The following is a 123,435-nucleotide window of genomic DNA, read 5'->3' on the forward strand; positions in this document are numbered from 1 at the left end:
CCCGGGAATATCCTACTGTCTTTGCCATAAATCACAGGGGTTTTGTCGCTGGTAGTTATGCGTTCAGCCGCTGTTCGGCGCTCTTGAACCACTGACAGGAGTGGGTTCTGCCGGGCGAAAGAACACGCTCAGCTCTGGAGTCCCCCCCCCCCCCCCCCCCCCCCCCCCCCCCCCACCACCACCACCACCTCCAACAAACTCACCACCCAGCATTTCATCCTGGCCAGCGGAGCGCACAGGCATGCATGCGTCCGCGGAAGCGCACGGACTGATCTCGGTGGGATGGACTCCTCTACACCGTAATCGGAGCTCCAGGATGGGAGAGGCAGAGGCTGAAGGCGTGAGGAGGAGCGTTAATCCGTCACTTCGCATCTAATTCCTGGCTTTTTACACAGGGTGGAGAGGTACAGTACAGTCTGCCGGTCTGACAGTAATCCGCTTGCCGGGAGGAGCAGGGAAAGCCCTCTCCAGACAGACACGGTGTGAGGAAGGGGGAGAGTTATAAGTCTGACAGGCACGGAGAGAGTTGGAAGGAGCGCTTTGTCATATTTGGAGCTTTTGTCCTGAAGTGAAGTGAAGTGACTGATACATGCATCATGAGCGGACAGACAAATGGTAAGCAGTGTGTGTGTGTGTGTGTGTGCCTAATCAATAACACATTGTCCTGGGAGGGTTTAAGGTGGAGTAGACATAAACGTCTCCTCACTGAGGTTATTGATCAGTCACTCACATATTGACACTGTATTTCATCATGTCATTAACTAGCCTTTTGTTAGTGGAGGTCAGAAACAGAGGCTGATAGGAGCATTGATCAGCACTGTCACTTTGTGTTACCAGGTCTGTAAGCTGGGCATGTGCAGGAATTCCAACAATCAAGTGTCACATGCCTCCATTGTTTTTGGTTAGTCTTATAAATATGGTTTTATATTTGTGTCAGAAACCAGCTCCTGCCTTCAGTAAGCTGAACATGTGTCCTATGTTTTGGAACAATAGAATGTGTGAAGACAAAAGAGCACATCTTTGGTTGCACACATATTAAAATGTCTAAACATAGCAACCACAGACATCGGGTTGTTATTAATGTGAAACCACCAAATCCCAAAATCTATCTTCCCTAAAAAAATCAGAAGTGGCTCTGCAGTAAAAGACACCAGCAGCTGCTGTTCAGTTTTATTCCCTCCACCTCAGGGAGACGTTTAACCTCAGAGAGGCTCCGCCGAGGCCGCACTTACAATTACAACCATGTCAGTGTAGCAGAGGGGCCCAGACTGAGCGACTGTAAACCCCCACCCCTCCCCACAAGTCTCTCCCAGAAAAGAAGAGGATTATCTTTTGGCTGGCTGGTTTGGTTCACACTATGGGAGAGATTATTGTTTTTTGTTTAATCCAGCCTGTTTACCCACAAGGTCACATGCCCGAGTAAATATGTGATGCTCACAAACACTTTGAAACTGTAAAGGAAGACCTGTTAAAGAACAGATCATTAGTGTCATGTGATGTGTCTTCCTTTCCACACCACATCAAAAAAATCTGTGATGTCAGAGTGACATCTCTAATAGACAGCAATCCTCACAGTTAAAAAGACACAAAGCAGCATCAAAGAGACTCAAAGTGTGACAACTGATGCACAGAGTGGCAGAAAAAAAGTTGATTTCTGTCAAACTGACGGCTTTTAATCAGCAGCTGTTTTGATGTTTTTAACTTGTGTCCCACCTGGAGGTTGGGGCCCCTCGTGGAGTCACAATTTGTATCTTAGGGGTCACTAGATGGTAGTAGGTTAATGTTTGTCTTCTGTTGTCTTAAGTCACCTGGTTGAATAGTGGTTTCTAACATGGGGGTTGAGACCCCTCATGAGGTCACAAGATGAATCTGGTGTCCTGTGTCATCGCAATGCAGGGTGGTTTTCCAACGTGAGGTCACAATATATTATATAGATTATGTATACTGGAGAACACAGAACATGCATTGGCAGAGTGACATGTGGTTGTGTCTGAACCTCCAATCACTGTCATTTTCATCATCTTTTAAATTTAATGCAAGCTTATAACTTCACCTAAATGCAGTGGTGGAGGAAGCACTGAAGCTTGGTACAAAGTACAATTACCCAGCAAAATATATACATAAGTAAAACCAGTAGTGCTACATCAACAATCCTACTTAAGTAAATGTCTTAGATTCTTACTTTTACGTAAAGGTAGGGTAGGAGACTTTGAAAACTCAGTGAGTCAGCCAGATTTTGAAAGTAAACACACGCCCCTTTCTCTTGGAGCTCACCCCGAAGCCACACATCCAAATCACATGGACGCACATTACCTGGAGACGAGCTGCAGTCTGTGACTTCGGCCATCATGCATGTACCTCTCTGGTGCGCGCAGAGCAGGAAAAGAGTGACAACCAGCCAATACTCCGCGCAGGGTCCACCCGGAGGATTGGCTGATGTTTTTAGTGTTTTATAGCTTCCACAGATGATTAATATTCAAACTGCCGAACTAATCGGTTGCTACTGGATTGTAAAGAGAAGTTACACTAATTTAACAAAAAGTACATCAGAATGAAATCTCCTACCCTACCTTTAAAGTATTAAAAGTAAAAGTGCTCACAGTGAGTTGTCTCTCAATATCTATGTGCTGCCATTTTGATAAAGAATGCAGATATAGCTCCTGGTGATACTTCTGCCTCTACAGGGGCTACGTAAAAATGTACTTAAGCACAGTAACGAAGTACAAATACTTTATTAATGTGTGGACATTTCACCACTGTTTAAATGTCCACACATTAATAAAAGAAGCAGACTGAGAAGATCATTTCAGATTTTTTTTTTGTGTTCAGCAGCTTTAACAAGACAAAGAACACAAGTAACATAATATTTTGATGCAATGCAGCACATGTTCTACATGTATATATAAGGGCACGTGTTTTCACATTCATTGATTCCAGAAACTAATAATAACACACACACAGAAATAACACATTCACACACACACACACAGGTGGCTTAGATCTTTCTATGTCTGTTGTTCCAGTCCTTGTGCTGCCATCTGGCCACAGAACCAATGCCAGCTTCTGTGATTCACACACACACACACACACACACACACACACACACACACTGATGATACAATTTGTTAGGAAACATTTTTGTCCCAGTTTTACCTCCAGAAAACATTTATAGATCCACAACTCTCTGTCTCTCTCTCCCACTGTCATCAGCTTAACCTGCCAGCATGTTAGTGTTTGCTGTGATTGCATAATACTGGGGCGGTGCGGCGGCATTATCTGGAATGTAATTGAATTGAGCAGAATACAGTAGAGTCGTTGCTCAGACTGATGCACTGCAAGTTCAGGTCAATACACAAATTGATCACTGTCCATCAGTGGATTGTTTTTGTTCCACTGCTCTTTTTGATGTGTCATGTTGTAAAATAGACCCTGCAGCACGCGTGTGTGAGTGTGTGTGTGTTACAGAGTGTATAGAAAGCACCTGTTTCACTGAGAGGGATTTGACCAGTTTCATAAGCGAGGATGAAAGCAGTGTAATCCCAAAAAGGTCTTTGTTTTGTTTGTATATGTCAAGACTGATCATTTAGAGCTTTATTGACATGAACAGAGATTATGTTCCAACATGACAGAGGAAAAATATTGAACTGGGTAAAAATAGAAATTCAGAAGTGACAGTTTATATCCTGACAAATGGCCACAGGGAATATCTAAGTATATTGTCATCAGCTGCCTTCTAGTCAATGCTGCTACCTTTTAATGAATGGTTGTAAGTCATGCTGATCTCTCTGGTAGAAAAGCTGCCTTCCCAGAGACCTCTGCTTTAAGGCGGTCACTAAGCCTTCTTCATCTGAACATTCACTACCTCAGTGTGTGTGCATGGAATTATGTCTGTGATCCTCCATGTTTTGTTATTGTTAATGTTTAATGGCATGATTCCTGGATTATTGATCCACCAGGATTGGTTGCTATAGTGTTGGTGTGAAATTGAACAAGTCTCACCAGTGTTCTTATGCTCAGTTCAGCTGCCAGATTTCCCTGCATGCAGACGACATGATGTATCAGACACCTTGTATTCATCCTCTCCTCTCCTCTCCTCACAGTTCAGTACCAGTCAGGTGTATATGGAGGAAACAACAACAGCAGCTCTCCTCTCTCCAGTCGTGGAAATTCGCCCATCGTGTGCGAGCGCTGTGGGGAGGTTTGTCGTGGAGAGGTGGTGCGCGTCAAGAACACCCACTTCCATGTTCACTGCTTCACCTGCCAAGGTAAAAAAAAAATAACTAAAAGTAACATCTCAAACATATAAGATGCATTAACACATTGCACTTCCTGTCTCAGCTTTGCTGTAGTTTTGACACTAGTGGACACATATGCCAGGTTTCCATGTGTGTGTTATACCCACACCAATTTGTATAATTAAATATTAAACAGGAGCCAGCACATTTAAATCAGATAGCTGCTGTCCTGCATAAAATAGAAGGTCAACTCTGACAAGATCTACAGTGTAATTACAGAAATGTAGACCCCCAAAGTGCCAGTCACTGAAAAAAAATGTAGCTAGGAGAGTGAGGGGCTGCAAAGTGCTGCATGTCTGGTGCAAATGACAGGCTGGATGTGCACAAAAGGTGCACATTTGTCCTTGCTACTAAACCAGCAATTCTTTAACATAGTAAAAGCACAATCTTCCCATCTGTTTGTTCATGTCAGTGTAACTTGTGTGTGCATAAGTACTTGTGTGTCTGCATGGTCGAGCTCTGCCGGTGAGCAGGTGGGACAGAGCGCAGTTACAGAGGTCTGGAGTCAGCAGCTAGCTTAAGCAGTGCGGTCAGCAGCTTTTCACACTCCACGACCAGCTAACCTCCTTTCACAGGCCAGGAACAGCACAGTCCTAAATGCAGCATGGTGCAAGACAACACACTTTTCTCTGTTTGATCTGCCAGTAACGTCACCTCAGTGCACAAAATCAGGAAGCGTCTCCTTTTTTTGTTAATGGTGCATTTTATCTTCTCATTGCTCAGTACAGATTTTAAAAATAACCTGAGCTGAAGGAACTCCATTTGTTGATTGTTTGATTGACTGATTCAATTGAAGCACTCATTCCTTTTGACAGAACACAGGCCTGATGTATTGACCGGTGTGTTTTCTCTTTGATATTCAAGTATATATTATTATACAGCATCGATCTAGCAGAGTAAGCTTAATGACTTTTAGCTAATGGACTGTGGGCTGAGTAGACATCAGCTGTTGAAGTGGACAAGAATCAAATCGTCAGCTTTTAGCATAGAGACGTCTCTGTTTTTTCCCCCTTTGCTGCTCATTATCTTCTTCTTTCCTCCCCCTCTCTGCCGCTCACTTGTCTCACATTCCTTGTTTTGTAGCTGTGGATGTCAATGCATCTTTGTTTTTGGTAAACAGCGCCTGGTTATTCACAAGTGAGGAGAGATTTTTAGGAACAAAAGAGACAAGAGCATGATAGAAGAAGTGTCTGTGTGTGTTTGATTTGAGAAGTGTTTAATGGCGTGGTGTGGGGGACTGATTGAGGTGATGAAAGGCTGGATTTTTTTCCTTCAGCTTTGAACAAAATAACATTTGATATATGAATGTTTTCCTCACATTTGATAAAATAAAATTCAAATATATTATAAAAATGACAAAAACGAGGCATGTATGCATGTCAGTGTTGTTTTCAACCAGGCCGATCAACCATAGAAGACAGAAAAATAACATAATTCCACCAATACCATGTTTCAAAATGTGGAACAAGTTTGCCCTCATTTTTTGGAAATTGTCTCCATGTCCTGCTGTGCTTGCAGATCTGAAGCCATAATTCCTTAATGTGACTGCAAGATGTTAATACTTAACTATTAAGAACTGCGTTCTGTGTGCATGCAGACCACTCCCTCATTTAGACCCCATGTCTCCTCATCACTTCCTTCTTTCATCCTGATCCGACTCATGCAAATGCAGAGACCCGCTGCTGGAAATCCATCCTGTGTTGATGATGCAAATAGACGAGGGAAGACAGTGACAGGACGGCAGATGTGTGCTAGATGGACAGATCGATAGCCTCATTGATACCTCCCCTGGGTCCCCTGCCTTTCTTATCCTCCACTTTGCTGTCTGCTTCCCTTTCTCCTCACATATGATGCTCCCTCTCCGTTCTGCCTCCTCTAATCTCTCCCCTGACTCCCATCTTGGCTTTTTTCACTTTTCTCCACCACTTGGCCTTGTGTTTAAAATAACCCTTTCAGTCCTTCTCCTCCTCCCTTTTTCTTTATATGAGAATTTTTTAACCATTTACATCTTTAAGGTACAAATAATTCTTGCTGTGGAAAGTGACTTTTCTGGGATAATTTTCAATTAAGAGTCTTTCCTCGGAGGTGATAAAGAAGAAGTATCCCCTAATTTGGATTGATCAAACAGCTGCAGGTGCTTCACCTTCTCAAAATATAAACCATATATAAATAAAGCTTTGTGCAAAGCCTGACCCACTTTAGGATGAAACAAGTTTGTGCTTCAGAAGCACACCAGGAGCTAGATTCAGTGTGTTTTATCAGTGTTTGGCTCAGTCATACAGTCACGAATGGCCTGGCTCTTTCTTCAGAAGAGACTTCAAGGACAAACTGTGAAGCGTTAACAGCTGTATCAGCTCTGCTGTGCAGCGCTCTTTTGTGTGTCTGTGTGTGTCTTTGTATGAGCGTCTGCACAGTGGGTCAGTGTGCTGGTGTTCTTGTTTTTTTATATGTGACTGGAAGCTAAATCACAAAGCTGAGCCAGTCAACATGTGTATCATCGGGCCTGCAGGAGTTTTTGTTTCTTGCATCCATCTTCTCTACATCCATCCTTCTTTGATTCCTTTTTATCAACCTTTTGGTTCTGGCAGCGATTAAACAAAGAAATCATTATAGACTGTCTTTTTGCCAATAGTGTTTCTTTTGTGCATGCAACCCTTCAATCTGATAGGCCACAAATCACAGTTAACAGATGTAGAAGTATTTAAATACATCAGTTCCTCTGACAAACTGCGGCTGAACCAGTCTGATGGAGCAGAGAGTTAAGAAGCCAAGAAAGTTCATGATTAAAGGATGCCTATTTGTTAGTTTGTTTGTGTTAATCGTTTTCCTCCTACATATTTGCCTATACTTTTGTAGACCTAAAAGCCTGTAAAATCTGTTGTCGAGAACTGTCACTGTGGAAGCAAACGAAATGGCAGAGAAGCTTGTTGCTGATGGGAGAAGTTTAACTTTGATGTAGTGAAAGACTGAATACATGAAATGACAAGCAGCAGTTAAAGAGAGTGTCTATGAAGAGCAGACCACTGACTCACCTAACTCTGACTGCACAGTGAGACAGGGTTGAATCTTGTTGACCCTCCAGATGGTTGCAGGAGGTCTTCCTCTACAATGAGCACTTTATTTACATCTATAAAACTAAGTGTGATTGATGAACATTGGAAATGTGCTAGTGTGGGCTTCCTGGAGGAGCTGGTTGTTGCTGATTCAGCCATGACTAAATGTAGAAAACCTTCAGTTTGGAACAACAGGTGGGATTTAGGGAAGGTCACTGCGAGGTCACGTGGGGTCTCACTTTGACAGGTCTGTGACGGAAACATCTGACAGGCTTTTGACCTATTTCAACGTTAAGCTCCAGTCAGCAAGTTCAAGTGGCAGCGGGAAGATGTGTCCATAAAAGAGTAAAATGTCGGTGTCAGGCAGGCACATGCTCATTTATATGCTGGGAGGTCTGTGCTGTGGCATTTTCTTCTTCTATTATAATTACATTGTAAATGTGTCAAGTGAAATTTTTAGTTTAATGGAATTATTTACACTCAGTTTGGGTTTTTTGGGTGTAGTGGCTGTAGGAATGATTAAACATCAGCCACTGACATTTTGGAATGAATCACTTTACATTTATTTTTCTGTCAAAAAGTAAAGCCTGCAGTCTGTGGTGCTTTGTTTCAAGCCTGGGACCTTTAATTCACAGTACTATCAAGCTGTTCAGAGATAATTTAAACATTAAAGGGACATCAGTAAGCAGAGCCAATGTAATGACTTGTGTATGGACCTCGGTGGATGGGGACTGTGTCGATCCCTCCAGAGAGGCCAAGTCTCAACATCTCCCCATATTTCCTGTTTTCTCTCCCACATCTTATTAACGTTAGACACTAACACACTGATGTGTGAAGGCAACAGGATGAGATCAACACTTCTACCATCCTCAAGTGTGTCTGTGTGAGACAGACAACCGCAGTTGTTTACCTAGCAGCCTGCTGCGTTGATATATGCGAGTACAAGTCGTACACAAGCCTATGAATGTGCATTTCAGCAGCTCTACGTCTTCCTCTGCAAGCAGCTTCAGTCTGACACAGACTGATAAAGGTCAGGCTGGCATTTTGAAGTTGTGTGACAGCAGCTTTGCCACAGAGGAGAAAAACAACAAACACACAGTACAGTAGCGCTGTAGTGTTTCAGATGATGTCCTAGTTTTTTTTTTTTGAGCTGATGGTTTGGAGCCGAAATGCTGCGATGTTAAGTCCTCACCAGGAAAATGGCAGCAGTGGTTGAATGTTAAAGGTGATTGTGTTTACTTTGTGATTTCCTGCATCTTAGACAGTCACGTTGTCATTGTTGGATTCATCGACAGTTATCATTTATGTATGAGCATGTGTTGGCCTGTAGATTGTCTGGAACTAACCTGCAGTTTGTACTTTTTTGTCCTAATGTCTTTCATATCTCATGTGAAGTGATTTAATTGCCTTGTGAAGCTGCCTTGCTGTAATTATATGCAACAATCTGCCTCCAGTAGCTACAGTTAATTGGGTGTTTGGCACAAAATGTGACTTTTCTATGGTCAGCAGTAAGAGGACATAATGTAGCTGCAGTTGTCCTGCTGATTTCAAGGTTTATATATGGTTTCATTAAAGCCTTTTCTTTAAATTAAAATCACACTATTCATGTGCTTAAATTAAAAAATCTGTTCCTGAAAATTCATCGCTTAACTGTCCCTATGCCTTCTCCTTCACTCGCTCTCTCTCTCTCTCTCTCTCTCTCTCTCTCTCTGAGCCACTTAACATAGCAGCTTGGATCAGATCAGATCCATTCACTCCACTGGGTTTAAAGCCATTAGCTTAATTAGAGACCAGACATTCAATTCACTGTCAGATATCCTGATCCCCTGGCTGCCTTGCGGATATCTAACCTACAGCACACCCGTGTTGTGCCGTGGTGCCACTGCAGTGTATGCCGCCATTGACCAGGCTACAGATAATGTTGCAGTGACAGATTTGTGCTGACTTGTGTAAAGCTGAATGCTTAAAGCATGACTGATTCAATTCATTTCAGGGACACACGTGATAAAAGTCTTCACCCCGGCACCACTGTAAAGGGATTTGGTTTGCTACAGTCCACTAAGTGGCACATGTTGTTATTAATATTACACTCTGATGGGAGGTGAGGGAGCAAGTCATCGTTCAGCTCCTTTAAATCTGCCGGACCAACCAGCTGAGCAGGGGCCTGCTCACCTTCAGCACAGCTGGACCATAGCAATGATTTGGCTGAAGGACTTTGCATTTGCTTAATAAAAGCCATACATCATGCTGTCAGACCGTGCAGTAAACACAGTGTGTGTGTGTGTGTATGTGTGTGTGTGTATCTGTGTTCGCTCATGTACTATTACTACAGCTATCACGCAACACCGCCTCCATAAATGCATAAATTGAATGTATAGAAACTACTGAAGGTAGAGTTGGTCAGAGCATCTAGGATAACCTCTCAGAGATTGTAAATAAAGATGGACAAACCCCACAGGCTTCCAGAAGTGAAGCCTTAGACTATTCCTAAAGTGGGTTAGGAGGCGGGCGATTTTAACATCCCTCCTGTCAGTCCCTTAAATAGGGATAATTTAAGTCTGAATACAATTTAAAAGTGTGAGGCAGCAACTCATTGACACATAAGTGTTACAATATGTTGATTGTTAGTGACTAAACATTGTTTTATTTGTGATTAAAGACTGGTGCTAGACAAATGATCTGTAAAGTTGATCAAGACTTGTACCCAGAAGTTTGGGGCTTCTCCATCATTTCCTTGGCACACAAGTCCTGCCCTGGTCAATGCATTCACATCCATTATATTTACACAAACCAGGGAAGGTGCAATATATGTAAACAGTGTTTTCAGGCATCCTGGCGTTGTTTTTCTGGGCTGTTTATTTCTGCTGTAAAGTTGCAACTAGCAACTAGCATTATTTGTATCTGTCTTAATGTTTGCTGCCTTCTCATATACAGTAATCCCAGAGTGACTGTGTCATGTTATGAGATCAGGGCTCTGTAGCAGCCAGACCATCTGTTGCAGGAGCCTCTATTGTCACTAAAGATAGGTTTGTGTGACCGTGGCAATATGTTTGTGTGGCTGAATGTGTGCGACACCATTTAGATGCCCCATTCATGGCATTACATAATAGATAATTTAAACATGGGCAGACAGCCGTGACATACTGTACAAATTAAGACTAGATGTTTACCTGTGTAATCCACAAAACCAGATTAGACTTCTGACCCTTTAGAGGTCCGAAGGGACAACAGATTGTCCAACACGCATAAGACGCACCAAAAGGTGAAACTTGTGTAAATGGATTAACACTGCCGGCTGCTTATGGAATGTCATACATCTTATTCACTTTGTGTTTAGGAGAAATTAAGAGATACTTATCTTTGTCTGTGTTCAGTGTGCGGCTGTGACTTGGTGCACTCTGGTTTCTTCCACCACTTGGGCGAGTACATTTGCACAGAGGACTACCAGCGTCTCTATGGGACCCAGTGTGACAGCTGTGACCAGTACATCACTGGAGAGGTGGTTTCTGCCCTGGGGAGGACATACCATCCTCACTGCTTCGTCTGCAGCCTCTGCAGGTAAGAGACATTAATAGGACAACAAAATACGCTGTGCTAAATGTGCATAGGCAGGCATCGACAGTAACAACAAGTTGGTGTTGTGTAATGAAAGCATTTCCTTCACTTGTAGCACCTTTGTTTACTGCTCTGTGTGTCAGGTCCTCAGGGGATCCTCCTGGCTCTGCTTCATCTGTAACTTGTAGCTATAAAACAGCAGCAGCAGTGAACATAGCTTCTCACAGAGCACATACTGTGGATTAATGAGTTTGCAAGTCAGTCCGCATACCACAGGTGGCCCATTACAATTAAAATGCAGTGCATGAGTACTGCAGGACCAGTGTTTGCTTTCTGGATTTCACTGACATGTCCACACCAAAACTGATCACCTGCACCCTATAAAAACAGCAGGGACCATCGTTTGGAAATTCTGAAATATCATCCCACACTTCAGACCTTGCAGTCAGTTGGGTTTTGGCACTGCTTCTTTATTATGAAACAGTCCCAGTGTAAAAACATTGCTATTGATTTGACAAATATTCGCTTTCAGTGCCGTGAGAACATACACATCCATTATGTTAGTGGTCAAAATATCAGTTACATCGGTCAAATCCTATGCAAACACAACTTCAGAATATCCTCTCGGATGAGAGGATGGCATTACTGATTGTGTGTGTGTGTTTGTGTGTTCTCAGGAGTCCATTCCCAATTGGAGACAGGGTGACCTTCTGTGGAAAAAAGTGTGTGTGTCAGCAGTGCTCACACTCTCTCAACAGCGACAAGCCCGTCAAGGTCCACGGACCAAGCTGTAAGAAACAAACATGCACACAGATATATGCAAACACATGCAGCGGTGGAAAGTAACTAAGTATTTGTACTTTGTTACTGTACTTAAGTGATTTTCTATGTATTTATACTTTACTTGAGTACAAATAACAGTGAATACTTTAGACTTTCACTTCATTACATTTTGCAATTGTTTGGGTGCAATTGTGCAATTGTTTTGCAATCTATACAGGGATTAATACAATTAATCTTAATCTTATACTTCCTACTCCACTACACTGTAATGTTTGTTATCGTAACATTTTATGAATAGTTTTGCCAAAATGTTGCCTTGATCTACACAAAAATCTGGATTGCGTTGCTATCTCTGAAGTTTAAACCAATCAGGTGGCTCCATCAGTCACTGGCCTCCTGCCCTTTGCAGCTAACTTTACCATTAAATATGGATCCAGAGTCAGCCTCCACTGAACTGAGCCACCCATGAGCATATTTAAAAGATATGTTTGAATTTTGAGCGCCCAAAACCCATTCATGAATATACCAGTGTATTCTGTGTCGGCCTCAAAGAAAAGAGTTGCTGGCAGGGATTTACTAGTAGTGACATCTGTAGAGGCAGAAGTATCACCAGGAGCAGTAAGTAAACATAGTTTGTGTTCACTTTAGTGAAGTTGAGTAGTTGCAGTAACAAATGTAGCTCATAGGCCTGTATTAGAAGTTAAACAGTGATGTATTTTTAATTATAATTCATCTCAATATTATTTAGAATTCTTAAGTAAATTCTTGCAAAAGCTCAGCACTGCTTTTTACTGAACTGAAAAGGTGTTTTTTTTTGGGTGGGGGGGGGGTATTTTTAGCAGCGGATTAACACACATTTTGTGCTCTGGCAGATATTTATGACAGCAGGACCGGGTGTTGAGTCCAAATAAAGTGCCCATCCTAATGAAGAAATATGTTACCCAGGGTAACTGTACAATAATACAACAAGAACGCCAACTCTAATTCTAGAGCATGCTGCTACATCTTTACCATCTTCTCTTTCATTATGATTTTTTTAAGCCTAATGATATCGTCTGTAATGGCTCACAGCTTTGTGACTCACGTCTTATTCTGTTAAAGGCTGGAAAAGTACAGCCACATTTCCTGCAGCTACACACCTACAAACACAAGTACACAAACACACAGAAGGTGGCCGGCTGCTTCAGGTAGTCTTGTAGCCTGGTTCTGGTAGCTCCATCTGGCAGAGCCAGTGTGACTGTCACGACAGGAAAGAGGGATGAGGGAGAGAGGAGAAGGAGGAAGAGATATGATGAAAGGTTGGCAGAGCAAAGAGGCAAGGACAGAGAGAGAAGATGCATAAATGCTCAAAATGCTTTTTACATTCATTCATTCATGTCGTACTTCTCACTACTTCACATCCTGTCTCTCCTCTCCTCTCCTCTCCTCTTCAGACTGTGCAGGCTGTGGTGAAGAGATCAAACAGGGTCAATCTCTGCTGGCTCTGGAGAGACAGTGGCATGTCAGTTGTTTTAAATGTCGAACGTGTGGCTGTGCACTCACTGGAGAGTACATCAGCAAGTAGGTGGCCTGTTCAGATACATTACATGAAGCATTTTCCTCACACTATCTACATTTAACAAAGCCTGGAGGTGAAAGTAAACTCTGCTCTGTTTCTGTCAGAGACGGGATACCTTACTGTGAGGCCGACTACCACACTCAGTTTGGGATCCGGTGTGAGAGCTGTAACAGGTACATCAGCGGAAGAGTACTGGAGGTGAGTGCATTTGTCTGTTGTGTGAGCCGGTCTTTCAAAGGCTGCAGATGCAGCTGTCCCTCTTTAAATGACTGAAGTGTTGACTACTGACGAAGCAGCTTTGGAAACTTTCCCATCTCCCTCTTGCTCATTCATTTGCTCCTTTCTTATCGTGCCTCTCCGCCTCATTCTTCACTCCGCATTGTTTCTTATCACCACTCTGCTCCCTTTTTCTCATCTGTACCATCACCATTTCCTGTTTTTGTTTTTTCTTCTCCTCTCTCTCTCCTGCAGGCTGGAGGGAAGCATTACCACCCGAGCTGTGCCAGGTGCGCCCGCTGTCACATGATGTTCCTGGAAGGAGAGGAAATGTACCTTACAGGTGAGAGAAAGCAGCAGAATATACTAAATGGTCTTGGTGTTGAAGAGCTGAAGTGCCTCTGCATCTGTGCAGTCTACAGGCATAAAAATAGACTTGTAGCATCTATTGAATTAGTTGTAATCTACAAGTATCCAGATGGCCTGCATCTGTGGAAGAGTGTGTGGACTTGTATTACTCATGTTGTGGGGGACATACTGTAGATCTTGTTACACAGATGCATTATAAGAGACCTGCCTGAATTCAGGAACATACATTTCAATCATTAAACTTAAAGGTAGGGTAGGAGATTTTGAAAACTCAGTGAGTCAGCCAGATTTCCAAAGTAAACACACGCCCCTTTCCCTCGGAGCTCACCCCAAAGCCACACCTCCCAATCACATGGACGCGCGTTACCTGAAGACGAGCTCCGGTCTGTGACTTCGGCCATCATGCACGTACCTCTCTGGTGCGCGCAGAGCAGGAAGAGAGTGACAATTAGCCAATACTCCACGCAGGGTCCACCCGGGGGATTGGCTGATGTTTTTAGTGTTTTATAGCTTCCATGATGATGATTAATATTCTTTGTTTTAATGCTTTAATGCTTTAAAGTTACACTAATTTAACAAAAAGTGCATCAGAATTAAATCTCCCACCCTACCTTTAAGTATGAAGATTTTTCAAAGATTTGGTTAGGTAGGTATCAGATGGTGATAGTTATCACCACCACAGTATTCTCAATCAGCTCTCCTGGTTGATTAGCCCTTTTTCCTCATATACATTATGAGCCAAAACCTGACAGTAATTAAAGGTGGCTATGATAGTATACAAAATCAAATGTTGTCAACGTGTGTGTCTGATTAAAAGAGAAGGATAGCCTTCTCTTTTAATCAGACACACACTTTGTGAGAGACACTGGATACAGCGGACTGATGAAAGGCGGCTTTAACAAAGTACTGTTACACTGAATGGGTTATTGATCTCACATATAGCACTCGTTACAAGAGTGGTGGTGGTGGTAGACACACATACACACATGCACACACCATTCCCCCCAATCTGACACGCGCTAAGGTTGGAGTCAATTACCTCTCAGGCTTCACATCTGGAGCTGTGTTCATTATTCTGCACTGTCACTGACAGTATTCTTCAGAATGAGCCTGATATCACCCGAGCTTTAAATCAAATCATCCAGAAGCTCCTGTTTATAAATTAGACAGAATTAGGAGTTTGACGATGGAAGTTACAATTTTTTTTTTCATACTGAAAGGAATTACTTTGGAACTACACATATTAATAATTTTTTAGTTTGTAAAGAAAAAGTCCTTTAAAAAATTAAAAAAGAGAAATTGGCCTGATACAAAGTTGAAGCTAGGTTATACATGGAGCTGCTGCACTGTAACATGTGGCTGACACACACACACTGTCAAGAGTCACCACACAGGTTGACACCTCCTGTTTCATCTCATTGACATTCTGCTCTCTCGCTCTCTCGCTCAGGGCCACCAGTAAAACGAAGCATTTGCATATTGTACTTAAACTCTGTGTGTATGCATTCTTTTTAATCCATCCCTGTAAACACATGCATCACTTTCTGTACATCGGCTTGAGTGTATGTTCACACGTTTATGTTTCTGCATACGAATGCAGGTGTGTGTGTGGTTGTGTTTGTGGTCATATTGTATGTGCGTGTCAGTGCTGAGCTCCAGTGCACCGCCCCAAGGTTACATTCACTTCTTTTGATGACTTCAGACATGTAGGTGGGCTAAGCAATCACCCTCATGAGACACATTCAATTAGGACACACACACACACACACACACACACACACACCATTGCAATCAATCTCATGATGCATGTCTGGAATAAGAAAAGATGCGTGTGTGTCTCTGGTGTCTCTGTGTGTGTTTGGAGATGGAGAACTATTTCATGAACTAATTGTGGATGCTTTTAAGAAGTGACCATTCTCCTCTTATGCACAGAAGGATGAGCCAAATATTCTTGTCCTTTGCAAATAGTTTCCCAGGGCAACCGACCAGATGGTTCTGTGTAACAAACTGTCAGTCCTTAAAGATGATAAACATAAACATAGTGGATGCATATTTACCCCTTCTTTCTGTTGTTAGTTGCACCATGAAGTGCGAGGTGTGGCTTTGGTTTGAAAAACTGCATTTTAAGCAGTGATTATGTGACGTCCTCTGTCTGGTGATGGTTCTTCCTGTTTGACATGGATGTCTTCTTTCATCAGTCACATCACTCCTAATAAAAAGATAATAATCATGTCATTTTTGCAGCAGAGTCCAAATTATAAAAGCAAACAATATAAGTGTAAGCATCAAATGAATTCTCTGTAATATATTTATTGAGCCTGCTCTTTGTGCCATGTTGTTTTTCCACACAGCTGACTGTTTGGCTCAGCAAAATGTCTTTTATTTAAAAAAAGAAATGTACCCATACTATTTACTCAGACATACAGTACACATTTTGAATGGTTATATTAAGCCTACTATTATCTTTTCATGGCAGCGTGACTCAGCAAAAAGAAAAAATAAGCTGTCAGAGGCCATTTAAATATGTGCTGTTTTTTTAGAGTACCATTAGACTTTCAAATGACATAAACACCAATGTCAGCTTCCTTAGATTTACACTGAAAGCATTCATCCCATATTTTTGAATATCAAGATCAGATGGCGCATTAGTTCCATTCATTAACTTTATTTTGCATAAAGTTAAAACAGTGTCCAAACACATTCTTCAGACACATCTACATGTAGACAAAATACTGAAAGACTCTGGTGATATTTTAGTGACAGGTAGCTAATTTTCCCTGAGCGGACCCTTTTGCTTTGTTTTAGATTAAACTCTCTCTCTGCACAATTGAGGTTCTCCTTTTTATCCAGGAGATAAAGGATCTCAAGTTCAATGCCACACATCTGTTTGACAGCAGTGTTGAGGAGCGTGGGTGGGACGGGGGTGCACTGAATCACCACGCATGGGTTCTGTCTACACTATTGATTTTGTGTGTATGTGTGAGTGTGTGGCTTGTTGTTGAGTGTGTGTTATTTAGCCTCTGTGTGTGTGTGTGTGTCTATGTGCAGGCCAGATTTATGATGTTGATAGTGGTTGTATATTAGAGTCATGATCAGCTAACTGAGTCCATTCGGCTGGACTGCATTGCCCTGAGGCAGAGAAAATGATACAGAGTCAGCGTGTGTTTGTGTTCAGGGCGGATATATTACTGTCATTATCAGACCCGCATGCATACAGCATCCTGACATTAGTGGTTTATTGTTATGAATAAGATCTAATAGCCCTCAACCATTCCCTCTTTCCTGCTCTGCAGTTTACTTGCCTCTTCTTCTTCTTTTCAATTAGAAATGACCTCTTCATCCTCTCTCTTTATTTCAGTTTACTTGAAAAAATATATATTAGATCATTTCTGAACAAATCTGGTAGATCAATTGGTGGCATAACATCAAAACAAAGGCAATAAAATCAATACTAATCATCAGTACTGAGGACAAACAACCAGAACCAGTTGATTTAACAATGGATGCAGGACATTATCACACAGATGTGAAAGTGCTGAACATCTTTTCATATTTAATCCTGTAAAAAAGAATATATTGTATAGACTTGAACTCAGAGGAGAAACTCGTTAGAACGTTAGAAGCATCAAACTAAACCTCATCTGCAGTCTAAACTCAAGTGGAGGACATCTATTGAGTAGACAGTCCAGGAGGATGCAGCCTAGGCCACCTCGTGATATGGTCTGTGTTTTGTGGTAGATATGAACAGGAGTCTACGTGTGATTAGTCCACAGTGATGGGAGGTAACCAAGAAAGTCAGGGAAGGTTATTCTTTTGTGAAGGAGCATGTGCATGTGTAAAATTACATGGCGATAGTTGCAGTAGTTGTTGAGATATTTCAGTCAGGACAAAGAGGCTAACATTAGCATCTGTACAGCCACACTGCTAGCATGGCTAAAAAACCTTCCTTTGTGTTTAAGTGTGTGGGGAGAACAGAAGAGCTACATCCTCTGTTCTCAGACCAGACAAACTGCCTCCACACCCATACACAGTGCCCTCCTGTGTTAGTGTTAGAGTGTGTGTGTGCACACTGTTGATTGATGTTGATGCACTTGAAGAACGCTGATCTACTTTTCATAGCATCCCATAAAACTGCATGGCTGCTGCCCACACACAATAAACAAAGTAAACTGATATAAAATCATGTGTGTGTGTTACTGTGTCTGTGCAGGCTCGGAGGTTTGGCACCCCATGTGTAAAGAAGCAGCTCGGCTGGAGAGAAAACTGAGGGTGAGAGATGCTCAAAATACCTGCGACCCGCCGCTGGCCTGTGTGTGTTTCCGTTTCTGTCCTCTCTCTGCTTCTTTCTTACTTGCTGTTTCTGAAATCTCTCATTCTTGGTTTACAAGCTTTCCTCATGTAACTGTAGCTTTTTGGACATCTTTTTGTTTTGCACAGTTGATCAGTGAAGTATAAGTGTTGCATAACTTGGCAGATTATGGGGTTAGGGTTAGCTGCACTTTGTTGGAGCTCATGTCTCATCTCTTAAAAATGCAAATATTGCCACATGGGTTCATCACAAGGACAGAGAAGGAAGAAGAATCCTCACACAGGGTGTTAAAGCTAGAATTTTGTGCTTGCATTGTTCATGTCAACTTAGTTAACATGTGAAACACTTTAAAGTTATCCCTAAGCCATTTTCTTTAGTTTAACTGCATTAAATTGAACTAGCTCACTCTCACATTCGTCCTACCAGCTGAGACGGACCTCCGAGACAGCATCTGTTTCCTCCTCTCCTCCAGGCTCCTCTCCTCTCCTCGGCTCTCCACACCGGCTCATCTGTGTAAGTTACTGTCACCATAGTTACACTAACACCATTATGGTTACGCCCTCAGCTGTCACTGTCACAGCCATCAGTCAATTTTAACCAGCATAGACAGAAGCACAAAGAGTCCCTGAAAGCCTGTGCAGTCTGTGCTATCAGTCTCTGCACAGACTTCATGTCTGTCGGTCTCACCGCTCAGCTGTCTCCCTCCTTAAATCAGTCTGTCAGTACACAGTCACCATAGTGAAGCATTTTTTTTAGTTGAACTGTAGTAAGGACATCTCTGGTGGACCTGGTGAACTGTGCACAGTTGTCTTAAGGCTGCATTTTTATCCAAGTTTGTATTTATTGTCTCCATTCAGTCTCTCTCTTCCTCTCCCTGTCTGTCTCCTAACAGTCTAAGGCTGTCAGTGATGTTTTGGACTACAAACAGCTAGCAGCTCTGCCCAGGGTTAAAGCCGTATATGACATCCAACGGCCTGACATCATCCCTTATCAGGCCGATCACGCACACACACACCTCTCAGATGACACTTTGGAAAGGTTCAACTGTGGACAGGTGCACACATACAAGTAGATTATGAGTTATTTGCTAGAAGATAACTGACGATGAATGTTAATTAAATAACAATTAACAAACTATGTTCCTTCTTATTCAGTCACTGGGCTCCTTATCGCCGTATTCAAATGTAAGTACTTTGTTTACACCCGAGATGGTAATTGATTTTGGTCACTTTAGATGGAGTCATTCTTTACTGTTTTGACTTTATGGGCTAAATAGTACAAAAACACGACACTAACAGTCAACACAACACAAAAGTCTCAAAGAAAATCTCTTTGCTCTCAGATTTTGATTCAAGATCCACACATCAGTAACCAAATATCACACTGTGTGTGTATGATGCACTAGAAGGACTGCTAGCAGGGTTTTCACAGTGTAGAAAATTAAACTGCTGTCAACATGATTAAAATAGTGTTTTGGAAGGAGCCTTGTAGTCTAATTTACTGCCTTTAGTAAATGAAAGCACATTACTCTTACAGAGCCTCCCTCTCTCTCTCGATTCCTTCAGGATCTCTTGGACAGCATGGAATTGAGAACGAGGCGTTCCTCCAGCTCCGCCTTCACTGACTCTCCTGCACACAGTCGCCACGGAGGCTCCCCACTGCATTATTATCTCCCTGGTAATCTGCCCACTCAAGCAAAGACACACACCTACATGCACAGGAAATATGAGCTGTTGGAGTGGGTGCAACCAGGGGACCAGTCCCTGATTCTCTCACTCTCCCCTCTCTCACAAACACACACACACACACACACATGTGCTTCATCTGGTTATCTGTCAGTCTGTCTCTCATTAGCTTGTCTGTCTTTCTGTTGGGGATGTGGGCCATTCATGCTTTGGTTTCTCTCACTGTTATTGGTTGGGCTGACTGCAGGCAGTGAAAGTGGCAGGAGTTCACCTTATTACACTCAAGCAGAGCCCCGGTGTGCTACACCTACCACCACCACCTTCCAAATCCCCAAGCATTTCCATGTGCCAGGTAGGCCATCATTTGTGACACTGACCCCTGACCTGTTTCCTAACATACACATCTCCCCACGTCACTCCAAAACCACTCATAATCATACAGTTTTCAGACATTAGCCATCATCGAATGTATATCATGATTAGAATCCACACCAAGACCCTGATCCACATCCTGACCCTATGACCACTCCTCTCCTGCCTCCTGACACAATGACATTCCAGCTCGATTTTAGTGAAGTGCATCATCCTTTAATTTATCCACAGCAGCACATATTGCATGTGGCAGCATATTTCTGTATTAGCAGAATGTGAAATTTTTTTTCCTATATATTCTTCATCACTTGTCATTATACTGAACACTGTAGTTTTTCCCTACTAGAAGCCTGATTTGGACTCGATAACATATGAGCTCTTCTATTAAACAACCAATACTGCTTCTTTTAATTTAAACCATCCATTCACCCTTCACTGTATCAACCAAATGTCTCTCTCCCCCATAAATGTTTCGCTCTTTGTTTCTTCGCTTTAAAAGGCCTCTTCAAGCTGTGCTTTTGATTCCTCTCCATCATCCCCTCCGCCTGCCCTCAGTCCATTTCTCACCGCATGCTTCTTCACAATGTTTTTTCCTTGCCAGCCCTGCGACAGCACTTTCGTGAGCAAAATGTATTTTGTGGATGCTTTTATCCAGAGTGTCTCACAAGTGCATACAAATTTAGTGATGGCCCACTGGGAGCTAAACCTCCAGTAGGACTGGTGGCACGCTCGGTTTGGTGCAGAAATTGATTTTTTTCCTGTATTTTTTGTTGTTTCATTGCAGTTTAGGAGTCAGAAAATCTTCATATGCTTACTAACTTAAATCTGAATGCAGAGTACTCCACAAAATGAGTGCTTTAAGACACATTCCTGTCATATTGAAGTTTTATCTTCCCTTCCCTTTTCTGCTTCTTCCTCCCTTCACCCTTCAACAGCTCTCCTCCCTCCTCTTTATTCCTGTGCCATCTGCCTCTCTTTCCTGTATTGAGCCATGACGCTGTATTAATCAGCCTCTCTGCACGTCAGTCACATTGTCTGGATGCATGACACAGCCTCCGCGATGCCAGTTTATTACCTGTGCTGTCAGCTTTATGGTTAAGCAGACTGTAAATGTATACAACTAATTTGGTGGGACAGGATGAATACGAACAAGATTCCTCTCCTCTTCTTTCCTCTCCGTCGCTTACTTTCTTCTTCTGTTCTCTGTTTCTGTTCTCAGCTTCTGAAGAAACCAACATCTACAGGAAACCTCCCATCTACAAAAGACAAGGTTGGTGCTTTTTACAGCCTGTCAAGCTGTCAGATTGGTAGATTTCTGTATATTATTGTATACATCTTCAGAAAAGATCAGAGCTAAAGCTGCATTATATTTTTATGTTTCTGTCTAAAATCTGGTGCTTCTGCTTTTATATCCAGCCCCCCTCTTTAAACTCTCAAAAGGAAAGCAATCAGAGAAATTGAAAGGATTTCTTCAGAAAGCCAGCAGTTTAGCTCAGACCGTTTCAGTCCCAGAGTTCAGTCTCAGATTGTACAGCATCTCACATCCTTTTCTTCTATTGTGAGTTCTTTGTCCGGCAGATTGAGCCACTGATAATCACCATAGAGGGTCTGAAAGTTAACTGTGCCAGAGTTGAATTGGCTTTTGTCATTAACACAGTATTAAGCAGAATAATCTTAATAATCTAAGTGTATGTGGCTTTTCTTCAGTTAAACAGGCTTTCAGCATTGACAGACTGAAAGGTTTGATCAATATTATTTAACCATCTTTTGAATTGAATAACAAATAAATAATGGATTAATCTTTAAAAGCTATGAATGTAGTGACTTCTCCTTAAGATGTCTAAGATAACCATCAACAACAATCATTGAGGGCATCATTGGCATTGGCATGTCTGCTTAGCATTTAGTTCCATACAGCTGCTATCCTTCCTTGTACACAGGATTCCATGATAAGCGGAAAATGTCAAATCTTTTATACAGTAATCACATTAGTGTATAAAAGACAATAATCACAACAAGAGGTAAAGTAAAACAGAGAGAAGCAGTGCCAAATACTGAGTGTGTAGGTGATCCATCAGTGCTCGGTTAGCAGGTCCCACAGAGTTACAGTTCCTCAGAAGGACCTCTCATAATTTACGCTGTGCTACAAAGTGCTGACAAACTGCTTCTCAGTCTGAGCAGGCAATCTGTGATATGATCGTAGCTGTGTGGATGAATTTAAATTTTCAGCGCAAATCATTTGTAGAGAAGTTTTCATGTACAGTGTATATTATTATGATAATGCCTTTGTCAGACTTGCACTTTCGAAACATGTGTCTTTGAGGAGCTGCGTGGTTATATTTGCAAAAACACATACCGGTACATACATATGGATTCAGGGCAGATCTCCACCTTATCTGTGCTGGTGATTTGTGCTGGTAGTCATAGAGTTAAAGTCTCATTCACTCTCTTCCACTCTAGATCGCACGCACGCGCACGTCCACACACACACACACACACACACACACGCTCCGTTTGACATATTGGTAGAATGACTGGATCACATGCATAACGATGGATCTGAACTCTTATCATGTAGCTACATTGGAGCCAGAATAAAACAACGAACAACAGCACAGCTGGCTTTATAGAGGCCAGGCAGCATGGCTGCTGTCCTTTAAACAGTTATATAAGCTGGGGCCTACCTTATTTTTTAAAGAAGCTCACTCCGGCGGCCTTTCTTGGAGGCAAAGATGTTAATGTCCATGTCAATAAAGTCTGGTGTTCTGATGAACTCCCGCTCGATAAGAGCATAGTAGTAGTAGTAGTAGTAGTAGTCTTCTTCTTCTTCTTCTCCTTCTTCTTCTTCTTCTTCTTCTTCGGTGGTGTTAAATGAAATTGGCCCAAATGACAAGTAACTCACGGGGGCGTGAAACGACACCTGTCAATCATTTACCCGGCGCCAGCCTGCTGCTGATTGGTCAGAACCGATCGGCCTGTGGGCCGGAGGAAGTCAGCCCAAACGGTCAGTAAATGGCGAGGGCGGGACATGATACCCGTCAATCATTTACACCCGGAAAATAAGCAAGAGCAGATTTGATGTGCTCGGGCTGCATAAAATTAACCCATTTAGATGTATCCTGTGTTATTCTTTTAACTATTTGGTGCCGTTGGCTGTTTGACGTTTAGTTTTAGTGAAACCTAAACTGATAACTATGTTTTGTATGTTATTTAGACAATAATTTTCTCATCTTTATTGCATAACGTAGGGAGGGCTTAGCCCCACTAGCTCATTTATACCAGCCGTCACTGGATCTAACTAATTTTTCCTTAAGCATTGTTGCAACACACCCTTACTAGCTTACTTGAAGTTGCGTATCACACCCCATTACATCTTCTCTGACCTCCTTTCTGCTCTCTGTTTCCTTGTTTTTAATGCTTCCCTCTCTTCTCCCTTTCCTCTCCCCTGCTGTGCTCTCCCCTCTCTGTAAGTAAATTTGTCTGTCTTGTAACCCCTTGCTCTCACAATGGATAGAGAAACATTTACAGACACACAGGCTCTCCTCATACTGACTGTTCTTTGTTTCGTCATAATAACACAAATCAGTTTTGTGTGTCCTATGCTTTGTCAGTGTTTGATTATCTTTCTTTCAGACACATCGGCCTCTCCAACAGCCAATAAGAGCAAGACAAATGAGAACCTTGTCAATTCCAGTCGCCTGTCCACTTCAAATTGTAACAACATTTATCACACAGACTCCAACTACTATCCATACCCTGGCTCTCCAAAAGGTACAGCTCCTTCCTTATTTTAAAAGTGAAACTTGTGTTTCTCTCACTATGCTGTCTTTACTTCTAATTTCCTCTTTTTCCCTGTGTCTAGTCTCCAGGGTGAGGAGGTTTTCATCTGGAGGAGAGGAGGATGGATGGAATCATAATATAAACAGGGTAAGAGAGGAAAACATGTCTCCGTCTTCTCCCTTTTTTATATTTTAAGTGAGTGTTAATATTTAATGAGGTACTTAATTAAATGCTTCCTTCCAACCTCACCCATTGGATGTGATACAAAGTGCTGCTCCTCTCTCTGTCTGTCTCTCCATATTCCCTTTTCTATCTGTCCCACCACCCTCCTTCTCCATGCTGTCCTATTCCATCACCATCCATCAACTCAGGCATTCATCCCACACAGTTACCTTTTATTGCTTCACCTCTTCTCTAATTATCCCCTCTACTCCTTTTCCCTCTGTGCAGGGAATTGGCAGGATGATCCTGAAGGAGGAGATGAAGGCACGTTCAGGTTGTCACGACAATGACCAGTGGGGGAGCAGGCGCAGCTCCCGCTGCAGCAGCAAGGAGGCGCTGAACAATCTGGGATACAGCTCCCTGAATGGCTGTAAGTCTGTTTATCCCATAGTGTAATACATTAAAAGTGTATTAGAGTTATACCAAGATCAGCTCTTGAATTCATGATGGTAAGAGATTCTCTTATCTGGATGATGGATCCTGATTTTAGTGATTTACAAAAATTGAGGATAATGTCATGGAACCATCGACCACAAGCTAAAGAGGCTTGTTATCAGCACACTGTTGAATAGCATATAACACATACATAGTTTGGAGCCACATACTGCATATTGCCATTCGGATGATGTACATCAAAGCGGCGTGGTTTGCCATATAAACCACTCCATGGATTTTATTTTTTTTTCCTGTTGTTTTCTGTTTTATTTTGAAAGTAGTACTCGCCTGGTGTGTCCCAATTCATCTTGCCCGTAGTTTTTGTTCCTTTTCTCTCCTGTATTGTCTGCTCTGCCCTCATAGATTTTCACTGAATCTTGTTACCCCCTCACCTTCCTTGTGTAGACTCCATGCCCTCCCTCTGTCATTGTCAGTTTACTGTTTTTCTTTGCTTTTTACCAGCCTGTGTATCCTCCATGTGTTTCCAAGTGATCACATTCATCATGTCACCCAGGTTACCGTGTACCTTTTTTTCTTTTCTTATTTTTTTTCCACTTTGTTTTCTCTGGTTTTCTCTTTATTTGTCCCTTTAGGTATTTTCCTTACTGTTATCAGCTAATATTAAACACCTGCATTTTGTTTGTTGACGTGTGCTTTACATGTTTTGCTTTTGGGTCTTAAGTTTACTAAAATCAACCTCCTGCGGCAAACTAAATAAATTAATAAATGTGTACATTTAAGACTCTTTTTTTAGAAAACAAGGTAAGCAAACATCTTAGTCTTGTTTCTACCATTTATGGTGAAAGTAAACTGACTAAATAATCCATCACATATTAGTTTTGCTCGGTCTGTGTGTGGTGAAAAGCTTGCGAGTATAATATAAAGTTAGTATGACTGGCAAACGCTCTGTCAGTCCTTATAGTGAAGAGTGTAGTCAAGGTTCAAGGCAGAAATTAAGATGTGATTTTGTATAGAGCAATAGTGACGAGGCCGTGATGACCAAAGGTTAAACATTATAGTCATCTTCATAGCAGGAGCAGCATGTAGGTCTCATTATGATGCTGGCTGAGCCTGAGTTGGAAGGGGGGGGCAGTTTCCCACCACTGTATTAACTCTTCCATTGATCCCGTTCCTCATTGCATTCAGCACATGTGAGAGTCAGACAAAGATGGAGAGAGAGAGAGCTTGTGTTTAGGTTGAGGTCAAATGGAAATAAAAGAAAGGGTGTTCTAACAGAAAAGACAGACGAAGACTGAACCAGACATGAGAGAGAGGGAGAGATAGAAGGAGCCAGAAGCTGAAGCAATTTGGATCTGTTCAGAGAAGATGTACAACATGAAGCCTGGAGGTAAATCGGGGTCAGAGAGCAGTGCGAAGGAAAAGGGAAATGAGCTCTCTGCAAACAGAGGTCAGACACAGAGAGGTGTGGATGTCTGCACTGTGTAATCACTGCGGGTTTATGTAGTCTGCTGCTATTATACTGATCAGAAAACTCCTCACAGGCATGTGCTCATCTGTTCTTAAGAAGAGACCAGATCCACAATGGGATGTCCACAGCTGGTGACTTGATGGGCTGAATACCTGTCAGTTATATCAGTCACAATCCACCACCGATGGTCCCCAAATGATAAATCCCACTGATCTTATAACAATTTCTATTGTTGGCTTTGTATAGTTAGAACATTCGCCAAGACCTCTGATAGGTGGGATGTCTACAGCCTTATGCCTTATATGCATTTTAACTTGTATTTTACCCCTCATTTACTATTATGGTGACATCTACAGTATAAAGTGTATGTGATTATATTATTATATATATATATATTATACCAGATAAAACCATGTAATTCTCATGATGCAGCACAGTCCATTAAAATTACAAAGTGCAGTGGGTGGGACTCATAAACATATACATTTTTAACAGGAGTGGCACAAATATAAACCCTGATGCTGTCTAGCTGCGCCCATGGTGCTTCATATTTTATATGATGTGTAGGTCTTGACGGTGACTGTGTTGGCATCTTGATGCTTCTGGGGCCATTACGTCACACAGCTGATGTTTTATACATCAGCTGCATGCCCTTTTTCATTTTCCTGCCAATGAAAACTCTTATTTTTACTGTGTGGTAGAGTTATTAATGAAGATTCTCATGCTACAATTTATGTCAGACATAGGAACGCACTAAAGGACAGTGGCAATTCTGTGTCCTCAGCCACATGTTACCCCTTGCAGGTTTAAGTAAGTTAGTAAGTGTAAGTTGTCTTCGTAGCTTGTCTGGAGACAAATTTTTTCTGATCCATGTTCTGTATTTCCAAGGTGTGAAGCTGGTAAAATAACAATACTTTCCTGTCCTCCCCCCTCTGCTCTGCTTCTCTGTCCTCAGCTCCCAGGTCTGTCTACAGTGCAGACAGCGGTGAGTGGCTCATCAATGTGTTTAGGTCTCTGTGTTCCTGCAATCTACCACTAGGTTAATCGTCTTGTTTTTAGCACACTATCAATCCAAATTTCTCTTACCATTAAAATAATTGTGATGACTTAAAGTTGTGAAAATTGCACCAGTAGCAGCCAAATGCTTAGTCTAGTAGTTTTTTAATGCTGTTTGACATCAGGGCGCATTTCGATGAAACAACTATATAAATCTGTATCAGAGTGTATCTCATTTCTTGTTGTGAGAGAGGGTAGTAAGACAAAATAATTATAGTTGAGCTTTTCACACACACTCCAGATCTAGACACTGGCCAGTTTTCTGCTGCATCATGGTGTTTTGCCTCAGCTCTTTGACATCCCTGTGTAATTTAATTCCTCAACACCAGTGAGTGAACATGAGGAAAAGAGAGAGACACTGAAAGAGAAGATGGGACAGAGCAAGCAAACAGAAGGAGACAGAAAAGGGAGAGCAAATGACAGGAAAAGGGTCAATAGTGAAGCCGAGGAGCAAGATCGCAAAGAAGAGATGAGTGAAAGCAGACTGACAGCAGAATGACCTGAGACGATCAGTGTATCTGTACTGCCCTCTGCTGCCCCAGCTGCAGCAGTGCAACCCACAGACAGAAAATACAGATGCTTGGATGCATCAGGGTGCCACATGAGAAGTGTCAGCTGAGTTCATATCCACATTCCTGATTGACTGTGGTGTCCAGTTTTTTAAGAATAGTTAAAAAATATTATTGGCTTTATAGTGTGTGCATTAAAAAATTACACCTTAGACCACGAACTTATCAATCACTACAAGAGTATAACAATACTGAATATTTAAAGGCACATTAGTTCCCATGATAGATGCAGCAGCACCAATTCATTTGTTTGTGTTTTTTTATGATTCTGTATTCATGTGTGTTTTCACAGACTCCTACACTGCCAAATCAGCCTCGTTGCCAGGCTACGGCAAAAATGGACTAAACAGGGTAAGAATCATAGTTTCTGGTGTGTGTGTGTGTGTGTGTTGATATAATGTGCTGTTGTTGTGCTCTTGCAGCCTGGTAGTGCAGGTGCAGATTATTACCAGTATGACAGCAGTAAGAAGGTGAATTGGCAGATCAGAGGTAAGCCACTTGTACAGTTTAAATCTGCTTATCCACAGTTCTTTGAGATTTAAGTTGATTTTAGTCTGAATACAACAGTCATATTTTCTCTTCTTATCTTTTTTCAGAATACAAGGTAAGATGCCTAAGATGTTACTGAGCCAAGAGTGAAAGGTCTGAATCAAATGATGATAAATAAGAAGGAGTGATGTGTGGTCTGTTCATATTCTGATCATCACAGGCTTTTTCCCCAAAAAATGTGATAAGGTTACTTACAAGATTAAAACCATGAATGAGTCAACAGCTTTTGTTTGTTGTCTGTGTGTGTGTGTGTGTGTAAGAAGAAAAAGTTAGCAGCAATTGACCCAGTGTTTTAAACTTTATCTTCCTATGTGTTGCTCTTCATCAAAGTGTCTGAATTGTCTCATTTCTGCGTTTGACCACTAGAGGGTGACACAAATGAAAGTTCATTCGGTCTGTGTGACTTAAATCTGAACAGGAAAATATCAAGCGAACAAACTTGTATAGTAAACAAGTTCAAATGAGCCTTTAAACTCAGATTTTCTGAAATCTAAGGTTTAGATGTCGGCAGAAGCCTTATTTCTCTCTCTTTCTCTCTGTTAGATCTACCCATATGAGGCCCTGGTGGTGTCAGTCAGAGGGCAGCAGCGTCTCCCAAGTGATGTGGACCGAGCCAGGCTGGAGGTAAACTATAACGTAACAACTCTTTCAGAAAATCTACCTGAGCTGAATTTTAAATTTAAGCAAATATTCACTGCAAATGAAATGGTTGATGGTTTTTAAAATGGCTTCCTGTGCGCTGCATTTTAAATGTTATGCACAGCATAGCAGCTGCTAATTTGCTGTGATTACTGTTTTCATTTAGAGCAGGTGTGGCCTTGTTTTTATTGTTCTTTGCTGATGTTGTGTGAATATATTATAACACCATCCTCTGTTTTTTTTTTGTTTTGTTTTTTTTGCACAGCGTCACCTCTCACCAGAAGAGTTTTACAGAGTCTTCGGCATGTCCATGTCTGCGTTTGACCGTCTAGCTCAGTGGAAAAAGAATGAACTTAAAAAACAAGTCAGACTTTTCTGAGAAATGTCAGCAGATTCGTCTGACCCTAACTGGGTGCAGCTGACCCCGGATTAAGTCTCAGTGGAGGAGTAACAGAACATTCCCCAGCAGTGGCAGAGGAGAACTGTTTGGCCTCCTGGTCTTGGCGCACTGATACTGTGTGTGTGTGTGTGTGTGTGTGTGTGTGTGTGTGTGTGTGGACTGGACTGTATTGTTGAGCAATCCAAATGAAGTCAGCCAAGTGGGCCAAGCAGGAGAAGACATTGGGAGTGTGAGAAAAAACTAGAAAGAGAAGGAGCAGAGACTGGAGTAACAGGCATACTGTGGGTATACAGAGAAAGGTTTGCCTGCATGTGCCTCTTCCTTCAGCAGATGGCAGCATCGGGAGCAGTCTGATGTGCTGATGGTCTGCCACACAGAAAAACATGAGAGTGAATGAGCACTGTGCCATTAGGGTTACTGGACATGATGTACACAAGGTTTTCTTCTTTTCTCAGACTGTGTCATTCCATTTTTTTTTTCAAAGCCATATCAGTGTTTAAACTTCTTTTCTATGACATGAGCAGACTGTACAAATTACTGATGCGTGTTTTATAACATGATGTGATGACACACTCTAAATAACATATTTAATGTTTTATTTATTAAAATGAAGGATTTTGTGTTTTCATACTGGAGCTGGACTCAAGAACCAGCATTGAATTTCACCCTGACTTAATCCGGTTTTTAGAGTTTAGTGTGTGTGTGAGTATAGACTACTTACTGAAATTACAGATAGAGGGTTGTTGGAAGGTATTTAAATAAAGAGAAGTATTCAGAATGGAGTTAAAGAGGGATGTTTCAAAAGGAAACAACAGAAAACAGGAGATGGATTTACTAGCAGGAGAAGTTGCAGGTTAGTTGTTACTGAATGTAAAGTGTGGTGGATTGTTTGTTTACAGTAAATCACATTTACCAGATTAAATGTGTATGGAATTACCACTTAACTTATTTTCTAATTGATTTGGTTACCACTCCATGTCTTTCACTGTAACTTTTAAATAAATTATGCAAGGATCTGTTATTGACAAGTGTTTTTATTTATTTTGTGCCCTAAGTAGTTAAATGCAGCAGTAACATAGAACAGTGCTTAAAACGTGTGGTGATTCTTTGAACTTAAGGTTCTGGTGTATTATTGCTGCCTTGCTTGCTTGCTTTAGTTGTCATTGGATTAGCAGCATCTTATAAAACATGTTTTATTCAAACTTAATTCTAAGATGGAATTTAATGCCATTCAATTAAAAGATTCTGCATCTGCATGTTTCCTAACATCCCACACAAACCCTATGGGTCCTAGGAACTCGCAGAACTGCATCCTTAACATGGAAAATGGAGGAATTAAAAGTTTAAAGTGGAATAAAAAGTTTACTTCTGGAGTTTAGTACAAAGTAGTATAAATTATAAAGTAGACTAATAGTAGAAAGTATAAAATAGACTAATAAAATAAAAGCTAACATAATGTAGGGTTTATGTGTTTTAAATTCCAAAATGTCTATGAAAGTGTAACAAACCCCACTTGCACTAGGACCCAGTAGAGCCCTGGATGATGAACAACCAGTCTCCGACTCCAACAGTAAACTGTATCGGCCACTCTGACTCACTTGGCCGCACAGAGACGGACGGAGTTCCGCTGTGTCTGTGGAGAATCTTAACTTTAGAAACTTTTAAATGAAACAACAGAAGGATTAACTTATACGGAGGGAGAAACATACATTAACACATCAGGACGGTATGGACTCCAAACGGCAGAGTGGTGAGTTTCAGTCTCGTTTTTTATAGTAGGCTTAATTAAATGATAAGAGTTTGTATTATGTTATATTTACAGTCATATTATAAAATCAAATAGACATTATAATTTTATTCGTCATTAATTTCACGTGAATTTGAAATTTATCTGACTAAATTAAACCGCCTCGCTAGTAACGTGGGCGTGACGTCATGGTGGACGCACCGTTTGGATGGAGGAGGAATCCTCAGGTAGAGTGATGCAATGTGATGCCAACAGAGAGGTGCCCTGTTGGAAGGTGCGCTGCTGGAGGGGAGGAAGCAGCAGCAGCGGCAGCGGCAGCAGCTGAATGGCCGCTCTGTTTAAAAAGCCTTCAGGCCACAGGGCTGCAAACAGGAAGCTGCATTCTGTGACACCAGGTGATGAAGAAGTGGCCTCATTTTAAAATGTGGCTTAAGGAGGGCCACAATTTGAAGTAGAAAAAAAAATGTATAACATTGTATTGCATTATTATTATTATTGTATGCAACACAGCTGTGATACCTTGACAACAATGAAAAAGACAATGAAAAGATAATATGCCTAATAATATATAATAACATGTGTGTTTTAAATTGGCTGGTCAGTTTGAGCAGAAAGTGTTCAAATCTGTCAACCTTTGTACTTTCGAGTGCATAATATAATCTAATCATAATATAATCTATTGATCCATTGAAGAATTTCCACATATTGAAACTATACCACAACATACGTCACATGTCACTGTGCGGTATTTACTGGATTTAATCACTTTATCTACTCATTCATAATGTCGATTTCCATCATAAAAATAAAACAATCATCTTAAATCGAGGTGAGTTGAGGTTAAGTAGTCAGTGTAAGGTCAAACTCTAAACACCAAGGCTTTTACAGATCAGCCTATTTTCATTAACAGTAATGAGATCAGCTCTTATGATTATTATGATCATAATGTAATTATACTGATAGTATTAATCATAATAACTGTAATGTCCTAATACACTGTTAGTGCACTGTTGCAGTGTTTAATCATTACCAGTCCTCATATAATACGTTTTTACAACAAGCATTGTCTTAACAAGGGAAAGCACAGGTGTTCTTAATAACATTAACAATGTCCCTGTTCTGTCCCACTGTGTCAGCGAGCCAGCGTGCACAATGCACGACCCAGACAGTAAAGCAGCTTAATCTAATTAAGCTTCCATTAACTATATCTGTGGGTTTTCCACACTGATATGTACACTCAAGCAAAGGAAGCTTACCACAACCATTTTTTTGTGCAGCTGTGCACTCAAGAAGAAAATATTCTCACAGTGGAAAAAATGTCAGTAATTCATAGTGGAGTTCTGGCAGAATTTTGCAACAACTGGGAGAAATTTGAATAAGCTGCACATCAGCCTAACAAAGTAGTGATACAACAGGAACGAAGTTTTCATCCAACACTGAGTTTTATCTTCCAAAATGGGCCGAGGAGGGTGTGAAGTGCCATCAGAAAAACATGTAATAATGAATGAATTGTATAACTCACAGGCTTTGACCCCAGCTATGAACTTACATTTCCTTTTTAGATAACATCCACAGAGGGGCTGATGGTGGTAATAACTTCTCATTAATTTCTCCAGTTTAAATCCAGGAACATTGATTCTTACTGTGTTTTTCTGTCTCTTTGTGGATGCTTAAACTCCACAGACGTAGGGAAAATCATGGTTTGTCCTAAAAGAGAACCATTCCCCTCTGCAACAAGCTTCTCTTCCATTATTTTGGAAAGCTACTGTTGTTTAGCTGGTGAGGAGAGGCGGCTCTATATGCTATGCTAGGCTAAATGTTGCCCAGATTTATATTACCCAGACAGACATAAGAGGAATGTAAGTATTTTACTGTTTATTGTCACAACAACGCTACATTAAATGGCTTCCTGCCTGTGACAGCACACCCAGCTATTGCCCAGAGACCATTCTGTGTTTGTATTGAAACTCATGCTGTGCCACTGTCACTGCTCTATTGCATGCGCCATGTCACCATCTATCTGCAGAGAGTGATAAGATACTCAAAGAATGTGGGGAAACAGAGAATTCCCCAACTGTCTCTCCCCCCCAGCTGCTTCTTTTTAAAGATCTTGCCAGCTTGATTATGGACTTTTAAACTGTTCGCCTGAATGCTAAACCCGGGCGGACAGTGACTCCATCTACTGTTGTCACGATTATTATGAATTACGGGTCTGCTGGATCTCTGAAGTGGACCTCTGTCTCAGGGGGGGCTGCTGCAGCCGCCGAGACTTGAACTTTGACCTCCAGTCTGAAGAGGATGGGTGTCTGCAGAGGGGACGGAGACAGGACTGGGAGAGGGAAGGGAGTTGAAAGGATCTGAGAGGGTGGAGAGGCAGGGGAGAATATGGGATATATATATATGTGTGTGCAGGAAGAGGACGCCTGCTATAGAACAAAATAGCAGCCTGTCTTTGTGTGAAGCACAATTCCTGCAAACAACAAGCAGTATTTCTTCATTGTCCTGATGTGTTGGAATGAAGGAGGGTTTGGATAGGAGAGTCAAGGTCAAGGACCGATGTTGATTGTTGGGTTAGACGGATAATGATTTTGGGATGAAAGCCTCAGATTAGGAGGACAAAGGTGTCTTTACGTGGTGAGATAAACAGCTGCAGCAGCAGCAGTAAGTGGTAGTTGTTTTCTTCTGAGCTGCAACCAAACACACTAAATCAATTCAAATGAGAGTCGCATGGCTCGGGTCTCATGACTGACCGTCTTCAGGAAGTCTGTCTGCAGAGAACACACAAAAATGTTTGTAAAAGAATACACACACACACATACATTCTTCTTAATGCTCTTGTGACTGTATGTTTACTTTCTATCAGGCCAATTAACGGTGGGAGTGTGTGTGTGTTCTCCCTGTAAGTGAATGTCTGTGTCCATCAGTGAAAAAAAATTCAGATAGGAAATTTGTGTCGTGTGTGTTCTTGTGTGTGTGGTTACAAAGATCCTTCTGTGGGTGAGACTGACCACAAGCCTCCAGAACAGCTGATTCTCAGCCTCTGAACCCTCCGAGGCTCCCAAGAGAGGAAGCATGAAAAACAGAGAGAGCGAGAGAGAGAGAGTGTAAGCACTGATGGCAATGGCTGTGTAAAGTCAAAAAACACCAGTTTGAAATCCAGCCGCCAACTATTTACTTTGTGCTTCTTTTCAGAATCTTTGTGTTGCATCAGTTAAAGCACAACAAATCTGTCATTTGAATAGCCACCAGCTAAGAACCTTCTGTTTTCTAATATTTGGGAAAGGATCTCGATGAAGGGAGGAAGCTGGGACAGCAGGATGGAGACGGATGGAAAAAGGGAGAGTAGAAGGAAAAGTAAGAGGGAGTGAGGCTCGCAATAGGATGGAGGCGAGAGTCAAGATCAGGAATGAATGGAGAGAAGCTTCTGTCGACAGCTAAGACAGGAAACCACAGCTGCACTCACACACACACACACACAGCTGCTGGAGATTTATCCTTTAACCCTGAATGGCCATGGATCGAGACGATGCAGCTGTGGTGCACCACGCCCATCATACATTGAGTGTGTGTGTGTGTTCCTGTTTTGTTTTTTTCTGACTCCGACAATACGATTGTTTGCTCTGGTCTAATTTTGGCCCTTGTGGAGACAATAGTGTATTGTCCGAGGGCTGAGGAGGCGTGTGAGAGAGTGAGGCCTTTTCTCACTCTCTCTGAGAAGAAGAAAAATATGATCTTATTTTAACTCCTTTAAACTTTGTTCCACAACATTCTTGTGAAATGTACAATTTGTTGGTGGAAGTAATATTTATTTGCACACAAGATTGCAGCTCTGCAAATTGATATACTTTGATTTGATTGATATACCTTTGTGAGGCACTGCTGATCAGCAGAGGGTTTACATCCTTTCATGATATAAAATCAATAGTTTTCTTTTTTCAGTGCTTCAGACTCTTCAAAGGAGGTCAGAGGGTCAGTCATCATCTAATCTTTTCCCCCACAAAATATTATAGTGGAAAAAGCCACATAAATAGCAATTGAGCCAATAAAGCACAATAAAACTTTCCACTGAAGTGCTCCCAAACTGATCCGCTTCCTCATTTCCAATCACACTAAATAAACTTTATTAAAGTAATAGGGGTAATATAGGGTAAATCTTTTATAAGAAAAGCTTTTTATGTAGGCGTTCAACATCTCTTATGAAAGTGAATACAACAGCCTGGTGTTACACACAGTTTGGCAACTGTAAGTCATGAAGCTACACATTTTCTCTTCTTTACTTTGGCTCCATTTCCTTTAGGAAAAGGAAGCTTCCTGCCCTCTCCTCCTCACCTTCTTTTCTCTCCAACCTTCCTCCCCCCCCCCCCTCTGAGCAGGCAGGATGTGTGAGAGTGTGTCAGGGTGTTTGGAACAATGTCAAGGGCAACAAAAAGCACGCACATACACACAAGCCACACACTTTGACTCACACAGGATGTCAGAGTCTAACATGAAAACGGTATTTTTTTTAAAGGAAAACAAGTGTCCATTTGTTAAAGATTGAATTTATGGTGACAGAAAACTCAAAAGGCTGGCGGGCAAAATGAACACACTCATATGAAAGGATGTTGAATATCTGTTCCCTGTCAGCTGTTGCAACAGGCGGTAGCTAAGCCGAGTTCCAAACTGACTCCATGCCCTCATGGGCTGCCAGTTTTGGGTCGTCCTGCCTGTATGGCCTTGCATACATGAGTTAAAATGATATTCGATGCACTTGGTGTAATAGCCCAAGCATTTGAACCATCTGCTGTGTGGCCTGACCTGTCGATTTCTTTGGGGTTTGCAGTGGTGATGGAGCGACTTGTGAACGAGCTAAGCTCTCTGCTGAAGATGCTGGACCATGAGACGGTTAGTCCCGCCACCGCCGACAAAATGGCCTCCGTACGCAACATCCTGGACTCACTCCCGCTGTCAGGTACATAACAAACTAGGATTGCTTGATAAATTCATGACATAGAGTTGAAGCAGACCACTTATGTTTTATGTAAAAGTTTTGAACATAAGGTCTTTCCTCTATCAAGAATAAAATACAAATGTTACCTTATTATATGTGCAAAAAATGCATAAATTAGAAGATTAAATGCTGCAGAACTATGAATGGCATCAGTGACTTTTTTTTAATTTAACTAATATTTTTATCAGCTGTTTCACATTAATTCAGTTTGACACTTGCAGCAGTTCAGCCAAATAAAAACCTAAAGTTAAGTCATTTCTTCAAGGTCCCTTCAACAGTATTTATTTATAGCATTTCTTTGTTTTTTTTTTTACAGCCTTATTTTCTTGAGCCAAAAAGACTGTAACATGCTCTACACAGTGTGTGAGACACAAAGCACCAATTGTTGTGTAGCCTCTGTGACATCAAACCTCACTGAGGTTCTTACAGCAGATCCTTGTTTGTCTGTAAGAATGCAGGATGTCGGGGAGGATAAAAGGATTGATGTAAGAGGATAACGAAATGTAAAGTTTAAAGAGGATAATGGGGCAAGGTCACAGAAAGGGGAAATGCAAAAACATCCTTGTGGACAATGGACCCCGACTGCTCCATTCATACACATTTTTCAGGTTTTAAAGGTTTCTTAGTTTTCTAAGCGGCACATGTATTCTTTAACTCAACTCTTATTTGTCTAAAATTCAATGTTAGTACAGTAGGTGATGAACTCTCACCTAGCGTCTGTGTTGTGTCTCAGGTAATCCTTCCATCTTTAACCCCGACTCTGATCCTGTTTCTGAACCACTAATTTGTCTTTTCCACAGTCAATGGATCAGATGTCTACATGAACAGCTGTCTCTATGGCAACGGCACCAGCTTCGTAGAGTCTCTGTTTGAGGATTTTGGTTAGTAGACCATATAGTCTTATAAGCCAGTTCATTTTATAATGTTGATAATTCCTGCCCAATTTAATCATCTATAAAATGATCCAGTTATCTGTTGTTCCACCAGACTGTGATTTGCACATGCTCAGTGCCTCTCCAGTGGAGCAGAAAGAGCACAAAGATGAAGTGAAGACTCATCCTAATAAATCTGTAAGTAGATAAGATTAGTGTGAGTGTTTCTCATACTTGTACGCTGAATTTAGGTTAAATCTCCACATTTGTTCCTCAGACCCCCACCGACACCCCCCCTCCTCTGCCTACCACCCCGCTCCCTGATGACTACTATGAAGAGGCTGTTCCACTGGATCCTGGATCCACCCCACAGTACTTCACCACCAGTGTGAACAGTTAGTTCACAGATCTATACAGTCAACCAAACAAATTTACTACAGTTTTATTATTCTGTTCGATCTCATCTTTCTCATCGCTCCTCTTTAGATTCCAGGAACTCTGTGGAGGATGCCTACTATGAAGATGCTGACAACAACTACCCCATCACCAGGATCAACGGCCCTCCCAAAAATTCCTGTGAGTCTTCTTCAGAGGCATGATCAGTTTACAAATCTAAATGTATCTGTGGATGCTTCTTTAGTCATGCATGTTATTTTTGGTTTCTAGACAATGACTCAGATGCTTTGAGCAGTTCTTATGAGTCTTATGAAGAAGAGGAAGAGGAGGCTAAGGGGCGGGAGCCACCTCAGAGGTGGACAGCGGAGGAAAGCCCAGATGGACCAGTTAGAGATTGCCGCATCTGTGCCTTCCTGCTGCGAAAGAAACGGTTTGGCCAGTGGGCTAAACAGCTAGTTGTCGTCAGGGACAATAAACTGCAGGTAAACAGATGCAGCTGTTTATTATTGTTAACACAGTCACTTCTTTAGAATGACTGGTCACAGTTTTATCGTAAAATAGGTTCAAATACCATTGACTGCTTTTTGTGAGTTGAGGATAGCTTGCTCTTTAATCTCACCGTCTGTCTTTAATAGTGTTACAAGAGCATCAAAGAAAGCTCTCCTCACACAGAGCTCCCGCTGAATCTCTGCAACGTCATCTATGTCCCCAAAGAGGGGCGAAAAAAGAGACATGAATTGCGCTTCTCATTGCCTGGAGGTGAAGCTCTAGTCCTGGCTGTTCAGAGTAAAGAACAGGCTGAGCGATGGCTTAAGGTACCTTTTATTATTATTTTATCACAAAAGTGGAAGAAGACATGAAGGCAGTATGGTTCACGATGTGCCTTTTTTTGGGAGTCCAGGTAATTCACGATGTTGGCAGCCAGTGTAGCAATACCGAAGGCCTGAATGGATCCACCTCTCCCATTATACAGAGGAAGCTGGAGCTCGACAAGGTGTGTGTGTGTGTTTCTGCATATATATGTGAGTCTATATCTGTATTTTGTTTGTGATTGTTGTATAGCTCTTAAAACAAGTTTCTGAAATCTTCTCTCCAAGTAAGGCCTCCCAGCATTTAAACAGTTAACTTCAGTGGCTCTGATCATTCTGAATCTATACCCTAGTTTTTACATTTTAGTGGGGGTGACATCACCTCTTTCAGCCCACGCATGACACAACTATTCCTTTGGCTTCTAGTTTACAAGCAGCGAGTGAGGTGACATTTCTGAGGTTGCTGAGCTGGCTTGTTTTCAAAGAGTCCCATATCCTGAATAAACTGAATGAATGGTGACAAGCTGGCAGATTTGTTTAAGAAAATACAGTAAATAAGACTCCCTAGAGGTACATCAGTCATTTTGGTTGACAGGATTTTGTTTAGTTAAAACAGCCATAGACAAATGTGTTCATATATATCTCTTTATTTTGTGTTTCCTTGTGTTTAATAAGGGAGAAGAAGTCATAAAAGTTATTACATTTGTCTTATTGGCAGGCGTTGCAGCATGACAGACAGGCCTCAGACTCAGACAGTGGCCCAACAGCGGACGGACAGTCCACTGCTCATGGACCAGGACTGGACACTACTGACTCACTTAGTAAGTTTAATGTTTAATGTTGCATGCTGTATAGACCTGGAGAAATATGTCAGGAACTGCCCACATCCCAGAATTCTAGGACACAGTCCTAGGAGAACTAAACCTGCCTAAAATGTCCTCACTTTCCAAACACATCCTCACAAACCTTAAAGTGGGATGTACATCACACACTGATCAAAAGCACATACACTATTTTTGTTTTTCTCTCTATAAATTCAGGAAGAATAAACCAAGGGATCTATGATGTGAGGTCAGAAATGAGCTCAAAGTGAGTCATGTTTTGTCAGTGTTGTTTGCTGATCACACAGCTCTGAACCTAAAGAGACATGAGAGAGAGAGGGAGAGACAGGAAGCGAGGCGCTAACAGATATGACATCCTTCCTGTCGTCTTCCTGCGATTGTCTCCCTCTGACATCATAGGAAGTAGAGGGGGACAGAGCGCTGCAGCACCTGGTGCATTTGGAATGGACTCACAAACTCACTCCAGGGTTTGGTTGAAAACATTAGGGGACAAATACAACAAAGTACGATTTAATCAAAAGTAAATTATAGTATTATTATTAGTTTCTTTTACAAAAGCAATACTGTTTATGCTTAATATACATCAGCTTTATTGTGTTGTATCATGTAAGGTTTCACTCCAGGGTGTGCTTGATTTCAGAACGGGGGAAGCGCGGCGCATTCTCAGAGCTCACAGGGTCGATGAGCAGAGCAGCAGGCAAGAAAATCAATCGGATCATCACCTTCTCCAAACGAAAACCTCCTCTACCAGGAGACCCTCCCTCCTCCTCTGGGCACCATGACAACCCTCGCTCTGGTGAGGACAGTCTCATCAAGTAGCTACTCAGCCAATTTGTTGATTGGTTTGTGTTTGGATGGTTTATTAAGAGACTGATTGAAGATTTGTGTCCTGTCTTTGTAAATATTTATCTCTCAGTCTCTCACATGCGTCCCTTCACTCTTCACAGGCTACCTCAGTGTGTGTCTGAGTGGCTCTTGGAGGGAGCGTTGGTGTGTACTGCGAAGCGGAAGCCTGTACCTGCAGAAGGACCCAGGGGATCAGCGGCCCCCGATTATTGTGGTGCCCTTGAAAGGGGCGGAAGTGATGCCAGGCGGCCTGGGACCGAATCATCCCTTCTCCTTCCGCATCCTGCAGGGAGGCAACGAACTGGCAGCTTTAGAGGTGATATACCACAACAGCGTTTTATACGATTTTTATCTGGCAGTACAGATTTAGTGGAGGTGGAGTAATTTGATGTGACAGCAGGAAGCCACACCTACATTTTTCTAGAGCTGAAGTCTCTAAAATGTGTGATGGTGGGTGTGTGTCCGTTAGGCCAGCTGCTCAGAGGATCTCGGTCGCTGGCTGGGTGTTTTGTTCGCAGAGACCGGCAGCACCACTCTCCCTGAAGAGTTGCACTACGACTACATTGACGTGGACACTCTCACCGACATACGGCACGCTGCCAGACACTCCTTCTTGTAAGTCACTTCCAACATTATCACTGTATGTTTGTATGTTTACATTTAGTCTTATTAGAATGCATATCTTGAAATACAAATCCATTTTGTTCTTTGCTCCCAGGTGGGCTACTACCACTGCTACTTCCTCCAGCAGTGCCTCGATAGACTCCAGAACATACGATGAGGTCTACGAGAGTGTTGCGGTAAAGAGACATCATTTGAATTCTCTGTTTTTTTTACTATAACTTTCATACCAGTCAAATTTTCTGCACTTATTCTGCCCCCTACTGTTTGTGTGGGTATTGCAAACACTCACTGTTAATTTATGCAGACAGTCCCTTCCGATTGAACCCAGAATATACACTGTTCAAAAAAGTAAAGGGAACACTAATATAACACATCCTAGATCTTAATGAATGAAATATTTGTTGAAGTTGAAAAACTTCATTTATTACATAGTTGAGAACAAAATGTGTGGCCTCCACGTGCCTGTATGACCTCTGTACAATGCCTGGGCATGCTCCTGATGAGGCAGCAGATGTTGTCCTGAGGGATCTCCTCCCAGACCTGGATTAAAGCATCAGTCAACTCCTGGACAGTCTGTGGTGCAACGTGGCATAGGTGGATGGAACAAGACATGATGTCCCAGATGTGCTTGATTGGATTGCTGGAGGTAATTTTTAGGGCTCTGGCAGTGCTCCTTCTGTTCCTCCTTGCACAAAGGAGGAGGTAGCGCTCCTGCTGCTGGGTTGTTGCCCTCCTACGGCCCCTCTACGTCTCCAGGTATCTCCTCCATGCTCTGGACACTGTGCTGACAGACACAGCAAACCTTCTTGCCACAACTCACATTGATGTTTCATTCTGGATGAGCCACACTACCTGAGCAACTTATGTGGGTTGTAGACACCGCCTCATGATAAAAGTAAGCAAGTCATCAGGCAGAAAGGATGAGAACAGAGAAATGGTCGGTGGTCAGCACCTGCACAACCTCTCCTCTATAGGGGTTCTCATGATAATTGCCTCTCATTTCCACCTGTTGTCTGTTCCATTTGTACAACAGCAGCTGAAACTGATTCACAATCAGTGTTGCTTCCTAACTGGACAGGCTGATTTCACAGAAGTGTGATTGACTTGGAGTTACATTGTGTTCTTTAAGTGTTCCCTTTATTTTTTGAGCAGTGTGCTTGGCAGCCATTATTGCAGAGGCATTATGACCCATAAAAACTGAAACACAACCACAAGATATGCTTTATCTTCTCTTATTGTACATTTGAGTGAGTAGATTGAAAAAAAGCGTCCTTATTGTCATGCAGTGTCAGTAAAAACAACATAAAAATGACCCACTAACTGTTCCTCTCAGCAGGATGGGGATGTGGAGAGCCGAGCTGGCCAGGTGAGACGTCATGCCTCTTTCTCCAGCAGGGATTCAGAAAAGACTGAACAGCAGGCTGCCATTAAGAGACATGCCTCTAGTGAGTCTCCTTTCATTTCATAAATCATTCACATGGCTACATGAAAATTACACAAGGGAACATGTGGCCTCAGCTGGCTGGTTTCTCCCAATCATAAATGTGGTTGACAAAAGTTGCTTTATTTTTTGTGTTAGATGTAAATCAATATGCACGATATGGGAAGACACGAGCAGAGGAGGACGCCAGGTGTTACCTGAGACAGAAAGAGGAGCTGGAGAAGAAAAAGGAAGAGCTAAGAAATGCCCTGATATCCCTTCGCAAGGAGAAGAGGGAGGTGAAGGAGGAGATGAAGAGTGACGCTGGTCAGAGACACATCTCTCACACACAAAGCACTGTTTAGACTTGAGCGTCACAGTGATACTAATTTGTGTGTGTGTGCACACAGGTCAAAGTCTGGAAAAGCGGTTAGCCGAGCTGGAGACACTGTGTAAACAGAAGGAGGAGGAGAGGGTGGAACTGGAGCTCAAACTGACAGAGGTCAAAGAAAACCTGAAGAAATCACTGGCTAGAGGAGCTCTGGGTCCTCCTACTGACACCAAGATCAGCATCAAGGCAGGCAGCTCACACATACACACACGTGTGTTCACTCACTGAAGCAAAAACAAGTAAAAACAGGAATAGTATATGTGCCTGAAAGTTGTTTTAATTGTGTATTTCTTAAAGTGTGACAATTGAATGAGTGTTTTAGTGCTAAAGGCTCCTGTTACCTTCAGCTGACATTTGATTTCTGCAGAAACGGGATCATTCGGCTGATATGGACAGTTTAGTCTGTACTGAGATCCACTACAGTATCTTAAAAATGCCGTTTTGCAGCAGTGCATAACACACTACTGACTTTTTTTCCAGTTTTCACTATACTGAAATTAAAAATGTTGGATTTTCACTGTTTTGCTTTTGTTGAGAACTAGTGTTTTGAGAGAAAATTACTCTTTTGCCTTATGACAGCTTCTTGCCTGTGGGCATTGACCTCTCGGAATCTGCTCTGGTTGCCTAGCAACTTCACAGTTATGAATCCAGGAAGTTACTTCTCCTTGCCAGAGAAACAGACCAGGACAGCAAATAACACAAATCTGATATTTACTGTCTGTGTGTGTGTGTGTGTATAGGCACAGGGCAGCAAGGTTGAAAAGGTGTACAATGAGACTGTGCCTGTCAACTCTGCATCTGAGCTACGTAAACGCCCTCCATCTCTTTACGCCTCCTCTAAGGGGAATGTCATGCAGAAGGCAAAGGTAGAGTATATGTGTGTGTGTGTGTGTGTGAGTGAGAGAGTGAACATGTGGGGTTTTATTTTACTCCGTAACAAACCACAGTGTGTTTTTGTGTGAGTAAAAACAGAAATGTTATCCTCACTTTGTGCTGTCTCATGGTTTCCAGGAGTGGGAGTCAAAGAAGGCGGCCTAGACTGAACATAAGCAGATGGATTCATGAATAGGAAAAAAAAACTGAGTTATGGCAGAAGGATGTGCAAATGAAGAATGTAAGAAGAAGATAACTGGCACTAAAAAGAGGAAGAGGAGGAGGACAGACTCTAATACATTCTTCTCTCCTCTTATCTGAAGAGAAAATGTAATTGTTGCCACAAGAGGCAGCACGATGCTGCGTCCACCACTGTAAATACAACTGAACTTACAGTAAAGTATTAATGTGGGTCACTGTAAATATGAAGTATATGTGACCGTGTGATGTTTGCATATGTGTTTACAACATTTGCACCGGGCTGCAGAAGTCTAATTAATTCAAAGAAATGTAAAGCAAAGGGAGAGTGTGCGGTTCTTTCAAAACTGTGATTTACAGGCAAGGCTTCCTACCTAGACCCACTGGTAATATTATTTGTTTTTTTGACTCAGTGTAAAGAAATTGCTATTATCTTAAATTATCTCATATGTTGCGTGTTTAAACTTTTATGAAAGTATATGGAGTATGACACTGTTCATGAAACCAGTGAATAAATGTCAATTATAATATTAAATGTTTATCATTAATGTGAATCAATTGGTTTTAGTCATAATATCGGTATTTTTACATATTTGACTTTTGCACTTTATCTTGTTGTATTTTGAAATGTCATAGGAATTATCCTTAGCAATCCTGTTAGCAGTGATCACATGATATGAACACACACACACGTTGGAGTAAAAAAATACTTTATAAAGAACTTTGTGTACTGGATTGTTTTTTTTTTTTTTTTTGCTGAAATCTTTATGCTTCGTAAAGATGTTTTATCTCAGGCTCCCACTTCTATCTATCCATCTTCTGACCTTGCTCTGTTTTGTAGTGCAGGGTCACAAGGCGGCTGGAGCCTATCCCAACTATCTCTGGGTGAGAGGCAGGGTACACCCTGGACAGGTCGCCAGTCCATCATGGGGCTACTCCTACTTACTCCCAGAATTACAGAGCTGTGACCACCATCTAGTGGTGATATTTAATCACAACACTAAACATTCTTTACATGTAGAAATACAAGAGAGTAGAAAATAGTTCTTTCAGCTGTAAATTGGTCATTATAGGCTAACAGAACATTAAGAAAAATATATATATATATATATCAACACATTTTTATAAAATCGACCACAAACTATATTCATGCTTTGTTGCAAAAAAAGACATCTCAACTAAAAGTCATGTAATTTGGTTATTATGGCTGAAATGACCCTTTAAATAGGAACCAGTACAGATCAATAAATGAATATAGAGTCGATTCACTTCTTTAGAAAGAGTTTATTTAGTGCATTTCTAGTTTGTTCACAGCAGGAACCAAAATATTGAGTTAATCTGTGCTCCCATTGTTTCACCAAAGTTCTGGTCCAACACCATTGGTCCACTCATGTTCTGGTGCAATACTATTGGTCCAGTAGTGTTCCAACACCCTCACGTTGATTCACTAGTGTTCTGGTATGACACTATTGGCTCACTAGTGTTCTCTTTTGGTCAGGAACACTGAGGAGGGGGAGGGGGAGGGGAGGGGTAAGAACCTTCGGCATGCTGCTACTGAGCAGAGGTCCACAAGCTTCCATGCAACGACAAACAAACAAACAAACAGCAAGGGACAACAACAACAAACGGAAAGATAAACAACAGCATTGCTTGTAAGAAGTAAGCATGGAAGCATATACAGTAAACCTTATATTAACCTGCTAAAGCCCTCAGGAGGTTTGTCTGATATACAACATATCTTAAAAAGGTAAAATCCCCACCCCACCCCAGACACATGCATCCACACACACTCACTCGCCACCATACACACACACAACAGACATACTGCAAGTACAGCAACTACTCAACCCCTCACACACGCACATACACACACACAGGCGCACCTGCATGCAAACAAATGATCAGTCCTTATAAGTGTACAAGGAATATGTCATTTTTAAAAATATGACTTAACCCCATGAGCTCTGTGTAAACATAGCATACGGTAGAATAGGTAAAGACTTTCCTCCTTCCTTTGTGACTCCCTTTGTAACTTTCTTACCTTGCCTTACCTTGCCTTTCATAGCAATAAGCTAGTTAGTTAATTCTTGGACTCTTTGGTTCTCTGTAACAGTCTGTTTATCTGTGTGACTGACTGACTGTCTGACTTCTTTTTTGTCTCTCCCTCCTTTGTTCTGTCTGGTTACAATACAGCAGGAAGAGTAGTCGAGGGAAGAGAGCCACAGGTCCTGTAGCCCAGAGCAGCAGAGCTAGACAGAATGATTGTCCTTGATTTATTTACATCACAGTCAGTCACAGTGGGCTCCGTTAAGTGGAAGAACGCGTTGTCGTCTTCCCTTATCCCCCTCGCCTCATTCTACCCCTCACCAGCCTGATGTGTGGACATGTCGGCCTGAGATCTGTGAGTGTGTGTGTGTGTGCATTTGTGTGTGTGTGTGAGTGGTGTGAGGGGTCGGGGGGGCTAGGATAAGTCATTGTTGCTGGGTGTCTTCCCTCCACCGTTAAGTAGGGCCGAAGCGCTGCGACTCTTGGTCGGTGTGCCGCTGCCTGAACGTGACAGTTCAGTCAGGTCATGGAGGGAGGGCTCCCTGTACATGGCCACTGCAAACACACACAGACAGGACAAGAATGATAATTAAGTTATTGGTTTTGATCTAACTTGCTCAGGTTTGGTATGTACAGCCACTTTTCTCTTTTGTCAGGTAATTATTCCTAGTTTTAAACCTTGTATTTGTGTAATTCCATAGAGTATCAATGAAATATTACTATATATTACTTTTAGAAACAACAGAATCCAACATCGACATGTCACCTTTAGGATGCAAAAATGTTAGTGAACGGTTGCCCAGACACAGACACACTTAGCAGCTTTTAGGCAACATTAGCATTTATTTGGAGTCGTGTTTGTGTCCATCTGATGAATGCAAGTCCGATATCCACTCTGCTTTCAGCTTTGTTTTGCTTTCCTCTAATTCCCAGGGGAAATATCTGGCTCAGTAGTTAACTTTGTGTGTCTGCCGTTTAATGCTTGCGGATTGTTTTAAGGGCTTTTAGACCGAAAACAGCTGCCAGCTGTGTCCAGGAAAGGTAAAATGAATCAAACCAAAACAAGAAGATGAAAGAGGCTAAACTGCTCTGCAAAGCTGAGAAACAATGTTTGTGGATTCCTTAATATTAGCAGCAAATAGTCATGATTCCATCTGCCTTGTTGTTTACATTGAGAATCTTTTGATCTTTTAGAATCACTCTGAGAGGATAGACGACATTTTGCACAATTAGTTTAACAGCCAAACAAACACCCCTCCCTTCAGCACTTTTTTTTCTAGAAGTTATGGACTCACATTACCAAGGCAACAACACTAGAAGGGAGCGAAGAGCACGGCAAGTAATGGAATTAACAATATTAGCAGTAGTGGGTTGCTGTAAAGTGAGCTAATGTGCAGAAAGGACAAGACAGTTTTCTATTGCCAGCTGACCAAGCCTGGACAGCAACACTCACAGCTTGACTGTTGTGACATGAACCCACATTCATTTTTGATATTTTCCATTCCATCCATTCTTTTAAATATCTAGAAAGACTCCACTTCAATCTTACCCATCATATGAGATGTTTCACCTCTAGTGCAGTTCGTCAGCTAGTCCTACCTTTGAGTGGTTTCGGTATGAAGTGTGCAGCGGCCTTGTTCTTTTTGACGTGGTTCCCCTTCATGATTCCTCCCTCTTTGTTGAGTCCCAGGTACCAGGCCCGGCCTGAGGCCTGCTGCCGATACAGCATGGAGGAGTAGGTGACGTAGTAGTTTTCAAACACAGACTCCTTGAACTTACACTCTGGGGTAAAATGTTCCTGAGTAGAGAGTGTGACAGAGATTAGAACACATCATAAAAGAAAGCTAAACAAACAGGGGATTAAGTAGACATGGAGAGGTGAGGTGTTAGCTGCAGGAACAGTGGAGTCACCGTATGTGTGAGTTCAATCACTCCTCCATATCACCATCAGTACATTCATCCATCAGTCGGTCTGCTCTTTGAGTCATTATCACGGCCAGCCTTTAGTCTCTGAGAACAAACTGCACCAACTTAGGACAGCTGACATTTGCATTTCCTTATTCCTGCATCTCCATAGCAACCGGCTACTCCCTTGAATACCAACCAGCCCACTGAGAGAAAGATGGTTCCCAGGTTGCCGGGGGAAACGGAAAGATACAGAAACAATGCTCTGTCTCTCTCTCATCCATTAATCTTGTGTGAATTTTGAGTAAGTTTGTGTGTGCCTGATCTTTAAATAGATGTAATTTGTGCATGTGTATGTGCACGCATGTGTGTGTGTTTATAATGTTTTGTGTTCTGCATTTAATATCAGATGTTAAGATGAAACAAGTGATATGAGTGTTATGACTGAAGCCTCAGAATAGCAGCGCAGGACTGGACATGATGGACCTGATATTGTGGTGGTATACGTGCCTGGACAGGCGTAGCAGCATGGCTGTTATTACACCAGGGCGTATGTGCGTGCTGTTTTTCTATTTCCTCTTTGTTAGTTTTTTATCTTTAGTCTTGCAGCTTTGTTTAGACTGCTAGAAGTGCCTGTTATTTCTGTTGTTTCTGTTTTGTTATTGCTTCTACACCACCACCCACCATCGAGAGCGGAATAGAGACACTTAATGTACTGCACCGCAGCCAACGCTACCTTCTTGACCCGTCTGAGGAAATACACGCACAGCAGGGATGTATGTGGAAAGGACAGGGAACATCTGAGGGGGCTGTGTGTAATTAGACGAGAGGAAGACAAACTGAAGGGAGATAAACAAAGGGAGGCTAGGTGATGATCTGAAATCAATCCTGAGCAGTCACAATATCAGGAGACAGATAAGGAAGGCTCAGACTCTGGAATTATAACAACACTGTGGCACCTAGAGTTAAAGCACTGATGTGATGATGGACTGATAATGAGACTGCTCCCACACTTCACCTGCCCTGTAGAATACATTCCCATCTCTCAAATTATTATGATGGTGTGTGACCTACAGAGGTGTAGACGAAGCCTTCGTTGTTCATTGCCAGGTAGAGTTTGGTCTGAACGCCCTGGATGGCCACCACACGGAGCCCCACTGGGATCAGGTTGAACACAGCTATGTGTACACACAAACAAAACAGAGGGGAAACAGAGAACAGACCCCATCAATACCAATGACATAATGGCTCCTCCATTTTGGAACACAGAGGCTATTTTAGAAGGTCAGTCAGGCGCTGAGGCCACTGAATTACACTTAGGACTGAGCTGCCGGCATTAGGCGTGGGATGAGAAGAATTATCAAACGGCAGGCGGCAAAGCAAAGCTTGGTAAATATTAGATTATGCAAGGACACAGAGTCAGAGTTTATGACTATTTTTGTCATCATACTACAGAAAATGCTCCAACCCAGGGCTACAATTTATTACAAGTCATCTTTTTTGCTTTTTAAACTTTTATAAATCTACATGCCAGACAGTGAAAGGAGTTCTGTCAGAATTTCCTACAGAGAAAATTAGGCTTTTTAGAATTTGATTAATGATCTAAAAGCCAAAAAAATATATATATATATATTCATGAGCAAGCAACAATCACAACAAATCAACTCATTCGTTTCAAATGTTTTGGACATGTAGAGTAAACATGATGTTCCCCGGCCTTCTAAAACTGCAAGGTGCTTTGGCTGTGTGAATATTTCAGTGTGATTCATTAACATAAGACACCAAAGCCAGGCTAAGCTGTTGCAGCGAACATTAAATCACTGACTGTCAGATTAAATTTAAAGGTATTCCAGGCTTTTTAGATCAAAAGAATGGATACAAAATACATATCAATTATATATAAATACAACCTATCACACCTATCATTACGATTTTCATTTACATACACAAGAAAAAAACAAGTTATTTATATGTTCATGCAGGGCAAGCAGCTGTAGCAAAAACATAATTATTTCCAGCAGCGGGATGAGTCAGGCCTTTTTAATTATAATTATTTAACCGACCATGTTCTTTATAATGACTGTGGTTATATGGAGATGTGGATTACATGGATTATCCATTCAGGTCTAAACACGGGTGAGTGATTTCATGTGGGTAGGCGTTAACATGATGTATACGCCATGTAATCATCTAATTAAAGAACACGCTTCCTTTGTAGCCGCGACACTCTCTGTGGACACAACAGTTGGTGGCCTGAGAAGTAGCAGGAGATTAATGTGCGATGCTGGCAACACCAACTGCGCACAAGAAGGAGAGTGATTGCTGTCTGAACCACAACAACAGGATTGAATTAGCTGTATCAATCACATGCTGTAGGCTGTGTGCAAGAAGGAGAGAAAGTAGGCGTCTGTTCAGACCAATATATTTCATTATTTTAGGGATCAGAACATTACACCACATGTTCTGAGGATATTTAATCAATTTCTTTAACCAGGAAGCGTTTAACAAGGATCGATTGCTTTGTTCCTGTCTGGCATTTGGAGGAAAAGCGTCCACCTTCATCCTAATTAAATGAACACTTGACGTGTTGTTGACTGACTGTCTGAATTAAGATTCCCACATCAGACAGATTTCCACAGGGTGGGTTTATCCACTTTAACAAGGTTTAGCTCAGAAGTGGCAATATGGGAATTAAATTAGATCATGCCTAGTTTGATATTAAACCTTGAATGTGATGTAATGTGAACCTACACAATGAGTAGAAAGCAATTCAGTGCAATAGTTTATCAATCGTTAGTGGCATTTCCTTCATTATTGCTGCATTTGCCAGTATTAATGTTTCAACCTGCTGAAATGCTTCATTCTAAATTTAGTTTTTCTTAGTAAAAAAACAAAAACAAATGTATTTTCACTGGAGTGGCACGTGTATTTTTCCCCATTTTAAATTTGAATAATTTAATAAAAATGAGTGTGTTGATGAATTATTTTTTCAAGCATAAATATGAACCTTTTTCATTAACATGTGTGAGAGTAATTTACTATCCTCGGGCCTTTAGGATTCCCTGATTTGCATTCTTTGCTTTCTGACATTTATAGCCAAAACATGAATCAAAAAGCCAAGAACACAACTGGCAGATTGATCAATAATGAAAATAATCATTCTGTGCAGCAGCAAGCTGACAAATGAAAAAACAAGGACACCCATTGGCTCTCTATCTATAGCTGTTTTTTGTATGTCCAATGAGCCAGTGAGCGACTCACCATAGGTGCTGTCTTCATCCTTAGTTCCATCGATGGTTCCATCAGGCTGCATCTGCAGCTGGAAGCCCTGGCGACTGGAAAGCCTGGTCACGATGCCCTTTAACTGGGGCTCTGAGAGGAGAGGAGAGGAGAGGAGAGGAGACACATTAACTGCATTCATTTCTCATTACTATCATGTGATCACATGCATCAAATGCAGCAGTTGTCCTGAAAGCCGGAAGTGTCAGAGGAGGAGAAGCTGTTTATGTCTGTGGAGATTCCCAGAAGCTGTTTATATTTCCAATCACTTTGGCCTGGGGCCCCTGTATTGATCCCTGACTCCAGAACACTATGTCACTCATAAAACTGTAATAATCATTGACAGATGTAAAACGATGGAGCAGTACAGGCTCTGTTTAAACTAAAATCTTCTTGTTATTGTTGTTGTTCTGGCAGATCCATGCTGCCCCTGCACTTTGCTGTGGGAAAACTTAAAGTTATTTACATGAGATGCTAGTGGTGCCATGCAACAGGAAAATAAATTCCAGAGCCCAGAGGAGAACAGGCAGAGGGTGACAAATGATGAAGTGATGATGAGCCTGCCTGAGCGATGGGGAAAAGATGGTGTTGGATGGTGGTGATGATGATGATGATGAGGCTGTTGGTGATGGTGGAAACGGTTGATGTGATGGTGAATTCTCTCCCCCCACTCTCAGACCTGGTGGTCGTCTTCTCTTCCGTTTCTTCCTCGATCCAAACAATTTGACACGCGAGAACACGTTCAGCTTGCTCGGCTTCTCGTTTGCGCCTTTGCTGTTGCTCGGGCTGCCGCTGCCGCGGCATGCGTTCGCCTTCTCCCGCTCCCTTGCCTGCCGCTTCTGGCGGATCAGGGAGCTGGCGATAGCCGCTGCCCGGGACATGTTCCCCCGGTAGAGTGAAACAAGGCTGTGCGTCCCGGTTGAAGTAGGGTGTTCGCGGACAAGGCAGCAGGGGTGTGTGGGGTGTGGGGAGAGGGTCTACACCACCCACGACTCAGTTCACATCACAAACCGGTCCCTACACTCTCGCAGATATCCGTGATCTTAAAAATCGTCCAGAATCCTCCATCAGTGCGTCCGGGCGCCTCATGGAAGTCGTTAAAGAAATCCAGTGCTCTGCCAGTGATTGAACGTTGACGACGCCGCCTCACATCCCCCAAAGGGGGGTCTGAGTGGCAGAAGCTGTCTGATCTTTCCCTTAGGTGATCCCTTTCACTGTCCCGAGAGAGCGTGGATACAGCACAGCGGTGCGCGAGGATCCGGTCCCGGGTCCAAGTGGCGAATCAACAGCTTAAAAGCTGACGTGAACGAGACTGGGGGTTGCCGTTGATGATGACTGCAGCTGCTGCTTGCTCTTCTTCTTCTTCTCCTCCTACTGCTGCTCTGCACCGCTCCCCCGGCAATGCTCCGCTCTTCGACGCCGTCCGTGACAGAAATGCAGCAACCGGAATGTTTGTCAATGAAACAGCTCGGGGCTGGATCAGTGGGAATGGGATCATGATGCAGCCGTGCCGTTCATAAAACTGCTGCAGCCCTGCCCGCCCCGAGGAAGAAGAAGGGGGTGGAGGGTGTGCGTGTGTGTGTGGACATGTTATATGTGTGTGTGTGTGTGTGTGTGGGGAGGGAGGGAGAGAGGGTCAGATGAAGTTGGGAGGGGGTCTGAGCAGGTCTTTCTCATGGGGCACCTGTAGAACTGCACCCCACGTGGCATGATATTTACATGTTACAATGATGTGTGATAGGCAGGGAGATTGAGAGGGGCAGGGGGAGGGAGGGGGTGTAATCTAGAAGGAGGAAAATGAACAGCAAAATAAGAGAGGAGAGAGAAAGGTGAATAAATGAGAGAAGAAATAATGGAGAAATAATGGAAGGAGGAGGCTGGGAAAGAGAAAATGAGATATTGAGTGTGTGTGAGAGAGAGACTGGAAAAGAGAATGATGAATGAAAGGGAGGAGGAAAAACAGCAGAGGAGATACAGTGTGTCAATGAGAGCGAGAGAGAAGGGGTGGAGAATTAAGACACAGAGACTATGAAAGGTAAAATTACATATGTGAGGCTGTATGAGTAAAATATCAGAAATAAAGATAATGAAGTGAGAAAGAACAGTGATGGAAGAGAGGGAGACCTTGTGAGTGTGTATAAGAGAGAGAAAGTGGATAAAGATAGAGGGATGGAGAAAGGAGGGGCTCTCATCTTTTTTGGTGCAGAGGTTCAACACTGCTGAAAGGCTGCAGCGTGCAAGGAGGTGAATAGGAGAGAGAGAGAGAGAGAGAGAGAGAGAGCACTTCAATCTGGGCGAGCTGTGTCGTTTTCCAAGATGTTCCCTTTTTGCATTAGCACCAGGGCTCAGGCACACATAACAGCAGCAATCAGCCACTTCATGCATGTCGGCTGGCCACAGGCAGCCCCCACAGGAAAACAGATGCACAGCTGTCAGAAGCAGATACAGCTGCAATGGCGCATGGCAACTGCATTTTCAAGAGGTATATAGAAAAAGAGGATGAGGAGAGGGAGGAGGTGGCGGTGGACATAGAGCCGACAGCCTCACAGCGGAGGTCGAGCTGCATGTGGCACCTGGCTGGCACCGAACAGCAGGCAGAGCCACTGCGTGTGGAAAAGATGGTGGAAATCGATGGCAGGAGAACAAGAGGATGTGGCGAGCAGTGCATGACTGAAGAGGAGGCAAACTGTGTGATAATAAGCCAGTAGGCGGAGAAAGTGATGGACTGTGGACAGAAACTGAGGTCAGGACCTGGTCAGCTTGTCACTGACTACAGTACGGGCTTCTGGTTAGGTAAGACCCTTGTAAGTGTACGGATATATATAGTATAAAGTGTGACTGTACAGTTCAACCCACATTCCCTGACATTTCATAACATCAAAATATAAAAGCAAACACCAAAGTAAAGAAACGACTGAGAGCTAGATTCATCTTTCTTTTATGAGAGCCCTGCTTTAGACTCACACCACGCACTTACGTACGACTCACATTTACGCACGTAAAGGCAACAGCCACACAAAACAAAAAGGCAGCGTAAACAACTCCTCATACAAGGTTTGGCCTTTGTCCTCGGTCACCACAATAACAAATTTAAACATTAATCAATAAGTTAATAAATAGAAGGCCAATCTGCAATGTTAGTAAAATTAGTAATGGATTGGTTATTGAGATTAACAAAAAAAAATCTATCAATTAATTAAAAAAAATTCTACATTTAATTTATCAATTTAAAACAATAAAAAGTAAAATCATATATCTGCATCCAGTCTGTTCTGTTCTAAAAGGACTATGGCATGAAACTCCCATCTTTTAACATGTGACCCTAAGGCCTCTTCCATATTGTAGCGACCCCAACAGGTAAATACAGAAAAGTAGAGTCCGTGCTGGGTGTGTGACTAACCATGGCAGATTACATTCCGCCTGACATCACAGACACCCAGCAGGCCTTTAAGGATCATTAAAAGTATCAGTCAGCAGTTTGACACAGTGAATTTGATCTAATTAACATTTGAAACATTATGGTTACAGATTAATGGTGCTGTTTGGGTCCATCATACTTTGGTAGAAGATGTAGGAAACCGCCCTGCAGGTCGACATGGAGTTTTGGATTAAGTGCAAAGACTTTTGATTCGGTTCTCCGATGGTGTTGGTGGTAGATTAAAGCAAAAAATGTAATTTAAATTACTTAATTTAATGAGATCAGGACGCTTTTTGGTTATTTTTTTATAGTTAAGTTTGCCTTTGATCTATCTTCACAAAAGTTTAGAGTCTAAATTCCTCAAATAATGATACAGCTTTAATTTTACACGCGTGAAAGGAGTCTTACAAAGTCCAGCATGTGTGTTTTCGAGCTCCTCAACTGAAGGGCGCGTCCTGCGCAAGTTTCAGTACCACGGACAGCGCGTCTACACCTACACACACACACACAAAGTTCGCATTTGAACACAACTTTGTGAAGCAAAGGCTGTTATATTACAAACACTTCACGATCTATCCATGAACAACCTCCCCATCACAGGGCAGCCCTTTAAAGGTCTCTTACTGTAACTGTAATGCGTCTGCACTGCAACAACCTCCAAAGCCATGAAGCACAAAGCTACAAGTTGTGCTGATAATGACACAAGTTAAAAAAAAAACAAAATGACCACAGGCCGCGTTAAATCCGCTTTGTTCCCTCTGCTCTTACCTGAGGTGGATCGACGGAGAGGGAAAGTCATGCTGCGCCCGTGGAGGAGCTCCGGAGCCTTGTGCTCATGGCCTTTTCGCACTTCCTGTTGTGCGCTAAAAAAGAGGACGAATTACCGAAGTTCAAACCAGAGAACTCTCCACGGCATTGGATCCATTAGGGCCGCGCACATGGCGTTGACGGGAGATCATTACAGAACATTAGAGGCCATTAAGCCGTTGGAACCGGTCATTAATGATTCATTTCGAGGCCCCGCTGATCTGGCACAATACGTGAGTGAGGGAGCCAGCAGGCCGTTCCCAAATCCAAGGATCTATCGAGGAAAGTGTGGCAGTGCGTGTGATTGTTGTAGTATTTGTCTCTGTGAGTGACATCGAAATGGGGCACTGTAGTGGGGGACACATAAGGACTCTCTAAGCTGACAATTCATGTAGACATGTCCAAAAATATGAACACAATTCACAAGCAGAACAGGTTTTAAGGGCCTTCTGTGACTGCACTCATTTTATTATCACGTTTGTGTTCTTGATTATTTTTGACTAATTGCTCATTAAAAAAAACGTTCCTATTCCCCAAGATCTTGTTATTACATTTGTGCATCCACCAACCAAAACAGAAACGTTCACAACTGCAGACAATGGGGTGTCGAAAGTGTGGGACACAAAACACACAAACAAAACAAAAATAAAAGCTTCAGCTGCTGACTGCTCACCAGGAGACCTCCTCAAAATGTTCTGTAAATTTATCACCACCTCATTAACCTCAGGCGTGTTTCAAGTTGTTTTATTGTGCCACACATTTTCTGAATTTATACACAAAACATTGATCTATAGGATCACTATTTGAGTGAACATTTCGCTTTCAATGCAGAATAAGATGATACGGATCATGTGTCTCGGCATTGAAGCTTTCAGGGCAGACAAATCATCACCGCTGTTAAGATAAACTTGTTTCAAAGCATTTTCAAAACCGAGACACAACTCACACAGCATGAACACAAATACGCAGAAATACACACACAACTAATGGCCTCGCACAGGGGGGACTGTGGGCTATCCTCAGCGCTCACCATCACAGCACATTAAATAGTATCCTCACTCAGAGCAATGCTGCCGGTCCAGGATTACACAAGCAAACGCGACCGTCCATAACTCTATATCATCAGCCCATTACACTGTTGTTGTGTTACAGCGCTTCCTGGGAAGCAGCCTGTTAAAGCACAGCAGCATCCATATGACTAAGATGATACAGAAAGTACAGACTGCAGAGTAGCTGTCTCCACTGCAGTGAAGGTGAACATAAAAGTAGATGAAGGCAGTCAGGCAGAAGGCTGAACAGAACATGCAGACTCAGCAAGTTAAAAAGTACAGCAAACAGAAGAAGAAATATCAGTAGACATAACTGCATGAGTTATTCTGCAGATATCTGATAAGCTCCATGAGCTTGTTGATGTTTGAAATTGCAGCATTATGTCACTGCTTCCTGTGACCAGGAAGTAGCTGTGTTAAATTAACCAGATGGACAGACAGATTTCTCTTTCTGTTTGTCTCAAGTGAGCTAAAATATTTTGTCCCGGAACAAACACATTTGATTCATTCTAAAATAGCTGTGTATCCTTGACTTGAAATAGAAAACCACAAAGATGCCAGCAGGTAAATTTTGGCAAAGGTTTCCAGACCAGCAGCCCGGGCACATGGCCAATGTTCAATCACTAAAACCAGCTGCAGCTGTTGTGTTTTCTCACAGATTTCCAAGACTATTGGCTGTTAGTTACTTTTCAATGGCTCGGCCACTAGATGGCACCACATTACCAAACAACCTCAGGGTAAAAAACTGAAGAGGATGTGGTGACAGTGTGGAGCCAGAAACAATCAGCAGGGAATCACTTCTGGAGAACATGAGTGTCCATGCCAACATCTCATCCAATTTATATCTAACCTCTTAAAGAACAAGAAGTTAATGAGTTCATGTTCTACCCAAACTTAATCCTTAATCGTATTATATACAGAAGGTGACATATAACCCTGCTTTTCTGTCCAGCAAGGAGAAAGAGACCAGGAGTCATTATGTTTAAGTCTAAAAGTACAACAGACATTACATAATTCAGTGATTGTGAGAGCACAGGCTTCAAGTCTGTCTGTTTGTGGCCTCAGTAAAATCATGGTTTAGTCATCCTTTGTTGTCAGATTGATATAGAGTCCTAGTTTTCAAACCATTTAGCTCCACTTCACAACCAGGAAAAAAAAACTGTACAACACTAGCAAACTTCATAAATATTGCTCAAATCCAATACTTGAGTCTTATTGCATCTACTATAACCTATAGTCTATGTGTGAGGCTGTAATATGGCCATAGATTATAGGCAGTCCTGCAGAACACCTCAGTGTGGAAAAACAGAAGGGCAGTAACACAGCAGTGGATTCCATTTCACCCGCTCTTGTTTATTGGCTTAGTTTTATTGCGTTTGCTGTATATTGATGTGTTTGGTTTGTGGCCTTTATAGATGCTTTATGAGCTAAAATATATGGTTTATTGCAACACTGTCAGCAGCAGATGCCGCAACCTGCGACCCCTTGTGCCCTAAGAAGCTAAGTTTAGACATAAGATGGCCTACTACCCAATGTGTGGGAATACCATAAATAACTCTTCGATGTGTACTGTTAAGCTAGCTCAGCGCTAGTCCACCACTTCTCGGATGTTTATAGGTGTAAAGGTTTAGTAGAACTTGCACTTATTTACACAAACAGCTTAATCTTCATTATCAAAGTCACAAAATCGCAACTTAGTATTGAAAATCGTCTCACCTTTTATGTCGCTTTTTGAGGTTTGTTTACATGCATGCAGCTTTACTCACTGCGGCCCCATGTGGCAAATGGGAGGAAAAACCCTATAAAGCCAAATGTGTACATATTTTCCGCCATTCAGCGAAAGGGGGCGGTAGTGAGCTGATTGTAGTACAACGTACCGGGGCTAGGCAAAGAAGAAGCAGAGAACTTACCTGAACGAGTGAAAGGTTTGTTTTAATATAAGCGTTTAAAATGATACTTTACGATTTAACAATTAGGGAAACTGTTTAAAGATCAGCTGGTTTGATGAACATAGGCTGGTTAACTGCCCCAAACACCAGCTGCTTTCTAGGGTTTTCAGGGAGCGTTTGCTTGCTAGCGTAACTAGTTGTGTTGTGTTGCTAATGCTAACTGACAGCAGTTTATTTACCTCATTTGTTTATTCGATGTTTTTATTTGTCCAGGTGCTCCGCTGCTAAGTTGCCCTTTTCCACGTAGTGGTCCTGAGTGTACTTTGCATTTTCTTTACAATACGTAAGGACTGTATTTTACAGATAATACAGGATGACTTAAAAACTTCTACATCAACTTTGAACCATAGTAATTTTTTAATCACTGTAAAGAAAGCTCAATAAAAAAAAGAAGGAAAAGTAATATTGTTTAAAAAGCCGTACATATCAAAATTCATATTTTTCCGCTTTACTTAAGTTCACTTGCGTTCCGATAAACACCTGCTGTTGCTGTTTTATGAATGAATCTTCTTATTCGCTGATTATTATGCATAGTAATAGTCAGCTCAGCTTGCGGGCAACTCCCTTTTTTGTCTCCATGGCAACGATAGTTTCCCAGTTTCCACTGCGCTGTACCCCGTGTCGATTTTTATTGCTTCTGGGAGGAATGAAAGAATTTCTGTGTGTGTGCGTTCGCTCGCTGAAATTAGATTTAAGAGACAGAAACGCATGTATTGGAGGCAGTAAAACCCATTTTAAGTGATTTTACAAGATGGACACATATTGGATATTTCTTCTTGAGCACAATGTAATTAACACATGAGGTTAATGGGTTTTCTCTCCCTATAGTGGAACTAACCATGCAAAGAAAGAAATAAGTCATGAGTTTACATCGGCACAATAAACAAGATTTTTTTTTAAATCGCATTTTGATTCTTAAACACTGTGTGTCCTGTTTCTGGACTGTGGTGACAATGGAGACAGAATGCTGAGCTCAGCATAGTCGCAAAGCCCTCTTTCCTAACATTACTTCCTTTTCTCTTCATCGTTACTCACCTTTGGCGGCATGATCCTTATCCTCTTTGCTCTTCGTTTTTCCACTCATGGAGCTCTGCCGCTTCTGCTTGCTGTTGTTAAATTAAACTTCAGGTGAGAGATTAAAAAAGAAAATCGGTTTTATTTCATCATGCTTTTTAGATTTGTTCCCCTTCCACGCGTGTTGGTATAGCAGTCCCACTCTCGCCTTCTGTCCCCCCTCAGTCTGTCCCTCTCTCTCTGCTGCTGTTTGCTCGGCCCCAGTCTCTCTGTATTTCTGTGCTTCTGGATGTCACCATAAACCAGCAGCAGCGCTCCCAAACGTGCACGCGCCGAAACTGCACCCGCACGCGCATACTGAGAGACAAAGAAAGATGGCACAAATAGGCACACGTGACTACAGATCATATTCACTTTATATGAGGAATTCAAAGTTGTAATTATACTAATCACACTTATTATTTATCATGTTTTTGTTTAATTTTACAAGGTAGTATTTTATAAATGCTTATTAGACTTTACCTGTGACCAGTGTTACAATCTTTGTGACTTTTATGAGTAGAATTGATGGCTTATTGTGACTCTTCATTAATGATTTACTAATGTCTTACAATGACCTAATCTTATTAAAAAGAGCCACAGCCTCTTCATTTCCTGACAGGATGACAAACATAAATGTTATTATAATCTTCATTTTCAGTCATCTGCACATTTTAGCTCCTACTTAGTGACTTAGAGAAGGTCACCATGTTCACAAGGTTTTTCAATAAATGCAAGGCCACCTGCAAACTCAGCAGTAACACCATGCAAATGAATCAGTTTATTGATCATTCAATCAATGTGCTTTAGAAAATGACTTTTTTAAAACAAAGGCAGGAGTAGGATGCCTGTAACATTTTATTGTTTCACAGTCTGCTTTAAACCAGAGAGGGAGTTTGTTGCAGATTATTTAGAAATTTAAATATCTATCTATGTCAAACTCGTTTCAAATAACAATAATATACATTATATAGAACATAAAAACTGCAGCCTTCCATGTTTTTATATAACATCTTATATGTTCTTTTACAGGGCAAAAGGCTTCAGTTTGCTGGTGTGTTTAGTGTGCAGAAGTTGGGTCAAAGATAAATTTAGTTTCTTCTGTTAACCTACATGAAGCAGCCATACAGCACAGCAGGACTGGACCCAGTTTGATCTGTTTCTGCCTCAGACTGTAACATTACAGCAATATTACCTGAAGTTATAGGTCGTGCAGACTTTTCAAGCCACAATGGAAATATACATTTACAGTTTGCCGCAGGCTTCTTTGGTTAAGGGTGTGGCTTATTCATTGTGGTAATTTAGTAGTTTTAACTGTGAGCTTCATACATTTCTAACTGAGCACAACTCCTTAGTTACTGAAAAATATTCATGCAGTGTTTTTCCTTTATATTTGAAGGTGCACCAATCAAGCAACCAAGAAGGTCCACATGCAAAATTCAGCTGAAGGTAAGCTCGTTCCCATTAAGACCAAATAATTTGTGATTTTTCTTAGACAGAGGAGTGACAAACACAAATGTTTCAGCTGTTGCCCTCATTAGTATGCAGCCTCAGTGAGTTATTGTTACAGTCTAATCTCTTCTCAAATGCAAAGCAGTGTCGTGTGCATATAAATGTAACAAAGGACTATTAAAAAATAAGTGATGGCATTGCATGGATAAATATGTCTGCAATAAAAGATCAGAAAGCCTCTCTTTGCTTAGTAACCTATTTCTCATAAAGATATTTAACCTTTATGTCTCTGTAAGTGTTTACATTGGCTCATATGATGCGTTTGTAAAGTGGTTTTGTGACATGGGGTCATAGAGGCTTTTTGACTCTACTCAGCTGACTAAAGAACAGCAGGGCCTTCTGCCAGAGCCTCCTTCCCCATGAGGATTACTGATCAGGGTCCAGCTGCTCTATTTGAACAAAAAAATGCCACATTAGTCTGCTGTCATTCTAATCGGCAGAACCCACTGTGATGAAAATGTTCCCAGAAATGCAAAATCCATGCAAACAAAATCAAATGTTTAGTGGATGATACCTCTGGTTAAGGGCAAGCACAGGTAATATGTGGGTTTTGGAGAGAAAAGGAGAAATAAATTGTACTCTACATAATGAGGGATTAATTACAGCACCCCTGAAAAAATGTTTCTGTCAGTAGCTCAATCTGCAATCAACTCCAGGTAACTCCTGTGAGGTAGTGGAAACATTGTGCCTGGAATCAATTTAGAGAACACTAATAAACCCCCAGGTATATGAGTCACATTTGTCTCTGTAACATGTCAGTCATGATAATGCCTCCACTCTGTGAGCTGTTCTGAGGTCAGCTGTCAGGCACTCAGTGTTCTTTAGGGAGCAGGAATGGCAGAGACATTGACCTCACGAGTCACACGCTAATGACACAACATCTGTATGATCATGTAGAGACAAGAGAGGGAAAGAGGACACTTCTGTATTTATTGATAGGAGGATGACTTACATGAAAAAAGATCATATCAACTTGATCCCAGGTTAGCAACAAGAGCAGAAAGTCTTTATCATTGCTCTTATTCTGCATTTACCAAATTCACTGATTAAAAGTAATGGCTAAAGAGAGCGAGTCTGTTCAAATCAAACTTTGGTCAGTACCCAAACCTCCAACATGATAATATTAATGTCAGATATTGTCTCTAAAAATGACAACAGAAAACGTGCATATAAAGATTGATCTAATTAACTGTGATAATTATTTCAGTTTGTGGTTTCTCTTCAGATGAGCAAGTAGAAAGCTATTTTAAGTGCACATGTAAAGGCAAGCTTTTCGAAGCGTTCCTTGTTTTAACCCACTTTTTCCTGCCTCTGTGCCTGTACATCTGAGATGCTTGTTGTCAGTGCCCCGCTTCTCTGCTGCTGACCTGCTGTTTACATCTCTGAGAGGTCTGGTCCCACGACACCAATCAGTAGGGAGTAATCTAATCATAATTGTTAACAAATGGGCAGTGAACCTATTAATTGTTATGTTCTCTCACAGTTCTTCTGCTGTAAAGATGTAGTTTAGAAGGGAAAGGGGTTTAAAGCTTTGCATAAGTTCCAGTAAAAAAGTGGGATGTAATCTTTCACCCTATTTAAATTATCCTCAGCCAATAAATCAGCACAAGGCTGAGGCTGCTAAGGAGGTGCTGGCTCAAGGCCGACTGGCCTGACTGTCAGTTACAGTGATTTGTTGACAGCCACACCCTGTATTACTCACACCCTCATCAAACAGCCTTCAATACTCACCACTGAGTTGGTGTGTAAAATGCAGCACAATTAATACAATTTAGATTTTTGTGGACTTGGTTTTTAACATTGATGGTTGATAGCATGGATAATATGGTCACAGGAATTGTCATAAATGCTTTAATATTAAGTCATCTCCTGCTCCTTGCTCGTCTCCTGTGAAGGCAGGTGGTAGTTACAGGATAACACCTGCTAGCATACAACAAGGTCAGTCACGCCCAGCACTTGTCATCCATGATGAATTAACAACTGCTAGCCAAGGTGGATGTCTTTGTTTCCAAAAAACGGCAGTAGTATTGATGCAGGGTGTTGTTTGTTTTTATTTACATTTATCCTTAGAACACTTCTACTGTCTGAACAAATAATGTCTCTGAGCACATTCAGGTCTGCAAGTTTGTTCAAACTTGTAGGTGTGCTGTTTTGTTATGCAGTTATGGTGTGTGAGTTTGTTTGTGTGTGTGTGAGCCCATTTACCCCACTTAAAACTGTCACGTAAGCCATGATGCAAAAGCTGCTTATCGGACAAGACTGATCATGATAAACAACATGATTAACAGCTGGTAATGTCAACACACAAGCATCCATGTGGCTTAAAGCCTCAAAAAACTCTGGCGTGACTGAGTACAATTACCAGTGTGTCTTGTACACATTTATTCATTTTTTTATTCTGTCTTCACTTTCTCTTTCTTCCTCACCCACACAAATGTGAACAAACAAACCCACACATGCACAGACGCACACACGGATAGTCCGCAGACACGCAGGTGAGTAAACAGTGTGTTGCTGTACTTTGGAGCTGTACATAAGTCTTTCCGGCACTGTTTTGCCTCCAGTGTCAAAATTGGACAGACAGCGACAAGATGGCCCCAGACTTTTGTTCACTGGTTTTCATTGCTGGTTTACTGCAGATTTATGGACTGGCTGCTGAAATCACAGAGGAAAGCACAGGTAAACGACAGCAGTGCAGAGGGGTTTGGAAGAGGTATTGATTGTGTTGCAGCCAAAGTTCAGAGCTGAAATGTATAGGAAAAGGATGGTGGCTTAGCAGTTGGCCATCAAACTGTTTTTAAAGGCACTGACCTCCAGCTTCAAAGTGAACTCAACAAATTTTTTATTAAATAGTATAACTTTGAACGTTGCATCTAAGAGAGAAATGTGGTGTCATGCTCCTTATGTGTCTGAAGTGACAATTAAGGTTAGTGTTTTTCTTCCAGCAGAGCCATTAGGCTTCATTAAAGGAAGTGTAGTGCATTTAGCTCTGGACCACACATGCAAATTAGCTACTTTGAGGACTGCTACGGCTAGATAGCTATACCACTGCAAGAAGTTGTTCAGATTAGCAGACTCAATGTAGATAGACAGCTACTCAGACTGTGTGGCCAGTTTTTGCATATTTCAGTTCTTGTCGAAATAACACCATAAATGGATAAATCTTAAGATTTATAAAAAGACATCTGTAGAATAATGTTAACGCTCTTGTCTTTTCTTGTTGTTTTAGGAGCTGTGTTTGTCTCCCAACAGACGGCACACACAGTGCTACGCCGCCAGCGCAGGTACAACAGCCCTCTTGAAGAAGTTCTTCACAAAGACAACCTGGAGAGGGAATGCAGAGAGGAAGTGTGCTCGATGGAGGAGGCCAGGGAGGTGTTTGAAAATGATGAGAAAACTGTAGGTGGTACACACACGCACAGTGTCCATCAACCTGTGTTAATAAAGTATTCGTTGAGATTTGTCTTTAATGTTTATGTGTCTCTTTCAGATGGAATTCTGGGCCGGTTACATTGGTAAGACAAATGAAAGACAGGTTTGTGTTGTTACTCAGAATTTAAAGTATGTGATCCCTCCTAAAGATGTAGCATGTTTCAAATCTGTGTGTGTAGATGGTGACCAGTGTGACCCGCCCCCTTGTGAGAATGAAGGTGTGTGTGAAGATGGAGTCGGCAACTATGTTTGCTGGTGTAAACCAAACTTCAGTGGCAAGAACTGTGAGATTGGTGGGTGTCACACACTGAACATTGTCTCACACACAAGGTGGATAAAATGATTTATGGCAACACACAAATAAGGTCAATTCTGTTTTACTGCCTTTTTTTCAGAGGTGGCCAAGCAGTGTTCAGTAAACAACGGTGGATGTTCCCATTTTTGTTCTATGCAGTCAGACCGAACTGTGTGTCAGTGTGCAGCTGGGCACAAACTTGGGCCAGACAAGAAGAGCTGTGTACCAATAGGTAAAACCCAAACTGAAGTTATGCATGTATTTCTAGGCACAAAAACAGCCCGTGGTGTAAACATTTAAATCATAGTGTACATATTGTATATTGTATTTTCTAACTTTGATTGCTGAAGCCCCATCTTAGCTTAACACAGTACACAGTACAGTCTTCAGAATAGGGTCCCCAAATCATTTACATGTACATTTAAAACCCATTAAGAAAACATTGTTGCAGGCTAAACCTGTTTTCTTTGTATTACATCTGCCATCCATCCCATTAAGGCATGACACACTTGCTCATAAACTATGCATTGCAGTTCATAGCTGTCAAGGAAAGCGCATAATAAAACAGTAAACCAGTATATGCGCAGCTGATACTCACACGACTCAAATTAAAGTGGATGTAGGTACCCTCATCCATTCCTTTTTTGTTTCATTTTCCCTCAGTGCAGTTCAGCTGTGGTCTGGTGGAGCTCTCCACTGGCTCTGTCACAAGGTCTGTCCAGACTCCAAGATCATCAAATAGAACAATGCATAACAACACCCTGCAGGAGGACTACTATGATGATGACTTATCACAATTATACGATTACTTTGACCTCCTCACAAACGAGTCAGACCTGTCCAACATCTCTCAGCCTTCTCCAATAAACATACGTTCAGTAAGGTCACCTTCAAGCTCCTCTGTAAGTCCAGCTGAGACCTTCATTAGTGATGGAAAGCTAGAAAGTGCTACTGGAATACCTACAGAGGAGAAACCGCTACTTTCTTGGGCTTTCCCCGAGTTACCCACCATCAGAGCGCAGGACAAACTTGATCAAAGGATTGTTGGAGGTGATGAGGCCACTCCTGGAGAGATTCCCTGGCAGGTACTGTGGTATCCGCTTTCTATTTAGAATCTGTATTTTTGACTATTTGAGTCGCTCTCAAGTCATCAAACCTAATGAAAATGTAATAGTGACTTATTGAAATTTCACCTTTATGACTAACAAAAGCTAACAAAGTATTTGTTTGTGTTCTTGTCTGTGTGTGCAGGTGACCCTGATGTCTCACTCAGCCTCCCTTCAGACAGCACAGCCTTTCTGCGGTGGATCTCTGCTCAGTGAAGTGTGGGTCATCACTGCTGCCCACTGTCTGATGCAGGCCAACATCGAAAGACGAGATTTCTTTGTCAGAGCAGGTAAGAAAGCTGCATTTAACATGGAGAGTGTGTGTTCCATATTTCTTGGAGTTCCCTGCAGACTAATATACATGTTTATAGTTAAAATATATAAATGTCTGTATGCTTCCAGGAGAACATGATGTGAAAGTGGATGAAGGTCCAGAGCGAGACCATGTAGTGGCAGAACAGCATATCCATCCCTTGTATGATTTTAAGAAATCACAGTATAACCATGATATTGCATTGCTGAAGCTTGCCAGCCCAGTAGAACTGTCCAACAAGCGGCGACCCATCTGCTTCGGGCCCAAAGACTTCATACAAAATCTCCTGAGAGAGTCCAGCAACTCCTTGGTGAGTGGATGGGGAAGGCTGAGATTTGGGGGCCCAGAGGCCACCAAACTTCAGAAGCTGGAGGTCCCCTATGTAGACCGCACCGAGTGTAAGCAGAGCAGCAGGGACCACATCACCCGCTTCATGTTCTGTGCAGGCTATCGAAGCGAACAAAAGGATTCATGCCAGGGCGACAGTGGTGGGCCGCATGCCACCAATTATAAAGGCACTTGGTTTCTGACAGGTATCGTCAGCTGGGGGGAGGAGTGTGCCAAGGACGGGAAGTATGGCATCTACACACGAGTTTCTCGGTACTACCCGTGGATCAGTCAGAAAACAGGGATCCAAATAAACAACTGACAGTCATGAGTCATAATACAGCTGTCCACCAAACATGCCGTAGCATTTGTTTAGCCACTGAGGAGGCAAATTTTATCTCTTCAATAAAACACATTCAATATATCTGAGAACATGTCTCTGATGGGATATTGCAATTTTATATGAAGCTTTCCATCCAATGTTTAATTATAATGCAACACAAGAAGAATGCAATCTCAAATAGCTCATGTTTGTTTTTCCCTTCCAATGATGTGGCCATGCGTCATCCCGGCTGTTCAGCTGCATTCTGTGATACAAGAATATACAGGAAAGTATTTATATAGTCAACATTTCATTGTAAGTTTTGGAGGCCTTTCTCACAGCATTTAAATTTGTCACAGCTAGAAATGAACAGATAAGACATAAATCCAAGTAAAGTCCATATTAATTACACTCACTTTCAATGTTATCTCAAAATCTCTTGGGTGAAATTAGTTAAAACTTTAAGTGTGACCAGGTAAAGTTAATTTTTTGTAGCTCATTAATAAGAATCCATATAAGAATCTTCTTATATGGGACAAAAAAAATCACTCGAGTCAAATCAAATCAAATGTGCTTATATTTTGGAAAATAATCATATACATTATGCTTAAATACAAGCTTGTAACATTAGATTCAAACTATCAAAACAGTGCAAAATGAGCAGAAGCAGCAAACAGCAGTTTAAGGTCCTGTGGAAGCCTGACTGACCAGATGTTAGAGTGCTGTCAGTGTTGGGTGGATATCAAATCAGTTAAACATGATTAAATGTTTCTCATTGTTAAGTATCATCAGTAGACACACCTCAGTTTGCTAACCTCACTAATAAGTGATGATGGTCCCACTGTGGGTGTTAAACACTGTGAAAATGAAACTGCTAATTTTAATAGTGATAACAACAAACACTGAAGGAATCTACTGACTACTCACTAAAATAGCTTTTACCATCTAAAATATTGGATTTTTACCATTTACATATGCACAGTTTACTGTCAATAAATTGATTAAATACAATGTATTTGTTTGTCCTTTCGAGATTGACCCTCAGCTTGTTTGGCGGTGAAGTGGCAGTGCTTTCATGACCACTTTTCAATCATATCAGACTGGGCAGTTTTAACAAGAGGCAGTTTCACATGATTCTTTAAATATTTTTCCTTCTGTATTATTATTGTTTCTTTTCAATTAAAATCCATAAAGTAATCCACAATGTAACTGTAACTGATTGCATCTCCACATACGTCCTGTGCTAAGAGGTGATAAGCATAAACAGCAAGCAGGAGCATTTACAGTTATTAGCCAACACTGAGCATATTTTTGTGTATGTCTAGTATTATAGTGCAGGCAGAAATAAAGCTACAGGCAAGTCAGAGAGTGATTTGTCCATGCAGAGCAGCAACTAAAATATGAACCCGCCTTCATCTCAGTAACAGTGGCAATTACAGCTGCAGCAGAGGAGGATAAGATTTATCATCAGTTGACAAAAATAACACATCATCACCATAAATGCAGCAGCGTTAAAGAATAATTAAAAAAAATAACTTGCTTTAAATAGAGTATTGAAACTAGCTGCTGCAGCAAAAATCAGGCTTTAGCTTCATTTAAAAAAATACCATCAGACAATAAATCTATTTCCCATCACTGTTTTACACGAGAAAAAGCCGCAACAGTTAAGCTAGCTGTTTGGCACATGAACAGTAATGATATGTTAGAAGGCAAGTCTATGATTTCTGTAACATTTTCATAAGAAAATAGAAATAACTTGAACAAAAAGCCCCTGTTCAGCGTCTTCAGTCCAGTTGATATACAGTATAACTGCCAAACAAAATGGCTTTTATGTGCTTTCTGTTTTTTTTTTTTTTTACAGTCTTCTGAGGTCCATTCTGCAGTTTACAGCCTTCTGAGGAGGAGCTGTCACAGTTGTTGGAAGATTAATGTGTGTAGCTGATGTGCTTCAGTCAGAGTCCAATGCCCACTTTTGGTCAGGATGGTCAGTTGATGGAATATGTGAGTCTGTGTGTGTGTTTGTGTGTAGAGGGATATTCAGCCAAACAGTGACACAAAAACATAATGCACATCATGGACACTGTGCTATCTTTTCTGTTATGATTGGCTCTCAGCAGGTCTCTCCTAGAATCCTGTGTAGGTCCTCGGGTAGAACTCGGCCTTCTTCACCACGACTTACATTCTTCACCGTCCTGTGATTACACGACGCACACAGACATGTATAAAACTGTCACATATTTATTAATTACCAGGATGTTTATATCTGAATTCACACATATGTAATTAATAATTTTGAAATATGTAACCAATGTTACCACATTCCTGATGAATCCTCATGCAGAAGCTGGATGACATCCCCGCAATTAAAGATGATGTCATCGGTGCTGGCCATGCTGCTCTCGACCATGACTCTGTACCTTCCTGCCACCTGGAACAGAAGAAAGATGCATGTTAAAATGCAGTTCATCACAGACTATCGTCAACGAATCAGATCGCCTCTTCCTGTTGACACATACGATCCATGTAGAGCTCTCTTTTCAGAAGGCCCGATCACCCCCCTCAGGTAAGAGATATGACGCATCCAGCCACAGGGCTTAATGTTCATAAATTACACATAACACGCTGTAACATAAAACAATTGAAGAGTAATCTCACCAGTGGGGCAGGCTGGTCGTCCTCCTCCTCTGAGTCTGAAAAGTTGGAGAGGTCAGTAGCTGCCCAGTCTTCCAGGCCCTCACATATTGCCACAGAGTGAGCAGGGACAGGCCAGCCTGCAGGTGACAGCAGAGACATCTAAGAGCTGTAGAGATGCAGTCTTTATAATGACGGTAATATGTTTGATCCACTCACTGCGCCGAGGTGAATGAACCACAGGTTCAGAGTGGGCAGGGCTGGTGTGTACTGAATCCTCCCCTTTGAGCCTGTAGGAGTGGCTTGTTGTTGAGGAGCTGTGAGGAACAGGGAGACACGCTGAGCAGCCTCCAACCGGCGCGCCGCCCCACGACACACACACCTCTGATGCACTAAACCACATCACCGTGGGAACAAGACACGAGCACAACAAACAAACACGAACAACAACAACAACATCCACGGTGTCACAAAACAGGCTCATACCTCAATACAGCATTCCATTTAGTTCACAGTCACATATATTCCAGCGTATGATTTTAAAGGATGTTTTAGCATAAATATCATCCATATCAGAGGTCGCTGTAATACATGGAAGAAATGTTTTTTGACTACACACACGCACACCAGCATCTGCAAATAATTGATTCTGCTTTAAGTAGTAGAGGGGTGAAGTTTCTTCATTTAACAGAAAATCATGAAAACAATCATGGGAGAATATTATTGTCACCCATCTGCTACATAAAGCACAAACACTGTAATTACTTACAAATACGGTGTAAATCTACAACACCTTTATGTACACAAATCATTCAAAACGTGGTATTCATGGCAGTATCTCATCCACCTGGTAGTAAGAACCAAAAGGTATCGTGGTTGTGTGATGATATATGTAAAGATACATGTGAATGTATCTACTAAAAGAAAAAGATTATTTAAAAATGTCAGTAAATCCTATGATAAAACCAACAGTGTTGCACCATCTACTAATGCTTTCTAACCAAGCATGTGAAAGCAGGAAGGGACGACGTTTGTTAAAATTGGCCGTTTTGACTTGAGATCACAAACCTCTCCTAGTGGTCAAATTTTTTGGGGGACTGTATAATTAGGTGTGGACAATAAAGGATAATGTGGAATGATAGGATAACAACATCACAATCAACACTGTTGGTTTTGAGCTTTTCATAGAATCTGTTGACCAAGAAAAAAAGGTTAAAAATGGGATTTCCTGCAAAATGAATCAACAGGTTATGCACCGTGATGCTCACAAGCTGTTAATCAGGTTTAAAACATGCTAGCATGCTATCAGTAAACAAATCACTGCTATACCCTACAGTAGTAACAACATCCTCTAATATTATATTATCACAGATTCTCACTTTTATGCTCATGTCAGAGCCGATAACATGATTATTAAAAACTGTTTAAGCAGTGTGACACTGTGTTATTGCAGACCTCATAAACAGCATTCAGTCAGAAGTTACTACACAGTGGGAACCAGATGAACGTGTTGGTATGTAACTACCAAAAACTGACAAACTGTGGTAGGCGTTTGGGTCTAAATTCAGTCTCCAGCACTCTCCATGGTGCTGAAATTCAACAGCTTGAAATTTCAGAGCCAAGGACAGTGTTGTGCCATCTGCAGGACTTGGCAGTTCAGCCATGAATGCCAGCTCCCAAGGGTAATGACAGAGATGCTAATGCTAGGCATTTGTAAATCAATTCATTCATCACTTTATTAACTTTTTCTTTTGTACTAGCTTCCCACCCATACATGAATTTAAGATCGTGCAAAGAGAATCACCTGTCGGAGAGAGGGTTGTCTGAAAGTTGAAGAGGAGTCTCATCTGAGAATGAAAAGATGACACAGAGGGTTTAAGAGAAAGGAAATATACAAATAGATCATAATCAACATATTAAAATAAAAGTATGCATGTTAAAGAAAAGGAAACAGAGAGGTCTCAGTGGCAGACACCTTGACTTAGTTTCTGCTGGTTGGTGAGGATCTTTCGAATCTCCGACAGCCAGGCAACTTTGATCTCTACTGTGGTAGCCTGAGTGCACACACAGATGACAGCATAGTCTATGACACACCGAAAATAATTAAACAGAATATTAATATAAAAAACACAGAAGACCAAATACCTGAACTATGTACACCACCTCTCTGCCACTGTACCAAATTTCAAATTTCTTCACATCTCCTTTGACAATTTCCGTGATCCCCACTGCACTCATCTACAGAGAACAGTCAAACACACCAAACAATTCCATGATAAGATATGATATCATATCATATGTCTGATAATATGGTGTGTGCTGTTACTCTGAGGCAGGATTTGAAGCTGTAGAAGGGCGTCCTGTCATGGTTGTCCTGGTCTCTGCGCTTGCAGAAGAGCAGGGCGCGTTCATAGAGAAAGAGATGTCTCTGCATGGGTTTGAACCGGGCCAGCTCCTTCATGCGCACTGCAGCCCGTTTATGGCTGATCCACACGCTGAAGCCTCCCTGCATCACCATGCGACCCAGCTGGCTGAGGTCACCCTGAATCACAAAGACAGACTTAATCACAAATCTGAAATCCAGTGATTTGATTGTCCACTCATTTGGCCGGTACCTGGTATCCGGTGATGGCTATCTGATGCATGGAGTCATTCACAGACTTGAGCAACTCCAGCATGGAGTCCAGAGCCTCCTGTAGTTCACAGCGGTATCTCTGCTCTGTACAGTGCTTCAGAAGCTCCTGAACAAAGGCACACACACACACACACACACCTCAGTGGTTGTTGTTTCTCACTTTATCTAATCTATTGTCCCTGGATGTCTCTCCATATGAATGTCTGCATGTAAGTTTAAATGACTGCCAGCCTGTCGGCAACTCTGCAAATCAAATAAATGGAATTTACCTGTTGTTCTCAATTTGTCTCTGTGCCTGTTATTGTGTGCGTCCGTGCGCGCCTACTTATTTGTCTGTATCTCAGCGTGTCTGCCCTTTTTCTTGAAATGAGTGTTTGCCTCTTTATGCCATTATCTCTTTGTCAGAGCATCAATCTAAATGCAATATTTATTTTTTTTCAAACAAAACCAATTACTGTACAGAGTGACCTGTCCACATGACAGATCTCTGCTATTATAAATCTCGGCAAAATGAATAATCAAAGCCACTGACCGAGAAAGGCAGGCACAGCAAGCTCAGTATTCAGTGAATGTTCAAAGTTAAACAAGTTGTACAAAGTTGAACATTTTTAGGTCTGAAGTAGGGTTGTTGTGATAAACTCTTGTTTACAATGAATAATAAAAATAATAAATTGCATGTAATCTGCATGTCTACAGGACACTGTCGGGTCCTGATGTAGCAAACCTTGAGCAGCAGCTGGTACTTGGTGAGGCGTTGGACTGGTTTCAGGAGGTAAGAATCCAGACCCAACTTGTGGTCCAGCTTCTTCTGACACTCCTACAAAGAGAGATCCAAATCCATTTCAGACAGATTTCTCTCCCTGAAATACATAAAACCTACATGATTCTTACACTAGGAAATGAGTGTTTTATGTTATATATGTGCAAGTACCTGAAAGAAAGACGAATCTGAGCACTGTCTCCATAGCAACTCTGAACGAGGCTTGTTTTGGCAGTACCGTTCATACACCTGGAACTTCTCCTTCTGCTCACACATGCACACAAAGTCCACTTGTGTTACTGTATATTATGACACATAAAGTCCTTGTGTTTGTCATTATGTCTACTCACCCGCTGCAGGAAGCAGGCCCCCACCCTCTCTGGTGTCTCCAGGCAACCCTGCAGATCTTGGAGGAAGATCCTAAACAGAGAATTCAAGTGGAAAATGAAAGGAAACTGGATCAGCATGAAAAGAGGGGAAGACAAGGACAACTCAGTAACAGCTTGTGAGCTCAATATGTGTGTGTGCATGTGTGTGAGCGTGTGTGTGGCTTGCCTGCTGTGGAACTGGTAAATCTCTGGCATGTTGCCAAACAGAAGGTCCTTTTGACTGCGTAGAGCTGAAGGAAGAAGAGTCGACATGGAGGGGTCCTCCATTTCTGCCCTGTATCCCTGATGTGTGCAGAGACGAAAGGAGAGGAGAGAGATCCACACATACTAAAATAGAAAATGCCGTTCCTCTGGACTGTAAGCTATTTAACTCAATCAAAACACCATGACATAAACTCACCAGAAGGACAGAAAGCAACTCGTCCACATAGATCCTCTCTGTAGCTATCAGTTCCTTCATAATATGGCTAGAAAGAGGGAAAGTGTGACTGTGTGCTGTGGACACTGTATACAAACTGCGTCTGATTAGAGTCCCGAGTCAGGTTTTATGTCAAGGTTCATCTTTAAGAGGTAAAAGATAAAGTAAAAGTAAAAGCATACCGGGTGACCTGCTCTGGGTTGTCCTCTGCCTCTGAATCAGTTTCAGGGCTGAGGCCATACAGGCAGCTGCGGTTGCCTTGGTAATCATGCATCACCTCGATCTATAGGAATGCACATAAAAAACATGTCAGCTTGGACACATTTCTGTATTATTTATTAATATCAACATGCAATTAAAAATGGAATTTACACATCTTCTCATGTGTACAAGAAATACACCCATCAACCACAACATTAAAACTACTGGAACATTTGCAAATCATAAAATAAACTACCAGAACATAAAAGTGATTGTGTTAGCACCCAAGGGTCATTGATGCTCAAGATAAAAAGGCAGTAAAGCTACTATTTGACATATTTTTGAAACCCTTAATACAGTGGCTGTAATAGAAAAGAGGTTCACCACCGTATAAAGAGCTTGTGAGCATAAGCATCATAAGCTGAAAAAATGTGGATGGCCAGGTGTTTGTGTGTCATGTGTGACAAATGTGATCCTGGCTGTCTTGTGGGTGTTACTATGCCACCTACTTAAACATCAATATCAAAAACCACATACAGCTGGCTTTTGGCAGGTGGTTATATGAAGCAAACAAACACACACACCTTTCGCTGGCTGTTATTCCTCCTTGCAGCCCTTTTACCAGGAAGCAAATCAAAGGAGAACTTGGAGTTCAAGACGTTAAAGTCTACACCTGAAGACAAATATGACTGGTGATGAGTGATCAGCAAGGAAACCGGACCGGAATTTGTAAGACATAACAAAGTGTGGTGCAGGTGTAGAGAAAAGGAAGTACTGATAAGAGTAAAGAGTGTAAATGTTATAAAGATGTGGAGTGTACCATGTTTGGGGGAGAATAGGGGTGACTTGCATCGCGGTGATGTTTGGTCTGGTTCAGGCCTTGGGGCCACCAGCTGTATGGGTCGGACCTGCACGTCAGCCAGCTTCCTCAGACACTGCTCTCTGTTTCTGATCATGGACTGCACTGAGTTTAGCTTATCTGTTACCATGGAAATCTGGGACTAGAAAGAGAGCAAAGAACAGAGCGTAAACAGTGGTGTATCTGCATTTGTGTTGTCAGCAGCGGCAAAAGATTACCTGTAACTGTGGGGTGAGTATGGCTTCAAACTCCAGGCTCAGAGTGTCCTGGTCGTTTTTCAGTGCAGATGGCGCCCTCTCCTGATGAGAGCTGAGGTACTGCAGAGCCTCCTGGGCTCCCTCTCTGGTTTGGAACTTGTCTACCATCTGACTTGCCAACATGTAAGCACCCTCGTCACACCACTGGAGAGCCTTCAGACAACAACAAACAACACAGGGTTTGCTATGCTTAACAAGTTGTGTTTTTTGTTTTTTTGTTTTTACCTCTTCAAGGCGGAGCAGCAGGTCTCGTGTCCTAGTGAGCGAGGCCCGCTTTGTGCGTATGGCAGTGGTGATGACATCACAGAGATGTCGCAGCTCGTTGCAGCGCTGGATGATGAGAGCCAGGGCGTAGTGGTGGTTGGCAGCCAACTGGTGACCATGCAGGATCACCACCTGGGCTCGAGCCATCTCCTCCTGATACACACATGGAAACATGTAGTGTGTTCATGCTACAATTCAATTTATATTAAGATGAATTAACTGATCTGGAGCTTTTTCTGAATGCATCAATCATATGTTGTTGTTATTGTTGTGATAGTGGTGTGTGACCTGAGCATGTTTGTCCAGCATCTCCAGGTCTTTGAGCATCTGCTCTGTCTGAACCACTGTGGTCCCATAAAAAGCAATCTCCTTCTCCTGGGCAGAGAGTCGCTCCAACACTTCCTCCATCTACACACACACAGGTATTCATCAGCAGTGTCAGGGCTAATGTCACTTATGGATTAAAGCAGACAAATACCAATCATCACACCTGCTGGAAACTAATTTCGTAGTGTAGCAGCTGAAGGTACTGCTGCAGCTTCAGGTGGTGTTTCTCAAAGAAGCCATCAAACGCCTCCTCCATGTCTCTGAGCTGGGCCAACAGCCTAAAACACACACACACAAAGACACATAAAAAACACATACGGTGCTGTAGTTTACTTGTTAACTGATACTGTACCTCTGAACTGTATCCATGTCTGCTTGTATTTCTCTATCCTCCTCTTCATCTTTCTTAGACGCCCTAACAGTTTCCAGGTTGGTGAACAGAAGGCGTCCCTCTTTTAGTATGCTCCGGATATCATCCTGACAAACAACAACCAGTACACAAAAAGAGAGGTTAAGCAAAGGAAAAAGTGTTGAGGAAGAAGTGGAAGGAGGAAATGACACAACCTTCATCTGTCGGTATCTGTGTGTGTGTGAGTGCAGCAAGAACTCAATTGCATTGGCTTCATCTGGAAGTTCAATCTCAGACAGCTCCGATCCGAAGCCCTGCAGCTGCTGAGCAATGTCCTTCACTGTCACTGCAAATGTCTCAATGGCCTGTGGACACATGAAATTTTAGCAGTTACACTCTAGTGGTATCAACAGTTGTAAAGCTGTGGTGAATTAATGAGCATCAAAGGCTTGTACCGCTCGGAGGACGATCCAGTCACTCTGGCAATACTCCACTTTGGCAGTGAAGTCTGACGTCAGGTGGTGTTCATCGATGTAGCGCAGCAGGTCGCCAACCGACCGCAGCATCACCACCTAGAACACAGCAAACACAAGCCTTCCAGCCAATGTCTTACTGCGTCTATCCTAACAGCACACGATTCTTATCTGCACTCTTACCGGCATCTTCAACAGGAAGTCATCTTGGCTGAAGCGGAAGCCCAGGTCAGTGCTTGAAGATGGGCTGGGGGCAGAGCTTAATAAGGTGGAGGGGCGGAGCACCAAGATCAAGTGTAAATTACCCGGGAATGAGGTCTGAAAGAAGAAAAAGTGTGTGTACTCTAAGTGAAAAATGTATGGAGTGGAATGCAGCCACAGTGTTTTGAGCTAACAGAGTGGTAAAAACTGACTTTTGTGGATTTGTCCCTCACTACAGTACATCCCTGGATTATGTCAGGATTGAGGAGAGAACAGGCTTCAGTCAGAACCACTGACAGCTGAGTGGTGTTTGTCGTGCAGTCTACACAGCATCAGCATCTCTCAGTGTCGATCTGGGAAGTCTTCTACAGCACTTCGGCAGGTTTGACAGTCAGCTCCTCTGCTGCTTATCTTGCTTTCATTATCAAGCTGTCATCCCTGCTGCACACTTCTTCTCTTCTTAGTTTTGTTATCACTACAGAATTACCACTTGTTTGGGCGTTACAGATTTATTTCAAACGTGAATTGATTTAAATCCCATCCCAGCATGCTTCTCTCTGTTCTCTGCATTTATTTTTCTGTGCATCTGCATAAATCCGTAGTTGCTTATCACATCACTGACTGGCACATTTTCAAATCCTGCAGCACTGTCTGGACGCAAGGAAATCTCATTTAAATTGTTCTAATCATCTGATAGAAACAAAGTTATCTGTAAACCTGGCAACTTTCTTATGCACAACTTTTTGTACTGGCAGGTCATCAGTTTGAAGGACACTGCTGACCACACAGTACAGGAAGAGACTACCTGCTAAATCTTCATCCAACTCCTCATATTTACTCACAGAGCAGCCAACTACAGACCTCAGCACATCAGCATCCCACAGCTACCACTTTAATTTGTGTACATCAGGTATGTGAGACCAAATCTGTTACATAAAGCTGCAATACTTCAGCACACTCCACATTTACACTCTGCAGAGCCAGAGCTGATCCAGCCTCATGCTGCTCTGCAGCTGCAGTCCAAACAAACATGTTTGTCATTGGCCTGTCCCGGTCCCCTTCACAGACTCTTAACACTAACCTGCTGTCTGAATCTGAGCAGTCTGTTAAACAGGAGACGTGTTAAATTTCTAATGCACTTTGCACTGCAGTGATAATGCATCCCAGCCTTCTTTGTCGCAGTGCCGCCTGTCTTTCAGTCTTAAGAGAAGCTCGCCCATCTCTCTGCTCCCCTCTCTGCTGCAGTATCCTCTCCGCCCCGTTTTAAGGCCTCCCACCTTCCCCACCTCCCGGCGGAGCTTACCGCGGCCCGGCGCAGACGGGGGAATCCCCGCAGCGGGTTGGACTCGGCCATGGCTTTTTAAGCGCTTCCTTGCTCTGCCCCGTTCATCTGCAGCGGGAAGTGTTGTCGGGAGCGAGCAGCCGCAGTGGCGGCACGGTGTAACCTCCTCTGCAGTGTCCGGGTGGGCAGAGCGGTGCGCGGTGTGCGCACCTCAGCAGACGCACTTCTGCTCCGGACCAGGATGGTGACGGTGGGGTGTGTTTCACTTACACCTGACGTCAAAGCAAAACAAGTTGGGCGGTTCACAGCTGCACTTCTGCACTGACTGAAGAGATGATTCAGTAATTGAATTAACATTTTCAGAAGAAAATCTAAGATTGAAGAAACTGTCAAAATTGAAGTTTAATAGAAGTCTGGAATCAGTGGTGGTTCTGTATTGAATTACTCCCCGGGCATTTTCTTTAGGCCGTCCTCTTAGCCTGTTGCTCGCTTCTCTTTTAAATCAGCTCGGTGATTGCTTCAGTTTGCCTGTGACAGTTTAGTTTAACCCCCAGTTAATCCCTGCAATGAGAGTTGTTTCATTTCCTTTAGCAATATCAGCCAAGTGCTCTAATTGACCTACCATTATCATTACAGTTTCCAAAACGACTATATCACAGCTGTTTGGTAAATTTAGGGAGTAAATCAGCAGCAAAAAAACAAAACCAGACACATCCCTACTGTATCCACTAGATGGCGTTTGAAACTCATGAGAGTGTCAGGCTCACCTAAAGGAAAATAAAGTATCCACATCTTCCACTTAAATAAAAGTACTAATATACTGATGTAAAAATATGCACATACATGCATGAAGAGTCCAGCTTACAGTGATGTAAAAGCACTGGTTTAATTTCTCTGACTGATACTTGTGTCAGGATCTCAGTTGTTAGTTGAGTTTTCTTAATTTGAAAGTATGTTTATTTCCTGTTTTATTTTGAAAATACTAACTCCCCTCTCGTTCAGGTGTCTTGTCTTCCCCTGGTGTGCTCCCTCCTCCTGCTGATCACCTGCCCGCCCTAATGTGTGTCACCTGTGTCGTCTCTAACCTTGTGTATTTGATATCAGTGTCTCCCTCCACTCGGTGACGACAAGGCAGAATAAAAAACAACAAACAAACAAAAACACAAAGACACTAAAACTTACTGGAACTAATACACAAGACGATCTGGCACCGAGTGAAGGGAGACACAGACAATACACCAAGAGAGGGGAGTTAGTATTTGGAAAATAAAACAAGAAATAAATATACTTTCAAAATAAGAAAACCCAGGTAACACTGAGATCCTGACACAAGTATCAGCCAGAGAAATTAAACCAGTGACAACTTGGACTGATACTTAGATACTGGACTCTTTAACTTCTTCAAATGGGCTGTTTTATTGGACCCAACAGTATAATTACAAATCCACCTATTGTCCAAGAAATTTAAAGAACTTCACCTCGGGGAGAAATAAAGAAATTCTGATAATAATTCTAATTCTGAAATTACTTTTATGATCCAAAAACATTTGGCATCCACTAAACATGGATATTTGAAGCCCCTGGTGGTCTCAAAGGGGCCAAGCAAGTGTCTCCATTTGATCAAAAAAAGACATCAATAGACTTTATTAAGTGTAGATTTAAGTTTCTCTGGGTTTCTTTTCCTTGAGTTTCACTCTGGCCTGTTTGTGTATCAGTACTCACTTCACCTCATGTCTCATTATTTTGATGCTGCAGTTCGTGTCGTTCTGCCTTCTAGCCCTCGGTAAACTGATTAGTCTGGGGTTGCCCTTTGGTTGTTACTCTGAACCAGGCACTCCACTTTATTATTGGTGTGTTTTCCTGAAAAAAAGGCTCAGCCTCACTGTGCTGGTCCTATTTAAAGCCTCTCTGTACACGGGAGCTGTGTCACCTTAGGCACTAAAAGAAGATTAAGTTCCTATGTACATAATGTACATTGTTGTCTCAGTGTTAGGTCAATCCGGTTGATTTTTAATCGGCTGACCTTTGATTTGGATAATCGTGTTTATTTGTCTGTTTAATAAAAGACTACTTAGCAGTGCCTCTTGTGTTTAGATAAAACACAGTATCAATAATAAATGGTGGTAATTAATGCATTATTTTTCCAACAACACTTTCTAATCAAACTGTCTTCTTTTGTCGTCTCTTTGCAGTGTGAAAGCTCAGTCACATGTGCGACGGGGAGATCCTCCTCAGAGGGAATCACACTGTCACATTGTGTTTAGCTTGATGATCAAAACCCTGCCAGCCAAACACGGTGATTGATGGAAACAGTGCAGACCAAACAGTGATTAGCATGGAGGTTACATGACCTGTTCTTAAAGGTGAGCTTTGTTTTATTTTGAATAAGTGGAAACAGCATTTGTACAATCCAGGAAATGTTTGTCTCACTTGAAGCTTTACTTTTCTCCATTGCATCAGACACATTAAAACACCCCTGGCAATAGTAAAGCTTATAAAGTGTTCACATAACACTTCACCTGCACAGCCTCAGTATTATAATGTGAGTCAACTATGACCTGCTTTAAGCTGCTGCTCTATGTACAGCACAGTGACCCATGCCTTATGGGGCACCCTGGTTGCCTCTGCTCACCTTGGCTGAACTGCGGCTAAGGCCTTTTATCACTTAACCTTCTTTACTCCAGATTTTTGATCACAATTTACTTCTATTACAAACACAACCTGCCGTAGTCTGTCAGTTCTTTTACAGTCTTTACATTAAAACGTAGCTGTTGAAGGATTCTGTGAGGTTTAAATTTAGTTTTAAAGGGAATTCTCTCTAATCTTTGGCACGTTACTTAGACGCTGTTAAATAAAGCAGCTTAATCTGACGTTTGCTGTGGATGCTCACATCATCCGTACCATATTGGAGCTGGGAGCCGTTAATCTGTGGAGATCAGACACACCTGAACACATGACAAACTCCACGCCGTTCCACAAAGGCCTAAAATATCACACAGCCTTTATTTTTAGTCCAAAACAACATCAGATTAGTGTGATCCCTAATCCAAAAAAAAATATATAGCACTACACACACCCACACTTAACCCTATCTCACCTACTGTCTGTAATTTGCTGCCTTTTAACTTTGTTGTTCGTGGGAAATTAAAAAAATATATAAATATAAACAGACCTGTACCCCCCCCCCCCCCCCCCCCCCCCCCCGTGACCCTGCACTGCAGGATAGAGCAAGTTTAGATAATGGATGGATGGACAAATATAAACAATGAGCAGACTAAGCAGCAATATATTTAATCAACAATGAAGCATGACAACTTGGTTAAAACAGGTGCAGCTTTTAGATCAAGCTTCAATAGCAGCACCACAGCCTATTGTTAAACACCGGTTTAGTGGCAAACCTTCAGATGAATGTATTTATATTTATGCAGCATGTTTTTTACAATCAAAAAACTGAATCAAAATCTCAGGAAAGTATAACAGAACACTTAAGGAAAACTTAGTACAGTAACAGATTCTCATTCCAGCTGGACCTTTTTAACAAATGATTCCCCTCAAAGAAATTAATCTAAAACCTCACAGACCTTATTCTTTTAAAAGCCTGACAGCTCAGTTTGTGGACGGGCTGAGACGAGGATTATCACCGTACTACTACCACTACAGCCATGTAGCAACTGTATGGTTGTATTTTTGTCCATGAGAATTAGCCGGCTGTTTTTTTTTTAAACCGTTTGTAGCCCAAAAAAAGCTATCCAATGATTGCTTAAATGGATTACAAGGCAGGGAACGACGGCAATAATGGGACGGTTAAGCCTGAATGATGCTCAGAGGGAGGCTGCAAGTATAAAAAGGGTGAGATCAACTGTAGCCATCACTCTCAACTTACCACACACACTAACACACTGTTCTGAGGTCCCAGACAGCTGAGAGGAGGTAAGATGTCTTTGTCTCTATGGATTTATATATACTAAACCCATTAGATGAATGATTGTACATTACACTGTGCATGAGAAATTAGCCTTCAGCTTTTCTCGAGTCAACAGCAACAGCTGAGAAATGTGATTTTTTTGTTTTGTTTAACCCTGGTAGCAGCGTACCATAGGCTGGGTGTGGCTCGTTCAGATTAAAATATACTAATGAGTGGTAGCAGGTTATAAGGTGCAACTCTCCCCTGACACTGTCTAATATAACTGGTATTTTTTTCAAATGTCATTCTTTCAGGAAACATTCTTAATTGACGTTTAGATCAGCTGATTTTTAGTAAACTATCGATGTTTCATTTGGTGACACCAATCAGCCAATGTGGACCTCTCCATGGTGCTGAACATTTCAAGAGCTTGATTTTGAAGTAAATTGATTTACTGGTACTTTTTAAAGTTAAGAAAAGAATAAGAAGTCAGTATGAATTGGACAAATATGTGCACACACACAAGGAACTTGTGCTTAGGGAGGTGATGCATTTAAAATGGGTTGACAGTAACTATGTTACCCATTATTCAACGTATCTCTAGGCTATAGAGAGTTGGGACATACTGTACCACCTCAGGTTTTCATGATCCATTTAACTGTCCTTAAATAATCCGGCCACTGAACACACCGTGACATATGTGCAAGGCAAATCTTGCGGAGTTTATTATGAAGCCTTCGTCTGTTGGCTGGATGCAAGTTAGCTGATAGAAAATAACCCTAGCACTGATGACATAATCTTATCATGGAGGATTGACCTTCCATACCCTGAAAACATCACTCCAGCTGCCAGAGGGCTTGCAGGAGGAGGCGGATAAATGTCTTAATCACAATTTCTGTCAGGATACAGTGACCTCCTGATAACCTCTGTATTTTCTGTTTCTCTCTCTCTCCCCCAACCCCCCCCCTTTTTGTCTCCAGCAAAACATCCTTAAGAGATGGCAAAGTAAGATTTAATTTCAATTTCTTTTTTTTCTTCCAGCAGCTTTTATAGTGGTCTGAATAATCTCAGTCATGCCTCAACTTCCCAGATATAACTATTCACAATTGTCTTAATTGGAAAAGATTGATCCCTTTTACTGAGAAGAGGCAAGGTGGCAAGAAAAACTGTAATTTTTTAAAACTGCTTGTCACTTCTGACAACTTAGAACTGCTTGTCACTTCTGACAAGCAGTTTTAAAGGTTTAATTTATTTAAGGTTCAGTCAGCGGGGTCTTACTCAGTGGATGTGTTGTTTCTGTTGATTCTATGTGTTCTGAGACAGCAGCACAAGTAATGAGCTTTCAAGGTAATCATCTATTTGAGAACCCTGTCACACCATTTGTGGCTCTCTCACCTCAGCCTGCCTCTCAATCCGGGCAGGATAAAGTAAAGCTGCTCCACACATAGCTATTCCTAACCGGATAAAAAGGAATGAGGGATTACTGGCCCTTCTGCTGCTGTCCAAGAAATCTGCTTTACCTTCAGAATCCAAAACTAATCATTATTTTATCTGGTTAATCCTGAGAGTGTCTTGGTTAAAAAAAATAAAAAGACAGCACGTCCAAATGACGGCTGGTTTCAACACATGACGGTCCTAAACTGATCTTTCTCTTATTTCTCAGGGTATTCAAGAAGACCAGCGGAAACGGAGGGGTAAGTCTTCTTCTGTTGCTCAGGGAGCATGTTAATTTAAGTGAAAATAATGAAATGCTTAAATCTTTCTTTTGTCTGACAGCTGACCCTCTACCTGGGAAAGAGAGACTATGTGGACGATGTGAGCAAAGTGGAAAAAGTTGGTACGTTCCTGTTTCACCTCTCAGTATGTGTGCAGCTGCATGATGTGGATCCTAAAATCTAAACAATGTCCTTTCAGATGGTGTTGTTAAGCTGGACCCAAAAGATTTTGGAGACAGGAAAGGTACTACTACAAAAAAAAATGTTAAAAATCAAACTCAAAGCTCTTTGTTTGGAGTAGCATGATGACATCATCTGTTATGTGTTTGCAGTGTTCGTGCAGATGGCATGTGCCTTCCGTTATGGTACTGACGATCTGGATGTGATGGGCCTTTGCTTCAGGAAGGACATCTGGCTCACTCAAAATGAGCTTTACCCCAATGGCACCAAGCCCTCTCTCAGCCCCATGCATGACACACTATTGAAGAAGGCCGGGGACAACTCGTACCCCTTCTCCTTTGAAGTAAGTTAAAATTTTTTAGGCTGGCGTTGATATTTAACTGTTATCTCCTACTTGACTGCAATATAAATGTCCGTCTGTATCTCTCTAGATCCCCAACAACCTGCCATGCTCAGTCTCTCTGCAGCCTGCACCTGAAGACAAGGGAAAGGTACACCAACATCTCAGTTAAACAGACTGCACTCCATGACATTTGTCGCTGTGTGATCAGCTGCTGAAGTTTAATTTCTTCTTTGCAGGCCTGCGGTGTTGACTTTGAGATCAAAACCTACCTTGCCAAGGAAAAGAACAACCCTGATGAAAAGATTGAAAAGAAGTGAGTGTACTTCTTTAATCCTCTCTCATCTTTCAGGTGTTTGGTTGCTTTGCTTATCTGTTTTTCCTGCCCAACAGGGACACTGCCCGCCTTGTCATTCGTAAAGTCCAGTATGCCCCGTCTCAGGTTGGCGCTGGGCCTAAAGCCGAAATCTGCAAAAGCTTCATGATGTCCGACAAGCCCGTTCACCTAGAAGCTTCTATGGACAAAGACGTAGGAATTTTCTTCATACACACCTTTCAGTATCTTACTGAAGTGCACAACACAAAAAATTAAACTGAATGTCTCGGATTTCCACAGCTCTACTTCCATGGTGAATCCATCCCCATTAAAGTTAAGATTAACAATGAGAGCAACAAAACCGTTAAGAAGCTGAAAGTGACTGGTGGGTTTCTCTGATGGCTCAAAAGCTTTTAAAGCACTGAAGAACATAATGCACTTATCTGCTTTCATTTCCTCCTTCTCTCAGTGGACCAAACCACAGACATCGTCCTCTACTCAGCAGACAAATACACCAAGACTGTCCTTACCGAAGAGTTTGGGTATGTGAAAAAGAAAATTAAAGGAAAAAAGTGTGAGTGTGTATTTTCTTTGCACTGATTGTGTTATTCTCCTACAGAGAAACAGTGGAACCCAATGGCACCTATGACAATACCATATCCATCTGTCCTTTGCTGGCTGACAACAAGGAGAAGAGAGGCCTGGCACTGGATGGACGACTTAAGGACGAGGACACCAACTTGGCCTCCACCACTGTGTAAGTACAGGAGCAGAGCAGACAGACTGGAGTGTTTAGCTTTTACTTGTGACTGCATGTCACTGTTCCATGTCTTATTGCGGTACAGCTAATCCTTCAAATCCATGTAATTCCTCATCCACAGGCTGCGGCAGGGTATAGAGAAAGAGGTGTTGGGAATCCTGGTTTCCTACAAGATTAAAATTAACCTGATGGTGGCCGGAGGAGGGTGACTATCTGTTTTTATTTCTCTCTTCATATTAAAAAAGCAAATAAATGAAATGAAATGAGGACTAAAATGTCCCACTTGTCTTCCTGTAGCCTGCTGGGTGGCCTCACTGCCAGGTGAGTATCATCCCTTTCCAATTATGTAACAACACAAAGTGCAGTGATCACCAACTGCGTGTCTGTTTGTCTTTGCAGTGATGTCACAGTGGAACTGCCATTGATGCTCATGCACCCCAAGCCTCAAGGTGATTTGTCTGTTTAACAGCTCACAGTTTATACACACAATATACACTCACTCTTGATGATATAATGTTCATCCCTTTCTTTCAATCTACCAGAGTAAATGCTCAGACAATAAGGTAAGTTTTTTTTCTGTCAACTCCTTTTCAGATGTCAGTATTGTTTTTCTCCTTTTTTTTTTTTTTTTTTTTTTTTTTTACAATGAAGTTAAATGTTTACTTCTCTCCAGAGAGGACGTTGCCCTGCTGGTTGAGAAGACACCCTCAGACAGACAGGAGTGGTCTCCAAAGGAAAAAGAAAAAAAGAATGAAGAAGAAGGAAGGATAAGAAGGAAAAGGAGAAAAAGGATGTGACTGGTGTCCTGAAATCCAATATAACCAATCAACCAAAGAGAACGACCTTTACAACACACCAAGGATATAAATATTTCAGTCCCTTTGCAGATTTTTGTTGTTGACATAATGTCTGTAGATGTCGGGGGAGAGAGTGCATTGCAAAGTAGTATCCAACGTTTAGATTTCTGTAGAAACATACACACATAGACACACAGACACGCACAAAACACACACATGTAAAGAGTGAAAGAAAATAGAAGATAAGTCTGAAGCCCTTTAAATGCCAAAGTGTTTTTGACTGCTGTGACACACTCTACAGCTGTATCATTCACAATGATGTGTCTCTGTTGGAATGTTCCAGCATCATTTTGACTGGACTTGTCAAAAATCCCGAAATAATAAACAAAAAAAAATAAAAACCACAAGCAGTTCTGTCTTTTTGTTTAGATAAAATGTATTTTTCAGAATAAACAATCCAAAATATTTCCTTTACATCCGGATATAAGATGTGTTTAAACAATTATTCATTCCTTATTATAAAATAATAAAAATATCAAAAATAACATGCTGGTTTGAATTGTGTTTTCATATATCATCAGACTGAATGCCTAAATATTATTTTTGAAATAAAGATAACTAACTAAAGCAGATATTTTTGATGAAAATATAAGGGAAAAGCTTGCCTTTTTTAATCGACAGGGGGCAGTAGCGGGCAGCTGAAATGTTTCCCTTCCCCAAACGGAGAAGAAGACAACGTCCCTTCTCTGACGTCATCACGCAAAACGTGTAGCACTAAAGCAACATGGCTTTGAATGGAGGTTCGTGAACTTGTCTTATAATCAAGCTTAACTTTGACATTTAAAGTGTTAACTTGGGTTATTGTAAAAGGACGAATATTGCGCATAGATCGGCGGCGATTCATGTGTGTTAGGTTATTATTTGCTGATTTGTCGTCGCCACTGTTTTTATCGTTAGCCTTGTGGTAGCCGGGTGGATTTGCTAGCTAGCTTGTCATCAATTCGTAGCTAGCTTGCTTGTCATAATTTAGGGTGTGTAATTCAGTTTTCAAACAACGAAAGGTCTGACAAAAGACGCTTAATAATGACCGCAAAACGATCGAAACCGCTGTGAAATCTGACGACTAAACTCGGGAAAGATAAACATCTTTTCACAGCACTGCAACTGAATGCACTTGTTAAGATAACATTTCGGTAGTGTGTTTGTTTTTGCACAATTCAGTTACATTAAATCAGCACGTTGTTACTGACCCGCAGATGAAGAGGACTTTGAGTGGGAGCCACCGACAGAGGCAGAGATGAAGGTTATCCAGGCTCGCAGGGAACGACAAGACAAAATCAGCAAGCTGATGGGAGATTACCTGCTGAAAGGATACAAGATGCTGGGAGTCTGCTGCGATGTGTGCGGGGTGAGTAAGGCAGAATGACAAGGTGTTTTTGTGTCGGTGCTTAAAAGTGGAGTTGTGTAATGTTTGTTGGATTGTGTTTCTAGACGATACTTCTTCAGGACAGGCAACAGAAAAACTACTGTGTCTCATGTCAAGAGCTGGACTCTGATATTGACAAGGACAACCCCGGTATACCACCTTTCTTTCTCATGTTGTACTGTTTTCATCCTGCGCTGTTCATCTCTTTTTTACAGTGCATATCTTTCTTCCTTCTCAGCTCTCAATGCACAGGCTGCGTTGTCTCAGGTGAGGGAAAGGCAGCTTGCCACCCAAGCCCCTGTACACGCTGCTGATCCCAACGCAGGCACCGCCAGCAGCAGTCAGGCAAATGCATTGGTTCCTCAACCCAGACCAGAGCACTGTGAGGGGGCTGCTGCAGGGGGAAGAGCCACTCTCCCTCCACCCACTGCCCCTGCTCCAGCTCCTGTCGCCACTACCACCTTGGCCCCCACTCGTCCTTTAGTTACCCCACAGACCGCTGCCCTCCAACCTGTGCTGGATGAAGCTGAGGAAGCTGTCCTCATCAAACTCCGCTGGGCCACAACCCAGCTACAGAGTTCAGCCTCCCTGGAAGCGAGTATCCAGCTCTGCAGCCTCATCACCAGCTGTGCCAACTCACTGCGCAGCCTCAAGGAGCTCAGCCAGTAATCACAGTGGACTGGTTAAAAACATGGACTGCTGTTTATTCTTGCTTCTCTTTTGGAGTACTGATTCTGGTTCAGTATATTTGACTGCTAAGAGCTGAATTCAAAATTGGACAGAAAATGCACTTGATATAGAATTAAAATGTTAAAGTTTGTTAGAAGTTACTCTTGGGTTAATGCAGTCATGCAGCAGAAATATCAGGTTACACATTCATATGAATATCTTAGTTACAATAAGAAAACAATAACAAGGCGTAATGCACTCATAACAAAAGATGTGCCTATGGATATTTGGAAAGGACTGAAACTTCAGTGCACACATGTTTGCACTAGAAGCATATTGTTGGCCTCTAAGACATCATTTATTACGTTATAATTTATGCATGTTTGTCCTCTATTATGACCCTGCTTTTTCCCCCCTGCATATTTCTATTTTGTGCTCAGATAATTTACTGTTGTGTCGTGATGCAAAGGAGGTCTCTGTGTGCAGGCGCGTCTGAGGTTTTTATTGTACGTGTATATGATGCATGTGGGTGAACATTCAGGAGTCAGACTCACATCAGTAGACAGCACTTCATATTAGAAAAAGCCAGCTACAGTGGTTAGATTTTCCAGTGTACCAGAATGAACGTTTTTACTTGTTCAGGAGATCAGCAGTTTGTCTTGTTTTCACAAGAGGGCGCCAACTGTTATAAAGTTTGTTATCTGGAAAATGCTGTGTTGAAGCCAAAGTACAGTTTTGAGTATCAATAAATACATAAAATAGCATCTCTGGTAAAATATGTCACATGATTCAGATGTGTAGGCTTTCTTATGAGTATCTGTCTCAACAGAAGTTGCCACGGGAGGGTTTTTGCCAAATCTGACCAACAGGGGGACCCACTGCTTTTGGTGTATGTAGAGGGCTGCTTCACTTCAGAGGGCCTCCTGGGTATGCAGAAAGCAGCAGCATGGGAAAACCAATTTGTTGAAAGTGTCACACTGTTTTCTATTTATAATCAACATGTGTTGTAGTTCTTGTTTAAACGCTTTCTGTTAGGTGATGTGTCAGATTAACAGTGTGTGTGTGTGTGTGTTTCCTCATGCATCACATTATCAGCTAGATGTAAATGTGAAGTTGCCACCGTTGCTGTCAATGTTTGAAGTGAGTGATCGGTAAAATAAGGTCAGTGCAGACAATATTAGCAGGTTAGCATATTCAGGTGTTAGTGAGAAGTGTCTGAATGTGTTTATGATATAATGTATGAGTTGTCTTTGGGTCTGCTAACCACGAACTTCACTGTGAAGGAAGCCTTTCAAAATGACTACAGTCAATTTATGTGTCAGGAAAGCAAAGGGCATCACAAGGTTTGTGTGTGTGTGTGTTAAGTCAGAGAATGGATGGGCGTATTGAGAATGCTGGACCCACAGTGTGTAATATTAGACCAGCTCTGAGTCATGAGAGAGTTGCTGCTGCTGTCCACCACTCCTCCCCAGCTGCCTCTGTCCATCCATCCATCCCTGTTCCCCCCACCTAAAAATACACTGCTGCCCTCACTGAGGAAAATCCCTGTGCCCTGACCTACCTCACACACACACACACACACACACACTGAGTCCACATGGAAACTATTCCTTTCTAGTTAACTGGATGAAACACACTTCTCTGGACAGTGTTTGGTGATGTAGCAGCATCTCAGGAAGTAACTCAATTAAAAACAACACATATCCTCAGACGTGGTGTTGAGAGCTTGCAGCCTGCACACGATGAGAGTATACAGAGCTGATTAAAAACAGGCAGATAAGGCTGTTCCTGTGACATAGACAGTCAAGATCAAAGTCTACAGTTATGACTGAAGACTGTTACCTCAGTGCCTGCACACAAGCAGTCAAAGGACTTTGCATACTGCTTCATCTCCTCTTTGCATATCCTGTCTCACTCACTCACTGCCTGTGTGTGTGTGTGTGTGTGTGTGTGTGTGTGTGTGTGTGTGTGTGTGAAGGAAAGAGGGAGGGTGAAGCAGAGGACGCAACCAGACCTATATCACAACAGTCTTCACTAAGCTTTGCGGTGTCCAAGTTGGTTACTGCCAGAGACAGAAGTTGTCAATGAGAGCTCCTGCAGTTGTTTGGTTTCGTATCAGACGTCTACAGCTGGTGTGAATGACAGCGAGCGGGGCGGATCGGTCCCTCTTAGCTGCCTGCTGTCTTCTCTGTACTTGGCAACATCTCTTTTTTTAAATGCGTGATTCAACTTTTATTTTCAATGAGTGCAAGTCGCAGCTTGAGTGAGGTTCATTATCTTCATCACCCCGAGGAGGAAGAGAAGAAGAAGAAATCCTTATAAGGAACAGTTGGATTATTGTCGCGAGGAGGTTGCTTTCCTGTTCCTGTTTTGTTAAGTTTTTATTTTTTTTACCAAACTAAGTTATGACTTCAGTGTGGAAAAGACTGCAGCGAGTTGGTAAAAAGGCGTCAAAGTTTCAGTTTGTGGCGTCTTACCAGGAACTTGTGTTGGAGTGTACAAAGAAATGGTGAGTTTAAAAAAATGTTTTTTATACGCCATGTTAAAAGACTGTCACTGTTTGACAGCTAAACAACCCCCCAAAAGAGCTCATTTATGGGTTATTAGTTTGTAGTTTGATTGCCGTTGCTAGGCAGTCAATAAAATTGTTCTTCACCCTTCTTCTTCTTCTTCATCCGTACGTTTTTTGGCGCAGCGTACAGCATACATTGACCGATTTCAGCCAATTAACTATCAAAATGTTCATCTTACAGAGGACATTCCGGCTCAACTTCAAGTTTTTTAAAAAAAAATTATAATTTTTCAAATATTAAGCAATTTCGGTGTCATTTTTAACATGGGAGTCTATGAGAGAGCCCTTCAACGAGGGTCATCTGCCAAATGTATCTCCTCCTACAAATGTGAAGCTGCAGACACCAGTTTAGTCTTAAAACGCTCATTAGATGCTGCTCTATCAAACTTGTATTCAGAATGTTCTAATTCCGAATCGTTTCCGCACGCCAGGCTCTCAAAGTTGGAGTGGTTTTTGAGGTCTCCTCTGCTGTTACCATGGTGACAGGCTGACACACAGAGGCATACAAAGCTCTAAATTGCTCTGATTCTCCCTTTTCTAGTTTGCTATAATAACAATCTGTTACGGCCATGCTTCTCATGTTGTGGGTCTGTCCGCTACACAGTGAAAGATGAGGGCGTCCCGCATGTGTGAACACGTGCTGGACTCATCCACGGGGAGCAGGTTCGATTCCCGGCCCATCCTACCAACCATACCATATCAGCAGGGATTGTGTGGGGCAGTAAACAGTCCATCTTTAGTAATATATAAAGACCAAACTAAGGGTTTAGAACACTTTGCAAAGTCATTAAACACAGGAAAGGTGAGAGGTTGGGTTGTCATCGTCACAAATAAGGACATTATTTCAACAGACCGTCGGCTGATATATCGCCACTTTTTTTGGTACTCAGAATTTACATCATATTTTAAATACTTCATATTACTTAAATGTCGTATTACTGTGTTTTACACCGAATAAAGTCACCCAGTGATGCTATCATCATGCTAGCTTATACCAGGGTTGTGTCACAGTCAGAAAGCTAGCTCCTTTAGTTAAAGTTTGTGGTTCCGTCTGTTGTTTAAACGTTTTCAGACATTAAGGTAGAAATGTGACCGAAAAGTTTCACTTATTATATATGTTGAAACTGGCTGCTGTCCAGTAGGTTTTTTATCTTTGTAAACTAGACATGTAGTTAGCTACTCTGCTAACTGGCTAATCTGCTGGATTCAAAATCAGAGGATTTAGAGAGACAAATTTAAAAGTCTCAGTGTAATTCTTTGATAACTATAGAATTTGATATAACCAAATATTTTTAGTCATATTTTAATGGCAGTTGGAAGTAAACTTATTCTTATTGTTGTGCATCGTTGAACATTAATCTTTAGGTGTTTATGCTAAACATTGTGCCTAGTTATCTTTTTGGTTTACATTAATGGACAGAGTAATTGTGTAAGAGGCTTGTAAGCAGCACAGATTAGTTCTTGTGCAGCTGTTACCGATTGTGAGTAAAGTTTCAGAGTTTGATCAGCTGTAGAGTGCTTGAGGAACAGGCAGAGTGATTTGGTAAGAGTGACTCCTCCTGTGTACCCTGTGATGAAATCAGTGTTTACCTGGGTGGTGCTGAGACAAAAGCCAGGGAGTACAGAGACATACTACTGACAGTGACGTCAGGAGGAAGTGAGGAAACACTGGAGATGAAGCCAAAGTTTCAGTCATGTGCATGTCAGCATGCGTTGCTGTGTTGTGATTAAACTGTGTGTGTGTCAGGGGTTACTGTCATCAAACATCAGAGGGTAGAAATCTTAGCCTCAAAGACATTAGAAATGTCTTGGTTGTCCTTACTGCCTGTTTTCACTCACCCTATGTGGCCATGTTGTTTGAGTGAACCAGAGTAACAGTTAAGACATTATGTAGTAATGTTACATTAAAGTGGCACAGACGTAATTAAAGACTTGGGGACCAGACTATTTTTGTGTAATGCTACAAACCATAATAGTCTGTCTGTTGCTAGTGAATGACTTTGAGCACATCCTTAGTACTGCACTGTCTGTCACTCAAAAACAAAAAAAGTCCTTGACGTACAGTAATAGCATGTTACCGGATTGTTTTGCACTACCATCGTTTGTCTGTAATCACAGTTTCAGCCCTCTATCATGGCCCATTGTCACAGATGACTTTTCATCTTTACATTTTAGTTTTTGATGTCTTTTATTTTTGTTGCTCTTTTCATCTTTCCTCTCAGACACCACCCTGCTGTGTGCCTGTCAGCCTATTTCTGATGCTACTGCTGACCTCCTAACACACATACCAAATGAACACATGTGCACACAAAGCCTTCTGAGCTATACTTGAACACTAATGCACTGAAACCCGAGACAACCTTTATAATTGATGAACTATGGCCATTATTCTTTCTGTCTTTAGAACGCATGTTTAGAGTCAAGAGCAGTGTTTGAAGGATTTAATGAGTGATTACATACTGTGTATGCCACATATATCGTGGGCCTGTGTTTGTATATGTGTGTGTTAAGGGGGTTCCGTCTTCCTGTCTAGAGGCACGCCTCACATTGAAATCAGGTCACATGACTCTACAGCTTCCTGTTTCACTTCCTGTGACTAATATAATGGGAACACATGTTAACAAAACACATTTCCAGAAAGCTAGACACACACAGCCTAATTACAGATCAACAGCTGCTTACACACACACACAGCTTAGTCTTTGATTCACAGGAATTAGTATTAACTAGAGATAGTTATATTTTGGACGTGCCTGTACAATGTCCACTTTGTGTGGGGACCTTAGCGATGTTAAAATTAAAAATTCCAGAGCTCTTTCCAAGTCTTGTCATCTGAGAAAAAAAAAAAAACATTTAATAAATAAATAAGCTTTCATGTAGCAGCATGAAGTCACGCGTCATTTCTGTTTTCTGTTTTTTTTATGTTCCCACAGGCAACCAGACAAGCTGAGAGTGGTTTGGACAAGGAGAAACAGACGCATGTGTTCCAAGGTAAAACCACTGAAAAAACCACGAACAGGCAGTCGCACACACACACACACACATACACACAGCCTTGTTAATGTGTTGTGTGTTGTAATTTTGTGCAGCTTCACAGTTGGCAGCCTGGGATCAAGAACCCTTACAGAGGCATGGTGGTGTGGCCTGTCCCAGAGAACATCGACATTGCGGTTACTCTCTTCAAGGTACCAGAATACATCTATCCATCTGTTTACTTATTCATCCACCCACCCATGCAATCACTACTCATGTCTATTTAATCTAATAAGTGTTATTATATTCAGGATGCCAATGCTGATGAGTTTGAGGACAAAGACTGGACCTTTGTCATTGAGGGTGTAAGTATCTTCCTGGTTGTATCTGTTTCTCAGTGGTAAATTAAACCAAATACCCATTCTAACAATCAGCCTCTATAGTACAAAATTCTTAAATGTTTGATTGTTCTTGATGGTCATGTTCAGGAAAATAAGGGTCACCGTAAGGTGCTGGCATCAGCTGACATCAACCTGAAGCGCTTTGCCAGTCCCACACCAACCCAGACTGACCTGACGCTTAATCTGAAGCCGCTGTCTGTCAAAGTGGTGGAGGCCACACTCAAGCTGTCACTGTCATGTGTCTTTGTTCGTGAGGGAAAGGCCACGTGAGTAGTTTGTTCTCAATATGAGAACATGTTTGAATGATCTCTCTGGCCTAATTTATATCTAACAAAACATTTGCTCCTTAGTGATGAAGACATGCAGAGCCTTGCCAGCCTGATGAGTGTGAAACCTTTAGATATTGGTAACCTGGATGACTTCAATGAGAGTGATGAAGAAGAGGACAAGAAGTCCCAAACTGCTACAGGTAGGCAAAACAGTTTTTCTCTTTTCATCTTTACTGCTGTGCTTTTTCACTCTTTGCTGTTTCTGACATTTCTTCCTCCAACTTTTTCCTTTTCTTTCCGGCTCTACTTCTGCCCTACACTTTTCTGGCTGCTGCAGTAGTTCCACACACTCTTACTCGGCCAAATCGTCCCGCTCCACCTCCGCCTGACAAGCGGAACTCTGCTGGAGCCGCACTTCCAGCGTCAGGTAGCTCCCCCCCTCTCACTCACCCCTGCTGTTTTCTTTCTCTTGTCAGACAGATAGAGGTGTGAACACGAACTCTGTCTGTGACTGTTCTCTACCCTCAGTCTGTTATTGGATGGCTCCATTTATATTGCAGTATTTCACACACTTGTGTCATTTGTTCTGCAGTCTTTCCCACATGATGGGACAGTTCTTTGCATACTGCATATTTCCCATTTAAACACGATCATGTGATGGTAGACTAATGTCACCAATGCATTTGACTAGAGGCATGAAAGTTCTAGTGGCAGCATGGCACACAGAGGCCTTTGTTTGCAGAGAGACTTGTGTAACACCATCCAAAAAGAGCACATTAAGTGTAACGGCAGCTCAAATCAGGCAGCATGTCCCTGATGTTAGTTGTTTATATGGTCATGGTTTCTGGTCTCACTAAGCTGTTGCAACTCTAGAACTGAATTTACATAATCCTAGTTCATTTTGGATCCATGTTTTGTTCAAATTCAAACAAACAGGTCATGTGATTAACAAAGGATCCTCATGACAGGAGTGCAATTAACTGTCATGTGATCCATCACATTTTTCAATCATTTCATTGTCATTCACCTCTTTCCTTCTTTTTTTTCACCATCTTCTCTTTCTGCAAAATCTACTGTCACTGATCCATCCAACAATCTCATCTATCGATCTATTAAACCAGCCTGTGGACGTGATGCCAGCCCTGCTGTCCACTCCCGTCCTCCTCTGCCAATCGCTCCCCGTCCCTCACCCCGTCGTTCCCGACATCCCTTCTCCACCACCCTTGTCCAATCAGAGGTGATCACACCTTCACCTGGCCCCTCCCCTCAGCCCTCACCCAGGTCCAAACATAAAAAAATCACTACCCCTCCTCTTCCAGAGGCTTCTGTTGATTCTGATATGACTCCTCCAAGCTCCCAAATCCCAGCAGACACCCCCACAATCCAGAGTGTATCTCCCCATCCAAGTTCTGAATCATCTTCTGTAGTTCCTGCCACAGTGGAGTCTTCATCCTTACACTTTATTACAAATTCCTCTTCATCTGAAACTCCTGCAAATCTAAATACACCCTCCACAGTGTCCTCTAACCTGCCGAGTGCACCTGCAATGGCCATTACTTCTTCAACTCCCTCATCTTCATTGCCATCACCAGACACTATCATAACAGCATCTTCCATGCCTTCCCAAAAGTCTCACACTGTATATACTATACCGACCCATACACCCATCTTCAGTACATCCCAGCCTCCCAAATCTTTCTCCTCCCAAAAACCCACACTATCTCCTGAGCTTCCTGCCACCCGGGCCGTCTCTCAGCCACCCTCTCTACCCAGAATCTTCCAGTCAGGCACAGCAAAAGGTATCAGGAGGCGGGCTGGTAAACAGGCATGCTGCATGCTATGCACTAACTGATTCCTGATGTGTTATGATCTGGTTTGACCTTTTTTCTGATTTGGTCTTATGACCATGGTACATTAGAATGACAGGAACGTCAAGCACAGATTGTGCTGCTTGTTCAGTATGGTATGTTCATGTATGGTATGCTTTGTTGAAGCATGATTTCTGTCAAAAAACATTTAGTATAAGTCTGTTCTATTATGTAATACAAATAGTAGGATAGATACTATGAACTCCTCCTTTCTCTTTTTGCTCTTGCTTGACTATACTTTAATCTCATTTACCCCTTCTCACTACTCCTTTTTCTGGCCTCTCCTCAGCTCCTGTTTCAGGCCAGCAGCGCCCCCCTGAGGTTCAAACTCCCATTGAGTCTGCTTTGGTCTCTGGTCTGTCTCTGCTTTCACTTTGCTGACCAAATTGATGCTTAAAAACCATGATTTTTTTTTAATCTTGAAATTTTTCTCTTTTCTGTCATTGTCTATCCTCTGCAGGCCGTTCTCACATTTTCAAACCTCACATTGTCAAGTCACTTGCACGTCCTATCTCTCCCTCTCCTTTTTCTGCTGATGCTCCCTCTTTGTCAACACCACCTCTCCCCAAGTCTAACCCCTCTAGCTCAGAGTCAGGTAACTTTTTTTATTTCTGTCCTTCCACGGTCCCTTTTGTCAGTCATCTTCATTCCTACAGTTCTCCTTTATCCCAGCTTCCCGTTCGCATCCTTCCTGTCCTCCCTCTTTTCTTTGTGTAGGTGCTCAAGGCCCGTGGATGGCTTCTGAATCGGCACCACCTGGTGGTGACATCACCCCTGTGCCTTTGTTGAGTAGTCCTGATCTTGATGCTCTCTGTGACCCAGAGGCTCCCACCCGCTGTGCCTCCCTTCCACGCTCTTTGCCTCCTCACTCCTGTTCTTTTCCCACCTCAAGTATTTTCTCCTCCCCTCTTACTGTCACTCATCCTACTACCTCTCCTGCACAACCAGGTACACCAGCCAGCCAGTCAAATAGTCAGAAATTTGACTCATGCAGATCTCCATTTTTCCCCCTCTGTAAAGTTCTTCTGTTTTGTGATTTGCTTTTCTTTTTTTTATAGGTTCAGCGTCTCCTTTCGCTCAGTTGGATAAAGTAACAACTTCCACGGAAAAAGAAGCAGCTCCTTTGATCCAAGGGAAAGTTTCTCCTCAGGGTAACCAGACGGCAGCAAACAGCAAAACATCAAACCAGCCCATCAGCACGGCTCAGGATTCACAAGTGGCCATCACAGCAAACAAAGCTGGACCAGGAAGGTGAGGACATGGGAGGAGATCACATGAATGTGTAAATATAGATTGCTTGATTTGGCTCCATAGAGATATCTTTGGCATTGAACTGCTGCATGAGGAGAAAGTCTGTCAACAGATTACAGAGCCTGGGAAGTATCTTAAAAACTGGTACTAGTACTTAAATACCTTTATGGGCCATTATAATATGGGCCATTACAGAGAACAATAAATCTCAAATTCTCCTTGTTTTCTCAAGATGATGTGGGCTCTGTGCTTGATGTTGTACAGTTGTTCAAAGTAATAGTTTGGCAAACTATTACTTTAAGTCACTTGCTGTGTCAGTCCCAAAGTCTTTTAAAGGTGCCTTTAAATGCATCATGAAGAAAGAAGGAACCTCTACAATCTTTTGGTTCTTTTCTTTCAAACCATTCAAAGACAGGAACAAATATAGTAGCATAATAAGGACTGCTCATTGTCTACTCATTATGATGCGAACAACCCCACACTTATCCACCTCGATGCTTCTGCTTGCCAATGTTTGTGTTGTTGAGCAACAGTTTATTCATGTTTGTGGGTTAAGGATTGTTGAGACTTGTCGATCTGCAGTTTCTTAGTGTTTGTGCTTACTTGATGCTAACCTAAGCTAACAGCTGCAGAGTGTTTTGTGCCCTGCTTTCTGTTACACTGACCTCCTGCGACACAGCAGTTAAATAACATTCAGCTCTATAGTTTGCTCCTTGGCTTCTTACACATTTAGCCCTTCACCTGCTCATCTCTTGAGCCTGACCTCCAGTATTTCTGTCCATAGTCCTGTGCAGTCCCGCTCAGAGCTGATCATAGCCCCGCCCCCTCCTTGGCCCTTTTCCTGCAGTGGGAGCTCCACCCCTCAGCAGCCCTCCACCACTGTCGTGGCTGCGTTTATCACGCCTAAACAGCCAATGGTTAAGGGGCAAATTACTTTGAAAAAGCCAATCAATGAAAATACTTACAGTCCTTTTAAGAGTGAAAAGCCTCCCCTTGCACAGCCTGAGTCTGACTTTGATGATTTCATCTGTGAGTCACTCACGCAAAGACAAGAATCATGGGGCTTGTTTCTGGAAGAGGATGACTCAAAGCGTGATACTATCAAAAGGTGCCCTCCAGGGTGAGTATTCATATTCATGGATACAGTCAGGATCAAAAATAACAATAATACGTTTGTAGAATGCCAGCTGATCCTGCTGGTAATAAAATATATATACACACAGATGTAGGATTAAGGAGTTATTGTTTATCTGTTCTGCAGTCTTGAGCAGAAAAAAGAGGAGAAAGGAGAAAAGTCATCGCTGACAGAGCAGTTAGAAGAAGCAGCAATGGTGAAGGAGCAGGAGAAACAGAGGGAGAAAGAAGAACTAAAGAAACAAGAGGAAGAGAGGAGAAGGAAGGAAGAAGAGCTAAAAGCAATGGAGGTGAGAAGAAAACACGAGGAAGAGAAGAAGAGGCTGCTAGAGGAGGAGAAGAAGAGGCTCCTGCAGGAGGAAGAGGAGGTCAAGAGGGAGAAGGAGAGGAGGAAGCGTGAAGAGGAGAGACTCCTGAAAGAGAAAAGAGATAAACAGGAGAAGATGAGGGAGGAAGAGGAGAGGAAAAAACAAAATGAGGAAGAACGCAGGAAACAAGAGCAGGAAAGTAGACTCAAAGAAATGAAGGTAGAAAAGGAAAAACTAAGGAGGGAGGAAGAGAGAAAGCTTGAAAGAGAGAGATTCATTAGAAAGATGAAAGAGGAGGAGGAGAAAAGGACTGAGGAGAGAAAAGTGTTTGAGGAGCAAAGAAAGAGGAGAGAGGAGGAGAAAAGGAGACTTCTGGAGGAGGAAGAGGGGAAGAAGGTGGAGGAGAAACGGCTCAAAGAGGCCAAAGAGAAGGAGCAACAGAAAATTAAAGAGGAGGAAGAGGAGAGAAAACGTCTACAGGAGGAGGAAAGGAAAAGAATTGAGGCAGAGGAGAAGAGGAAGGGGGAGGAGGAGGAGAGGAAGAAAAGGGAGGAGGCAGAGGAGAAGAGACATCTACAGGAAGAGGAAAGGAAGAAAAGGGAGGAGGCAGAGATAGAGAAGAAGAGGGTGCAGGAGGAGAGGATGAAAGATGAGGAAATAAAGAGGAAGGCAGATGAAGAGAGGAAGAGGAGAGAGGAGGAAGAGGAGAAAAAACAAATTAAAGAAGCAGAAGAGAGATTACTCAAAGAGGAGAAAGAGAAGGAGAGATTACTAAAGGAAGAGAAAGAAAAAGTGGAGAGAAAGAAAAAAGAAGAGGAGGAAAAACAAAAACAAGAGGAAGAGAGAAGGAAAGAAAGGCAGCAAATGCAAAAGGAGGAGGAAGACAAAAAGAAGAGGGAAGAAGAAAAAAAGAGAAGACTCCAAGAGGAGCTAAGAAAGCAGGAGGCAGAGAAAAAGAAAAAAGAAGAAAGGAAAAAGATGGAGGAGGAGAAGAAGCAGAAGGAGGAAAAAGAGAAAGCAGATAGGAAATTAAAAGAGGAAGAAAAGAAACAGAATCTTTTGAAAGAAAAGGCGGAGATGGAAAGAAAAAAGAAGGAGGATGACGAAAAGAGAGCCAAAGAGAAAGAAGACAAGAGGAGAGAGGAGGCTCGGGCAGCTCAGGCCAACAGGTCAGATGAGGACAAGCAGAAGATGAGAGCTACCTCTTCTTCTCTGTCACATACACCTCCTCTTAGTATCAAACACTGCCTTCCAATGGTCAAAACCAGCGCTACATCTGAGCAGCTGCCATCACAAGCTCTCAGCCAATCACAAGACAGAGAGAGGATCCCTGGATCAGTTACTAAACCAAACTCTGCCTCAGATGAGCGGTGAGTTACAGTGCTGATGTAATGTCTTTCCTGTGGGTGTGGAGCGTTTGCTGTGGTCTTGCTTGTGTTTTAAACAGCTGATAAAGTCAATAATTTTGTTGATTCCCTGCCTGTCTGCATGGAAGTGGCATCAAGCTGCGCTGCATGTTTTGGTGATTTCTGTGGTGATTCTTGTGTGACACTCGGCTATTCTAGTAGGCTGATTATATTTGTGGTTGTGGTGAGCAAATCAGTCCCTAATTTACAGGTATTACTAATACATAGTCTGTTGCATACAAAATCCAGGGCTTCTGGGCAGTCTTTAACTGCTGCTTTCATAAAAGATAATGATACTGGTGTTATTATGTGTGCTGCTGGACCACATGATATCGCTGACTCCTACTATTTTGTTGTTTTATTATGGCTACCCGCTTCTTCTTTTCTCACAGTTGATGTTCTTCCACTTATATTTGTCTTCTTGCTTCTTCTTCCTTCCTCCTTACTTCCTCCAGTCCAACTCAATCCTCTCTCATAAAGGAGGGTTCACAGTCTAACATTGTTGTCCCAGAAAAGAAACTATGTCCTCCACCTGTCCCTACTGTTCAGCTGTCTGCTCAGGATAAACCAACGACATTAGAGCCCTTGATGAAGGTGCCACCTCCTCAGAGGCTGTCTGATGCAGAGATTCCTCTATGGAAAGTGCTAGAAGGGAGAAGTGGGAAAGATACACCTGAAAATATCTCTGCCAAGCAGGGTGCAAAACCTTTGTGCAGAGGGTAAGAGTGGATGAGGGGACATCTGTTTGTCTGCTTCTCTGCTTCATCCACTGTCTGTGTGTTTGTTTGTCTGCCTCACTAATCATCTAATGATTGAAAGAATGTGAAATGACGGCATTTTTTATGTCTCTCCTAGCTCCCCCAGAGAAGATGATGCTGATGTGGAAAGCCAGCTAATAACAACACAGGATCCACCCACCGCTGAACTCAACATACCTCCAGTAAAGGAGGAGAGCAAAGAGCCAGAGCGACCAAGTGTAGAACCAACACCTCCACCCAAGGTCCCCGTCAACCCAGCTGATGAGCGTACAGCTCTGCTGCTGGAACCACTACAGCCCCCAACACGAGAACCAGTGCTGTGTCCAGAAAAAGATCTCCAGCCCTCAGAGAAACCCCAAAAGGAGGGAGCAGATAAAGAGAAACCAGTCAATGTCATGGCTGGACGTCAGGACAGCTTCATCAATAATGACAAGCCAGTGTGCGATGCAGAAAAGCAGCTGTGGGCAACTGTGGAAGAGACAACAGCTGAGACAGGAGCGGAAAGAGGGATGGAAAGTAGTAAAACCACTGACAAGAAGAAGGAGGAGCAGAAAGAGGAGGAGGAGGGTGTAATAGGGGGGTGAGTCAGTGATGGTTCCTCGTAGTCTTTGCAGCATGACATGAGATCACATTCAAATAGAATTCTGCACATCTATTGACTAACGTTTATCTGTTGTGCTGCAGCCTAACCAGTGCTTAGTTGCAATTAACGTCATCTGAGTATCCTTACTCCTGTTTATGCTTTCACGCTGAAAACGTTGTTTATTTGATGAGAGCTTTTCTTTTGTTTATATGTGTGGTAGCGCCCAGAAATGTGCACACACCGAGGCAGATGTGTGTGTTGCAGAGCAGCAGAGGGAGGCGCCTGCTGGCTTTATGTCAGCAGTAGTTGGGGTGTTGTATAGAGGGTGAGTCACACGGCCTGTGTGTGTGGTTAAAGTATTTGTTATACTGACTGTGATGCTGAATGCAAAAAGTATCTGTTTTCATGACTTTGACTCTGCTTTTATGCAGTATTTCTTAGTGACCAGCTGTACACAATGTGATGTTAATTTGAGGTGTTGACAGACAGCTTTTAAATTTTAAGTTGCTCTCGACTGCATGGTGCCACAAGGTGTTTTAAGTTTTCTTAGCCATGGCTGATGGGATATAAAATATGTTCAGGCTGTTTTTTATTGGCACAAACAATCATTGTTTTCGTTGAGCGCTTCTGCACGGCTCTCTGGACAGACACCAAAACAAAGTCCGAAAAGGAACTATTTAATCAAGCATGTTGTCTGGCTCTCACAGACACGCAGTTAAGCGCTGCTGTGGTCATACTGCAGGTCATTTTAGGGTGAGTTCTTTCTCACAGTTTTCCCTGTCTGCCCCTTAGCTACGAGACAGTGACCTCCATCCTCCACACAACTGGCTCAACTGATGCAGGTCACGAAGACCAGCCATGTTTACATGAAGTAGATTCGGAGTGTTTCTCAGAGGCAGAGGTTGATCCACTGATGGGTGTGAACATTTCACCACCCACAGCCTTTTCTGACACAGCAGAAAGTCAGACGATCACCAAAGAGAAGGCCCCCGAGACTCAGAAACCAGAGTGCATCACTTTAGACAAAACAGATGGTCTGAACCTGGTGGCGAGTCTGCGACGAGCAGCCAGTGAGCAAGAGAAAGAAAGAGAACAGGAAATGGAGAGGCAGGAGAAAGAAAGGATAGACAACATGAAGAGGGAGGAGAGAGAAAGAAAGGAAAGAGAGAAGGCAGAGAGGAAAGAAAAAGAAAGGCTGATGAAGGAACAGGAAGAGAGAAAGAGGATAGAAAAAGCAAGAGAAGAGAGGGAGAAGAAGGAGAAAGAAGAGGCAGAGAGGAAAGAAAGACTGGAAAGGGAACAGAAAGAAAGAGAGAGGTTGGAGAAGCTAAGAAAAGAGACTGAGAGGAGGGAGAGAGAGGAGGCAGAGAGGAAAGAGAAGCAGCGGCTCGAGAGGGAGCAGGAAGAGAGAAAGAGGATGGAGAAGCTGAGAGAAGAGATGGAGAGAAAGGAGAAAGAGGAGGCAGAGAGGAAAGAGAGAGAATGGCTGAAGAGGGAAGAGGAAGAGAGAAAGAGGATAGAACAAGAAAGAGAAGTGAGGAAGAAGGAGAAAGAAGAGGCAGAGAGGAAAGAAAGACTGGAAAAGGAACAGAAAGAAAGAGAGAGGTTGGAGAAGCTAAGAAAAGAGACTGAGAGGAGGGAGAGCGAGGAGTCAGAGAGGAAAGAGAAGCAACGGCTCGAGAGGGAGCAGGAAGAGAGAAAGAGGATGGAGAAGCTGAGAGAGGAGATGGAGAGAAAAGAGAAAGAGGAGGCAGAGAGGAAAGAGAGAGAATGGCTGAAGAGGGAAGAGGAAGAGAGAAAGAGGATAGAAAAAGCAAAAGAGGATAGAGAAAGAAAGGATACAGAAGAGTCAGAGAGGAAAGAAAAAGAAAGGCTGAGGATGGAACAGGAAGAGAGAAAGAGGATAGAACAAGAAAGAGAAGTGAGGAAGAAGGAGAAAGAAGCGGCAGCGAGGAAAGAAAGACTGGAAAAGGAACAGAAAGAAAGAGAGAGGTTGGAGAAGCTAAGAAAAGAGACTGAGAGGAGGGAGAGCGAGGAGGCAGAGAGGAAAGAGAAGCAACGGCTCCAGAGGGAGCAAGAAGAGAGAAAGAGGATGGAGAAGCTGAAAGAAGAGATGGAGAGAAAAGAGAAAGAGGAGGCAGAGAGGAAAGAGAGAGATAGGCTGAAGAAGGAACAGGAAGAGAGGCAGAGGATGGAAAAGGAGAGAGAAGAAATGGAGAGGAAGGAGAGAGAAACGAGGGAGAATGAAGAAGCAAGAAAGATGGAGGAGGAAAGGGAGGAACTGGAGAAGAAGCAACGGGAGGAGAGTGAAAAGTTAGAAACAGAAATGAAGACGCAGAGGCAGGGAAAGGAGAAGAGACAAGGAGATGAGGACAGAGTAGGACAGAAACTTTCTGACTTTTCATCAGTGGAAAACTGGCCACCTCTGAGGGAGGCAGAATTCGATGATATTGCTTATGATGAGAGGCTACAGATTACTGATGAGGAATCAGAAAGCAAACCTGATTCTAAATTAATAATACTATCTAACCCTGAGGCCAGACCAACAACCAAACCAACCCACACCAAACCTGAGGACTCTATTAAGAAAACTACAGACACTCTGAGATCAGTAAAAAAAGGCTCATCCAATGTTAAACATGGTGCCATCCCAGTTTGGCTGAGAGAGGAGGAGGATGAGGAAGTAGAGTATGAGAGAGGACAGGAAGATCTTGGCTCCATCTGGCTGGCTGAGCTGTACATGGAAGGGGTAGAAGGGTGAGTAAAGGGTGTGGAAGGGATTATTAGCTGCAGGGAAAGAGGTGAGTAACTCGGGAAGTGTTGGCTGTTTGAGAGCTTGTTGCTTCTTGTGAAGAAATAGTGTTTACTAAACATTTGCTTACTGACAGTATGGGCTTTCCCTGCAACTCTCTTTTGAGAGTTGTGTGTGTCAAAAGTGCTTACTGAGGAGGAAACCTGAACTTCCTCTTTGCATTTTCATGTCAGCGGGTAAGGTGGTTGTAACTCACAGCTCACTAAGACAAAAGCTGTAAGCATGAAAATGGAAATCTACCACATCTACTGTTTCAGTCCTTACATTCATTTGTTAGTCATTATATCTAAATGTACACCTAACAACCTGTCAAACAGCATGGGAGTCAAGAATGAATGAATTGGTTTGTCCAGTGGATAGTACAGTTCAGTCCAGACTGGAGCATGCTTAAACCTTGAGCGCGTTTGGTATGATCTGTTTATCTGTTAATGTTTTGGAGGTCCTTAAGTCTAAGGACTCAAGACAGCCATGAAATCAGTGGAGTGTAAAAAAAAAGATCTGTAACAAACCCCAGCATCATAATCTACCCTCATTACAACACCACCCTTGTGCTTGAATTTCTTCCAACTTTTGTGATGGAGCTCTGGCTGCTTTAGATGATTGCTGGTTGTTGGAGGTCTGGAGCATGACAATGATGCTGGTTGGATCTGTGGTTTGTCAAAAGCTGTACCTGCAGCTCTGAAATCTTCTTTTCTGTCTTCAGTCCAGGCCACCCAACCCCTGCTGTAGCCCAGAAGTCTTCCTCACCCATTGGCAGTGTGCAAACCTTTTACCAGAGCTCTGCCACCAGTCAGACTATTAAACATACCGAGTCCTCACTGACTTGCGGTCCTACGTCTGCTTCGTTGTCTCAGCAGGAGGCAGCAATCAGTCCAAAATCAAGGAGCACATCCACAGTTCAATTTGAGACACAAACACATCCAATGGCAGAACAGAGAGACAAAGTTGTCACTAAATCCAGTCACAGCCTGGAGGTAGCCGCCGATCAGTCTTCTGTGGTGCCTTGGCCGCTTCCTCCAAGCCCAAACATACACTCAAAGCACACAAAAACACACACAGACACAGACATGAGTAACATACATGATAAAGCCACACATTCAAACATGGGTCTTGAAAAGAACACAGACACCACAATGAGTAACAGCCCACAGACAAACTGTCATCACAACAGTCTCTCCAAAGATCAGCAGCTCCAAGAAGAGGAAAGGCTCTTATTGGCTAAAATTGATCTCATGTCTAGGGACACATCCCCTGCCTCCAGCCCTCATTGCATGAAGCGGCTCATTCCCGCACCTGGTGATATTGATTGTGATACCGTAGAGCACAATAGCCAATCAGACGTCCCAGCTGATCATAATGACCACAGTCAGCACTCGATTATTCCCTGCTTCGATGGCCTGCAAGAAATATCAGTAGCTGAGACAGAAGAACATCAGAGAGAGGAGGATGTGTAAGTCAGCATAGGTTATTTCTCTGCGAGATGACCTGTATGTGTTTGGGTGTGTGTGATGTGCAGAATCGAGACTCAAAGTGATCAAGATGAGGACACATACTTAGCAAATTACTCCTTTTATTGCAACTACAAAACGTCAAGTCTCAGGTTTTAGTGAAATCCCAGAATAATTCAAGGAAATGTTTGAGACAGACAGCCCTTGTACAGACCCACAGCTTGACTGCTCCATTTTTCTAGTATAAAACTTGGCTTGGAAAGCACAGTCTTCAAATACTGTTTCTTGTGTTGACTTTTCTTGGCTGGCTTGAGGCTGGATTTGAACTTGCTCCAGGAAAAACTAACTCTGGCATTGTCTGTGTCAATATGTTGCCACATGAGTGCATGTGGTGCTGTGGAGCTTTGCTGCTGTAGGTTTTTCAACTGAATGAAAAAGTCTGTGGGGTGGGGTGGGGGGTCTGCCTAATACCAAGTCAGTGCTGAGACCGGCTCGCTCATTCTGCTTATGTTAACACACCTGCATGTCTCCGGCTCGAATCTTCTACCTTTTTTTGCTCCCTCTAATGTTCTTCCGTTTGTGCCCATCATCATTTATTTTCTCTCCTCTCAGGCAAAAGTGCCAAACAGCTGACCTTCCTGATGGTGGAGTATCTAGTCCAGACGACACACACACTGACATACACATCAGTTCTCCCCAGCACTGTGAGGTTAAAACATTTCGGCTGCCTACATTACCAGAGGAAGAAACGTTTGACCTTAAGACCCCTGATCCAGTTCCGGTGGTCAGAGAGGAGGCTGATGGGAAGGACAATACAGCTGAGGTAAATTTATAGAATACTCACAATCACATAAGCTCTGACATGTAAAAGCTTAGCTTTTTTCTTCTCTCTTTCTCCTTATTCAGGACCTGGTGAACTCCAGCCAGTCACTGCTGCAGTGGTGTCAGAGCATCACTAATAGGTACAAGGGGGTGAAAGTGACAAACTTCAGCACATCCTGGAGAAACGGCCTGGCCTTCTGTGCCATCCTGCACCACTTCCATCCAGAAAAAATGTAAGCAGCCTTGTAACTTATACGAATCATTCTATATATATATATATATATATATATACAATATGCCAGGAGCAAAAACAGGAATGTCAACAGCTGCAGTTCTTTGAGTGGCCATTATGTTCTAAAGATGTGCCAATCTCTGTTAGAATGACTAACTTTAAATTACACAAATGTTTACAACCTACTATCAATACTGTAATTCAGACTGCATCCCCCACATTTGAGCTCAGAGGAAACCACTTTAAAGTCAATGTGAAAAATAATTTGTTCTTACTTTTGTCCAAATAGAGATTTTGACCAGCTGGCCCCCCATGACATCAAGCTCAACAATAAGAAGGTGAGAACAATAATAAATTGATGTTTAGTACATGTGCCCTCAACAGTTTAACTCTTTGTGCTGCATGATTTCTCCTTCATTGTGCCTGTTTCAGTTATTGTTTGAAGAATTTTCTTGTATAATTTTCCAGTTGAGTCAGAAAACATAGAATAGAATATACTTTATTAATCGGGTACCAGCAGCATTACACCAACAGTCAGAGCAAGAATTAAGTAGAATAAAATAGAATATAGTATATATAAAAATAAAGGATGAGAGGAATTATAAACAAACACTGCACACCAGCATAGTTATTGATACACAGATGGGATATTGCACATATAAGTTATTGCACATAGAAATGATTGCATGCGTGTGTGACATATCATGCTTACTGATCATGTGCTTTCTTTTTTAAAACCACCAGGCTTTTGACGGTTTTGAGGCGCTAGGGATCTCTCGTCTGTTGGAGCCGTCCGACATGGTTCTCCTGTCTGTTCCTGACAGACTCATTGTCATGACCTACCTCAGCCAGATCCGCTCCCACTTCACCAACCAGGAGCTGAGTGTGCTGCAGATCGAGCACAACAGCAGTCAGTCCAGCTACGGCCTCGCCCTTTCTGGCCCTGCTCCCACCAATGTGGATGCTGCTGCTTTCTGCATGGCCAGGCTGAACGATGGAGTGAGTCTGGAAGAAGGAGGAAGCAGCATGCTGGTCGTCCCGCCACCAAGAGCCAAAAGACTGGTCAAAGGTATACTAGTTTTATCACCTAATTAAATAAGGCAGGTTTTATTGATTTAATCCTGGTGTTTTTATGATCAACATATTGTGTCTTTCTGTATTTCATTATACAAATATATTCAGCCCTTCTACAGAAGGCATGTAAAACAGAGTCAGGAGAGCAGGAATGAAGAGAGAAACACGGTGTGTCTCCAGGGATCTGAGGAATGTGAAGTAACAGACTTCAAGCTGAGGCCAGACAAATCTTTAAATCAAGTTCACAGCACTTAGGATTCTAGTAGGTTTCCCCAAGTAACCAGAGAGGTCCTACTAAGTTTAGTGGAAATGTGTTTCAATGAAATACATCAACATTTGCTGGACTAGTGTGCTAATAAACATGGTATTAATAAGTATTTAATGGTCATTTAATGATTTAAATGTCTCAATAAAATCACCACATTGTGTGATTATAATGATAATGTTCTAATTTCAACATTTTTTTTGCTGCAAGTGACGAGGTACCTCATTAACATATACAGTCCTGCCAGTGTTAGAAGAGTTGTGTTTATTTAGTATTGTTTGTCTGCACTCCTTCCTCTCTGCTCTTCACTGTTGTGAGAGTTTTACTAAAATGTGATGGCAGTTGGTGTGTTGTTTACATGTCTACCCCCACACAATGCTGAAAAGTAGACTTTCAACCTTTGTTATTGCCAGTTTAGCAAATAAAGTATGTTATAAAGTTTAAAGATTAAATGTTTAATGAGACATATAAGGTGAAACCAACATCTGATTGCTTTTCATGTCTTTTTTCAGCAGACGAATCTGTAACAGTTCCAGTCCCTCCTCCGAGGTCGATTACCAAAGCAGTCAAATCTGGGCCTGGTCAGGTAAATCTTTTTCTATCTTTACTCATCTGTCAGTATTTTAAAACATATTATTCCCACATAGAGAAAGTTATAGATCGAGATGTGTTTTCTTTCCAGGATGACAACTCAACGCAAAACACCAATAATACCGGTGGGTACTGAAACAATAACATTTTAAACTTAACTTCTCTTGCCTTACTTTTTTTTCTTTCACACTTTAATTTGACTCATATGTGTCCTTGTTAGCAGAGTTGCAGAATGTAGCTGAGACACAGAGTCCCAAACAGGAAGAGGAAACAATGGTCAGTAATGTGTTTTTCACCTTTTCTCGTCTCTACTTCATGTCTTTGTCGCTCTAACTCTCACATCAACATGAATAATGGCTGTGGGAGACACAAATCACATTTTCTTTTCCAAAAGCTGCTCACTTCATCTAAATAAAGCTCGTCTAGTATTTTGAACTTTGTGTATTTTTTATCCTTTCGGGCTCTCTCTAATCTTTTGACCTTCTTTTACTTCTCCCTGCTTTTCCTTTGGCATCCTGTCTTCTACTTGTGTCTTGTCTGTGTATGTTCATGTGTTGTGTGTGTGTGTGTGATGGAACTTGTGGTCAGTGTCTGCAGGATACCAACCAGTATGTACTGAGTGAATTGTCAGCGTTGGAGACAGAGCAAAAGCACATCGACAGCAGAGCTGCAGTGGTGGAGCGACGGCTGCGAAGCCTCATGGAAACAGGTGACACGTCACACAAAAACACACAGATGTGAGGGCAGGACAATACAGAATTCAGTTGTACAGGTTTACACCAGATGTAGTAGACTTGTGATCTAGCGTTTAGCGTATTGTTTTTAAACAATTAAACAGATTTGATGTTAAAGAGAGGGCATTGTTTTTAATCTCACGACCACATTCATACCTTCCGGCAAGCTAATTTAATCCTATTGCAGTCTGTCTTTTAGTTGACTCTTCTATGCCTACTATGTGTTAATTTGACTTATAGTCCTAATCATGCTTTTCCCAACAATCCCTATAGTTGTACTTAGACTGTCTCTATTAATGTCTATGCAGGAAGTGACCGTGATGAAGAGGAGAGGCTGATACAGGAGTGGTTTACTCTGGTAAACAAGAAGAACGCTCTGATACGCAGACAGGACCATCTGGAACTTCTGTAAGACCGCTCACACTTGAACAGCAGTTATGTACAAACACACACTTATATGTTGTATTTTCCTGTTTATTGCTGTATCTGTAGACAAGAGGAGCAGGATCTGGAGAGGAAATTTGAGCTTCTGACCAGAGAACTACGGGTCATGATGGCTATAGAAGGTTGGTAACTATTTTAATTTCCTAATTGATTTACTGATGATTGTCAGACTGATAATAATGACTGATAACATGATGTAAAAGTAGATATTAAAGAGGTTTACTCTATTATTATTATTATAATAATATCTTCCTGCAGACTGGCAGAAGTCGCCCACTCAGCAGCAGAGGGAACAGCTTCTCCTCCAAGAGCTGGTTTCTTTGGTCAACCAGCGAGATGAGATCATCAGAGACATCGATGCCAAGGAGAGAGGGTGAGTGTGTGGATTCCACGGCAGTCACAGGAAGCTACATCTGAAAAAATAGAAGAAAAAACACATGGATATACTGTACACAAATTAAAGGACTGTGTACAGATGACTATCAGCTTTAAATGTGTGTGTGTGTGTGTATATGTGTATTTGCAGTGCCCTGGAAGAGGATGAGCGTCTGGAGCGAGGTCTGGAAATGAGGAGGAGAAAATATAGCAACAAAGACAAATGTGTGCTCCAGTGAGATGACCACGAAACAGCTTTGACTGCAGAGCCCCTGATGTCCCAACAGATTATAATCCTCATGAACTTGAGGACCTTTTTTATTTTAAATTGCTTTGCTTTCCCCAGAGAACTTCTGTGAGTGTGTATTCATTGAATGTTTTAATTATTCCCATCTGTCTTAATATATTAGTATTATTTTAACTATGTTTATCTATTTTTATTTATTTAAACAATGTGTTGGATTGTATATCTATTGCACATAAGTGTGTTTGTTTGTTTTCTTCTGTGCATTTGTTCAGTATTTAAATACTGGCTGACAAAATAAGTGCCTTAAAATAGTTTACAGTTTCACAAAGAAAAAAAAAATGTGTTTCTGGTGATATTTCGCCTTGCACATCCGATTCCACCCTGATTTATAAAAGTAGTATGTGATAAGTCATGAGCTGGACTCACACTGTTGTTGTTTTCACATTAATGATAAATCACATTGTGATAAAGCCTGGAAGCAGGCTTATAGATGCTGCAGCTCATGCTTGGGTGACAGAAGTTAAAGTGTTCTTTCATTTCTGTATTTGACTACTGTGTGTGTGCTTGTTTGAGGTGTGCTGATGAAGCGGTACTCTGCTTCATATCTCTGATGTCGCTCTTGGTATTTTTGAGGTGAAGCTGTTGACGAATGATAATAAAGATAAATAATTGTCCTGTTGTAGACTAATGTTTTGGATGTGGATACTTGATTTTAAGACATTGTTAGAAGGGTTTTTAAATACAAAATTCTTTATAATTCAATATGATGAAATGAATTGATTTTCAGAGATCAATTATATGTTCTGTGAAAAAAACAACACAATATAACTCACTACGGTTCTTGCAAGTTTTAGTAAGTTAAATTTAAGACCTTTCAAGACCATTGTGAATTAAATTTTAGACCAACATGATGCATTACTTGAAACAAGATATCAGTACAACTGTTGTATGACAGATGCTTTGTAATTGAGTGAAGAATCCAAAGCACCTCTGACTTTGATGTCTCATTGGAACCAAATGTAGCTCGAAGGTCATTTCAATCATGAGAGACTCAGCGAACTGAATGAGAAAGAATTTATTAATACAATAATTGTGAATGTGCATTGGCGTCCTAGACCCCGTCGTGAGGACCACGTCCGAAAGGGGGGAAAGCTCGAGCGGAGAGGCCGCTGATCCGAAGACCCCCCCAAAAGAGAAGGAGATGAAAATTGAGTTTGATACTTACATGATTTGGGCACCAACAGATACCATGTAGCATGAAAAGACAATTGTTAGAGGCAGCATGCAAAATGAAATTACGACAATCAGATGCAGTTGGATTCGAAGCATAGAGAGGAGAATAAGAGAGAGCTTAGGGAGCGAATGCTTGAGCTAAGGATAGCTAAGTATAGAGAGAGTTTAGCGAGCATGCGCTCAAGCCGAAGAAGGTATAGGGATTTTAGCGAGCGTGCGCTAAAGCTGCGGAATGTAGGGAGAGTGTTTAGCAAGCAAGTGCTCAAGCTAGGGGAGGAATAGAGGTTTAGCGAGCATGCGAGAGTGGAGAGAGTTTAGCGAGTGCCGCTCAAGTAGGGAAAATTTATAGAGACAGTTTAGCAAGCATATACTTGAGCTAGAAGCAGGGAAGGCGTGGAAGAAGACTTTGCATGAAAGAAGGCAGCTGACTGTGACTACGTGGGGATATGGTTGCGTGAATCGAAGCCCACTGGCTGTTAATAAAGGGGATATGGTTGCGTGAATCGAAGCCCACTGGCTGTGAATAATGGGGGATAGGGTTGCATGAATTGAAGCCCACTGGCTGATAATAAAGGGGATATGGTTGCATGAATCGAAGCCCACTGGCTGTGAATAAAAAGGATATGGTTGCATGAATCTAGGCCCGCTGACTACGAATACATGGGGGTATGGTCTGCATGAATCGAAGCCCACTGGCTGTGAATAAAGGGGATATGGTTGCATGAATCGAAGCCCGCTGGCTGAGAAAAAAGGGATATGGTTGCATGAATCGAAGCCCGCTGGCTGTTAATAAAGGGGATATGGTTGCATGAATCGAAGCCCGCTGGCTGTTAATAAAGGGGATATGGTTGCATGAATCTAGGCCCGCTGACTACCAATACATGGGGGTATGGTCTGCATGAATCGAAGCCCGCTGGCTGAGAATAAAGGGGATATGGTTGCATGAATCGAAGCCCGCTGGCTGTTAATAAAGGGGATATGGTTGCATGAATCGAAGCCCGCTGGCTGTGAATAAAGGGGATATGGTTGCATAAATCGAAGCCTGCTGGCTATGAATGGATGGAGGTATGGTCTGCATGAATCGAAGCCTACTAGCTGTGAATAAGGGGATATGGTTACGTGAATCTAGGCCCGCTGACTATGGATGCATACATTTTTTGGGGTAGCATGAACGAAGCCCACCGGCTATGGATGCACTGATTTTTAGGGTAGCGTGAATGAAGCCCACTGGCTATGGATGCATTGAATTACGGCCTTGCATGAGCGAAACCCACTGGCTATGGATGCGATGGTTTAAGGCCTTGCGTGATGAAGCCCACCAGCATTGGTGCATTGATATGAGGCCTAGAGAATGCCGTGAGAGTTAAGTTAGCAGACATGAATTGACGATACAGCAATAATAGGTGAAACTCACCAGGGACGGAGAGATTTCTGAGATGCGAGCACGTGTCCGGTGTTTTGGCCAATACAGGAAGTGAAGACCATCGACCAAGTGATTGCAGAGATGAAGGGGATACTTTGAGCTGACAGAATGACGCCCACTGGCTGAGATGCATTGCCTTGAATAAAACGAAGCCCGTCGGCTGACAGTACATTAATTATAAAGCTTGAGGGAAAGCTGAGAGGATAGAGAAAAGGAGGGCATGGAGATAACATGCATGATTCGAGCATTACACCACCACCAGTAATATGATGAAAAACTCACAATGATGAAATCACGGTAATAATATTATTAACAATCCTACCAGCTAGGCCAGGTGGGCCTGAAGACGAATGTGAAGAGAGAAGATGACCGAGCGTGCCGATTAGCAGGAATTCATTGGTTATGTGGCCTGCATGAAAAGAACCCACTGCTGTGATAGTATAGCTAAAGGGCCTTGCATGAACCAGAGCCACTGAGTTGCTGCTGAAGTAGTTGCACCTATTCTAAAGGGATGACCCGAATAATGATTAAGGGATAATGGGGATCTGACGAGAGGTTGTATGAGCAAAGACCAGTTCCTAGACAGAGGGAGAGATTCCTGTGGTCACAGAGGAACTTGAGGATCTGAATGGGACGAACCTGTAGAGAACCACTCATGTATTTAAAAGGACATAAGGACGAATTGTGCAGGCTATGACTACTGAACATGCGCCACTGCATTTAGGGTGTTGCAACAGCTTGTAGTAGTTCGATTGAATACTAGTTCTGCGAAGGTGACTTCTAGAGCAGCGGTCCCCAACCTTTTTTGCACCACGGACCGGTATCATGTAAAACAATACTTTCACGGACCGGCACAGAAAAAAAAGTGCATAAAGAGACAACTTACTCTTATGCTTAATTAGTGGGAGCCTTTGAGCTTTCTCAGCAATGAGGCGGTCCCATCTGGGGATAATGGGAGACATGACACCCGAAGTGTGTTTCTTATGTCTAGTCCACTCCGTAATTTTGTTTTGGCCGTCATTAATTGCTTCAGTCGTTCTTGTTCATGTTTTCTTCCATGGCTTGTCTTTTAATGCAGGGTGCTCGGTCTCGCAGTTTTGAAGGCTTCGTTGCCTCATTTGCGAGTCTGTCGCCACATCACTCAGAGCGGACTTGGTGTGTGAGAATCACCTGTTGCAATAAATCCGTATTTTAAATAGGACTCCTGATATCGTCTTTTAAATGCGGGTTTCTTTTTCTTTGAAGAGGGAAGGCTCCTCTTCTTCTGTCTCCTCGTTAGGCCTTTTCCCCTTTCCGAGGAAGCTCTCCAAAGACGTTTGTTTTTTATTCATTTTTGCTGCTTGTGGGCTTAATTTTGGGGGCCGTATCCCGTGACCGAGACAGGCGTCTGGGCAGGTGCTTAAAGGCACAGGCAGATGAATCTGATCGATTTATAAATGAAACAGCTTTCAGACTCAGATAATGAATAATATATGTTTTGCTCAGTCTTTCTGTGCGGCCCGGTACCAAATGACCCACGGACCGGTACCGGTCCCCGGCCCGGTGGTTGGGGACCACTGTTCTAGAGGGATTGAAGGAATGGGAGGCCTCCTCTAAGAAAACCAAAAGCTAAGCGAAGAGGGATTCCAGGAGAGGATCAACGGAAGGAGAAATACACCCGATCTGGGTTGAAACCAATTAGTGGAGAATTGAAAGGGTTATAGGCCACGGGGAGTCTAGAGGAGAGGGAGAAGCCTTCGAATGCCTTCAAATAATATGGTTTGATAAATAACCTGAGATTGAATTGAATGTGAGCTGCCACGGTTCTGATGAAAGGTAGTATGAGCACCCTTATCTAAACCAAATGCGTTTCCAATACAAGCAATGAGAATTTAAAGGCCGGCATCTAGCAGACCACTGCCCTTGGAGGAAAGAACCCCTCAGGTTCTCAGGTTGTTCACAGATGTGCACCATCTGTGAACAACCTGAGAAAATCGGATATATGCACTACGTCATCATTAAAAGAACACCATGTTGCGAGCTCATAGCAGGAGAGACCGGGTCCACCGATCATGCTGCAGCCTTGGTTCGAGGCAACATGGACACGGAAGTTAGGAACTGTGGAGGACCGTCCAAAGGGAGCTGTGAAAGGTTGGCCTTATGAATGGTATAGTTGCTGCTTAGAGATATCTGAATGCAGATTTTGAAGCGCTCTAAATTTATTTATTTATTTATTTTTATTTATTAAATTATATCAGCATTTCTAACGGGGAGAGATGGTTTCATGTCGGAAGGGATGAGCGTATGCTGAGGAACTCCGGGTGGGAGTTTTTTTTTTTTTTTTTTGTTTTTTTTTTTTAAACCAGTATTTAACTATTTTAATTATTAGTAATATCTAACCGTTTGTCCTATCGAACCATATGAATTTAAACGTAGCACAATAGCTATAACGACAGAATAGCGAACTCGCCGTCTAATGCATGTAAACACAAGCACATGGCTACTTAATATGCAGACAATTCGACTACGTCATCGTCGTGATAGCGTTGTACAGGGATCGACTCACGTTATCAATACGCGCATCAGGCAGTAAGTTCCATGCAGCACGATCGAAGATGACTAAGCAGGGATGTCTGAGGGGACAGCATAGAGGGAACACTAGCTTCTTCAGCAGAATCTGGCATAAGGAGTTTGACGCGAGATTGAAGATGCAGGTACTAATGCAAATGAGACGAACAGAGAAATATATTTTAAATCCCACTTAATGCCGAAAGATACCATAGCAACAGGTGAATGGAGGAATCTAAATGCATCAGAGAAGACGGCTCCCTGGCCCATGAATAAATAAGTTTAAAGCGCTGTCCACTGGCATAAAGAGGGGACAGAGGTTCGGGCGTAATAAGACTAATTGCCGAAATAGGCCGGAGTGAGGAGCGGACGATCGAATAATGCCATTCTGCAGGAGTATTGCGTATGGCTTGCCTTGTAGGCGCTACGATTTTTTTTTTTTGCACGCCTGACGGCCTTGTATATCCGTGCAGATTGAGAAAAGTAGGCTGAAGCACAGAGGGACACGGAGCAGTGAGCCCGCGAGCGCCACATTTTTGCTGAGATCATTTGGGACCACGGCGATCAAGGCCAAATTCGGAGTCCACAGACCAGGCCAGGCTAATAGCCGAATAGTGAGAATAAGCGCTGCTTACTGGAAGTGCTAGTGATATTGATTGAATATGTTTTCCGGCTATTGGGATGGAGGTCTCCGGTTAGAGCTAGATAGACCATTCTTGGCCACAAATTTATGACGCTGAGGAGATTACAGGATGAGGTTTACTAAAATATTGTCTCTGCCTGCAGAAGTAAGCCCTCATATTTTAGTGGATTGCGAAATGAAGGGCCTACCTATAGGAGGGGCAGGCCGAGCAGATGCCAGAGTGTAGCGGCGGAAGATGGCGGAGGAGAACGGGAGATCAGCGGCTGAGAGCAAGCGGCTGGATCGGCAGAGACTACAGGAGCAGGAGACATGGACTCCGCGACTGCCCTCAGGTGGAGGTCGACTGACCGAAGAAACACGACCGGCACCGAAGTGTTTGATTGAGCGTGTCGGGGGGAAAAGCGGAGCAGCGGCAGCGGGAGAGCGAGAAGCGTTCCCTCGTGTAGCCCTGGGAGCAGAGGAGGCTGACTTCTTGCTCCTTTTACAGGCCGCGGGTAGCCACTGCGGCGCAGGGCAGGGGAGATGGGATTGGATCTGAAGTTGGATTGAGAGAGTTCCGGAGGCGGAATAATGCCAGTTGATTGCGGCATAGAGCAGCGCAGAATCGTTGCCGGATTCGATCGGGAGACAGCTGGAGAAGAGACTTGTGTGTGTGTGTTGTGGCTGGACAACAAGCTGGACTGGACATGCTGTACAGATCACCTGTACAAGAAGGGCCAGAGCCGACTGTACTTCCTGCGAAGACTGGGAGCCTTCAACATCTGCAGGAAACTCCTGTGGATGTTCTACCAGTCTGTGGTGGCCAGTACACTTTTTTATGCTGTTGTCTGTTGGGGGGGTAACATAAACAAAAGGTGTGCTAACAGGCTGGACAGACTTATCAGGCGGGCCGGCTCTGTGGTCGGCATGAAGCTGGACTCCCTGGTGACAGTGGCAGAGAGGAGAACACTAAGAAAACTCCTGGCTATTGTGGACGATGCCAGTCATCCTCTGCACACTGTCATCAGCGCTCAGAGGAGCCAGAACAGTCACAGGCTGCTCCTCCCCAAGAGCAGGACCAACAGACTCAGAGACTCCTTTGTGCCCCGATCCATCAAACTCTACAACTCTGCTTTTGGCAGGAGGGGGAGAAGGAAGGGAGGAGCACAGCCCGCCTGATACAACACACGTGCAATAATTTACATGTGCAATAATCCTGTACCATTTATGCTGCTGTGCAATGTTTGTTTACATTTACTGCACTATACTACATTACCATTTATGCTGCTGTGCAAATTTTTTGTACACAATTCCTTTACATTACTGCACTATATCACATGACAATCTATGCTGGTGTGCAATGTTTGTAAATAATTCCTTTATTTTTTACTGCACTATATTCTATTTTATTCTATTTTATCTTATTCTATTTAACTCTTGCTCTGACTGTTGGTGTTGTAGTGCTGCTGGTACCCAAATTTCCCCGAGGGACCTTCCCAAAGGGATTAATAAAGTATATTCTATTCTATTCTATTCTAAGAGAAAACAAACTGTTTTGACATTTCATTTATTTGTAGTATTACATGTGAAACTGATGCAAAGTAAAATAAAACATCACGGGTGTTCTCAGATTCTGTAAACAAATATCTAACAGTCTGCATCTAATGTATTGAATAAATCAAATTAAAAACAGCATTGTGTATCTGTAGAGGGCGCCATCACCCACCTCTCCTCACCGGAAGCCAGCAGAGGAGAAGAAGAAGAATCTCTCCTCCCGCCCCTTCAAACATTGGCTGTGTCCCAATTCAGGGTCTGCATCCTTCGGAGTGCGCATTTTAAGGCCGCTTACGTCACAAAGCTGCGCGAAGGCTGTCCCAATTCGCCAAAAGTCGAAGGGTCCTTCAAATGCGTCCTCCAAATGCGTCCTCCTTTTGCCTGAATTTGGAGGACGCATCGCTACCATCCTTCGTGGCCTTAAATATCCCACAATGCTTTGCGGGCCTACTTTTTGTCCAATAGTACAATGACGGACCAAGCGAGCGGCAGCGGCACCGGCAGGAGTGCCGAATTCACATTTAAATGTAAGTAAAGAGCAGTAGTTCGAGAGTTTTAAAATGCTAGTAGTGACAGTGGCATTAAAAAAATGAGTTTCATATTTACAAACATGACGTCCTGTTGATACGAGGCGCTGTAAACTAAACGTTTTGATTGAATGTTGTTTCTGGACTGTGTACTGTAGTACAGTATAAAGTATAGTTCACGTGAGGAGCAATATTATCGTTATTATATCAAACGGTCATTCTGCCTGTTGGCATTTTGTTGAAGGAGGAGCAGAGAGAAACAGAAGAAACCTGACAATTGATAACGGAGGAGATGAGGCTGGAGAGGGAGAGAGAGAGAGGGAGGGAGAGAGAGAGGGGGAGAGCAGAGAAAGAACGGACAGACCTCAGCTCATTGAGAGGATGGTGGACAGCAGTGATTTTATGTTCTGTGTTATTTAAATGTTACTTATTAAATTAAAGGATGATATTAAATCGTTCTTGTCTCTGTGTTCTTAAACTCTTCTAACCTTGTTACATTATGTGTTTCATCACCTATTTATAATTTAAGTAAACTTTTGAACAACTTCTCAGTGACCACAGTAAATCATTTATTGTTCTGTTATGTACAATATTTACAAAGACACAGTTTGAACATTTCTAACTATTTACCAGTGGGCATTATGAAAATGTGCAGTTTATTATTTATAAAAGATCAGCAGAAAATACTATTCACAAAGAACATATATATAAATGTTTGGCTGAGCAGGAGTCCTTGGTGCTGCTGGACTGGATGATGCCACGGTGAAGACCTTGGAGTCCTCTGGCTGTGAGTGGGACATCATCTGGGGGAGGGGGGTGCCTGTCTCCTCTGTCCACCACATCGTCCATCAGGGTTTGCAGAGCGGACGATCGGCGGCTGCCATGTTACTAAAGATGTTTTTAAAAAGGGCAAAAATAAAAATAATAACTTCAACAGAGCGGCTTCCAACGCAGCTTAAAATATGAAAAGCTATAAAATATGTATCCTCACCCTCCAAAGGTGATGATGGTCAGTACACCTCCTCCAGGACAGACAGCTGGTCCTGCAGGGAGCCCCACTCTCCTCCACCCAGCAGTAATTCTCTGGTGTAGTGACAGACCTGATGCTTAATGACATATTAAAGCAGTGGTTTCAGGGTTATTTGCAGGGTTCGTACACATTTAGCTATTTATTTAAAGTATTAAAATTACAAACAGACCCTGTATCAAGTCTTACAATTGAATCAAATATAAATTACATTTAATCATATTTGTCTACTGGTTATATATCTAGCGTTTGCTCAGTAACCGGTATATTAATTATGATCAATAATATGGTTAAACAGCAGCTTACCGTCACCTCCCCACTGCGCTCTCCCAGCCTGAAGAAAATGAGCCGTCACCGGTTTTGCTGCCGCTGGAGCCGCCTCTCCCCTTCCTCCAACAACAAATAAATATATTAAAATATTCCAAATGTCTAAATCCACACTGTTGTCCCGTTTGTTGTCTAGTCCGTGTTGTGTCGCTGTCGCTGCTTTTGTTTTTCCCGGGGCAAAATTTATGACGTCGCGCCACAATCAGGAAGTGCTTTGAAGGCCAGACCGTCCCATTTACCAACGGTGGAGGATCCTCCGGAGGATCCTCAGGACCTCCTGAGACCGCGTAGGCTGCGTCCTCCGAAGGATGCAGACCCTGAATTGGGACACAGCCGTTGTTGTTGGATTGCTGCTGCGCTGCATGCGCGAGAAGTGCTTCACTTCCGCACACTAATATGAACAGTATATACGAAGACCACAGCTAAAGACCACAGCTATCCGGAGGTATGTGATTTTGTTGTATAACTTTTATCAAACGCTGTTTCTACTTCAGCTAGCTAAACTGCTCTCCGGGCTTAGCTCGCGGTTAGCTGCGTGCGGTGAAACAAAGTAAAGGGAAAGTGTTGGAAGGTTGCTGAACAACAGTTAAAGTGTGTCACCTTATCAGGAAATATATGTAACGTTACTACTACTGGACACAGAAGTATTTAATTTACTTCACGGGAGGAGTTACTTACTCCTAGTAGTGACTGCGCACGTTAGCTTGTTTGCTACAATGCTAACAATTGAAGGAGTGGCTTTATTTCCTGGTAGGTTGTGTTTCATAAACATACCCCCAAAAAAGAAAAACGCTAATTTGGCGGACTGTTGTTTTAAATGTAATTACCCAAAACAGTGAACGACTTTATCTGTACACTGTCTGAATTAACTACGTGCCTAGAAGACAACTGAACAGTCAATAGAAAGACTCTCAGGTGTATTACAGGTAAGCTAGCTAGTTTTGCTATTGGGCTGCATCTAACAATGCTAATAGCGCTGAGTCAGACTAGTGATGGGAAATATACAGAGCTCAGTGTTGTCAATGAAACAATATTTGTGAAAACAAGCGCTCGACAGTTAGTATTTTCCCCCCCAATCATTATTTTATCACTTTGTGTTTTAAATAAAGCTTTATGTAGCTGTCGGAGACTCGGAACCGACGTTTGGGCTGTGTCGGAAGTAGCCCGGTCAGCTATGAATGAGCACCCGACATGTGCGTGTCGTGACTCGTGTGTTTCGTTTTTGTTGAACAGAGAGCTACAGAACAAAGAATCACACCTCACTGAGAGAGAATGTCATTAATGTTTGTTATCATCTTTCTCTTTTTAAGTCTCATACTGAGTGAATGTGCTGTCTGTTTTACATATGGACACATGGAACCGCAGGGTTGTGATTTAATGACACGTGTCAGTTTTTTTCTCTCTATGAAACATGCTGAACTATAATAAAACTCTTAAGTACTGTCAGACCTGGCTGGATGGCATTAAGGAGCCATACAACGACTATACATTATTTACAATATTACATTATTAATTATTAATTGTAACCGGAAGGTTACTGGACAACCCTGCTATACTTGGGCAAGACACTTTACCTGCATAGCCTCCAGTGTACTCACTGGTGTATGGCACTCTTTGCTGGGCTGCCTTAAGCAATTTCCCCATTGTGGGACTAATACAGGTTTCAAATTTTATTTATTAAAATATAGATATTACTGTTTTCTATTGGTCATTGATAAACTTTTGTTTTTCTTTTTGCTACAGAAAAATGATACAGTTATCACTTTTCGTCCACAAGGTAAGGAACATTCGAGGCATTTCATGCAGCAATGTCATAAATATTTACTCAACAATTTGATCACATATTTACTCACTAACAGTGATTGCACCTCCATCAGCTGACATCTAACCTAGACTCTAACTAAAGCTTTTAAATTACACCTTCAACAGGCACATTGACTCTTAAATTAGTGATTTCTGAGCCTGGATTTACTTACAGTGGCTTGCAAAAGTATTCATACCCCTTGAAGTTTTCCACATTTTCTCACATTATGCAAAAGTATTCAGCCCCCCTGAGGCAATACGTTGTGGAACCCCCTTTTGCTGCAATTATAGCTGCAAGTCTTTTGGGGTATGTCTCTACCAGCTTTGCACATCTACAGACTGAAATCTTTGCCCATTCTTCATTGCAAAACAATTCAAACTGAGTCAAATTAGATGGAGAACGTTTCTGAACAGCAGTTTTCAGATCTTGCCACAGATTCTCGGTTGTATTTAGGTCTGGACTTTGACTTTGTCATTCTAACACATTAATATGTTTCATTTTAAACAATTCCACTGTAGCTTTGGCTTTATGTTTAGGGTTGTTGTCCTGTTGGAAGGTGAATCTCCGCCCCAGTATCAAGTGTTTTGCAGACTCCAACAGGTTTTCCTCCAAGATTGCCCTGTATTTGGCTCCATCCATCTTCCCATCAACTCTGACCTGCTTCCCTGTCCCTGCTGAAGAGAAGCAGCCCCAGAGCACGATGCTGCCACCACCATGTTTGACAGTGGGTATGGTGTGTTCAGAGTGATGTGCAGTGTTAGGTTTCCGCCACATATAGCGTTTTGCATTTAGGCCAAAAAGTTCAATTTTGGTCTCATCTGACCAGAGTGCCTTCTTCCACATGATTGCTAGGTCACTCACATGGCTTCTGGCAAACTGCAAACAGGACTTCTTGTGGTTTTCTTTAACAATGGCTTTCTTAATGCCACTCTTCAATTAAGTCCAGATTTGTGCAGTGCATGACTGATAGTTTTCCCATGGCCAGATTCCCCCACCTTAGCTGTAGATCTCTGCAATTCATCCACAGTCACTATGGGCCTCTTGGCTGCGTCTCTGATCAGTGCTCTCCTTGTTTGGCCTGTTAGTTTAGGTGGATGACCATGTCTCAGTAGGTTTACAGTTGTGCCATACTCCTTCCATTCGCCGATGATGGACTGAACAGTGGTCTGTGAGATGTTCAAAGCTTGGGAAATCTTTGTATAGCCTAACCCTGCTTTAAATATCACCACAACTTTATTCCTGACCTGTCTGCTGTGTTCCTTGCACTTCATGATGCTGTTTGCGCCCCAGTATTCTCTCAACAAACCACAGAGGCCGTCACAGAACAGCTGTATTTGGACTGAGATTAAATTACACACAGGTTGACTGTATCTAGTCATTAGGTCAACATTCGATCAGTCAGAAATCATCAGGCAACTTCTGAAGGCAATTGGATGCATTCAGAGAAAAGGGGGCTGAATACTTTTGCACACTGCACCTTTCAGTTTTTTATTTGTAAAAAAAAAAAAATTAACTCATGTTTAACTTTCTTTCTACGTCACAACTGTATGCCACTTTGTGTTGGTCTTTCACATAACATTCCAATAAAATATATTTATTTTTGTGGGAATAATGTGAGAAAATGTGGAAAAGTTCAAGGGGTATGAATACTTTTGCAAGCCACTGTACAGGCATCCCAGATTAGAGTGTAGAAAGTAATGTTGTGCCCTACTTTGCTTGGATGACTTGGACAGTGTGATTTAATTTTACAATACAGGGCTCTAGACTAACTTTTTGCACTGGTTGCACTGGTGTGCCTAACTTTTTTTCTTGTGCACCGGCACAAAATGTAGGTGCACCGCATCACACTTAATCCATATATTTTTGTACGCATCAGTACATTTTGTACATATGAACGGGCTTAATAATCACATATCATCCTAAAATGAATTTGGACCTTGTGTAATGAACACAATACTTTTTAAATGGGCGTTTGTCATGTAACCATGTACTGTAACTCCTTAAAACGAGTGAATCAGCCTTCATGAATGCAACCACACAGGTCAAATAATACTGTCCGTCAGACCTGTTCTGTCTGTTATAATGCTACGAGCACGTCACGCCCCCTCCCTGAACATTACCGGCTCGTTATCATCACTCATTCAGGTCAACAGCACATTAGCAAAACCTGCATAGTAGCAACAAATTTTCCTCCGCCGCTACATGTTCACCTAAACTGAAGTTTCTGCTGTTCAGCAGCGAAATGTGTCTGTGTGTTCACGCGGTGCAATGAGAGGGCCGTATGAGGAGTTATACACACAAAAGTCCGGGCCGAAACAAACTTGTTCTTGTTCTCGTCACCTCGGGTAACGTGGAGTATAGAAAAAGCTTTAGCACACAGCATCAGCTCTGCACAGCTTATGTCCACGTTCTTCTTCTTCTGGATTTCCTGCGGTCTCGGCTGACTACAGCAGACACGTTTTCAAAAATACACACACGGGGGTCCCATCCTTCACTGTCTCTGATTGGTTTAGACCACGATATGAGCCTGATGTGTGTCTGTTGTTCAGAGTAATT

At 42.3% G+C, this 123,435-nt stretch overlaps 8 protein-coding genes and 1 long non-coding RNA gene across 21 annotated transcripts; 6 read left to right on the top strand and 3 right to left on the bottom strand.

Moving 5' to 3' along the window:
* Window positions 1-283: 283 nt before the first annotated feature.
* LOC114446028 (actin-binding LIM protein 3-like) lies at window positions 284-30,277 on the top strand. Of its 2 annotated transcripts, XM_028421421.1 has the most exons (23): window positions 284-615; window positions 4,101-4,265; window positions 10,723-10,906; window positions 11,581-11,693; window positions 13,120-13,246; window positions 13,349-13,442; window positions 13,716-13,803; window positions 18,040-18,098; window positions 18,565-18,651; window positions 19,031-19,192; window positions 19,293-19,322; window positions 19,704-19,815; window positions 20,071-20,175; window positions 21,415-21,465; window positions 23,829-23,966; window positions 24,058-24,122; window positions 24,426-24,567; window positions 27,017-27,046; window positions 27,979-28,037; window positions 28,109-28,175; window positions 28,283-28,290; window positions 28,779-28,859; window positions 29,140-30,277. In XM_028421421.1, exons 1-23 carry the CDS (start codon window positions 597-599, stop codon window positions 29,251-29,253), a joined length of 2,100 nt encoding a protein of 699 aa, XP_028277222.1. In that variant the 5' UTR covers window positions 284-596; the 3' UTR covers window positions 29,254-30,277. The 2 variants fall into 2 exon arrangements, with proteins under 2 accessions (XP_028277222.1, XP_028277221.1); XM_028421420.1 differs by lacking the exon at window positions 20,071-20,175.
* On the bottom strand, window positions 8,473-23,141 carry LOC114446029 (uncharacterized). Of its 3 annotated transcripts, none has more exons than XR_003671724.1 (6): window positions 22,880-23,141; window positions 15,887-16,038; window positions 13,360-13,775; window positions 13,070-13,129; window positions 11,022-12,923; window positions 8,473-10,900 (listed from the first exon to the last, which is right to left on the bottom strand). It is a non-coding gene; the product is annotated as an uncharacterized LOC114446029 (long non-coding RNA). The 3 variants fall into 3 exon arrangements; XR_003671722.1 differs by having other exon boundaries at window positions 13,070-13,169; XR_003671723.1 differs by having other exon boundaries at window positions 11,022-13,129.
* Window positions 30,278-30,875: 598 nt separating the features above from the next.
* LOC114445907 (actin filament-associated protein 1-like 1) lies at window positions 30,876-43,975 on the top strand. The gene is made up of 19 exons (XM_028421219.1): window positions 30,876-31,024; window positions 35,844-35,972; window positions 36,812-36,892; window positions 36,999-37,081; window positions 37,161-37,278; window positions 37,370-37,459; window positions 37,550-37,761; window positions 37,915-38,094; window positions 38,181-38,273; window positions 38,807-38,909; window positions 39,571-39,726; window positions 39,878-40,092; window positions 40,246-40,391; window positions 40,495-40,576; window positions 41,737-41,845; window positions 41,980-42,147; window positions 42,231-42,397; window positions 42,952-43,077; window positions 43,223-43,975. The coding sequence occupies exons 1-19, from the start codon at window positions 31,003-31,005 to the stop codon at window positions 43,247-43,249; spliced, it is 2,307 nt and encodes a 768-aa protein (XP_028277020.1). The 5' UTR covers window positions 30,876-31,002; the 3' UTR covers window positions 43,250-43,975.
* Window positions 43,976-44,631: 656 nt separating this feature from the next.
* fgf13b (fibroblast growth factor 13b) lies at window positions 44,632-58,976 on the bottom strand. Of its 3 annotated transcripts, none has more exons than XM_028421108.1 (5): window positions 58,771-58,976; window positions 50,495-50,605; window positions 48,308-48,411; window positions 46,928-47,126; window positions 44,632-45,883 (listed from the first exon to the last, which is right to left on the bottom strand). In XM_028421108.1, exons 1-5 carry the CDS (start codon window positions 58,817-58,819, stop codon window positions 45,744-45,746), a joined length of 603 nt encoding a protein of 200 aa, XP_028276909.1. In that variant the 5' UTR covers window positions 58,820-58,976; the 3' UTR covers window positions 44,632-45,743. The 3 variants fall into 3 exon arrangements, with proteins under 3 accessions (XP_028276909.1, XP_028276910.1, XP_028276908.1); XM_028421109.1 differs by lacking the exon at window positions 58,771-58,976 and adding an exon at window positions 54,699-54,786; XM_028421107.1 differs by lacking the exon at window positions 58,771-58,976 and adding an exon at window positions 51,192-51,969.
* A 3,846-nt stretch (window positions 58,977-62,822) lies between these two features.
* On the top strand, window positions 62,823-67,106 carry f9b (coagulation factor IXb). The gene is made up of 8 exons (XM_028421406.1): window positions 62,823-62,979; window positions 63,530-63,699; window positions 63,791-63,815; window positions 63,912-64,025; window positions 64,128-64,259; window positions 64,691-65,112; window positions 65,279-65,423; window positions 65,536-67,106. The coding sequence occupies exons 1-8, from the start codon at window positions 62,892-62,894 to the stop codon at window positions 66,093-66,095; spliced, it is 1,656 nt and encodes a 551-aa protein (XP_028277207.1). The 5' UTR covers window positions 62,823-62,891; the 3' UTR covers window positions 66,096-67,106.
* An 869-nt stretch (window positions 67,107-67,975) lies between these two features.
* Window positions 67,976-77,236, bottom strand: mcf2b (MCF.2 cell line derived transforming sequence b). Its single transcript, XM_028421257.1, has 26 exons — window positions 77,163-77,236; window positions 75,842-75,976; window positions 75,641-75,757; window positions 75,401-75,550; window positions 75,189-75,313; window positions 75,000-75,114; window positions 74,798-74,917; window positions 74,471-74,662; window positions 74,207-74,398; window positions 73,950-74,130; window positions 73,714-73,802; window positions 73,111-73,211; window positions 72,911-72,977; window positions 72,677-72,792; window positions 72,472-72,541; window positions 72,293-72,385; window positions 72,086-72,178; window positions 71,342-71,467; window positions 71,053-71,268; window positions 70,872-70,964; window positions 70,702-70,780; window positions 70,531-70,573; window positions 68,946-69,043; window positions 68,751-68,866; window positions 68,411-68,523; window positions 67,976-68,287 (listed from the first exon to the last, which is right to left on the bottom strand). The coding sequence occupies exons 1-26, from the start codon at window positions 77,211-77,213 to the stop codon at window positions 68,206-68,208; spliced, it is 2,973 nt and encodes a 990-aa protein (XP_028277058.1). The 5' UTR covers window positions 77,214-77,236; the 3' UTR covers window positions 67,976-68,205.
* Window positions 77,237-80,975: 3,739 nt separating this feature from the next.
* Window positions 80,976-85,096, top strand: arr3a (arrestin 3a, retinal (X-arrestin)). The gene is made up of 17 exons (XM_028421217.1): window positions 80,976-81,071; window positions 82,026-82,050; window positions 82,709-82,739; window positions 82,822-82,882; window positions 82,960-83,004; window positions 83,093-83,283; window positions 83,372-83,431; window positions 83,520-83,596; window positions 83,674-83,809; window positions 83,897-83,981; window positions 84,066-84,138; window positions 84,216-84,353; window positions 84,478-84,561; window positions 84,654-84,677; window positions 84,756-84,805; window positions 84,899-84,919; window positions 85,030-85,096. Exons 2-16 carry the CDS (start codon window positions 82,043-82,045, stop codon window positions 84,901-84,903), a joined length of 1,068 nt encoding a protein of 355 aa, XP_028277018.1. The 5' UTR covers window positions 80,976-81,071; window positions 82,026-82,042; the 3' UTR covers window positions 84,904-84,919; window positions 85,030-85,096.
* A 782-nt stretch (window positions 85,097-85,878) lies between these two features.
* Window positions 85,879-88,012, top strand: znrd2 (zinc ribbon domain containing 2). Its single transcript, XM_028421653.1, has 4 exons — window positions 85,879-85,953; window positions 86,410-86,561; window positions 86,645-86,729; window positions 86,818-88,012. The coding sequence occupies exons 1-4, from the start codon at window positions 85,938-85,940 to the stop codon at window positions 87,246-87,248; spliced, it is 684 nt and encodes a 227-aa protein (XP_028277454.1). The 5' UTR covers window positions 85,879-85,937; the 3' UTR covers window positions 87,249-88,012.
* A 1,185-nt stretch (window positions 88,013-89,197) lies between these two features.
* On the top strand, window positions 89,198-110,489 carry ehbp1l1b (EH domain binding protein 1-like 1b). 8 transcript variants are annotated; one of them, XM_028420694.1, is made up of 27 exons: window positions 89,201-89,757; window positions 92,754-92,811; window positions 92,910-93,005; window positions 93,105-93,158; window positions 93,282-93,460; window positions 93,545-93,663; window positions 93,801-93,890; window positions 94,585-95,262; window positions 95,621-95,686; window positions 95,792-95,926; window positions 96,049-96,279; window positions 96,390-96,582; window positions 99,886-100,149; window positions 100,286-100,768; window positions 100,992-101,096; window positions 105,644-105,854; window positions 105,938-106,086; window positions 106,375-106,423; window positions 106,830-107,154; window positions 107,937-108,010; window positions 108,107-108,140; window positions 108,236-108,291; window positions 108,604-108,724; window positions 109,058-109,157; window positions 109,242-109,315; window positions 109,452-109,566; window positions 109,720-110,489. In XM_028420694.1, the coding sequence occupies exons 1-27, from the start codon at window positions 89,654-89,656 to the stop codon at window positions 109,805-109,807; spliced, it is 4,251 nt and encodes a 1,416-aa protein (XP_028276495.1). In that variant the 5' UTR covers window positions 89,201-89,653; the 3' UTR covers window positions 109,808-110,489. The 8 variants fall into 8 exon arrangements, with proteins under 8 accessions (XP_028276502.1, XP_028276495.1, XP_028276496.1 ...); XM_028420695.1 differs by having other exon boundaries at window positions 108,239-108,291; XM_028420696.1 differs by having other exon boundaries at window positions 89,202-89,757; window positions 108,613-108,724.
* The last annotated feature ends 12,946 nt before the right edge of the window (window positions 110,490-123,435 follow it).

Source organism: Parambassis ranga, chromosome 14 (assembly GCF_900634625.1).
Source record: "Parambassis ranga chromosome 14, fParRan2.1, whole genome shotgun sequence".
Classification (NCBI taxonomy): domain Eukaryota; kingdom Metazoa; phylum Chordata; class Actinopteri; family Ambassidae; genus Parambassis; species Parambassis ranga.

Coding starts and splice junctions, on each gene's coding strand:
- znrd2 (XM_028421653.1), top strand. Junction 86,562..86,644: donor TCTGCTGCGATGTGTGCGGG/GTGAGTAAGGCA, acceptor TTGTGTTTCTAG/ACGATACTTCTTCAGGACAG. Junction 86,730..86,817: donor TATTGACAAGGACAACCCCG/GTATACCACCTT, acceptor CTTCCTTCTCAG/CTCTCAATGCACAGGCTGCG.
- fgf13b (XM_028421107.1), bottom strand. CDS start 51,393: ATGTCCCGGGCAGCGGCTATCGCCAGCTCCCTGATCCGCCAGAAGCGG. Junction 47,127..48,307: donor AAGGCTTCGTCTACACCTCT/GTAGGTCACACA, acceptor CTCTCTACTCAG/GAACATTTTACCCCAGAGTG. Junction 45,884..46,927: donor CATACCGAAACCACTCAAAG/GTAGGACTAGCT, acceptor GTGTGTTTGCAG/TGGCCATGTACAGGGAGCCC.
- LOC114446028 (XM_028421421.1), top strand. Junction 4,266..10,722: donor TCACTGCTTCACCTGCCAAG/GTAAAAAAAAAA, acceptor GTCTGTGTTCAG/TGTGCGGCTGTGACTTGGTG. Junction 27,047..27,978: donor TGTCTACAGTGCAGACAGCG/GTGAGTGGCTCA, acceptor GTGTTTTCACAG/ACTCCTACACTGCCAAATCA.
- mcf2b (XM_028421257.1), bottom strand. CDS start 77,213: ATGGCCGAGTCCAACCCGCTGCGGGGATTCCCCCGTCTGCGCCGGGCC. Junction 71,269..71,341: donor TAGCCATCACCGGATACCAG/GTACCGGCCAAA, acceptor TTTGTGATTCAG/GGTGACCTCAGCCAGCTGGG. Junction 70,574..70,701: donor CCAGCAGAAACTAAGTCAAG/GTGTCTGCCACT, acceptor TTTCATTCTCAG/ATGAGACTCCTCTTCAACTT.
- f9b (XM_028421406.1), top strand. CDS start 62,892: ATGGCCCCAGACTTTTGTTCACTGGTTTTCATTGCTGGTTTACTGCAG. Junction 64,026..64,127: donor TGGCAAGAACTGTGAGATTG/GTGGGTGTCACA, acceptor CCTTTTTTTCAG/AGGTGGCCAAGCAGTGTTCA. Junction 65,424..65,535: donor AGATTTCTTTGTCAGAGCAG/GTAAGAAAGCTG, acceptor GTATGCTTCCAG/GAGAACATGATGTGAAAGTG.
- ehbp1l1b (XM_028420694.1), top strand. CDS start 89,654: ATGACTTCAGTGTGGAAAAGACTGCAGCGAGTTGGTAAAAAGGCGTCA. Junction 92,812..92,909: donor ACAGACGCATGTGTTCCAAG/GTAAAACCACTG, acceptor AATTTTGTGCAG/CTTCACAGTTGGCAGCCTGG. Junction 100,150..100,285: donor GCAAAACCTTTGTGCAGAGG/GTAAGAGTGGAT, acceptor TGTCTCTCCTAG/CTCCCCCAGAGAAGATGATG.
- LOC114445907 (XM_028421219.1), top strand. CDS start 31,003: ATGGACTCCAAACGGCAGAGTG. Junction 36,893..36,998: donor GTCTCTGTTTGAGGATTTTG/GTTAGTAGACCA, acceptor TTGTTCCACCAG/ACTGTGATTTGCACATGCTC. Junction 40,577..41,736: donor AGGTCTACGAGAGTGTTGCG/GTAAAGAGACAT, acceptor TCCTCTCAGCAG/GATGGGGATGTGGAGAGCCG.
- arr3a (XM_028421217.1), top strand. Junction 84,354..84,477: donor AACTTGGCCTCCACCACTGT/GTAAGTACAGGA, acceptor CCTCATCCACAG/GCTGCGGCAGGGTATAGAGA. Junction 84,678..84,755: donor CTGGGTGGCCTCACTGCCAG/GTGAGTATCATC, acceptor TTGTCTTTGCAG/TGATGTCACAGTGGAACTGC.